This window comes from Peromyscus leucopus, chromosome 3 (assembly GCF_004664715.2).
Source record: "Peromyscus leucopus breed LL Stock chromosome 3, UCI_PerLeu_2.1, whole genome shotgun sequence".
Lineage (NCBI taxonomy): Eukaryota > Metazoa > Chordata > Mammalia > Rodentia > Cricetidae > Peromyscus > Peromyscus leucopus.
The window spans coordinates 87,920,608-88,064,786 of record NC_051065.1 but is presented as its reverse complement, the minus strand read 5'-3'; the positions used below and the strand labels follow the sequence as shown (position 1 = coordinate 88,064,786).

At 42.9% G+C, this 144,179-nt stretch overlaps 2 protein-coding genes across 3 annotated transcripts; one reads left to right on the top strand and one right to left on the bottom strand.

Moving 5' to 3' along the window:
• Positions 1 to 46,898: 46,898 nt before the first annotated feature.
• On the top strand, positions 46,899 to 90,528 carry Kdm3a (lysine demethylase 3A). Its single transcript, XM_037203808.1, is given in 27 exon segments — positions 46,899 to 47,005; positions 47,571 to 47,784; positions 54,679 to 54,834; positions 56,038 to 56,148; positions 59,341 to 59,443; positions 60,045 to 60,169; positions 60,390 to 60,462; positions 60,563 to 60,651; positions 66,481 to 66,644; positions 67,666 to 68,180; positions 70,256 to 70,460; positions 74,229 to 74,443; positions 76,255 to 76,407; positions 76,551 to 76,646; positions 77,015 to 77,142; positions 78,502 to 78,697; positions 80,688 to 80,860; positions 81,177 to 81,413; positions 82,334 to 82,505; positions 83,197 to 83,290; positions 84,782 to 84,912; positions 86,877 to 86,996; positions 87,075 to 87,214; positions 88,732 to 88,908; positions 88,992 to 89,087; positions 89,089 to 89,127; positions 89,841 to 90,528. Coding segments are annotated over 26 exon segments (3,975 nt in total). The 5' UTR covers positions 46,899 to 47,005; positions 47,571 to 47,598; the 3' UTR covers positions 89,922 to 90,528.
• A 7,460-nt stretch (positions 90,529 to 97,988) lies between these two features.
• Chmp3 (charged multivesicular body protein 3) lies at positions 97,989 to 132,784 on the bottom strand. 2 transcript variants are annotated; one of them, XM_028860226.2, is made up of 6 exons: positions 132,607 to 132,784; positions 123,830 to 123,890; positions 118,256 to 118,435; positions 105,138 to 105,259; positions 101,407 to 101,521; positions 97,989 to 99,982 (listed from the first exon to the last, which is right to left on the bottom strand). In XM_028860226.2, exons 1-6 carry the CDS (start codon positions 132,649 to 132,651, stop codon positions 99,831 to 99,833), a joined length of 675 nt encoding a protein of 224 aa, XP_028716059.1. In that variant the 5' UTR covers positions 132,652 to 132,784; the 3' UTR covers positions 97,989 to 99,830. The 2 variants fall into 2 exon arrangements, with proteins under 2 accessions (XP_028716059.1, XP_028716060.1); XM_028860227.2 differs by lacking the exon at positions 132,607 to 132,784 and adding an exon at positions 131,280 to 131,376 and having other exon boundaries at positions 99,613 to 99,982.
• Positions 132,785 to 144,179: the final 11,395 nt, after the last annotated feature.

The window sequence follows — 144,179 nt, the reverse complement described above, 5'->3', positions numbered from 1 at the left end:
TACTGTGCAGGGTTGAGGATGTAGTGGCAGAGTGCTTCCTAGTGTGCTTTGACCCCAGAACCACATGTAACTGGGAGTGAGTGCACAATTCTATGATCCTAGCACTTGGGAGGTGGAGACAAGATGACCAGAAATTCTAGTTCATCCTTGTCCACATTTCAAGTTCAAGTCCCACTTGGGCTACATAAGAGTCTGACTCAAAAACAAAAATTCAGAATACATATACTTTATAAAATAAGCATGTATTCTTATATATAACACATAACATTTGTATATAACATACAAATTAAATCTGTATAGTGTACATTTATGTAGTATGTAAATATGTAGTATAAACATAAGTATGTGTATTTCACATATGTATCTGTTTCTATACTGCCTATTTATGTACTTTTCATTCAATAACCAGGTACTACTATCTCAGCAATGCAATCTTTTAGTTTGTATTAAAAACATACTTTTAGTTTTTTATTCTGTTTCATCTTGTTTTGAGAGAGGGACTCACACTGTAGCTGAAGCTGACCTGGAACTTACTCTTCAACCCAGGCTGGCCACAACTCATGGCCATCTTCCACCTCAGCCTCATGAGTGTTGGTATTTCCGGTATGAGCCACCATACCTGGCTTAGATTTTCTATTTTAATTGATTTAGTTTAGATGATTACTTGAAAGATCAGATCACCATTTACACTTTAAAAATATCTATTTTATTACTTTTAATTATGTGTATGTGCACATGAGTGCAGGTGCCGTCTGAGTCCAGAGGTGACAGATATCCCTGGAGCTGGAGTTACCGAAGTTGGGAGCTGCCAGCCATGGACGGGTGCAGGGAACCAAACTCAAGTTCATGCTCTTCATTGTTGAACCATCTCTCCATCCTACTATGGGGGCTTTTGAGACAAGAGAGAGGGACAGGAAAAATTAAGAGGCTATGGAAGAGAACGAAGCTCTCTTGATCTGAAGCTCGTGTGGGAATCAGAAGCTGCAGCCTGACGGCTAAAACCAAAATTGCCAACAGAGGCAGTATTTGTCTTCCCAAAAAAAGTCTCTAAGAAAGATGCCACGCTCAGGGTCAGAAGGTGTGTGGTCTGGGGTTTAACTGTTTAACTGACGGTGGGGCAGGTAGGTGTGTGGGATTTGAAATTCATCCTTCTATTGTTAGTTCAAGTTTTAGTTTGCTTTTTCTGAATGATGTATAGTAGTAGTGGTAGTAGGTTTTTTAAAGCAGTTATTTTAATTCAGAATTCACCACTTCACCCCATCACTTTCTCTATAAGCAAGGGTCCAGTTATATGAAAGCTAGTGTGTGAGACTCACAAGTTTAATTAAACCTCTGGAATCAGCTGTGCTAAGTGCTGGCCAGGGTAGCATGGGAGAGCCATACTTGCTGGACAGTTGGATTGAGAGGGGGAAGCATTTAACCCCAGGGTCTGGCAGTTAGGTCTTGGGCGCCAGAAATAGTGGAAAGATCCTCACTCTATATCCCAGACTGGCCTGGGATTCACTATAGCTGTAACCCAAGCTGGCCTCAGACTCCTGGCCATTTGCCTACCTCATCAATACACACTCAAGCATCCTGTGCCTCAGTGATCTGGGTGGTACACATATTATTCCTGCCCCCAGGGAGTCCATCAGTGTCTGGATCCTCCTGGTCTAGTGGCACAGGAACAGGGGTGTTAGGAGGATGGACAGGAGCACCGCAGGAGGCCAGGATCAAGAGAGACTTCTAAAGAGAGGACGGCCAGAGCAGAAAGAAGCAAGGTGCATCACAGTGGCTCCCACTAACTCAGTGCTGCTCAGGGGTGAGGATCTGATCAGATCCCCAGAACCTGCCACTAGACCAGGAGGATCAGAGACATTGATGGACTCCCTGGGGGCAGTCTGGGATATAGAGTGAGAATCATTCAAAAACAAACAAACAAACAAATTAAAACTGGTGTGGACTGCGTGGGGACCACTGCTGCTTGACAAAGTCCCGCATTTCGACTGTGGATCACAATTCTCCAGCACCCTCCTACTCCAATTTTTTAATGATTCTGTCTATATGTTATGGGAGTTTCCTTATACCTCTTCCTTTGGAAAATTTTGTGGGGGCTTTGGTGAAACAAAATAATTCTTTGGAAAAAAATCTCCACCACTGTTGGAACCATATAGTGGTTCTCTGCACACAGGAATCCCCATTGTGCCCTCCTGATTACACCAGGAACAGGAAAGCTGGAGATTTGCTAACAAGCCACACCTGACCCCAAGGATGAGCCGTGTACAATCCAGATCCAGAGCCTGAGGCTGTTAAGAGCAAGAGTTAAGTAGGGAGGAATCAGAATGGTACAGGACAATGATAAAAGAGTAAGATATCCGCCGGGCGATGGTGGCGCACGCCTTTAAACCCAGCACTCGGGAGGCAGAGCCAGGCGGATCTCTGTGAGTTCGAGACCAGCCTGGGCTACCAAGTGAGCTCCAGGAAAGGCGCAAAGCTACACAGAGAAACCCTGTCTCGGAAAAAAAAGAGTAAGATATCCTTTAGGAGCATATGGGGGAGCAGGCCCATATAGTAAGATTAAGACACGAAGGAGCACAATTAGGAAACAGCTCAGTGCTTATTATGCTACATGTTGAAAAACATGCCCCTTGAGGAATGCAAACTGATCCTAAATTGTAATGGAGTCTCTGGTCCCCAGGAAGTCCTTTTCCCAAGGTCAGACATTTGGATAATGCCTCCATTCCCTCGGGGACTTGAGGAAAGTTCTTGCTTGCTAAAGAGAGTTGTTCTCCTTACCTCTGGCAGAAGGAACTTGTGGCCCTTCCATTGATGTAAGAGAGCTCCTGGTGAAGTTACTGAGCCTTAGAGAACAATAGGCATTTAGATACTTGCTGAACTCAACACTTTCGTCTCAGGAAAAACACTGTAATGAAGTTAACAGCCGGCTGCTCCTAATCCTGAATCATTGAGCCTGCTGTCAAGCTTGCCTGTGGCTAAACTATTGGACAATTACAGAGTATAAAGTTGTAGCCTTTTTTCAATAAGATTCACCTTCAGAGCGTGTCAGTCTCATCCTTCCCTTCACCAACACCATACCCCTCTTTAGGACCTGCACCCCACAGGAGCTGGTCTCCAGCACAAAACAGTATCATGTACTAAAGAGGTGCATAATTTATTTCGTTTTCTGGTGTCCCAGGCTAGGACAACAGTCTGACAAATGTGAGTATGCTGCTGTGGATAATGGGCAGGATGCTGAAATGGGGTCTGGGGAAACATCTGCAAGAGGCAGAGAGGCCCCATTAAACCCCAGGCTTCACAGTGTCATCATGAACACCTGCTGCTTAACAAATACCTTTTTTTTTTTCTCGAGACAGGGTTTCTCTGTGTAGCTTTGTGCCTTTCCTGGAACTCACTCTGTAGACTAGGCTGGCCTCGAACTCACAGAGATCCGCCTGCCTCTGCCTCCAAGAGTGCTGGGATTTAAAGACGTGTGCCACCACCGCCCAGTGAACACCTGCTACTTAAAAAAATCCCGCAAACAAAGACAAACCTCATTATAATTCAGCCAAATGCGGTATAGCGTGGTCTGAATGCTGTGTCTCTAAGGTTCGTTTATTGAAGTCTCAACCTCAAAATGATGACTCCTCCCTCCCGCTGCAGGGAGGGCTTTGGGGTTATCAGTGCCCTTTAAAAGAAAACCTAGAGGGAGAACATGCCACTCCTTCCACTAGGGTGGGACACAGTGAGAAGGCTGTAGCCATGAGCCGTGAGTGAAAAGGCTGTAGCTGTGAGTGAGAAGGTTGTAGCCATGAGCTGTGAGTGAGAAGGTTGTAGCCATGAGCTGTGAGTGAGAAGGTTGTAGCCATGAGCCGTGAGTGAGAAGGTTGTAGCCATGAGCCGTGAGTGAGAAGGTTGTAGCCATGAGCTGTGAGTGAGAAGGTTGTAGCCATGAGCCGTGAGTAGAGTGTAGAAGGTTGTAGCCATGAGCTGTGAGTGAGAAGGTTGTAGCCATGAGCTGTGAGTGAGAAGGTTGTAGCCATGAGCTGTGAGTGAGAAGGTTGTAGCCATGAGCCGTGAGTGAGAAGGTTGCAACCTTCAGACAAAGGATCCGATGGCATCTAGATCTTGGACTTCAAATCCTCTGAACCTGTGAATAAATCCCTGTTGTTGATGACATTTTGTTAGAGCAGTTCAAGCAGACTAAAGCAAGCACCTTGAGAAACTGAAGCAGCTTGCCTCTACATCTGCCTTTGGTGAACTTTTAAAATATTTCTAAGAGTCATCATTTTTTCAAAAATTATTAGGAGGCCTTTAATCCCAGCACTCAGGAGGCAGAGGCAGGCAGATCTTTGTGAGTTCGAGGCCAGCCTGGGCTACAGAGCGAGATCCAGGAAAGGCACAAAGCTACACAGAGAAATCCTGTCTCGAAAAAAAACAAAACCAAACCAAAAAGTATTTCCAAATAAGGTTGCTTCTGAGGTTCCCAGTAGATAGGATTTGCTTGGATACTATTCCTTCGATCCTGCCATCCACCAGTGTTTGCTACTTTTTGAGCCGCTCAGACCGGAGAGAGATAACGCCAATTACAAGGCTGAGCCTGGACTTAGATTCAAACAAACACACTTTCTTTCTTAATTGGGGCACCTTTGCTAGGCTAAACCCCCACGTTGTTCTAACCGATCTAATTGTATCGCTGGTGAGGAAGGGAGGAAGGAGCGGGAGCAGGGAGTGGAATAAAGAATGAAGCAGACGAGCATGGTGTGGTTAATAAGCTTGGCCTTAACTCTGGATATCTTTGCACAGTCCTGAAAGCCTCTGGAACTGTGGAGAACAAATTTCTGTTCTTTAAGCCACTCTGGGTTTGTTTGTTGCGAGAGACTGTCTTAGTCTCAACATAGGGAGGCGGCCTGCGGATCCCTTCAGGTGCGTCCTCTGTTCCTCCATACTGTCTGTGGTCAGGACTCCGGCATCACCTACAAGGCCCAGGAGCAAAGCATGGAAACTGTGGGTTTGTGACCAACAGCCACAGTGGGCCCTTCAGACAATAACCCATACCTGGCCTGAGATGGGATACACTCCACATCTCTAGAGAAGTGACACATGACCCGTGAGGTAATGTTTGTGGGTGAGAAGAACCTCAGAATAACAGGTAAGGCTGGGTGCTGGGACACAACCAGGGAGCAAACAGCATTTGATGGCTGTGATATAGGTCATCTTTTTCTTTCTGTTGGTTTTGTTTTTTAATTTTTATTACACTGTGTGTGTATGTTCACGGACCTCCATGCATTGGAGGTGTGTCTCCTATAGCTCAGGCTGGCCACAAACTCCCTAGGAGCTGAGGATGACTTAAACTCCCAATTTTCCTGCGTCCACCTCGCAAGTGCTGGGATTGCTGGGGTGTGCCAGCACACCTGGGTTTTCTGTGGTGCTGGAGAATGAATCTAGGGCCTGGTGTATTAGGAAAGCATTCTATCACCTGAGCTACATCCCAGCTCTTTTCTGGTGTTTTTGAGACATGATTTCACCATATAGCCCAGGCTGGCCTCAAATTTACTATATAGCCAAAGCTAGCCTCAAAATTTCAGAATATATGTAATTTATTCAATAAGTATCTTTTGCATATAACATATGAATTGAGTGTACATAGTATATTTAAATATATAATTACATTTAAATATATAACTATATCATGTAATATAAACATTATTCATAAATTTCCAATGCAAGTGTGTGTGTGTGTGTGTGTATTTCACATATAAAGTGTGTGTATTTCTATGGTATTTATATACTTTTCACCCAATAACCAGGTACTGTTATTTCAACAATACAATCTTTACTTTATATATAGATACATAGTTTTTTAATTTTTTGTTTTGAGAGAGGAGCTCACACTGTAACTGAGGCAGCTTAGGATTTACTATATAACCCAGGCTGGCCACAGACTCATAGCAATTCCCCTACCTGTCTCATGAGTGCTAGGTTTACAGGCCTGGAACAAATGCCTAGCCTCCAGGTCTTCTTTATAAATATATTTGATTAAAAACTACCATTTACTGAGCACTAAGCATGCCAGGCACTGTGCCAAGCCTTTTATAAGCATTGTCTTATACTGGCCTCACATCAGTACTTTATTATTGTTATTGTTGTTGTTGTTGTGTATGCACATGATACGTATGTGTAGGCATGCATTGCCATTTCGTACATGTGGAAGCCAAAGGGCAACTCGTGGAGTCAGTCATCTCCTTCCATTATTGTGGGTTCTCTGGAGATTGAGCATGGGTCCTCAGGCTTGAGTGGCAAGCAATATTACCCACTCAGCCTTCTCACTGTACCTAAGGCCTTAATGAAATAATATGTCCAAGGACAAGGAGCTAATAAGTAACAGAGAAGGACAGGAGAACTGTGAACATAAGAAGAAAGAAAGAAACAATGGGGAAAACCAATAAGTGCTTAGGATATATTTTAGCCTAAGGAACAACTCGCAATATAGGAAAATCTTTAAAACCGAGACACAAATAGTTCCAACTATCTAGGCCTGTTCTGGAGCCTAAAGGAGCTGATGTTTCAGATGAGTTTTCAAGAGTTCAGCATCCTACAATCTGTATAACCACAGAGGATAGGTAGAGAGTTAAGTGTTGCAGAATATTATTTTAAGATGTGTCACATTTGTTTATGCTCTGGAACATTTGTTTAATGATGCAAAGATGTGTTGCATCCTTTTATGTTACATTTGTTTAACTCTGTGAAGCTGTGTTACTTTGCCAGTCTAAAACACCCGCTTTTCTAATAAAGAGCTGAACTGCCAATAGCAAGGGAAGAGAAAGGATAGGTGGGGCTGGCAGGCAGAGAGAATAAATAGAAGGAGAAATCTGGGAGAAAAAAGAAGAAAGAACAAGAGAGATCAAGCATTGAGAAAAGAAGGGGCCAGCCAGCCAGCCACGAGTAAGAGTGAAAGTAAGATTACAGAAGTAAGAAAGGGAAAAAGCCCAGAGGCAAAAAGATAGATGGGATAATTTAAGAAAAGCTAGCTAGAAACAAGCCAAGCTAAGGCCAGGTATTTATAATTAAGAATAAGCCTCCATGTATATTTATTTGGAAGCTGGGTATTGGCCCCCCCCCAAAGAACAAAAACAGCCAACTACAAGTAACAGACTTGGTGTTTTGGGGGGATGGATCTCCCTAGAAAGGGGAAATAGAATAAATAGATAGTTATGGATGGATGGGGGTGGGGAGGGAGGGCTGGAGCAGGAGGATGGAACAAAGAGGGGGGCAAGTGAGGGAATACTAGGAGCAACAGCTAAAGCTAAGGGCCATTTGAGGAGTCCTATGGAAATCTAACACACCAGAAGCTTCCTAAAGTATGTACATATATGAAGGCCATCTTAATGAAATCACCAAATAATGCGGGAGACAGAACCTCAATTGAATATCATCAAATGAAGCTTCCAGTGCTGGGAATAGGTTGCATCTAATTGAGTTCTTGGCCAAAGGGATCCCGCAGAAACTCCTGAACAACCCAGGTTATTGCCAGGCCTATTGGTGGCTCCACAAACTTACAGTGAGGCCCTATTACTCATTGAATAGGGAGAAGTCGAGCTGGTGCCTACCTAGAGCCTTTACCCTACAGACTGGTGTTCATGATACTGGAAGGTACTCTGCACTCTGCGTGCTACCAAAGGAGAAAGTTAAACACCAAACCCAGCTCTAAACCCCTCCATCTACAGTGGTGTCCTGCCTGCAAGATACGCCGGTGCAGTAGTGGCACAGTATCTAATTTGAGTTAAGGTCCACTCCATGAGATGGAACCCACACCCAGTGTTGCTTGGGTGGCCAAGAACCTGAGACTAAGTAGGCCAGGGACCTATGGGAAAACCAAATACTACTATTCTGCTAAAGGACCACAGCAATGAAACGACTCCTAATGACATTTGATATACCCATAGATCCGTGCCTCACTCAGCCATCATCAGAGAAGCTTCCTCCTGTCGCAGATGAGAAGCAAATACAAGGACCCACAGCCAGACAATATGCAGAGAATGAGAGACCTTAGAACACTCAGCCATAAAGGTACCGTCTCCATCAAATCCCTCCCCTCGGGGCTCAGGGGATTCTGTGGGTGGAAGAGGAGAAAGAGTGTAGGAGCCAGAGGGGATGGGGGACACCAAGGAATCGGGACCTTCTAGACACAAGAAGACAGGTGCACACATGAACTCACAGAGACAGACTGAGGCAGCATGCACCGGGCCTGCGCGGTCTGCACCAGAAGGGGTCCTAGAGCTGAAAGGAGAAGTGGACACGTGCTTCATCCCTAACCCAGAAGCTATCTCCAATGATAGCCACCTGCAGATGAAAACTTAGTTTTCTCCAGGGAGTCTCACTGGGGAAACACACCACTTTAAGGGCAGCCCCATGTCCAGCTGTAGATGGCCAGCACAAAATGAACTTTGACTCATGATGTTAAGTCAGGACATTTTGTGTTTTTAAACCTTACAGGTCCTTTGCGTATATGTTACAGCTTCTGGCTTGTGTTTTTATGGGATTCCTGTGTGGGAGTATATGTGTATCTCTGTGTTTATACGAATTTCTTGTACGTTTTTCTGTACTTTTTGGGAGGCTCTTTTTCTTGTTTGGTTGTTTTGTCCTGTTCTCATTTGTTTGTTTTTGTTTTGTCTCATTTTATTTATATTGCATTGTATTTTATTATTATTCCTTAGATGCCTGTTTGTTTTCTAATGGGAGACAGAAAGGGTGTGGATCCCAGTGGGAGGGGAAGGGATGAACGAGAACTAGAGGGAGGGGAAACCATAATCAGAATATATTGTATGAAAAAAATCCATTTACAATTTAAAAAAAAAAGAGTTCAGCATCCAGTAAATCTTGACTATTGTATTTCTTTTCTTGTGTGTAGCTCAGGCTGACCTTGAACTCATGTGACCTTCCTGCTTCGGCTTCCTGAATGCTGGAGTCACAGGCTTGCCTCACCACTTCTGGCCCACAGTTTTTCTTTAAGTGAGTAAAGTGCAGATCCACAGGCTTCTGGGTAGAATGAGTGTCTAAGGAGAAAGTAGCAATTCAGGAGCAGATATAATATAATTTGATATAACTGGGGACTGAATCCAACTCTTTGCATTTGCTAGGCAAGCACTCTATCACTGAGCCAAATCCCTGCCCCCAAGAAGGGGTGTTTCCTTCTACAAATGCTGCCTCGGAGAGAGAGAGACATCCGTGGCAAGCCTCTGCGTCCTGGTGCTGTAGCCCAAGCCTGGGTCGGCCTCAGACAGAAAATATTTGGGAAAAAAAAAATGTATCTGCTCTAAACATGTCTAGATGTTTTTTTCTTGGCTTTGTTCCCTAAAGAATAGAGTCTACCAAATATGTGACAGTATTTAAATTAGATACCACAAGTAAGCTAGATTTGACCAGAAATCCAAGGAGGGTGTGTGTGTGGGTTACATACAAACATCATGGTGTTTTAGCCGGGCTTGGTGGCACACGCCTTTAATCCTAGCACTCGGGAGGCAGAGCCAGACCGATCTCTGTTAGTTCGAGGCCAGCCTAGGCTACAGAGTGAGTTCCAGGAAAAGTGCAAAGCTACACAGATAAACCTTGTCTCGAAAAACAAAAAACCAAAGCAAAGCAAAACAAAAAAACATCATGGTGTTTTATACAAGGGACCTCAGTGTCCATGTCTTTATTTCGTTATCTGTGAAAGAGTCCAGATAATTCCTCATGGGTAGTCTAAGGAAGCTGAAGATGTTGTTAGGTCAGTAGAGTGTTTGCCTAACATGCATGAAATCCTAGGTCCCACCACCAAATAAACTGGGCATAGGGACCCACACCTGTAATCCACAGAAGCCAGGAAAGGACATCAGATACCCTGGAGCTGGAGTTATATATAAGCAGTTATGAGCCATCCAATGTTGGTGCTGGGTGCCCCTAAACTTGGAGATCTGCCTGCCTCTGCTTCCCTAGTGCTGGAATTAAAGGCATGTGCCACCACCTCCAGGCTTAAAATGTGTGTGTTCTGTTTGTTTGGGTTTTTTGTTTTTGTTTTGAGACAGGGTGTAGTTTTGGAGCCTATCTTGGAACTCAATTTGTAGACCAGGCTGGCCTTGAACTCACAGAGATCCGCCTTCCTCTGCCTCCCAAGTGCTGGAATTAAAGGGTGCACCACCACCACAGGGCTTGAAATGTATTCTTAACAAACCAGTAACTTCCCCCAATCCAAACTAAAAAATGCCATCAGATAGCATCTGGAGCCTGAGGCAGCATTTCCCCACTTTGCTGAACCTGCCCACCTGTGCTTTGGTTTTACCTGTGGCAAATGCTTTGGTTTATGAGTTTCTTTGTTCTGTAACTAATAAAAAATATCTCATGTGTATTGTGGGGTAGTCACCAGAGAAGACTGCTCGGACAATAGAAAGTCTTTATTAGCCGGCCAGCGACTACTCTGGGTGTTTGGGATCTCTGGGTAGCTTTGATCCTTTCTCAAGGTCAGCTTTTAAGCACAAAAACCATGTTCTGGGTTGACATAGTTCAGTTAGCAAGAACAGTTAGCCAGAAGCAGAACTACAGAAGCTAAAAGGCAAGGTTAGTACATTCAGAGACTTTCCCAGAACTATATGGGCTTTGATGGATTAAGTCTTTGTTTTAGTTTTTAGCAGGTGGTGCTGTCTACATGCTGAGTATGCAGTCAGTTGTGCTAAGGTCTGGGGACCCTGTTACAGTATAACCGTGTCCACAGTGGCACATGTCTTTCAGGGCACCATGCATCCGTATTCCTGGGTTATGATCACTCAGATTTGGCTTAAGAATAGACGGTCTCTTATTCCCTTTGAGGCGAGTGCTGCATGTTGCATCAACGGCAGCCTGCATCAGGATTTCATGAACTGATGGAAACTCAGCATTACCTCTCCTAGCTGTGATCTGCCCTGCATCCCAGGAAGGCATGGGGGGAGGGGGGAGCTTCACTCCCCCTACTGAACCAACGGAGAGAAGCGGCAGCATGTGATTCAGATCTTGAAGGATGCCCAGCAAGCAGAGAGAAGAATTTATTGTTACTCATTAGCAATCCAGCTGTCCTTCTGCTGCAGGAGTGGAATGAGCTGATAGCCTCAGGCTCCTTTATTTCAGGGACAAATCGGACAGCCTTGTTTCCTGGTGGCTCTCAGTGATAACAGGAAAGGGAAAACAAATGATCCTCATTAGTTCACAAGGTTGCTAACCACACAAGGAGACTGTTAACTCCAAGGCTACCGGCTTCCAGCTGTGGAGCAATATACAGAACATGTTGCTATATAGATTAGCATCCAGAAACGGGGTGGGGCAGGGGGATAGCCCCTGGGAGGAGAAGAAATGGCGGAGTAGACGTCAGCTGAACTTGGTCAGGGTTTAGCAGGCAGTGTCCAGAAAGGGAAAGAAGCTGGCGTTCAAAAGGACCTGGACTTTATCCAGTAAGGTTTTGAAACCCAAAAACTTCAGAGAATTTTTAAGTTAAACTTTGGATTATTTAAAACAGCAACATAGTGGGGGTGGAGAGATGGCCCCATTGTTAACAGCACGTACTTACAGAGGACGCGAGTTCAGTCCCAGCACCCACACTGGGTGGCTCACAGCCACCTGTACCTGCAGCTCCATAGGGATCCAGTGCCCCCGGCCTCTGAAGACACCTGCACTCTTTCACACACAGACTTAGAAATAATAAAAGTCAACCTTTAAAGAAAAAAAAAATCCAACAACCTGCAGCACAGTATGTTTGGGGCTGGGCCAGGCTGACTTGAGAAGTCAGGTGGTGTCATCTACTAGCAAGCTCCTCTCTGAGCTCAGGGGTCAGTCAGAAGAGAGATCTGAATAAAGATGTTAATAAAAAGAATTAACCACAATGGGACTGGGTATGTACCTCAGGGTCGAGTGCGTGCCCAGCGTGTATGAGACTCTGAGTTCAGCTTCCAGCACTGTAAATAAATAAGTAAATACATAAACTGTGAATTGGAGTGATGAAGAATTGTATGCAAGAGGCAAAGAGAATGCTAAAGAGTGTAAGAATGGCAGCGTTCCCGGGGCAGCCGTAACCAGTAAGACGGACAGTTGCTGAGTTCTGTGCTCATGGGACCGGCTGGAAGTCAGTGCCTGAGACTGCCAGGGTCTAGTGTCGCTGGAGGTACTTCACTATAAACTGCCACAGTGTGATGCCAAGGGAGGCTGGTGACCTCTGGGTGCAATGGGGGCCCGGATAGGAGAAGCAGGAACCTATGGGGAAAAGAAATGGTCTGGCGCCGAGCAGCAGTGTAATGACTATCTAGCGCCCCTAGCGACAAAACCTTAGTGCCACAGGAAACATTTAAAGGTCTCAGGCCAATTTCCACAGAGCAAGCAAAGACTGGCAAATTTGGAGCTGAAAAGAGAGACAGAGACAGAGGGAGGGAGGGAGGGAGGGAGGGAGGGAGGGAGAGAGAGAGAGAGAGAGAGAGAGAGAGAGAGAGAGAGAGAGAGAGAGAGAGAGAGAGAGAGAGAAACTATAAATCCTCAAAGCCCACCACGAGTCATGTGGCTCCACCTCTAAAAAGTTTCATAACGTCCCCAAATAGCTCTACCAACAGGGGACCAGGTGTTCAAGTACACGAGCCTGTAGGGGCCATTTCTCATTCAAAATGGGACTCATGCCAGGCGGTGGTGGCGCACCCCTTTAATCCCAGCACTCAGGAGGCAGAGGCAGGTGGATCTCTGTGAGTTCAAGGCCAGCCTGATCTACAAAGCGAGTTCCAGGAAAGGCACAAAGCTACACAGAGAAACCCTGTCTCAAACAAACAAACAAACAAACAACAACAAAACAAAATGGGACTCACATTACCTGTAAAAAAAGATTTAAACTCCCTTTTTAATGTCATTTCAGCAGGCAGAAACTTGCCTGGTGGGTACCCAGCTTTGCATAGGTCAGAGACTGCCTAGAAGTTCATAGTATTTGGCTTAATATTTCCACTGTTTGGAACCTAAGACAAGTGGTTATGGACAACTGTCCATTGTCCTTTATTTGTAAGTCAGGGGAAAAAAGCATATTTGAAAGTCTGACACCATAGGACTAGTTAAATTATAGTATGTTTTCAAGATGGCTCCAATGTTTTGTTTTCTTCTGTTATGTTTGTGTGTGTGTGTGTGTGTGTGTGTGTGTGTGTGTGTGATGACTGTGTGTATGTAGAAGCTAGATGAGGATATCAAGAGGATATTCCACTCCACCTTTTTCCCTTGAGGTGCTGGCCCTGGAGCTAGGCTGGTAGCCAGGAAGTAGTAAAGCGCCTGTGATTCCCTGGTCTCTGTCTCCCACAGCCTTGGGGTAAGAGGTGGGTGTGGAACCAGTTTCCCACTTGTATCCTGGGGTTCAGACTGGCTCGTAGGCTTGTGCTGCAGGTACTGCACTCCTGGCCACAGGACCCTCTCTTGAGGCTGTAGGAGACAGAGTACTTCATGACATTCAAGGGACGTTCTTCAGTGATGCTAAACAGAATGGGAATATAGTCAAGACACAATGCAAACAGTTCACAGAAGACAAAAACAGTCCATCTGTGGCAGACTCCTGTTTAAAATTTAAAAAGAGTCTGCCAGACAGTGGTGGCACACACCTTAATTCCAGCATTCGGGAGGCAGAGGCAGGTGGATCTCTGTGAGTTTGAGACTAATCAGGTCTATAGAGTGAGTTCCAGGACAGTCAGGCCTACACAGAGAAACCTTGTCTCAAAAAAAAAAAAAGAAAGAAAGAAAGAAAGAAGGAAAGAGAGAGAGGAAGGAAGGAAGGAAGGAAGGAAGGAAGGAAGGAAGGAAAAATGAACAAATCTGATTGTGGTGGTTCAACACAATAATCCTAGCATGGAGGAGGTGGAGGCAGGAATAGGGTTCAAGATCATCCTTGGCTACATAGTGAGTTTGAAGCCAGCCTGGACTCCATGAGACCCATCTCAAAAAAATAAACACTCTCCAATAGAAATTAAAAGGAGGACTGGGAGATGGCTAGGCAGGTAAATGGTGGAACAAGATATACAACTCCCCGAAATTATCTTCTGATCTCCACACATATGCTGTGGCCCTCATGTGAGTACACACACACACACACACACACACACACACACACACACACACAGAGAGTTAAATGATTGTCTGGAGTATGTACATGAGTGCATTGCCCACGGAGGCCAGAAGAGGGTGTTGGATCTCCAGGATCTGGAGTCATAGGTGACCAGGAGCTGCCTAGTGTGGATGCTGGGACGTGAGCTCAGCTCAGCTGGAAGAAACGTAGGCACTCTTAAATATTGAGTCTCTCTATAGTCTCTCAGAATTATTTTAAAAATAAAAAAATTAAGAGGGCACATTTGTAATAAACAGAAGGATATGGAGATGGTATTTATATCTGGATAGTAATTAATTTTCTTCTTCACAGCTTTCTATATTTTCTGTGCCTCTTAGACTGAACATATGGTATCATTATAATTAAAATAAAATATGGGGTGTATTTGAAAGGATTGCGCATCTGCGGCCCTAAACAGCAGCCGGGAAAGCTGACTTCCCGATTCCTTCTGGAAGCTACATTCACGACCTGGTTTCTCTACAGGAGCATGGGCCGCTCACTGCCTCTGAAGAGATCCACTGGGGTGGGGGCTTCTGCCCGCTTCATTTCCTCCTCCGGTATCTCTGGAATCTTCCCTTCCCCTGTGCCTGCAGAGAACAAAACACGCACCCTGGTGAGAGCACCACCTTCGTGAAGGCAGTTCCTCACTGCAGACAACAGACCTTCCAGAGTTATTTATGGACCACAGGGCCTGCTTCCCTTTCTCCAGCCTCCCCCGCCCCCTGCTAGACATGCTCCCTCTGAATGGCTGTCAAGATGACGTTATTGTTCCCTAGATTCCCACCAGCTTTCCAGCATCCTGGTTTTTGCTGTTGTTTGTTGTTTTAAAACAGGATTCAGTTATGATAAAGATATGTATGCTGCATAACAATGCGATCGGATGGACACTCAAATAATCAGATATGTGCATCTGTAACTATTCCAATAGTGTCCTATGCAATAAAAAGGAATTGGATTTCCATAGAAGATTCTAAGTAAGTCACCATGTGACCAGGCTCTTCCTCTTTTTGAGAGACTGATGGGAGGCCAGAAATTTAGGACAGATATTTCTGAGAAAATACTGGAAAAGAAATAATAATGGGGAGATGTTTTAAACTGTGAACCAATGTATGGCCCTTTGTGCGCGCACACACACATACACACACACACACACACACACACACACACACCAAAAAAGATGTGAAAAATTCTTCCTGGCCTACAAAGCAGGAAGCAGCAAAAGCTTAAACATCCAGATCTGGGGATACCGCGCTGTTGGGAGATGGCTTGTCTTGTATGCATCAAGCCCTAGGTTCAATACCGAGCACTGTATAAGCCAGATGTAGTAGTGCTTGCTTGTAATCACAGCACTCAAGAGGTGGAGGCAGGAGGATCAGAAGTTCAAGGTCCTCCTCGACTACATAGCAAGTTTGAGGTCAGGCTGGACTGCCACCATGAGACCCCGTCTCACTGAAAAATAATTGAAGGAATCACATTTGGTTCTGGACACCTTTGGACAGCACAGAAGGTGTAGTAAGTCGGGAGTCTGGGAGCTGAGTGTCCGTGTTTGTGCTTTCTCTCTAGAACTCTGGTACCTTGAAAGAGTGTCTCATGCCTGTATGCAATGCAGTAGCAGCAGCCGAGTGTGATACCAGAGACACAGAGGCCCCGATGAGACGGATGAAGGGACCCACCCCTCCTTCACTGGAGCACTCGCTGGTGTTGCTTCATCAAAGCATTGTTAAAATGGGCTGTCTTACAGAGCTCCAGCCGTGCAGCTTCACAGGGAGCTTTTCTATTCCTATGATAAAACACCACAACTAAAGTGGTTTATAAAAGGAAGTGTTTAATCAGACTTTTAATTCCGGAGGGCAAAGGTACAGGAACAGCTGGGAGCTCACATCTGGAGGCAGGATGCAGGGAGCACACTGGGGATGGCTCAAGTCTTTTGAAACCTCACAGCCTGGTCCCACTACCTCTGTGACATACCTCCTCCAACAAGGTCACTCCTCTTAATCCTTCCCAAACAGTTCTACCAACTGAGGATCGGGTGTTTAAACATGGGAGCCTATGTGTGTTTGTTGGGAGTTGGTGGCGGGGGAGCATTCTCATTCAAACTACCAAAGTTTGCTTTTCTGATTATTCAGAAAAGTGTATCTTTTCCTTTTCTTCTCATTTTCTCTTTTCTAAGAGTGTTTTCTTAACACTTGAGGTTTCCCTAACACTTTGTTCGGCCTTCCTCACCTGTCTCTTATGCTCCTCTCCCCACAATGTAGCTGTCTACTGTCTGTGGCTGACCTCTATTTTGGCTTACTTCAAACAGCATGGCCCTTTTCCTTCTCCTCTCTATTCTGTTCCTCTGGGCAGCTGCTGAGAATAATAGCTTGCTTGCCCTGTGTAGTAAAATATTATTTTAAGGTGTGTTATTTTGTTTACATTGCATTTGTTTAACTCTGTGAAGCTGTGTTACTGTGCCTGTCGAAAACACCTGATGGTCTACTAAAGAACTGAATGGCCAATAGCAAGGCAGGAGGAAGGACAGGTGGGGCTGGAAGGCAGAGGGACTAGATAGAAGGAGAAGTCTGGGAGAGGAGAGATTTAGGAGCCAGAGGAGGAGGAGACTCCAAGGGCCAGCCACCCAGCTAGACAGCAAGTCTTGAAGTAAGAAACAATGAAAGGAATTTATACAGGAATAAAAAAGGAAAAGCCCAGAGGCAAAAGATAGACAAAATAATTTTAGTTAAGAGAAACTGGCAAGAAATTAAACCAGGCTAAGGCTGGGCATTTATAATTAAGAATTAAGGTTTGCCTCTGTGTATGATTTATTTGGGAGTTGGGTGGCGGCCCCCCAAAAGGAGCAAAAACAGCAAGAACAGCCCTGTGTGGTTTTTCTTTGAAATCTAATAAAATTGTTCTCAAGCTTCAAAAAATGGTTAAAATCACTATTCACCTTAGTGATAAATCTTTTAGATTCTGGATGTAGTATGAAGGTTTCCTGATAGTCATAAAGATGGTGGGGGCATGGCAACCTGACTCTGTTTGGAAGCTGCCAGATTCTCTCCTGCTGCTCTGGTAGTCTTGGGAAAAAAGGCCTACCAGTCACACAGCCACTAAACCACCTTTATGGCAGTGTGTACTTTATGGGTATGTAGAGAGAAAACGACACAGTGATCCCAGCTGCTTGCTCTGGGTCTTCAGGGTGCAGGCCCAGCCATGACTATTTCAAATGGCTGCCCCAGATTTTGTGGCTATCTCAAGCCTTGATGACCTTGCAACCATTTCTGCCCAGGCCAGAGGGAGACCACTTCCCCTGCAGAAATTGCTGTGACTGGTATAAAGGGAAAATCATGCTTGGTATAAACACATATCTTCATATGTATGATCACTTGGTGAGTGTCTTAGTTTGCTTCCTATTGCTGTGATAAATACCATAACCAAAAGCAACTTGGGAGGAAAGGGCCTGTTTCAGTTTACACTCACAATTCATTGTGTGTGTGTGTGGGGGGGATTTAGGGCAGGACAGGAACTCGAGGCAAGAACTGAGGCAGAGGTCATGGAGGAATGCTGCTTACTGGCTTACTCCTCATGGGTTGCTCAATCTGCTTTCTTATTCAACTCAGGATCATCTGCCCCTAGCGACACTGCCCATGGTGGCCTGAGCCCTCCCACATCAACCATTAATCAAGAAAATGGCCCACAGGCTTGCCTATGAGTCATTCTATTGGAGGCATTTTCTCCACTGAAGTTACCTCTTCATCACTCTGGCTTGTGTCAAGTGTACAAAAAGATATAACTGGACAGAAAGGTAACTGGCTGGGAGATGCCCCACCCTATTGCTTCCTCCTGATGTTGCAGCATCAGGACCATAAAGCTTGTGTGGAGTGGGTCTTTCCTGGCTGACTTAGTCATGGCTGACCTGGTTAAGAGAAGGAAAGGGCAGCAACCGTCGAGACCGTGGAGCTGAGAGGTAGGCGGGGAGAGCCGCAAGAGTAGCAGCTTCACAGCTGAAGAACGTGGAACGACTGAGCGCAGCCACAGCACAGGAGCCGGGAAGGAAGCTCTGGGAACCGCTTGGCTGGGACAGGAGCAGAGATGGTACCATCAGAACTGTCAGCAGAGCGGTCGAGAGGCCAAGGCTATAACAGCCACAGTGGCCACGATGTCAACATCTTCTGACCACGTGAGCAGCAACAAGGGCCTCCAGTGTAATTGGATATTTCTTGCCTGCCTGCCAGTTCCCAAATAACTACTCAGAGGCTTATATTTTGGACATTAGCTCAGGCTTGTTGCTAATTCTTTTTTTTTTTTTTTAATTATTTTACAAAACATTCAGTTCTACATATCAGCCACGGTTCCCCTATTCTCCCCCCTCCCACCCTCTCCCCTTACCCATAATTCTTATCTATGGTTAGCCATGTGGCTTGGTACCTTTTCTCAGTACAACAGTCTCATCTTGCTTCCTCGGCATCTGGCTGGCAACTCCTGACTCCACCCTTCTCCTTCCCGGCATTCTTAGTTTGGTTTTCCCGCCTGACTTCCTAGCCAGCTACCAGTCTGTCAGCTTTTTATTAAACCAATTTGAGCGACAAATCTTTACAGTGTACAAGAGGATTATTCCACAGCACTTCAGGGCTTAGGAATCTTGACTCGGTGGCCCCTCAGCAGCGCTCTGAGGCTGAGGAGTCCTGACTTCCTATTAGAGCTGTACCAGTCCCGGAGCCTGGGGCCCCTCTGTCGGGGGGGGGGGGGCTGTCTGACAGCGACGCCTTTGAAGACACCACCTGTGGCTGCTCGGGCCTTTGTGCTGTCACTGTTCGCTGCTGTCAAATGCCACTGGATGCAGAGACTGCCAAAGACCAGAGGGGCGTCTTGCCTACCCAGGATTTTCTGTGTTGGTAGGTGTGGGTGGGAATATGAGACAGGCTCTCCTGTATAACAGGCTGATCTTGAAGTTGCTGCATGGCTGAAATTCTGATTTTCCTGTTTCCACTTCCCAGGTTCTAGTATTACAGGCATGTACTACCACACTTGTCTTAATCACAATTTCTACCCTGTAGAGAAAAAGGATGTTGATGTTTTCCTGTCAGCTTAGGGCTGCACCTGAATCTACTGATGTTTTAACTATCGTCTGCAGCCCATAGCCCCGCAGATGCTGTGCTGCTCAGGCCTTGGCCTGCTGGGATTTTGAAATCTATTTATTATGTTTACAGTGTTCTGTCTACATGCTAGAAGAGGGCACCAGATCTTATTACAGGTGGTTGTGAGCTTCCATGTGGGTGCTGGGAATTGAACTCAGGTTCTCTGGAAGAGCAGTCAGTGCTCTTAACCTCTGAGCCATCTCTCCAAACTGCCAAATGTAGTTTTAACTAAGTCTCTATTGTTCAATTTACTAATAAAGACTTGGTGTCAGATGTTGGGGTGAAAACCTGATAGCTCAGAGAGGCTGAGAAGCAACCAGCTGACCTTCCTTTTTTAGCTGGAGACCCAGCAAGAGAGCATCTCTCCAGCTATCCCAAACCAAAAAGACCACGAAACTCCAAGTCCCTCCCTACTCCTTCCTGTGTGTCTCTCTATCCATTTTTCTTCTTAATCTTTATGGCTAATTTCTGTCAACTAGTTGCTGGCTCCGTACCCTGATTCAAGGTTGATTTTGTTAACACAGTCTTGGGTCTTACAGTGCAATCAAATATCCCACAACAGGATGACTACCTTCCAATGGTTCTGAAGTGGTATATGGAAATAGCTAGAGGCATCTGAGATGCTCCCCCCACCAAAGGGAAAAGAGGGAGAGATGGAGGGAGGGAGAGGGAGAGAGAGCCAGGGTTGTTGTTTATAATGCAGAGATGTCCCCACAAAAGTAGTGTGAACGTTATGATTTTCATTATCAGAGTCAGGTAACAGGCGTTTTTGTCATGGAAACTGTGCTGACTCTCCCATATCCATCCTCAGAGTGGACCGGCCCACACCACAGCTGTTGGGAATTACATGGCTGCTGTCTGTGTTCCCTGGGAATTGCCCTGGGATATCAGCAGCCCTCACGCAGTCAGTGTGTGACTTATGCAGGGGTGCAAGGGGTAGCATGGCACTGTTGTGCCAGGAAAACATGGCTTCTCTGTAGTCACCCATTGCCTCTGGCTCTTACAGTCTTTCTGGCCTTTCTTCTATGATGGTCTGAACACTGGAGGAGGAGTGTGATATTAATGCCCCACTTAAAGTGGAGCAGTATCTTATTCTGTGCACATTGACCAGTTGTGCATACCTATGTTAATTGCCATCAGCTGCAAGAAGCTTCTCTGATGAGAGTTGAGAAATGCATTGCTCTATGGGTACAGAGATAAGTCATGATGAATCAGTTCAAGATGGAGCCTGTATATGGCTGTGGTAGTTTGAATGAGAATGGCCCCCATAGTTTCAGATATCTGAATGCTTGGTTCCCAGTTGGGAGAACTGTTTGGGAAGGATTAGAAGGTGTGGCCCTGTTGGCAGAAGTGTGTCACTGGAGGTGGGCTTTCAGGTTCCAAAATCCCAGGCCATTCCCTGTTAGGCCTCTCCACGGATGCTTGTGAATGAGGACATAAGTTCTCGGACGAGGACGTAAGTTCTCGGCTACTGCCCCGGTGTCACGCCTGACTGTCTGCCGTCAGGCTTCCTGCCGGGACGGCCATGGGCTCTAATCCTCTGGAACTGTGAGGCCCAAATTAAATGCTTTCTTTTAGAAGTTGCCTTGGTCATGGTGTCTTACCACAGTGGTAGAAAAGAGACAGACCCTGCACAATTTTGGGGACCAAGAACCTGTGACTAGATAGGTCATAGACCCTAGGGGGAGAACCTACTGCCATTATTCTGTTCTGGTTTGTGTTTCTTTGATTTCTTTAGTCAGGGCCTTGCTATGTAGGACTGGCTAGTCTAGAACTCACTGTGTAGACCAAGGGGGTGGATTTTAGCTTAGTGGTAGAGAGCTTGCATATCAAATACAAGACCCTGGGTTCCATTCCTAACACACACAGTCGCAAAAAGACCAAGTCGGCCTTGAACTTGTAATGATCCTCTTACCTCTGCTTCCCAAATGCTGGGATTATAGGCATGTACACCATGCCAGATCGTTAATAACTTTTTAGTGGTAAGCAAGACTTCCATGCTTGGTGTGAACTGTACTTGGTCATGATACCCTCTATTCTGTCAGTTTGGTGGTTCACTCAGAAACACTAAGAAGTTCTACCATGTTAATTTTTAAAATAATATTGTTATATTCAATTTGCTTAAAACTTGTTAAGAATCTTTGCATGACTAATACTAGCCTGTAGTTTCATTGGCTGTGTCTGGCTTTGTTACTAGATTAATGCTGACTAGGTTAAGTCTGAGTTTCAATGTATTCCTCTTGCTCCTGCTTTCTGGAAGCCATTATGGGCCGTTAACATAATTTTTCCCTTAAACATTTGGTATAATTCACTAGTTTGCTTTTCTGTTGCTCTGATAAATCCCATGACCAAAAGCAACTCGGGAAGAAAGGGATTTATTTAAACTTAGAGGCTCACTGAGGAAAGCTAGGGCAAGAGTGGTAGGCAGGAGCCCGGAGGCAGGAAAGGAAGTAGAGATAGAGGATCGCTGCTGACTGTCTTGCCCACTCATGCTCAGCTACCTTTCACTTGATCTTAGCCAAAAGGCCGAGAAGCGAATCAGCTGCCTTTCTTATAAAGCATAGTAGTTCAGTCAGAAACACCAAGGAGTTATCCTGCACTAACACTGGATTAAATGAGGAAGGCTTCATGGATTGTCATAACTAGGTAATCTTATGCTCATCTCCCTCCCGTCCCAGCTCTAGGACTCAGTGAGCGCTCCAGCAACCACCCAGCCCTTCATCCTCTTCCTCTGCCTTTACCACTTTATGACCCCCTGGATCCCTGACACTGCCCCCCATTCATCCTCATTGGCCTCCTGCAAACCAGACATGAGATTGCCAATCATTTTTGACACTCTATTTAGAAGAAGAGAGACGGCTTGCCTCAGATGAGCCCCCAGTAGACAGCCTTACCTTTGCTCAGTGCCTTTCTTGATTCTAGACAACATGGAGAATGTTCTGACAAACAGGCTAGCTTGCCTCAGGAGCAGTCGTTAGGCCACCAGGAGGCAGCATGGGAAAAGGAGCCTGGGAAGGGGCTTGAGTTGGAAGTCTGCATCTAACCGACAGGCACTCTCGGGGTTCACCTCTCAACTCCCTCTTCTGTGAAATTTGGACAGTAGTATCTACCTGATGGGATTTTTGTGGGAAGCAAAGGAGAGGAACTGTACCATGAAGCACAGAGTCTAGATTCAAGGGAAAGCAGGAACATGGCAGCTTTCCTGACCTTGTGTTGGATATAATCCTGACGATATTCCCTAAGAACTCAATTTGGGTCAAGTCAACCTTTGAAGATTTTCTGTGTTCCCAGAAGGAAGTATTTGATTATATGTGTGGATATGGTTGGTCATGCACATGGTCACACTCTCCCAGCCTACTACAAGAAGTACGCCAAAGCAGATCTGCTTGTGGGTGTATAATGTATGTCTGTGTACAGCTGTGTGGGAGACCTGCCCCCACGTTTTCCCCCTAGGGAACTCTTGAGCAGGGAGAAATGAGGAATATGTAGATAGAGATATAGAGGAGAGAGACAGTTAGAAACACAGGATTGCCTCGGGAGGGCCTGGGTCAAAACCCACCAGCCCCTTCTGTCTCTTCTGAAGGGCTTTTAAAGGAATGCCAAGGGGTGGAGCAAAAGACACCTCCCCCCCCCCCCGGGCCTCCACAGCCAAGTGCAGACCATCCCAGGTGCCTGGAGACCATGCATGTGGTCAAGCCATCCCCTAATGCAGCCCTGCTGTGTAAAGCAAGCTCGGATCTCACTAGGAAGCTTTGTAGGCTTCCACACGGCTGCATGGCTATACTGGAGATTTCCAGGAAATTGATCAGTTATATTTGATTCAGATAATTATTCTATTGGTTTTTAATCCATGGGTAGGTTTTAATGAAACCCTCACTCTTATCACTGTAGATGTGATGAAGCTCAAATCAACATGAGATGTGGCTTCTGCTTAGAGGGATTTGCCCATTAAGACTCTTCAACATTGGGGAGGCACATACAGAAATGTACTGAGGAGGAGGTAGGAAGAGATCTAGCCTCAGGTTCAAGTGGATACAGGGTTTGTAGTCTGCTAGGATTATTCTGGAACTCTTTCTTTCTTCTTTCTTTCTTTCTTTCCTTTTTTTTTTTTGAGACAGGGTTTCTCTGTGTAGCCCTGACTGTCCTGGATCTCACTTTGTAGACCAGGCTGGCCTTGAACTCACAGAGATCTGCCTGCCTCTGCCTCCCAAGTGCTGAAATTAAAGGCATGAGCAATCATGCCCGGCTCCTGAATTATTTCTTAAAAGATTGTCCAGTGCAGATTGGTCAGTCTTGAAACTGTTCATACACAAAAAACAGAAATGGACTCAGCAGGTTATATTTATATATATTTGTGCATACAATACATATAAACACACACACACACACACACACATATATATACACACACATGTGTATGTAACAATAATAATGAAAGTAAACAAGGCCATCAAATTGAGAGTGGGGGGACATGGGAGGGGCTGAAGGCAGGGAAGGGAGGGAAGTGATGTATCTCTATTTCCATTTTTTAAGTGAAAAATTAATTTATTTATATATGTGTGTGTGTGTGTGTGTGTGTGTGTCTGTGTGTGTGTGTCTGTACATGAGTGCAGAGGCCATAAAAGGGCCATTCTCTGGAGCTGGAGTTGCAGTGGCTGTGAGCTGTTGACTTGGGCACTGGGAACTTAACTATCATTCTCTGCAAGAGCAGTATGCTCTCCTAACCACTGAGCTCTCTCCATCTCATTCCTGAACTTTTGTCCTTGCTAGGGTCTGCTGCCTACAGTCATACTCGACCACACCTGATCTTATCTGTCTTCTTGCTAGCTTCATCTTCATAGACTGGCTCCCTCATGGGATAGGGGACTTGGCCATGGAAACTTCCAGCTTTACATCTATGTGGTCTGCAACCAGAGAGACAGCAGGGCTCTCTTCCAAGTTCTGATGAGGCTGATGCCACAGAAAAGTTCTGGTCAGTGTTGTGGCTCTCTGTCCTCTGGGCATGACATGGCCATCGAGAACATCTGTGCTTGCTCTCAAGAGACCCTTCAACATTGGGCCCATGAGATTGAGGGTTCCAGGAGTAGCATATGAGGTCTAACCCTTGGTATGGCTGTGTATAAGTTGCACACCCCTGCAAGTCACCTCTCATCCATGCTCCCATAACCAACCCCAACTAAACGCATCGGCTCAGAAAGCCAGACTTGGGTGGCACTGTTCTTGAGTCTGCTGCTGGTGCTGTATCTGGGCTAATGGCTGTCAGATCATGGCTCTCCAGGACAACTAAAGCCACACTGCTCTCCTGTGTCCATTCCTGGCTGGATTGGCATGCTCTGGAAACTGATGTCCCACTCATGTTACCTACACCACTCTATACCAGTGCCAGAATGCAGTATCACAAAAGCAGGTGAAGGAGGCTTCTGTGAGAGGTTGCGGATGTGAATAATGACCACATGGAACTATATTAAACTTTACTGTGGAGGAAATACATAAATCAGCAAAAAATAAATAGTGAGCAAGTTCGTGGTTTCGTAAAATTCTGTTTTGATGATATCAATAATATGTTGTCTTTTCCTAATGAGAACAGTCTACTTGCGTTTTTCTTGTTTTCTTTTGGAGTGGGACCCTGTCTGGCAATGCCTTTTGACAATATAAACAAACCTGATCCCATAATTTTCCAGAAAATTGTTGTGGTTTTACAGCTTAATGCATGTCCATGACGTGAACAATTATCTTATTTCCTTGACGGTGACCTTTAAAAGGGTCATATTAAGTCATGGTTTAGAACACACAGAATTTGGGTCACCTCTTTTGTCTGTTCCATAGTACATTGGGGTTCTTTCATTACGTGACCACAAGTGCCTATAATTACTGGTATTGAGATCGCTGACATTAAGATATGGGCATGTAGTTCACTGGTACAGTGTTTGCCAACATGCACTCACTCCCCAGGGCAGGACTGATTGGATCTAAAACTGAGATAACTGTCAGGAGATTCATCAGTGACACTTTCAAAGGGAGAATTCTGATATCCCAGCATCTGTCCTGACTTTTATAATTTCTTGGGATAGGATCAGAAAGGACCTAAGACCAAGCAGAGGTAGGGTGGGTACTCAATTCACTGACGTGGTGGTAGTATATGAAGAAAAGCGCTAATGTGTCCAACACTGTGGAAGAAAGTGCTTTGAAAGAGAGGGCACAAGAGCTCTGAGGTTCCTGAGAAGGGTAGGAGAGCTACTCCCAGAGCTGGGAGACAATGAGGTGAAAAAAATATTGGGGCGAAGAGTTCCAATCCAGACACAGTGAGGATAAAATGCCGAGATTTGTTGTACTGTTGAGGTAACCAAGCACAGGGAACAGCTGAGCAACCTGGGACTCCACTTGGTTTGGGTTATGAGTGCACTCCTAAAAATAATGTGCTTGTCAGTCTGAGACCCTTACCTGTGTGCCCAACCCACACACACACACACACACACACACACACACACACACACACACACTCAGTAAGGTAAACTGTGTCCTCCAAGCGAACTTTTAGGGAGAATCTCTTATTTATAATCTTATGCCTATGTATAATTTGGCACACATATGATTACAATCAGATGCATTGTGGGAAGGGACACACACAGTAGAGAAATGATTATATAACTCAATTAGAAGAGAGCGCCTCCGACTCCACTCCTTGGTCACAACCCTCTCTCTCCTTCATCCCGTTTCCACCTTGTGGGAATACAGACATGCGCCACCATGCCCAAGTCTAATTACCTCTGTGAAGGGAATACTTCATAAGGACTGACAGTGAATGAAGGCACAGGGAAGGAGGAAGTTCCCAAATTCTAAAAATTGTCTCAAAATTTTAGAGACAGAGACACTCATGGCCGCTTGGTAATCTGACTCCAGACTGTATCTGGCTCATGCTGCTGGCCTGCTCCCACTCTTTGCCAGGTAGAGGGTTGTCAGAACAATCAGCTCAAGCAGAGGTGCTGCCCAGAGCCCCTCAGGGGCACAGATAAGACTGAAGGGGAGAAGTCGCCATTGGGGAAGCTTATTCGCTAGGACTACCCAAACCCCTAAAGGGCAGCAGGCGAGCAAGGGTACGATCTGTGCCAAATGCCAGAGAAGGGAGCTCCAGCTTACTCACATACTCTGGAGTTCTCCAGAGTAAAAGAACCAATAGTGTATGTGTGTATATATTTACATATGTATTCTCATGCATATGTACTGTATATTCTCATTATGTATATCATGTATGATTGAATCTATAGATATATGTGTGTGTATATGTGTGTGTGTGTGTGTGTGTGTGTGTGTGTGTGTGTGTGTTTTATGTTATTTTTAAAGCCAAGCCAGTTAACCCTCTGCTGTCTACAAGCTGGAGAACCAGGAAGCCTGTGGTATAATTCAGTACAAGACCAGAAGCAGGAGAACCAAGTAACTCATAGTCCAACAGCCTAAGAACCAAGGGCGAAGAGAGGAGGAAGCTAATGTGGGCCCTGTGGTTCAAAGGCCTGAGAACTAGGAGAAGATCAACATCCCAGCTTAAGAAGACAAATCGCTCATCTTCTGCCTTTCTCTCTGGGCATTCAGTGGATTGCCCACCCATGTTGGAGATGCAGATCCTTTTGACATAGTCATGCTGATTCAGATGCTAAGCTTCTTCAGAAATCCCAGACACATCTCAAAATTATGATTTATTTGCTCCCCAGCAATACCTGAGTCCATCCACTTGACATATAATCGTGGACACCCGAAGAATCCAGGATGGGCTAAAAGCTTCAAGGACAGGGGCCACACAGCAAGCACTTCTGGCCTCTCTCCCAGGGCTCCAGGGCAGCCCACCTCTCCTTCCCACGGAAGCTGACATCGCTGTGACTGAAGACGCCAGGCCTCTCATCTGCAGGGCCAATTAAACATGTCCAGAAGGATGCTTCATAGAAACACCCCTCTTAGAGTCACACATGCAGAACTGCAAGGGAGTGTTGGCAGCAGTTTGCAATGTTGACTCATTGGCATGTGACATGAAATACTTCCTTAGTTCTTCTCTGAAATATTTTCAAAAAATGTATTATGCCTTCATGTGTGTGGGTATGTGCATGCGATGACATGCATCTGGAGGTCATAAAACAACTTGTGGGAGTTGGATCTCTCCTTCTACCATGAGGATTGAACTCAGGCTTGAAAACTGGCAACTTTACCCAGGGAGCTATCGTACTGACCCATTAATACTGCATCTCTATTTATTTCATTTAAAATGAAATATGAATGTAATTCTTTATTAGGATGCTTAAGAATGAACAACAGTTTAGTCACTCTCTTTGTGTGCTACAGAAGACATCCGACCCATGCTGGGGAAGGAAAAGGATAAGGACTCTCACAGTGGGTGTCAAACAGCCCCACAAGACATCGTCATTCACCAAGGAGAGGATGGATGTTCCTGATAGCATTGTCTCTGCTGTAAGTTCCAGCCAAATAGTCACGATTTCCCTGGAGGCCTTCATCCTAGCACAAATGGGCTTTGTCCTTGCCACTCTTCAAGATGCAGGCAATCAAACTCACCCAGGCTGCCTCTGAGTCTGCAGAACATCCCTTTGATTGTTCCTGCCCTGATAGCCTCAAGCACAGTTGCAAGTGGGTGAGAATATAAGGTTATACACATCAGAAGCACACAGAACATTAATAAATGGCACTTGGGCGTAGACCTAACATTATCAAACTTCCTCTTCAAATGATGGTGGGCGAGAGGGACTGCTACCCCAAGAATGCTCCTAATCTGTGGTAACGTTCATGGAGATCTTGTATGCAAAGGCATGAGGGGCCAGAGTTACCATCATCCCACCCTGAGCAGCAGGCGTTTGCAGACGAAAGTAGACACTATCCTTGGCTTAGGTTTCTCCTGGTTCTTCCTGCTGTAAAACGGTGACATTCTGCCTCTCACTTGTCTTGGGTATTGTTTCATTTTCTTTTTTTAAGAGAGATTAAAAAATGGTAGAAGAGAGGTTGAGGAAATGGGAACAAACCAACCTGTAAGACAAATTTAAAAACAACAACACAGAAACCTGATGTAGTACAATATCTATAATAGAAACTGGCTGAAAACTCTACATGCTAACAGACAACCCGACACACAAGTAGGGTGCGAGCAGACAGGAAAGGGCAGAGGCCACAGGCCTACTCCAGGAGCCTTCGGTAGACTGCTGAATGGTCTGGATCTGGGGCTTTAATCTTCCTCTTTGATGGTAACAGAACAGGCGACGGCAGGCCGGGGGCCCTACAGGCACATCCTAAGGCCTGCTTGGAGCGCACAAATGCTTACAGGTAACTTACAGAAGGAAGAGTTTATTTGGGCTTATGGTTCCAGAAGTGGGGAGGCATGGCAGCCAGTGGTGGGCAAGGCACCCAGAACAGGAAGCCCAGAGCTCACATCCTCAACTGCTAGCACAAAACAGATAGGGAGAAGGTGGCAGGGGAGTACACGGGGGTGGTGGTGGTGATCATGGTGGTGTGAGGCTTTAATCATAAATCTGCTTCCCCTGCCAGGTACTTCCTCTAACAAGGACACACCACCCAACCTTCACCAAGCACCGCCACCAGCTGATGACCAAGTGCTCAAAAGCCAGAGCCTATAAAAAAACCATTTTCATTCCAACCACTACACAATGAGACTGTGACGAGTTCAAGGTTATCAGGAGCGCCAACATTTGGGTCACATCAATCTGGATGGAACTCCACCTTCTTGACTGGCAATATATGACATGCTTTTTTTTCTACAGAGCGTCTCTCTCATGGAACCCAGGCTGCCCTCAAACTTACTATGTCTATTAGGATGAACTTACTTCCAATCCTCCTGCCTTCACCTGCTAAGTGCTGAGGGTACAGGTGTGTGTTCCACCATGTCCAGTTTCTGAGGCATGGGGCCAGGATTTTGTGTACACTAGGCTTGCACTCTGTCAGCTAAGCTATACCCCCAGCCCTCTGTGAAAATCTGATGATCAGCAGCTAGGGGCATGCAGTCCCTAGCTGCCAGTCATTAACTTTTGTAAGCATGCAATAATGACAACAGGTGATCAGCAATTCTGAACTCCAGGCTGGGGACATTGCAGCAGCTTATAGCTTCAGTCTAGAGCTGGGGGCAGTGACAGTGGATAAGGACAACTAGTTAGTTTGCTGCTAAAACAATGTTGGAACTGGGCAGTTACAGCCAATACTGGGAGGAGCAATAAGACACAGTCTTCCTCTTTCCTGACTCCCAAGTGTCCAGCTGTGCTGCAGCAGATTTTTATGGTCTACAGGACAAATGAGATTTGGAGTCACTCTGAAAGTAAACTGCCGTTTACTAAGAACATAAATAAATAAATGGGACCTCATGAAACTGAAAATCTTCTGTACAGCAAAGTACACCATCATTTGGACAAAGTGGCCAGCTACAGAATGGGGGAAGATTTTTACCAACTATAGATCTGATAGGGAGCTAATATCCAAATGTATATAAAGAACTAAAAAAACAAATAACCCTGTTTAAAAATATGTGGTGATATCTTATTTGTGCTGAAATGTGATATTTTATTTGTATGTTAATAAATAAAATTTCCTGGAGATCAGAGGTCAAATAGCCATAAAACAGAAGTCAGGCAGTGGTAGCACACACCCTTAATCTGACCACATGGCAGGCAGAGTCTCTGTGTGGTTAAGGATACAGCCAAGCATGGTGACACAAGTCTTTAATCCCAGTACCAACCATAGAGATCTGGAGGTCTGTATAGACAGGCAGTGATGAGGAAGTCATGTGGCTGGGCCTAGAGCCAATGAGAAGGCAGAACAGGAAGGCAATAAAAGCATGGGTTAGATGGGAAGAAGCTCTCTCTCTGTGGAAGCTACTGCTGGCGGTAAGCTAAAGCTAATCATTGCTATTGCTCTGATCTCTTTGGCTATTACCTCTGTATTTGGCTTTGTGTTTCTTATTTAATAAGACCATTTACACTGGGCAATGGTGGTGCATGCCTTTAATCCCAGCACTTGGGAGACAGAGGCAGGCAGATTTCTGTGAATTCGAGGGCAGCTTGGGCTACAGAGTGAGTTCCTGGACAGGTTCCAAAGCTACACAGAAAAACCCTGTCTCAAAAAACAAATAAACAACAAAACAAAACAAAACAAACACACAAACAAACAAAAAACCAGAAAAGGTACCAAGCGATATGGCAGAGCATAGAAAAGGGGGGAAAAAGTGACTGCCAAACTTTGCCAAGACAAGATAGGACAGTTCTTCAAAATTTCCTGCTTCTCAGTAATGTCTATCAGATATACTAGATCTGTAGGTCAAAGATGGATGCCCCAACATTACAGAAGAACTTGGGGTAACTCTCCGGGAAGCCAGCTGTTTCTGTCATCTCTTAATTTTTGAAGTCACTTGCTCTGCATTTCCTGTTTACTCAGGTAATATTATATCCTCCTCAGGTCTTTGATGGGGTTGAAGACTAGAAGTTACAGCTATAGTTCTCCCTAATCATGATAGAAAGTAAATTAGGTATGAAACTCTGGACTCTTCAGGAGAGGACAGCTGATGGAGCATTTTCTCTATTTTGCCAACTACAAATGGACTGGATATTGTAATTGTAATTCTTACTTGATAACTGTTTTGTTATATATAATTTTACTATGTTAAACCTAAAGCCTTCCTTTTTAATTAGGCAAAAGGGGGAAATGTGGAATATTCCTTTACACTGTATAAATACATGTCACTGTGATTGGGTTAATAAAGAAGCTGACTGGCCAATAGCTAGACAGGTAGAAGTTAGGCAGGACTTGCAGACAAAACGAGGGCATGAAAGAGAAGAAAGGAGAAGTCTCAGAATCTTGAGGAGATGCAGAGAAAAGAGAAAAAGATGTGCTTGCCATACTGAGAAAAGGTGCCGAGCCATATGGCAGAGTGTAGATAAAAAATACAGGTTAATTTAAAATGAAAGAGTTAGATAGTAACAAACCTGAGCTATTGGCTGATCATTTATAATTAATAATAAGTTCTGTGTGGTTATTTGGGAATTGACTGATGGGACAGAAAACTCTGCCTACAGGGTCTAATAAAATAAATGTAATTCTATTATAATCTCAAAAATAAAATTTCAAAAATTGCCTACAGAGGAAACAAAAGAAGTAATGGAAGGAAAAAATCAGTGAGTAAAAATCAAAAAGAGGCTGGGCATGGTGGCACATGTTTTTTGAGCTATACTCCCAGTTTCGTTTTATTTATTTGTTTTTTGAACATCTGATCTGCCCAGTACTAGGAATGGAGAGGCAGGTGGATTTGCATGCCATCCTGGTCTACATAGAGTTCCAGGATAGCCAGGGCTACAGAGAGAGACCTTGTCCCATAAACAAATAAAATGGGGCTGGACAGATGGCACAGAGATTAAAAGCACTAATTGTCCTCTCAGAGGCCCCAGGTTCAATTCCCAGCATCCACACAGCGGCTAACAACCACCCACAGTCCCAGTTCCCATGGCTCTGATACCTCTTCTGGCCTCCTCTGAACGAAGTACACATGTGGTGCACAAACATACATTGAGACAAAACACCTAACAACATAAAATAAAAGCAAATCTTTTTAAATATTAAAAAAATAAAAGAAGTTGGGGGTATAGCTCAGTAGGGTAGAGTGCTTGCTTAGAATTTGAGAGGCAATGGGTTTGATCCCTATTACTGCATTCACTAGTCATGGTGGTGCATGCCTGAAATCCCAGAATATAGAAGAAGGCAGGAGGATCAGCTGTTCAAGGTCACCCTCAGCTACAGAAAGCCTGAGACCAGCCAGGGCTCCATGAGACACTGTCTCAAAAAAAAAAAAAAAAAAAAAAAAAAAAAAAAAAAAAAAAAGAAAGAAAAGAAAAAAAAAGAAAAAGAAAGGAAAGAAAAATTTAAATCAAGCACCAATTAGAACATGTGATAGAAAAAAAGAAACCACACATGTGCATGTTTGCCCACATCCGTGTGCATGCACATAAACACATATGCACATACACACAGTGATGCATTTCCCCTCAAGGTAAACAATGAATAAGGAAAATCAAGATAGCTATATACAAATAGTTAAGAAAATACAAAATAGACCCATATACAGAATTTTCTTTATAATTACCGTGGTGTTTTTAGCAAAGGCTAGAATAATCTATCTAATACTTTGGAGGTTATTGGTTATTCACTAGAGAAAAATAGGAAACTCATAACTCATTCATAAAAGTAAGGTTCCACATGGAGCAGATCTCCACATTTTAAATTCAAGTCAAATATTTTCGTATTTCTTTCTCCTTCCTGAACATTTCAATCCTAAAGCCGTTAGAAAGGACAGAGAAAGTTAGGTTTTCACCTGGAGCCCACTGCCTTTGTGGGATATTGGTACTGAAAGGAGTAATTAAGTAGCCCAGAACGGGGGAGGCGGAGCCCAGAGGGGGTAAGGACAAACACAAGCTAACCCAGCATGGGGTATGAGAGCCCCAGCGGGGTGGTGAATAGGGCATTATTGTTTGGTCTGTGAGAAGCCGAGCCTGAGTAAGGTGAGGAGACAGTTCACTGGGTAAAGCATGGCATGGCGTGGGGCACAAGAAGAGTGTCTATGTAACATGGTCTGGAATCAAATGTCAGAGACTGCCTGTAACTCCAGCTCCAGGGAAATCTGATACCCTCCTCTAACATCTGTGGGTACCACGCACACATGTGGCATAGACTCATACAGACACACACACCTACACATAATGTGTCCTTTGGTAACCAGACAGATCTTTTTTCAAGGTATTCTCCTTCCCAGTGATTTTTCAGCAGTTCCTACAGGTAGTTTTCTTTAGACTTAGCCAACTGAGCCCCTTAGGTCTGTGAGTTATGTCTCATTTTAGAAAGGTTGTCAGCTCTTCTCTCTTCAAATGTTTTCTACTCCATTCTACTTCTTTTCTCCTACGGGACTACATTCACACATATACGAAATTCTTGGTATTGTTCTCCATACCTCAAGTGCTCACACTCTGTTTATTGCCTCCCCCTCCACAGCACTGGGGATTGAATCTATGTCCTCATACATGGTAGGCAAATGCTTTACCACAGAGCTACATCCTCAGCCCCCTTGCTCTTCCCTCCTCCCGCTCCTCCTTCTCCTCCCTCTCTCTCTTTCATCTTAAGTCACTTTTAACACTTTGCATTCAAGTTCAGTAATTTCTATGTCTTACCTGCTTTTAAATGAACTCATCTGCATCCGTTGCTTTCCTATTACTCTGATAAAACACCATGGCAAAGACAACTTAAAGAAGAAAGGGTTCATTTGGGGCTCACAGTTTCAGAAGGCTAGATATGACAGTGGAGTGGAGGTAACAGATGGTAACAAAATTCTTCTAGAAAGACCACACCTCCTAACTCTCCCCACACAGCCACCAACTAGGGACCAGGTATTCAAATTCCAGAGACTTCAGGGACCTTTCATTCAAATCAAGGCATCAGGTCATACTGCTGGCTTTCTCCTTGAGTCTTTGTTAAGTTTTCATGTCTTTAAGGGAAATTCTCAGATAGAAGGGGTTGAGGCTTTTAGAACCATGTCAGAGAGTTGATGGTGAAGGTAAAGGAAAATTTTTGGATAAGAAATGAAGAATCTCAGTGGCCAGCCGTATGGCAAATTGTGTATTGGAGAAGTTGGCAGCAACAGCGTGGAGACAATAGCTTACTCCAGGTGGAGGGCAGCAGAGGTGGAAGGGCCTGGAAGGTTTTGAAAAATAATGAGGGGCAATCAAAAGGGGTGTGGGTGTGATCAGGATACACCGTGGAGCACAAAATCAAGGCAGTCAGCATTTCAGCATGGAGTAGTAAGGACTCTGTAGCCTCTGCCGCTCTCTGAGGAGTTACTGACAGCCAACAGCTTCTGTGAATGGGAGAGTCATTCTCTCTAATGGGTGGGTAGGTCAACTGCACTTCAGTGGATGACCCCACAGCTATAATTATATGGACAACACAAACTGGGTTGGGTGTGGTGGTCCATGCCTTTAATCCCAGGACTCTGCGTTCACAAGCAGTCTAATTTACACAGTGAGTTTCAATCCAGCCACTACTACATAGTGAGACCCTGTCTCAAAATAAATAAATAAATGAATGAATAAATAAATAAATAAATAAATAAATAAAATAAAATAAAATTTAGAACACTCCACATGTTGGACCCCATCAACACATTGAAACCATGCTGTTTGGTCCCTCTAGCTATTAGAATTGTGAGCCAAATAAATATCTTTGCTTAAGAAGTTACTCAGCCTCAGACATTTTGTTACAGCAACACAAAATGTATGAAGATACAAATCATAAGGGCAACTTGGGAGAGAGCTTTTTCAGCAGAAGGCTCAGCCAGCTCTCTAAGGGCGCCGTTTCCATGGCATGTCGCATGCAGGCTAAAATGGCTCCAGGAGAGTCAGCAATAGAGAGAGGACATGTGCTCATAGGCATTGTAAGCATTTTGGACTTTCGTCTGAGCTAAATGAGCAGCCAGAGAAGGGTTTTCAGAAAAAAAAAAAAATCATATGCTGTTCCTTAGATCAGGATGATTCTTGGGGCAAGAGCAGAAGTTAGGAGTTGGGGGTCTAGGTGGGCGTTAATGGTGGCAGGGGAGGTGATGAGACATAGTCAGAAAATAGACCTGCTTCCTTCCTCTCTCTCTCTCTCTTTCTCTCTCTCTCTCTCTCTCTCTCCCTCCCTCCCTCCCTCCCTCCCTCCTTCCTTCCTTCTTAGACAGTCTTATATAGCCCAGACTGACCTCTAACTCTCTAAAAAACGGAGGATAAGCTCAACTTCTGACCCTCCTACCTCTCCCTTCTTTAGTTCTGGGATCACAGGCATGCTACTTGGTTCATGTAGTGCTCAAGAGCACGCCATCTCCTGGAGGATGGTAGGCAAGCACTCCGCTCTACCCACTGAGCTACATCCCCAGCCTAAGGTTTTAAAATTTTACATGGCATCTTGCCAGGTTTCTTAGGTTGAAATGATGAACTCAAGTGACCCTTTTGGGATCAAAAATGTGTGCCTCCATATCCAGCTTTGTGAATATATTTTGAAGGTTTTGCTGATGGATTGGCTGTGAGGTGTAAGACATAAAGGGATGAAATTCAAGCCAATATTCCACTGTTTTACATGGGACTGTGTACACACATACTCTTTGTGAATGGCATCGCCTAATTTCTGTATTTCCATATGTTGTTCATCACAAAGTCTGTTTCCATGAGCATCTGAGTTTGATGGTACCCATTATGGTATTTGTTACATCACTACAAAATAATTTATGCAAGTTCTTTATCCTGTTAGCATGAACAGTAAGAAGAATATGCTTTCTGTCTTGTTGGCCATATATTTTATTTGGGGGCTATTTTTTCTATACCCATATGTTGTGAAATAATCTTTTTGTACACTCTGAAGATGTGTTTTTCTCATTGTTTTAATAAAGAGCTAAATGGCCAACAGCTAGGCAGGAAGAGGTTAGGTGGGACTTACAGGTAGGAAGAGAGCATCAGGATGAAGGGCAAAATCACCAGGAGATGTGGAGAGAAGCAAGACAAATATGTCATATTGAAGAAAGGTACTGAGCCATGAGGTAGAATGTAGATAAGAAATATGGGTTAATTTAAGTTGTAAGAACTAATTAGTAACAAGCCTAAGCCACTGTGGGAGCATTTATAATTAATAATAAGTCTCTGTGTGGTTATTTGCGAGCTGGCTAGTGGGACAGAAAATTAGGTTTACAAATGGCACCCAATGTCCAGCCACATAAAACCTTAAGAAGCTTAAGAACAGGTTCCAAACACACAAAAATATTTCCAAACATAGCTGCCTATTCTCACAGTCTCATGCCAACTACAGTACAGAGATGTGTCTCCCAGCAGCTGCCAGCAAGGTGGAGCCAGCCATTAGTACCATGCACCAACAGCTGACATAGCAGTTTAAGATTCATCTCATGTCATCAGAAAATATTACAGATGCTTAGTAAAGGCAGATACAGATGGAAAAAACCTCTAAGCAGGTTACAGTGTGTTTAAAATGTACATAGGCTTAAGAAACAAAAAAGAGTATAAACAGTCATAGAAAAAATAGTTTAAAAATAATAAGAGAGAAGTAAAATAATAAAAAAATAAACCATGTAGAGATGGGAAATACATAGGGAATCAGACTTTAAATTTTTTGATTGCTGATGAAGGAACAACAGCCACTGAGAGACACTGGATTATGGAATCTGCTACATTAAACCAACCTATATATTTAAAAAATATCAACTTCAAAATGGAAGTCAAAACATATATTACATTGAGGGAGAGGTTATGCTTTTATTTTCATAGAAAATGAAAGGCTGTGTGGATTTGTTCAAGATTAAAAAACATCAGGTTTGATAAGGGAAGACCACTCAGAAAATCCTGGTTACAGACATAAAGAAATGAACCTAAAAAAGCTACAAGACAGGTTACATATATTTTACCTACTCAAACATAAAACAAAAAAATATTATCTTTGGCTGACTTGTGTACAATGCACAGTCTGTACTTGTATTAATGCAGATATGTAAGCTACCTTTGAAAGTTTATGTATTTTTGGAACAAGGGGACCAGACACCAATGAAAATGAATGGCCCAGGTGATCTAGCATCTCAGAGTGCCTCTGTTACAGTTTTCTCAGAGTTGTATGTCCAAAAGAGCTTCAAGGCTACTGTCTAAGATGATCCAGCCTCACAGACTATTCCAACCAGGACTCGACTATTATCCTGATGTTTCTCAGTATCCCCTAAAGTTACCAGCACCCCAGACAACAGGAAGCAGTCTAGAAAAAACAATGCCTGCTGGGCAGTGGTGACATATGCCTTTAATCTCAGCACTCAGGAGGCAGAGCCAGGCAGGATCTCTATGAGTTCGAGGCTAGCCTGGTCTACAGAGCAAGATCCAGAACAGGCATCAACACTGTACAGAGACCCTGTCTTGAAAAATACAAAACAAAAAACAAAACAACAACAACAACAACAACAAAAACAATGCCCACATTCCCAAGAGATGGGGTGGTTTTTGGTCACTTGATAGGTTGTGGATGTTTGTCATCATTTGATGGGGGTTTGGTTACATGGTCAGGGAAAAAGCTAAACAAAGGAGTTCAAAGATCTCTTTTTACAGGAAGAAGGGGGGATATAGTATAGAAATGATGAGATAAAAGGGTGGATTGTTGAGTCTACTTTTGAACAACTATTAACCTCAAATATTTACATTGGTATGGATTTTGGTTTATTGATACAAATTTAGTTTTGTTATACTGTATGTATGTTTCTACTCTTGTTTGGGGTATTGTGCTTATACAACTCATTTAAAAATATAATGTATAATTAAGAATACAGGTTAGTAGTTAGTCATCTATAATAATCAAACTTGTAGTCCTATTAGGTATGTTTTCAAGGTTAAACAGATATATTTAGATAGATGGTCTTCAAACACTTCAAAGACCTACAGAATATGGCATTTAAAATGTTTTTATAACATAAGGCTTTTCATGACAGTGAGACACATCTGCTCCTGACAGCAACAATCTACTTCAGAGAAGATAATGGGCATCAAAGAACCTCCATATGGAGTTTGCTTTCTTTATGGAAAAGGCTAGCCATTTGGGAAAAAAAAAAAAAACTGCCCTTGCCTTTACTGCTGACAAAATGCTGTCCAAACAGGACCAACAGGATGCAAAAGAATACAACTGCCAAACTTTACCAAGACAAGGTAGGACAGTCATTCAAAATTCCCTGCTTCTCAGATATGTCTGTCAGATATACTAGGCCTGTAGGTCAAAGATGGATGCCCCAATATTGCAGAGGAACTTTGGATAACTGTCCAAACACTCAGATGTCCTTGTTGTTAGGTAATATTACATCCTTCTGAGGTCTTTCATGGAGTTAATGACTAAATAGTTAGACTTATATTTTTCCTTAGTTATGATAAAAAGTAAATTAGGTATAAAACTTTAAACTCACAAAGATAAGATAAATAATAGAATATTTTCTTTAAATTTGCCAAATATAAATGGATTGGATATTGTAACTGTAATTCTTACTTAATAACTGTTTTTGTTGTATATAGTTTTACTGTGTTAAAGTTAAAACCTTCCTTTTTAATTAGACAAAAAGGAGAAAATGTTGTGAAATAATCTTTTTGTATACTGTGAAGATATGTTGCTCTTATTGGTTTAACAAAGAGCTAAATGGTCAATAGCTAGGCAGGAAGAGGCTAGGTAGGACTTGTGGACAGTCAGAGAGTGTGGGGATGAAGAAGGGAGAAGTTTCCAAGAGACGCAGGGAGAAGCAAGATGAACATGTTGTGTTGAAAAAAGATACCAAGCCATGTGGTCGAATGTAGATTAGAAATATGGCTTAATTTAAGTTGTAAGACCTAGTTAATAATAAGCCTAAGCTACTGACTGAGCATTTATAATTAATAATAAGCCTTTGTGTGTTTATTTGGGAGCTGGCTGGCAAGACAGAAAATTAGGCCTATACCTGTTCAGCTTTCTGTATTTGCTTTTAAGGTCTTTTGTTTACCATTCTAGTTAAATTAATATCACTATTTAAAAACATTTTATTACATTTATCTATTGTGTATGCCACAGTGGGTGTTAATGTAGAGGTCAGAGAATAACTTACAAGGATCAGTCTTCTACTGTGTGGGCTCAGGTCATCAGGCTTGACAGCAAGCATCTTTACCTACCACACTTGTCTGAGCTTCAGCAGAACTCCTGCTGGCTGGTGATCAGGCTAGAAATGACTCCAGAAATACCAAGACAAAGATGGTTTCCCAATCTATGTGAGTAGCTAGCAATTCCCTGAGGGCTGCATTTACTCACATCTAAAATCTAGGACAAACACCCTGGACTTGGACTTAGGGGTATGACTGCCACTTGTACCTTAACTCAGAGGTACTTGACCTGGCAGGATTGCATCAAAAGGGAGGAAAAGTGTAACCCTCCTTGCTCTCAATGACTCCCTTATCAAGGCTACAGTTGCTGTTGCTGGTGTCATCCCACATACTCATCAATACCTGACTGGAAAGAGAGGACAATGAACAACTGTTCAAGGATGCCTGCAGGTGGTGGTGGCGGCGGTGGCAGCGGCGGAGGCACACACCTTTAATCCCAGCACTCAGGAGGCAGAGCCAGGTGTATCCCTGTGAGTTCGAGGCCAGCCTGGTCTACAGAGTGAGTTCCAGAACAGACTCCAAAGCTACACGGAGAAACCCTGTCTTGAAAAACCAGGAAAAAAAAGGGATGCTTGCATTCCTTACTACCTGCATTCCTTACTACTACCTAAAGACCTTGGATATTCTAACAACAATCCAGTGTTGATGATTCCAGCTGACTGAATCTCTGTGAAAAGCACAGTTTGGAATTTTTTAAAGTTCTGCTTGACCAAATTGGAGGTTTGATTAGCTTTCCAGCCAACCGGATTTCTGCATTCAAATCTTAACCTTGTTTAAGTGTTACTGTGGCTTCAAAGACAAAAATGATTAGGAAGTAGTGGGGCTTTGAAAGAGATGACTTTTTCCAAAACTGTTTGGAAGGGCTGGAGACATGCTTCAGTGGTTAAAAGCATTTGCTGCTTTTCCATAGGAACTGAGTTCAGTTCCCAGCACCTATCTCAGGTGGCTCTGCTTATTACTCCAGCTCCAGGGGATCTGACGCCCTCTCTGGCCTCCTTGGGTACCTGCACACATGTGTGCATGCACATATATATACAATAAAAATAAAATAATGCTGGGCAGTGGTGGTGTATGCCTTTAATCTCAGCATTGGGGAGGCAGAGCCGGGTGGATCTCTGTGAGTTTGAGGCCTGCCTGGTTTACAGAGTGAGTTCCAGGAAAGGCACAAAGCTATACAGAGAAACCCTGTCTCAAACCTCCCCCCGAATAAACAAACAAACAAATAAAAATTGCTGCAGGCCGCAGGAATATATCATAAGAACTCAGTTGGTTATGGCAAAGTCACTACCTGGAGGGATCAATGTTTTCCTCCAGAGGAAACCAAATTCCAAGGAGTTTTTGGTGTTACTTGGCTTGTTATATATCAGCTGTATTCTGTTATGAAAATCATGTGTGCCTTATTAGTTTTCCCAATTGACTTTTCCCTAAGAAGGGCTAACAGCGTGGACCGACCACTCTCTGGACATACACATTTCAGGTATTTGGAGAACAGCCAAAGGAAAGGTTTTCTCTGGAACAAGATATCTCCCTTAGCCACTTTCAAGGACTACAGGAAACACCGCCCAGGTGGGCGCCCAACTTCCAAGGATAATAATGATAACAGCCCACGTGCAAGTCTCCTGGCTTAAGGTAAATCCACAAGGAGACACTGCCTAGGTCAGGTGGACGTTAAGTAATAGCTTTACACAATTTGGCTCGGACCCTCCCTTTATATACCGAGACTTCCAGGGCACAGGACGGAGAAAAGAGAATGGAAGAACTAGATGGGTAAGAACTTGAGAGGAATAAACTGAGATGGGGAAGAACTAGATTGAAGGGCTAAAAGAGAAGACTAGAGAACAAGATGGAAGATGAAGAAGAGCCAGATGGGAAAGAACAAGATGAGGAAGAGCCAGATGAGAGAGAAGGAGACGGGAGAGGAACTGATACAGGAAAGTCCTAGCTGGGTAAGAACAAGGTGAAAAGAACCTAGATGAGGCAGAATTAAGATGAGGCAGAATTAAGATAGAACTTAATAGGGAGCAGTAGATAAACAGAGAGAAATCAGGCAAGAAAGGAGCTAGGCATGAGAACAGAACTGAAGCTGTTTATATGTGGATGCTATGCCAGAGGAATTAAAGCAAGTGGACTATAGAGCTTGGTGTGCTGAGATTCTATTTCCCGAAAATAGTCCTCGCCGTTCGTAGTTCTCTCTCCTGAGCCCCTGGGATGTATAATATTAAGGCTGGTCCCTCTAATATTATAAAAGATAAGATAATATCTCAGAAAAAAATCAGTTTGGGTGCTTGTCTTCCTCAGCCAACTTGGAGTGTGTGTGTGTATTGTATGTGTGTGTGTGTGTTGCATGAGTATACATGTGTGTATGTATGTGGGTATACACATACGTGTGTGCCTATGTTTCCATGGGAGCCCAGACTTTGATACTGGGCCGTCTTCCTCTATTGCTCTCCATCTTATGGAGAGAGGATCTAACACTGAGCATGGAGCTTGCTGATTTGGCAAGACTAGCTGACCATCAAGCTCCAGGGGTCTTCCTTCCTCTGCTTTCCCAGCAGTAAGGTTAAAGAGCTGCATGCTGGGCTTTTTTGAAAAAAAATATTAATTAACTAATTTATTTATTTATTTTGGAGCTGAGGATCGAACCCAGGACCTTGCGATTGGTGGGCAAGTGCTCTACCACTGAGCTAAATGCCCCCCCCCCATGGGCTTTTGATTGGAATGATTTACAGGCTGTAGTCCAACTAATCCAACAATCACTAGCTGTGAATGAAAAGTCCAAGAATCAAGGGCGTGGTATCACACACCTTTAATCCCAGGAAGAAGCAGGCAGATCTCTGTGAGTTGGAGGCCAGCTTGGTCTACAAAAGGTGTTCAAGGACAGCCAAGGTCATTACACAGAGAAACCCTGTCTCAAAAAAGCCACAACAAAACAAACAAAAAAGGAAAGTCCAAAAATCTAGTACTTCCTCAGTCCCATGAGGCTGGGGGTCTCGTCTGGTCTTCTGTATATGCTGGGATCCCGAAGTGTAGGCTCCAATGCCAGTGAAGGAACGGATCTGATGGCAAGGCAGGGAAGTGGCCTTTCCACTGTTCTTAGACAGGCTTCCAGCAGTAGGTATGGCCCAGATGAAAGGTGTGTCCTCATCCCTTGAGACATTCGTAAAGGTGTGTGTCATCCCACCTCAAGATCCAGATCAAAGACCAGGTGTGGAGGCACATGTCTTTGGTTCCAGCACTTGAGAAGCACAGGCAGACAGATCTCTGAGTTCGAGGCCAGTCCAGGACAACCAAGACTATACAGAGAGAAATTCTTTCTTGAAAACAAAACAAAACAAACAAAGAAACAGATCTGGATCAAAAGCCTGTCTCTTCCAGCCTCCAGATCTGGATCACAGTGTGCCCTCCATTTCTGGATTGTAGTTTATTCCAGATATAGTCAAGTTGACAACCAAAAATAGCCATGACAGTTCTCTTGCCCCTTTAGACCATGGTTGGTAATAGGTTCTGTGTTTGAAAGCCTTGATATGTCTCAATCATCGTTCTGTGGCTCTTCATATCAGCCCTTACTCTGTAAATGGTCCTTTTCTCCACTCTCAAGTGTCTTCAGCACATTGTTAATGCTGGGATCTGGACTGATAGGGAAGGAGGGGGCCAGAAGAGTATCTCAGTTGGTAAAAGTGCTTGTCTTGAAAGCAATAAGACCTGAGTTTGATGCCAAGAGCTCATGTAAACATTCCAAGAGCAGCCTGGCAAGGTGGCCTACCAAGTAAAGGCACTTGCTGCCAGGCCTGAATACCCATTTGATCTCTGGATTCACACGGTGGAAGGAGAGAACTAACTATCAAAAGTTGTCCTCTCACCTCCACAGGAACACACACATACAAAATAAATAAATGGTAGTAATTAAAAAAAATTAAATGCCAGGTGTGGTGATACCACATGTAATGTCCTGACTCCACTTCTGTGCATTTGCTACATTTTGAATGTGGGTGGCCAGAGGCCAACTTTCATTGTGTGGGTTCTGGTGCTAGAATTCAGGTCCTCAGGATTGGAGACTAGCATCTTTATCCAGTCATCTTGCCATACACACACACACACACACACACACACACACACACACACACACGGCTTATTAGATACACTTTTTATCTTGACCTTATGGCTAGTAATTTTACTTCTTATTTTACATTCACAAGAATTTTAAAAATTGGATAACCAATAAAAAAAAAACCCTATGTATGTAGGTATTCATAGTAACACTATTGGTGGTATCAAAAGGCATAAACAATCCAAACACCTAATTAGTGAATGAACAAAACATGGCCTATCCACGCAGTGGATTATAATGAAGACCATAAAAATTATAAATTTACAATATGATCAGATCTTTAAAATATTCTGCTAACTGAAAGAAGTCAGAACACATATTGTATGTTTTTATTTTTATGAAATTTCCAGAATATAGTATTCTATAGAGGAAAAAAACCAAGCTAATGGCTGCCAGGGTGAGAATGAGGACTGTTTAATGTGTACAACATCCCTTTTGGGGATGATGCAGGTGTTCTGGATCTAGACAGTGGTGTTGGTTGCACTTCTTAATTTAAATTAATGTAAAAAACTAAAATACAAAAAAAAAAACCAAAAAAAACAGACCATAAGTAATGTTAATCAACGACTACCAGTCAACACTGGTATGTGCCTTCACATACCAGTAACCAGTGTACAAATTTTCTATAACTAATGGACCATATAGAGTATTTTTGTGTATGTATTATTAAGTAGTGATAATGGCAACTGCAGTACTTTTTCCTCAAAAGGCTTTGGTAATCTACTGGTACATTTAGAGTTTTTCATTCCTTTTCAAGTATTCTGAAACTTTCAGTATTAAAGACCACATTCCATTTATTTTTTAATCTATTTTCCATGTCTTGTTTATTTTTTAGGCACAATCATACATAGGTAACCCACACCAGCCTTGAACTCCTATATGCTTAAGGCTAATTATCTATTCCTGATTCTCCTGCCTCCATTTTCCAAGTGCTGGAATTACTGCTGGTTCCTTTTATTCACTTTATTTACTCATTTTCTAACTGAAGTACATTTAGATTATTTCTGTTTTACTCCCCACATCCACTGAATGCTGATCACTAAAATTAATTATTTTGTCTTATCTTCCAGTTCATATTTGCTAGGTGGCTTCCCAGGATATACACACACACACACACTCACACCTTGGTTTCTTGGATGTTCATAAAAGTTTTAAGCTCATGAACATTCAATTTCCTTTTAATATTTCTAGTTTTCTAGGCAGCTCTGACTAGCAGGAAGGAGAAGGAAAATAAGAGGGTAATATAGAAATGAATATTACCAAAATGAATTACCTATGAAAATCTCCAAATGAAACCCATTATTTTACACAATGATTATGTTAATAATTAGCAACAAACATGAATGTTTTTCAATAAGTCAACTAAATAAGAGAATTTCCCATCTATGGAAGTATAGTCAATTTTCTTTTCTTGTACTTTTTTGGTTCAGATTTGGTAATAGGACTTTGTAACTTCATAAAGCACACTGGATATCTTTCCAACTTTTCTTGAGTTCTGGAGTAATGAAGAAAACAAAATTGTTTTTTGTGATTTAGGAGAATTTATGCCTCAGCAATTATTTTCTAATTATGAGTTAACTACATGACTTCCACATCCTCTTGTTTTTAAGATGCTTATTTCTGAGATAGGTGGATTTATAGCATTTATGCTGATTACTAATCATCAAAATTATCTTATAATTTAGTACTATTAACTTTAGTTCATATTTTCAGTAAGAATAGTTCAATATTATATATTATTTTATAGACCCAATCTTTCATTAGTATAAAATCCTTTCTTTTTTTTTTTTTTTTTTTTTAGGACTTTATTCCCTTTCTTTTTCTTTCCTTTTTTTATTTTTATTTTTTCGTTTGTTTGCTTTTCAAGACAGTTTCTCTGTGTAGCCCTGGCTGTTCTGGAACTTGCTCTGTAGACCAGGCTGGCCTGGGACTCACAGATCTGCCTGCCTCTACCTCCAGAGTGTTTAGGATTAAAAGCATGCACCACCATGCCTCTTTTTAGGCTTTTACTTTTATTTAGTTATATAACAATATTTTGTCAAATGACACACTATATATACAATGGTGATCCCATAAGGTTTTCTGTGACATGTAAGCTTCTGTAAGCACACTATGTTATCACTGTGATAAAATCACTGAACCTTTTCTCAGAACATATCTTTTATTAAATGATATATAACTGTACAGAGATGCTAAAGTAGTTTTCTTTTGATTACTTTGATAAAAATTTACCATAATTATTTCAAGCTTCTTATGCTGCAATTTCTTGTGTCTGAACTTATTTTTTTATAATACTAAGTAACTTTCCACATTTATTAGTAAAATTAACCCATTTATATTTATTGTAATAACAATTGGACTTATTCCTGTCATTTTATTTTTATCATACTTTCTTCTTTTTTCTTTTGTTTTTCTTGGTCCCATTTCTGCCTTTTGTTGACGTGGACAGGTTTCTTCATTCCATTTCCTACCTCATAATGGTCTGCATATTATAAATCCAACTCAGTTGCTTCTTCAGTACTATTCAAGCTTTAACTTTTTAATGTCATATATTCAGACTAAATATATTTCAAAATGAACATCTGGTACTAATTTGCATTGTATATCCATTACTTAATACATTTTTTGTTTGTTTTTGTTTTTTTTTCGAGACAGAGTTTCTCTGTGTAGTTTTGGTGCCTTTCCTGGATCTTGCTCTGTAGACCAAGCTGGTCTCGAACCCACAGAGATCCATCTGGCTCTGCCTCCCGAGGGCTGGGATAAAAGGTGTGTGCGCTGCCGCGTTGCTCAGTTTAATACATTTTTTAACTTCATCTGATATTCCATTTTCACATTTGTAAAACTGAAAATTTCCACTTATTTTATGTTAAAGATTAAATGTGATGCTGGGTCAAGCACCAGGCTTCATAAAGAAAGTCTTCAATTATTCATTCCATTTCTTCATTCAACCAAGAATCTTCTGGTACAAGCCACATAGTCATCTTTTCTCTCTTTTGTCCTTCAAAGTCACCTTTTCTTCCATTATCACTTTCATCGTAAACTCATCTACTTTTTAAATTTCTTAAGTCTCAGAACATCTTCTATCCATTTTACATTAAAAAAGAAATACACCCACCACAACACTTAATAGATTGCTTGCCTCTAGATTTCACGAACATCATTTTCCAGTAGCTCCACGCCTTTCTTCATCTGTCCTTCAAAATGGCCGACTTAGACATTCTCGATCGGCACCACGTGCGCCTGCGCCTCCAGCGGCCATTTCACCCATCAGCCCAAGCTTCGGGGTCCGCCCCGCCCGGCGCCTGCGCACGAGCCTCCGGAGCCCAGTCGCTCCTCCCCCTGGCTGCGTACGCCTGAAACCGCACGTCCCATACCGTCCCTCCCCCGCAGACTGTGTACCGCCCCCGCCCCTTTCCCCGTGAGATTCTTCCGCCTTTGGCAGGTCCGTCTTCGGTTGACAGCCTACGCGCTTCAAGCGCGATCCAATAGGCGCTCACGGTCCCGGGTCTCCCCATTCAGTCTTATCTGTGAGCCTGTGCGATTTTCTGTCTGGCTTCAAAGTCGACAACCGATGCGGCGGGACTTTTTTGCGTAGCGCGAGGCAACAAATGGAAGAATGGGGCAGCGGCGGAGGGATCCGCCGTCTGCGTTCTGCGCGCTCTAATGGGGGGTCGGCTTCGAGTCGGAGGGGGGGGAAAAGGGAGGAGGCAGCCAAGGAATTGTTTTTTTTTCCTCGCCCCGCCCTCCTCATCCTAGCCAATAGAAACGGAGAGTTTCTTCCGGTGCCCCGCCCAGCCCCCGCGAATCAGCCAATGGGCGGTGGCAGCGGCTCCGAGGGGGCGGGCCCGGGAGGCTGTGCGTGTCTTGTGAGAGAGAGCTCTTGAACCAAGTCAGAGCTGGAGTCGGCTGGGCGGCAGGTCTCTCTTGTCGCCGTCGCGGGTGACTCAGGGAGGCGGGAGGCGGGGTAAGCGCGCCGCGGGCCTCGGCTGCGGGAGACCGAGGGAGAAAGGTGAAGGGCCCGCGCGGGCGGCCGCCGCGTCGCCCCGGTTCACGGCGCAGGCCGGGCGGGGGTGCGCCCGAGTCGGCGGCCCGGAAGCGGGGGGCGGGGGCGCGGCAAGTGTCGAGTCGCGAGCTAGTCCACGGCGGCTCCGAGGCCGCCCGGGGCGGGGACCGGCCGCTGGGACGAGCCCTCTGCACTAGGGGAGCCTTTTCTTTGCCGGGGCGAGGGGACGAACACTTATGAAAAGGCACTGGCTCTGCGGCTCAGTCCTCCCTCCTCTCCCTCGGCGTCCAGCTCCGAAAGGTTTGGAAAAAGCGAAAGTTGGTGGGGCGAGAGGGTCACGCGGCACTCGGGCCGGTGTTTGCGGCGGGGGAGTGCTGAAGGGGGTGGGGAGGCGCGGGTGGCAGCTTGGGGTGCGGGGTCCACCTGCGGGGGTGTCACTCCACCGGTCCCCGCAGGCGCTTCGTCTCTTCGGGCCGCCTCCGACCTCGGCCGCCCCCATCGCATTTTGTTTTTGTGCCTTTTGCAGGGAGGAGCCCTTCCTGCTGGCGTGAACCATGGTGCTCACGCTCGGAGAAAGTTGGCCAGTATTGGTGGGGAAGCGATTCCTCAGTCTGTCCGCAGCCGAAGGCAGCGACGGCGCCCACGACAGCTGGGACTTGGAGCGAGTCGCAGAGTGGCCCTGGCTGTCGGGAACCATTCGAGCGGTTTCCCACACTGACGTTACCAAGAAAGATCTGAAGGTAAAAAACAAAAACAAAACACAAAACCCCCAAACAAACAAAAAGACCCATCTCCTGGGGCTGGGCAGTCAGACGGTTTTCAGTTACCTTGGTAACGCGGCAGTCCAGCGCCCCTCCCTCTCTTTTCTGAAATGGGCCACTAGAAAGTTGGCATGTGATCTAAAGGTGCAGAAATCTAGACCTTGAAAGTCTTTGAAATGGTGTGTAGTGTCAAGGTGTGTTTGGCCTAGAGCTCCAGCTGCCTGAGATTAATAATGGGCTTAGGGTTGTTCAGACATGCTTCATTAATACGGGCGCTGGGTCCCACCAGGACTGTCTGATTATGCCCCCAACGGGAGGAGTATTGTTTATTAGTAATAGGTTAGAGAAGTGGGTGACGGTTAGAATCATTAATTATCGAGGGCTAGCCTAGAAGTACTTTTTTTGTTCGCTCAACTTTTTGAACTTTACAACTTGGAAATGAAGTATGAATGTAGAAGGAGGAGCTTCGTTCTGTTCAGCTTGTTAGGGTGGGTATTTGTTGGTGTATGGTTAGTGAGGCAGGAGTGAGTTCCTGTGGTCATTGAGGCTGGCTTGGTGTGGATATGACCATATATGGAGGCCTTGGGTGGAGCTGCCCCATTCTGGGTGTTTGGGAGTAATACCTTCAGAAATAATACACGTGGGTGTTTGGGAGGAAGGAGAGAAAAGAAACTGGTGTGACCAGTGAATATATTTTTAATGTGAATGACACTGGAAGCTTTTTCAGTTAGAACTTTTGAAAGGATGAATTCTACTCTCTGATACAAGTATTAGTGTGAAAAGATAGTCTGGAAACAAGCAGTGAGGAAGCCATTGTGTCATCAATGACTCCCTTGTGCAAAAACATCTGAGAAAAGATTCCTAACAAAGACTCCAAAGTGGTGATAACTTAAAGGAAGCTTGTCAGGACAGAAGACTTTTCTATCCTGAGTAGTATACATTCTTTGGGATCTTTACTTCATTATGTTTTTTCCCTTTTCTTGAAAACTACTCAAAGGAAGCAAGTTTTAGCTATTGTCAGTTGAATGTTGATTTCTGAAACTTCATTTGAACACAGACTTGACAGTGCATGCCTAAACTATTACAAGTCTTCTACAGAGGATTATTGGGAAAGGATATTTGGTTATGTATTTACAGTTTTCACCATGTGCCTTGTATTCATGTTGCAAGAGAAGAGGACCACTGGGCATTTAAACCACAGTTCAAGTATCATTGTGATCAGTAACAGCTACACTCTTTTTTGGTTCTTATAGCAGTACTTTGGGCTACTAAGTACTGTTGTTGATCCCATTTTACAGATAAAGATCTTGTGCATAGGGAAGACTAAGTTGATTAGCCTAGGGCCTCCACCTTAGGAATTACCATATTCTAACTCAGGAAGTTTTCCTCCAGGCTTCCCCCACTACCATCATGCTGCCTGCTGAGAGCAGTGCACAGCAGTACTGCTGCTACATACTTTGAAGTGGATGGAGCTTTTCTCCCCCATCCCACTCATTCTTCCAAGTCTGGTTTTAGAGATAGTGAATTCTGTAGGATGACCATTCTGTTTGCTCTTGGCTAATAACCTTTCTACATAAAATGGTTGTGTTTTTTTTCACCTGTCATGTTAAAAAAAAAATTCTAGTATATTTGTTTGATCTGATCTAAATGGGAGCAGTATTTAAACTTTATAGTCCTTAGTTCTTGGGAAGTTGACAGGCACTAGGTATTTCCTTCTCGTGTGATTAAGGACCTGTTGGATTACACATGCAATGCAAAAGGTCCTTAACATGTATTTTCGTCTCCATATTCCTGATTCCAGAAGCCACTGAGGGGGTGAGAGCTTCACTTTCAGTCTTTGGTCCAGGCTGGCGTGACTAGCTGCTAAATGATGGTGGGAGGATTTGAATCCATGTTTGCCAGTGTGTATTCTGGGATTTCAGTTGAAAATTTTTGTTCTGAAGGATTTTGCCTTACTGAGAAATTTTATGACTTAGTCTTTGTGTAAGGTGCAAATCTTTCTTTTTCACAAGCATTTATCACTACATTCCCTAGTTGAATAGCAAAAGTAATTGAGTTTAGGCACACATTGTATTTATCAAAAATGTATCTTAAAAGTCTGGGTGGTGCACGCCTTTAATCCCAGCGCATGGCTCTACCTCACAGGCGGATCTCTGAGTTCAAGGCCAGCCTGGTCTACAGAGCAAGATCCAGGACAGTCACCAAAACTACACAGAGAAATCCTGTCTCAAAACAAACAAACCAAAAAAATCTCTAGAACCAAGTTGTGCTTAGATTAAAGCAAGAATCAAGTAGTTAAGACTATGTTTACATCTGGGCTTAGGGACATTGAGGGTTTAGGGAGTATCTTTTGGTGATGGAGTGACTAGGCTAAATTCAGGGGAATTTCAAGTTGTGTGCAACTGTCCATTTACTGTTAGTACAAATAATACTAGCCTTTCTAGACTTGCAGTTGGATGAAGGATAACTAGAGTGAAGGCTCTTTAACATTGTTTCACCTAGAAAAAGACTTTGTAACAAAATGATTTTAAAGGTTAGAAAAGCAATATATGTAATAGTGGATTCTGAAGAAGTTATGGTGAAGTCATTAATTATCAAATGGTTATTATGTGTCAAGTGCCAGTTGATCCCTTGTAAGTGTCCTATTTGGTAAGATCATTTTTTTTTAAAGTAGGAAAGACCTGTGTAGGTCTTTAGGTTCCATTAAATGGACAGTTTCTTGAGTTTTCTGCCCCCTCTTTTGGCTCTTTGGAAAATAAGTAGTTTTTATTTCCTGTGTATACTATTTTTTCTTACTGTCAGCAATTGGATGCTTTGATTGGTGCCCAGTCTCTGTCCTTCTATACCAATTGAACTGGAAAACTGTGGATTCCACTGCCATTGAAGCTATGAAAAATTAGAAACTCATAGCACAGTGCAGTAAACACCATTTACCTCTTAAAATTGAATGTTAGTTAGGTTGTAGGATTTTTTGTTTGTTTTGTTTTTTCGAGACTCTCTGTGTAGTTTTGGTTCTTGTCCTGGATCTTGCTCTGTAGACCAGGCTGGCCTCAAACTCACAGAGATCCGCCTGGCTCTGCCTCCCAAGCACTGAGGTTAAAGGTGTGTGCCACCACTGCCTAGCTAGGTTGTAGGATTTTTAAGTAGCATTGCACACATAAGTACATGCACACACACTGAATTTTTTTTTAACTTATGGAGTAGTGAAACTACTAATGCTCTGCATTGTAGAGCTAGGCATAGAGTCAGTGTATAATCAGAACTTGTGCTTAACCACGCTATCCTACTGTGAACTTGGACACATTTTCCTTGGCATTTCGAAAGGCTTTATAATTAAATACCAAGGTGAGGTGAGTTTTAAACCAAAATTGGTAGGTTTGGAGAATAGCTTGATCAGATGTAACATTTCTCCATTAGCTTAAAGATTTCACTGTTGGGGGAAAACTTAGCTTGAAATAGTTTGAACTATCCAACATCTGATCAAGATTTGATAGACTGATAGGTACCACTTATAAATACTCCATTAAAAGAAAAACTAATTTGGAAAGTATAGGTAGTGAACCATAGTTAATTAAGCATAAGTAACATCTCTTTGTACACCCATGGAAAGAACGCAATGGGAACTGGCTAGATTGATAGGGCATACAGTTGTCTTTGAGTGTGAGTATCTTCTGATAGAAATATTGGCAGGTGAGTATCTTGAGGAGTGCCCTTAATTTTGATAATTTGAGACAGATCTCATATACTTAATTTGTCTCTGAGGAAGACATTGAACTCCTGGTCGCCCTGCTTTGCACCACTGTGCCTGACTTTTTTATCTCAGGACCTCCGGCATGCTAAGCAAGCGTCCACCACTGAGCTGCAACCTTGGCTTTTAAAAGACATACAGGGTTTTGATAGGAAACTAAAGATTGTTGAGGAAAGCTCCTAAGTTTTGGATTACAGCATATATTTTGTACAAGTCATCTTTTTTTTTTAAAGCCAGAGCTAATATGAATTTTAGCCAAACACAACCTAATACTTGAAAGTCATGTAGATGTGTCCAACCTTTGGCATGTGCCCCAAGGTAGCTATAAATGCAGCCCAACAAAAAATTGTAAACTTTGAGATTTTTTTTGTTGTTCTTTTTAAAAACATGATTGTATGGTTTTGGGATTAGACTTTGTAGATGATGCTATCATTTTGCAGTGTTAAAAGTTGGACAGTTTTCAGTAGCTAAGTCTTTTTTTCTGTAAGTATCTGAAATTTGAGAGTTCTCATTTGATTTTTTTTTTTGGTTTTTCGAGACAGGGTTTCTCTGTGTAGCTTTGCGCCTTTCCTGGAACTCACTTGGTAGCCCAGGCTGGCCTCGAACTCACAGAGATCCGCCTGCCTCTGCCTCCTGAGTGCTGGGATTAAAGGCGTGTGCCACCACCGCCTGGCCCATTTGATTTTTTAATTAGGTTATGTTAAGCTTCAAATAGTGAATGGATAATAATTGTGATGTTAGTTAAGTTTTGGGAAGCTACTTAAAGGGAATCCTTCCCCTATTCCTTGTGAATATAGCTAGATGTTCTATAATCACATTGTGGACTCTTTTCCAGTCCTAACTTGATCTAGCAGTGAGAGTTACCATGAGGTCTAAGCTGGGCAGAGTGGCATATACTTTAATCCCATCACTTGGGAGGCAGAGGCAGGCAAATCTCTTGAGTTTAAGGCTAGCCTGGTCTGTACAGCTGAGTTACAGGACAGCTAGAGCCATAAGACTCTGTCTTAAAAAAAAAAAAAAAGCCCAGAAATACTTCATAATTATTTTTAAATCTAAATTCATATTTTTATTTTGAAGCTAGTAAAATAAGATTCAAAGGATTAAATTTAAGTTTTAGACTTTTTAACCAGTGTATGTATTTCTTTCTTTTGAGTGTATGTGTGTGTCGTATGCAGGTGTGTGCACATGTGTGGTAGAGACCAGAGGTTGATGCTGAGTGTCTTGCTTATTACTTTCCACCTTACTCTTTGAGATAGTGTCTCCCTGAGCCTGGAACTTACTGACTAAACAAGACTGGCCAGCAACAAACCTCCACATCGTCTGTTCCCAGCACTGGAGTGACAGGCATGTGCTGCCGTGCTCAGCTTTTTGTGGGTGCTAGAAATACGAAATTGTGTGCTCATGTTGTACATCAGACTCACCTACTTTATTATTATACATCATACAAAATGATGGGTTCTTAGCTAGGGTTCAGGTTAGCTGGTTTCCTATGTTGATTTTGTTCATGTAAAATCATTTTAATAAAACTTTGGAGCTGGAATTCAAGCTCACATCTCTAATTCTGTACTTTTGTTTATGGTTATCCCTTTTATTACATTTCTGATACATAGAAAAAAGCTGTCAGTGAAAACTGGGTTAGGCTTCAGGCTGATGTGAACTGATTCTCTGGCTAGGAAACAGGAACATGGTGGACTTTGAACATGAAGCTGGAGTTAAGTTATGTGCCCCTGTTTGGGTGCTGGGAACCAAACCCCAGTCCTCTATAAGAACAGCAAGTCCTCTTAACTGCTGAGCCATCTCTTGCCCACAGCCTGAGTGTAGACTGGGAAGGTTTAGGATTGGAGTTTACAGTATTGAGCTGGGAACTCATCACCTTTAAGTAGATAAGAGAAACGAGCCAGTTCAGAGAGAAAAGGTTGATTTATTCATTTAAATAACTTGGTTAATAATTAGAAATTGTGCGCCAGGGATACATGATGGTATGCAGAAGCAGACACAGACTTTTACGCATTAGACTTTATGTATCAGTCTTCCACAAATAGCAACCGTGCGTGAGAGTTAGGAAGAATGGTAGATGTTTTCATTCCGTCCACAGGATGCTGACCTTCAAGGAAAGGATTCTCTAGCTTTTAGCAGATGAAGTGAGCTAGTAATCTGAACTGCTGAGGAGGAGTGGGAATCGTGAGCAGACTCCATAGATAAAAGATTAATCAATCCTTGAAACTCAAAATGAGGCTGGTTTGTCAGAGGAGAAATTTTAAATAAAAATAATTGATTCTTCTGCATTGGATATTAATTATTTTATTGAAATCTGTTGAAAAAGATTAAATATCTAGAATAAATGACTTAGAGAAATGGGGTGTTTTCAGTAATTTTATATAATTTAAGGTCTTATGACTTGTGATCAATTCCTGACTCAGGGACACTAACAGACCTGCTTTGCGGTTATGTTTTGTTTTTTTTCCCCCCGTTTTGCTTGTATATTTTGTCATAATTTTCATGTAAGGAACTGTATGGGCTGTGGCTGTAGCTCAGTGATGGAGCACTTGCCTGGATTCTTTCTCAGTACTGGAAATCAGACAACAACAGGCCTTTAGAGATATGTCTATTTCTTTATGGAGTAAAGAAGTTAACTTTAGGCTTCTAACTCTGAGGTGAATTTCCGAGGTTAGCTGGAAGGAATGTTGAAGAGAAGCCATATATATCAGGCTTTGTGCTAAGCTCTTCTGATAGTGGAGACCTCTGAAGGTAGGTTGTTGGGAGGAGTCATTTTAAACACGCTTTTAATGCTAACACTAGAGTGTAGCACACTAAGTATTTTGGGTTTCAGATTCCTTGTAGTTCTCCAAAGACCACACTAATTAGCATATGTAAAAACCTTCTAGTTGGGGGTTCTCTGAGTTCTGGGACTTTCAGAGGTCTTCTTGAGGGCACTGACCCTAAGTGCTTTAGACTTGTATCCTAGGAGCCAGAGCTTGGTCCCTGTGTGACTGTGGTTATCTGTCATTCATATTATAGCTGTGAAACGGGGATGGCATGCCCGGTAGAAACATCATGCATTCAAGTAGAATAATGAGAGCATAAAACTTCAGCATTTATAATTGAGTTTGCTTTACTGTGTTTAGGTGTGTGTAGAATTTGATGGGGAGTCTTGGAGGAAGAGAAGATGGATAGATGTCTACAGCCTTCTGAGGAGAGTGTTTTTAGTAGAGCATAACTTGGTTCTGGCGGAACGAAAATCACCTGAAATTCCTGAGCGAGTTATTCAATGGCCTGCAATAGTGAGTAAAACTTGTTTCATAAACTGACAAATAGAGAACATTTAATCTAACATTTTGGGTGAAACAAGGGAAATATAACGCCCCTTTGACCTTGAGGGAAACAGTTATAGTGCCATGTGTGACAAGACGGAAGAGTTAGAAAGGAACTCAGGATCTTCTGTCTACCCTGCTACAAGCTTTGTGGCTCTAGGCAGGTCCCATGACTTTTTAGGGTCTTATTTTCTTCACTTAGAAATAGAGGTGGAGATAATGTCAAGGTAACAAGTTAGAATATAGCAGACGTACATTCACACAGATCCTTTGGTTTGGCCAGATGGTCAGCACTTGAAGAAAATTGAAATTTGCTGCTAACTTTTTTAAAAGTATGGCAAGTGCATTCTGACAAGCAGTGTTAACTGGACTCAGTGGGCATTTAAAGGACCTGAGGTGGTGGGTGGGGAGGGTGGGAAGAAAGAGCTCAAGATTCTGTAAACTCAGGCTTTTGCTTTACTCACATTGTAAGTATGGAGCAAAAGTGATCCAGCCAGGCGTGGTAGCACACTGCTTTAATCCCAGCACTTGGGAGGCAGAGCCTGGTCTGGTCTACAGAATGAATGCCAGGGCTGTTGGAGAAACCTGTCTTGAAAAACCAAAAACAACAACAAAAAAGTGATGTGTAGGTCTGGAGAGGACAGGCTAGATTTTATGGGGTACAAACTGGAGCTGGAAACAAGAAGAGTCATGTATGGAGTAGTTGGAAAAGCTGGGAAGCGGATGGAGAACTGGCAGATTGTGAAGGGTGCTAGCAAAAGTTTATATTTTGTCTCTAATTGAAAAGCCACTGTAGATGTTTGAGCAATATGGGGTTGTGGTTGTATTTCATCCTTTATTTTTTCTCAGCTGTTAAGAATTTTCTAAAAATATACCCTGTCTCTCAGAAAAACATGTACACTTTTTTTTTTTTTTTCCAACTTAAGTTTTTGGGAAATCATGGATCTGTAGACCTGTGTGTTAATAACTCCCAAATGTATATCTGGTTTAAATTACTATGTTTAAATAAATGTTGTAATCTGGTGGCAGTACAAATGTTAGGAAATCCTTGTAGTAAATAAAAACTTAATGGCTTTGTCACGTTCTTCATGTGTGGAAAATTGCCCATTCCTGTTTCCAGAATGCTGTTGATAGCAATTACAGTGACATAACAGTTTTTTGTTTTGTTTTCAGATGTACAAATCTCTACTAGACAAAGCTGGCTTGGGATCCATAACTTCTGTTCGGTTCCTTGGAGATCAACAAAGTGTATTTGTTTCCAAAGACCTTTTGAAGCCTATACAGGTAAACCATAGGAACAGTATTTAACATACAAATAGAAGTTCTCTTAATGGGAGAAGTAAAACACTCTTATTCATTGCCCTCATGCAGATACCTAATAGGGAAAAAACTTACCAAAGTTAGTTGTTGGGTAGCATCTCTTAGTGTTAGCCTGTGGGTTTGTGCTGTCCCTTTGGAATTAAAAGGACAGCAGTATCACATTGATGTGTTGTGTGCTGTGGAAAAAGGTATGCGATATGAAATGATTTTTCAAAGTTACTATTTATATAGGTATACATACATGTAATCTTCATTCATGGGTCTTAGCTTGTGAGTTTTTGCCTTTTTGCTCAAATGTATTTATAACCCCCAATTGCTGCTTGTGGTGCATGGCCCTGTGGAGTTCTGCACAGAGCAACAATTTTCAGTTTTCCCAATGCCAGTCCCAGCTGAAGTCACACAGGGAGATTATCTTCTGCCTTCTTCAGCTTTGATAGTGTGAAGAAATTTCATTGTGCATTTTAGTGATGCTTTTTTTTTTTCTGTTCCATTTTCTCCCATCCCCTTTGCTTTTTTCTTTCTTTTCTTTCTTTCCTTTTTTTCCCCCTGTAATTTCATTGTTTTAAGTGCTGTCTGGTACAAGACAGTAGTAAAGAAAGAAAGGTTACATTAGATACTAAGTTTCGTTCAGCCATGAGGTTCAGGGTTAATGGAATAGCAATATATATTAAGTGAGCCATCTGTCTCTGAGCAGATGTAGACATAATATAAAATTGTTGCATATTGATCAGCTGATGAAATGTAGACTAGAGGTTCACCAAGTTGGTGTATATCTCCTCCTCAGAGCAGTTGTTCTGTGTTCCCTTGTCGAGTGTTGTTAGCGATTGTGTAGTGTAGTCAGTTGTCAGTAGCTGCAGTAGTCACAGTGTGCATGCAATCAGTTTGCAAAACTCAGCTCTTCTTTACAACAGTTCAGCTCTTGGATCTTGCTCATAGGTGCTTGTTAAGAATTTTTTAGAAGGGCGGGATTGCTACCTTAAGAATAGTGTTGGCTTCATGATAACATTCATCTTTTAGATAGCATTTTATTAAGCTTTACTAAGCCCCCTGTCCACTTCTGCTTTGTGATTTGGAGTCTCTTTGTTTCTGTGTCATGCAGAGTTAATTAGACGTCTTCATTTGCTAACAGGCAATTTGGAGTCAGTGGTCAACAGGATTGCTTGGCCTATATTGGAAAGCCTAGAACACTGGTTTTCTCTCTCTACTTGTGTGTCATTTTCTTGTCCTGGAAAACAAGGCTGATAATGAATGTACTGTATAATGTTTCAGGTATTGGCAAGGGAATGTGCTTGCTCCTGAGTTAGTTTCTGATGCAGGTTACTTGTGTGTTAGGGAGGCTCAAGGCAAGGGATTTTTCCTGCTTTAAATGGAAGAATGACTTGCTATAAGTAAGGGTCAGGGAATTATCATTGAAGTGGATGTTTACTTTCTGAGTAATAAGAGTAATTTTTACTTCTGGGCACTGTTTTCAGAGTTTGCATCTTTTATGTGTCCTACCTTTTCAGTGAAAGTAGAATTCTTAGTTCTGTTTCTTAAGACTAAAAAAATTGAGATTGAAGTTTTTATTCTCAGGAAAAATGCACTGTGGTTATCAGTGTGAATGTAATTACATAATGTTACTGTCAACGTAATTAATTGAAGAATATAATGTGTATTTGTTACTTTGACTAAAGAACGGTCAAAGTTTATTTCTTTGTAGAAAGGCACTTTTCTGGCAAATTCCATGTTGGAGGCTGTGATTACCCTGTGGTATGCTTGCTCTAAAGAAATGTAGATTGCTCCTGAAAAATCCTTTGACATACGCAGAAGTTGGAATTGAAACTCTCAGTCTGCCTTGACATTGAATATGATAATTTGTGAGTAAGAAAAGGGTATCTGAACCCACTGACACATTTGTTGGGCCCTAAAAACCCTCCTGAACAGACTAGAATTGGTCTGCTTCATTGGAGAGCCCTGTGGAGCTATCTTTGTTAGTACATTGTTTCATTTTGTAGTAGGAATTGGAGAATCATCTTAATTTTTTCCCCCTGAAATTGTAAATAGCATGAAATTGTAAGTGCATGAAGTTAAAAACACCCACAGCCGAGTGTTTGGTGATTGAGTATTTATGGAGCTTCTGGGTTTTATCTGTTGTTACCTGGGTAAAGAGGAATGCAGGTTTTTCTAGTATGGTCTCTTACTCTGAGACTAGTGTTTCTAGTGGGAGACATGAGTGAGCCATGCTTGGCTACCAAGTCACAGAAAAGCCTCAGGGTTTGCTGCTGGAGGGCTCTCTGCTTAACACCTTTTTCTTTGCCCTGTTAGAAGTTGGCTTTGGCAGGTTACTCCTATTGACGGGACAGTTTCCGGATAAATTTGTCATAACTGGGTGTGCACACAAAACCAGGGGCTATGGAGCAGTGCCAAGACTGGAGCTCCTGCCAAGAACGAAGTGTCTCAGAACGGGCGTACTCTGAAGTCTCTCATTAACTCAGGCCGTCCTTCAGAGTTTCTCTCTGTCCCTCTACCTTCTATAACAAGAGAAGTGCATTTAGAATAGTAGTTAGATGAAGTGATTGATGTGAAATAAATTGTTTGATAAAACCAGTAATTTTGATGAACTGACTGTATGCATCTGACTTGTGTATTTTCTGGCTTTTCCCTTCCTTAACAGGATTTGGGATAGAGAATATTTTTATTTGGATTGGTCAGTTTGATTTGTGTATTATTCCCATAACCAAAATTATGTCATGTTGACTTCTAGAATACCTTTTGAAAATAAATTATTTTTGTGTTTTTATGAATGTATGCCATGTGTATTGGGTGCCGTTGGAGGCCAGAAAAGGGCATTGAGTCCCCTGGAGCTGCAGCTAACAGGCATCTGACATGGGTGCTGGGAACTAAACTTGTGTCCTCTGGAAGAGCAGCAAGCGCTTTTAACCCCTCCAGCCCAACCTGTAGTTCATCTCATGCTCCTGACTTGGGAGATTAACTTCAGTCTGCTGAATACTTGTGGCTGGTGGTTTGTGACTTTTAGATCCCTTCAGTTCACTAGAGTTGCAGTAGTTCATGCAATCAAATGATTAGTAGAAGCTGTCTTAACTAATCTGACTGAAGCAATTGAAACATCCAGCTCTTAACATTCATAAACAACTCTTGCGGTCTTTGATTTTACAGGACGTAAACAGTCTTCGGCTTTCCCTTACTGATAATCAGACAGTCAGTAAAGAATTTCAAGCTTTGATTGTAAAACATTTGGATGAAAGCCATCTTTTACAAGGTGTGTAGATAATCTGTTGTTGACAGTTCATGTGTTAGCCAATGATGGACCTATAAGAAGCTAGGACTTAGACTTTCATTTATTCTTCATTGGAAGAAATATTTTTTGATGTTGGAAATGGGAAATTTTAATTCAAAAATTGAAAACAAATTCATTGTTTTCTATTGGGTACTAGGTGACCAATGGATTTTATTATGCTAAATAAATTTAGAGAGTTCAGAAGTGGCACTTAGAGAATCAGCTATATTTTGACATAGATTTGCTGTATTTGGAATTTTTGTCATATGAAGTTGATAAGACATTATCTGGTAATCTTCACCTTTCTGTTTACTGTTACTAGTTTCTCAGTCAGCTTCATAGCCATTAAGATTTTACTTTAGTTTTGTTTCTGTTTTGTTTTGTTTAGGCTTTTGCCTTAGCAGTTCTCTTCGGGGTTCCTGCGTTAGATTATTCTAAAACTACAAGGGACAGCTCACCTTTGGTGACTAGTGTGGTATTTCTTGATTCCATAGAATGTAGTAATATAAAATATTGCCATTCTTAAGAGGGAGAATGCAATTGTTTTTCCTTTTTTTTTTTTTTTTTTTTTTTCCTTTTTAAGGCGACAAGAACCTTGTTGGATCAGAAGTAAAAATTTATAGCTTGGATCCATCTACTCAGTGGTTTTCAGCAACTGTTGTAAATGGAAACCCAACATCAAAGACTCTCCAAGTCAACTGTGAGGAGGTAAAAGCAGTGATAATTGATACCATCTTATAGGGTAGGGTACCGTACAGAGCTGTGCTTGCTCTTGGTGTCAAGCCCTTTCTTCTTTTTATTAAATGTTAGAAATAAAAAGTGTTAACAGTCATAAAAAGAAGTTATTTGTATGGTGTTAGTTGCGTTAATTTCCAAGTATTGTTCTCAACATTTTAAAAATTTCCAGTCTAATTGTTTTATTTTTAAGATTCCAGCACTGAAAATTGTCGACCCTGCACTGATTCATGTTGAAGTTGTACACGATAACTTTGTGACATGTGGTAAGACACCTTGATTAAAACCATGCTTCTTCCTCCTCTTTCTTTCTCCTCACAGTAAGAGAAAGAAGGAGTCCTACTTACCCACCGTTCTGTATTGTAGGTAATTCTACAAGAGTCGGAGCTGTGAAACGCAAGTCTTCTGAGAATAATGGAAGTTTGGTTTCTAAACAAGCAAAATCTTGCTCCGAGGTAACTGATTGATTTTTGTTACTGAAGCTTTGTTTAACTTTAACATTGCGTGGCTAGTCTTTAACAGTGATGAGCAGTTCCTCTGCTCCTCTGTGCTGTCTTGTCTGCTGCTGTTTTTAGTTCCAGGTCTTGGCCATAATTTCTATACTCAAGCAGATGGAGATAATATAAATTTCTGGTTCACTATTTTTGGGGGCTAACAGTTTCATTTTTTAGTTGTTTGGTGAAAATTCTCAGTGTGTGACACTATCGTGGGAGGTGTTTCTGAAGGTAATTGAGTTGTATGATTAAGTTGGAGACATGCCTGGCGTGAGTGAGAGAAGGGAAGAACTTGAGGGTTGTGAGAAGAAGGTTGTCTGTTGAATAGGGTCCTCAGCCTTAGGAGAATGATGACTCGCACTGGTCAGTTGTGATGAAGTATATAGATGTGTTACCTTTTTAGAGTAAATGGCTGATTAATTTTGGCTCAGAAAAACTGGCTTTTAAAGATGCCACATGAGGTCAGTTGCTTTATTTAATTTTCTTCTTATATACTATTTGGGGCTGTTCATCCTTTCGTCTGTCAGATCTGTTACAGGACTAACAAATTGTACAATTTAGGGATCCAAATGAATGTGTGGTGATGAATAACTTTCCACATTATGATGCTTCAGGTTAGAGTTTAGAATTCAAAAATTCACTAGAATGATACCGAACAGACTGCTTACAACATTTAAGAGGGACACTTGACTATTAGGAGGTTAAGGCAAGGAAAAATAGCATGGAGAGAGTCAGCGAATGACTCTCGCTAGGGTTCTGTATCGAGTGCAGGGGAGATTATAGGGTCAGGTAGATTCAGAGCAAGCACTTCCCTATAGAAACCCAGGAGACTGGTTTGGAAGTCTAATGGCCTTTCCTGAACCTCTCGTCTATGTTAAGACAATAAGAACTTGGATACTTTGCCCAAAGTTAACTGAATCAAGGTAATTAGAGCTTTTTGTCTTCCCTGCAAATGTCTGGGCTTTGAACCTCTTTGGTTGAGGCTCATTTTGTTCAGAAAAGAGTGTAGGGATTGTTTTAGAAATGAATTTTTTTTTTTCATTTAATTTCAAATATACCCATCCAGGAAACCAGAAAGATACTGTGTTTACTATGTGCTAGATGTCTAGTCTTGAAGACTAAAAGGTGTTCGGACTTCCTTCTTGAAGCGCCAGTTATCTAAAGAGAAAGATAGACTCGCAGAGGTGCTTTCAAGCTCAAAGGGCATGTCCTGAGCAGGAGTTGTGCAGGCACCTCACAAGCAGCTCTCAGAAAGAGCCTGTTGTGCTTACTTAAGGGGAAGTAGTTCATCATGGCTGGCGGACAAGAGGCATGAGAAAAAAAAGAAGCACCTTCAGGGGCGGAAGGAATGCCCCAATTGGGTCTTGAATGTATGGTGTAATTTGGGAGGAAGTGACAGTGGAGACATGGGCACTGGTAATGTTGATGGCACTAGCTACTGTAAATGCATCTCAAGTGAGGTCGTAACCTAAGAGGATCGCGTTAATTTGACTGAAGTGATGTGGTCAGCTGACCACATATAGTACTGGGTAGTTTCTCAGTGTAAGAAGGGTCTGAGCTGGTTAGAGCTCCTTAATCTAGGAGGACTTAATCTAGGAGCAGTAAGGCTTTTTTTTAAAGGGAGAAGTATTAAAGGACTACAAAGAGAAAACGAGTGCAGTGCATCTTAGTTAGAGTGAAGCTCTGAGAGGATCTTACCTGCCAAGTCAGTCAGGGTTGTGAGAGAGAAGCTAAGGCAGAGTGAGTACAGCTGTGACCTGTCAGCTTTTGACTGGAGAGCATTGGTCAGTCTGTGAGGAAGTGAGGAAAGGCCGCTTGGCTGAGTGTCCCTGTCAGACGTGTGCTGAGCACGAGAGTTGCAGGTAGGGAAGGTCACGGAATGGGAATGGTGCACCTTGATTGGATGCTGGGATATTGTCCTGAGATGCTGACAGATTGGGGTCTGTAGAGACCTCTTGGGGGGTGTCAGTTCTTCTGAGGGCGGGAAGGGCGATTAAGCCAGGTAAAACTTATGTTTAAGGCACTTGTAAAATGTACTGATACATAGTGATCCTCTGCTTGACTCACACCAGTAGGGAAGGAAGGAAGACTTAATTTAACTTTGATGAACATGTCTGTATTATCTATTGATGCTTAGTAAGTTTGTGTGCTCTTGAACTGGTTGTTGGATATAGTAGAGACTATTAAAAATTAAACCTGAAGTTTGGCCTGGAGATAATAGTTTGTTAACCTATACATGGAAAATGAGAAAGGACATTTATTTCATATTTTTTAAAAATGTCGGATGTTATCAGACGCAGTGGTGAACTTTTGTTGTCCCAGTTATTAGAAGTCTGAGGCAGGAGGATCACTTGAGTCTGGGTTATAGTGTGATATGTATGCTCATTGGTTATCCACCTTCAGTTTGTCATCAACATGGGTGACCTGGGAGCAGGAGGCTAACAAACATAGCAACTTTAATTCTTCAACCACAGTCAGTCTATTCTAAAGGAAGTTGACAGTAGTTGGTTTTTACCTGTGTACTGGAGGCTTTAGGGGTCTGGCACTATTTCTTCAAATTTTATGGTTAGTCTAGAAAAGTATAGTGAAGCAAAGAAATGGTAGCCGTTCCTCTAGGCTCCTTCCTCTTGCTCTTCCTTTTATGTATCACAGAGGCCTGGAGTTAGAATGTCTCTTTTGAAGCTCCTGTATCCTCCTTGATTCCTTGTGAATATTTTCCCGTATCAGTGTTCTTTAATATTCTGACTTTATAATTGAGGGAGTTTTGGAAACACTGGCCTGACCTAGCTTTTAGGAGAGCTGAACAGGTAAAGAAACAGAAAGCAGGCAGTTACTGTAATGTCAGAGACAGGTGAGTACAGTAGCAGTTGGCACCGTTTCCCAAGTACATTGCACTGGCACAGGTTGACTTGTAGGGTGGCCTTTGGAAGACAGGAGTTTGGGATTAGGTAGGTGAGACATTTGGCTGTGGTGTGGTTAAGATCAACATGCTTGCCAGTGACATCTGTTCCTTGAAGGTCTTCTCTGCCTAGCAGACTATTCCTCAGAGTTATGATGCTGCTGGGTTAATTGGGAGAGTCTGCTGAGAAGTGCGAGCCAGCAGTGACCTTTTTAGAATACTGTCGTACACTCAATTATATTATCTCCGTCTGCTGGCAGGGAGGAACTATTGCCATGACTGGTATAGAAGACCTTCAGGGAAAACTCTTCAGGTAAGAAGAAACTTTGACCTTTGTCAAGTCAGAGGCCAGTGCAGAAGTGTGTGCGTGAAGATGGGTCTGGGGATCAGGAGGCCTGTCCCTGTTGAGTCTTAGGCAGGATATGGAGAGGAATTCTTCAGATTCTTAAAGAAAACACAGTCTTGGTTAATGCTGATTCTGTCACACAGTGACATAATCAAGAACATTTGTACAAGATTTACTGCTTTATGAGCTTATCTCTAAAATTGATTTTCCTGTGTGCCAAGCACTGTAGTAAATGTTAACATCACCGTATAAATGGGAACAGTGGCTAAGAAATGTCGGGAACTAGATTTCAAACCAAGGTCTGACACCAGAATCAGTGCTTTTACCCACTGTGCTACTGTTGTTACTTCTCCCCAAACCCTTTCCTTGATGAATCCCCATTGTAAAAACAGCAGAATCCTCCCTTTTCCTTCACTCTATCTCCCCTTCCAACGAATATTTACTGAGTGCTATGTGGGAGATACTGACCTACCGTGGTGAGCATTACTGCTGCCTATCATTTCAGGTAACCTCTGACACTTAACCTATAGCTACTTAATATGAAGTGTTACTGTGTCATCCATCTGGTCATGCATATATCACCCCACCAGTGTTACTGATCATCTGCTTATGTCTGGCTTGATGAGTTCAGACAGGAGTGGCCTATACCCCTAAGTGTACATCGTGCAACAGCCAAAGGAAAGATACTTTGCTAGTGTAACAGGTGCTATGGGAAGGGAAATGAGGCTGCGATGAGGCTAAGGAGGGGCTTCTAGAACACGATTGCAGTGAGTAACCTGAGCTTCTGAGGCATAGCAAGCACTTGAGCCAACTGAAGGGTAGGAAGTTGGGAGTAGCCAGCCACTGAAAACTGCAGACTGCAGGGACAGAAGTACAACACCCGGACTGAAGCGGCTTCGGAAAGTGTTGACAGAGAAGCCAGCTCACTTGGAGGAGCGTGGGCAGAAGAGTTCAGTGAGAGGGGCGACAGTTGGCAGGAGGCTGGACTGTGTGATTCTTGTAGGTAGGGAGTGGGGGATAGCCTTACTTGTGAATGCTTTGTAAAGGTTAGTCTACAATGGGGTAGATCTGGGTAGAAGCGTGGAGATTGGGATTAGCAAGAATGGAAGGAAGTCAGACGAGTCTGGGAGAAACACAGTAGTGGAGTCATAAAAATGGAAAGATTCAGTGGATACTTTGAAAATGGAGGCATGATTTATTGATTGGATGTGGGAAATGAGGAAGGTGGAAAGTTTCTTAAACAGATTGATGGATATTGTACAGAGTAAAAATAGATCCTACAGTTTACAATCTAAATTTTTAAGTCTGTTGTTTTTAGAGTGTAATTTAAGGATTGAAGTATCAGTACATCAACTTTAGATGGATCCAAAGGAAGGGAGGTGACAGATAGAAGTGTTGATAAAAGCAAACCTTGAATATGCATTTATAATGATGTGGTAATTCAGCTTTTGGAGACTAGTGATTTAATAAGTGGTTATCAAAACTAAGCCAGAACTTTGATAATTAAATTTTTCTTATTTCTGTTTTTTTTTTTTAAATTCTGTATTAGATATGTCTTTTCAAGGTTGCCTACTAGAGTAAATGCAAAAATGATTTATGTGTAGATGGCATTTAACATGTTGGCAATTGTCAGGTTTTAAAAACTTGAGGAAAGTTGTGTGTCACAGTTTAGAGGTCATTAGAAGAACCGAAGACTTTAGGTTTGGATTTGGTAAATAGAGGTCATGGCATATGACATTTCTCAGAAAGGCCTAGGACTGATGTACAGATGGAGTCCAGTAAAAACTGGTCAACTGACTGTACAGTCCACCATACAAAAGTTGTCTGGAGTTTATTTAGATGTTGTTTGGTGTTTTCTCATGGTAGGGAATTCTATTTCTATAGCTAATATAAATACAAGGTGTGGATCTCTAATGTTTTTGTTTTTACAAAGGTAAAATTACATGGAAAGGGAAGGGGGAAAGATATCCCAGCTTTTTCCCATAGGCCAGTCATGAATTAATATTTTTTGCAGCTTGGGGTGACCTTTGTGACTTGATGAGCCACATAAGAAAAGGAATCGTGTCCTCAGGCTTTATTGCATTGCCAAGGCTTATCGTGGTACCCAGTAGGTCCATTGCCTACAAGAGTCCTATGTGGTCTGGTCTCCTGCCAATCTACGCAGTAAGTGCGTGGTGGGCACTTGAGTCATAGCCAGATGATTGCATGTGAAGCAGCAGCCATTGACGCTGTCACGTAAAAGTTCACCTCGATGCATTGCATTAATAAAGCAATTGCCACATCTCTCTTCCTCACACAGTGGCAGAGTTCTGGAAAAGATCAGCTTGTAATCTTGTAGGATCACTTATATTTTGTAAAAAACTTTACAGCGACCATATAAGAATTCTTGGTGTTTGATTTATCACTTGTTTATTATGCTGGTCTTTATTTGGCAATGGTTTTGTGCTTGCTTTGTATTAAACAAAGGAAATTATCTTTAATTTCATTAACATTATTTCCCACTGGGGATTTTGTATTTAATGTCTGTTGGTTTGGTATCTTTTAGGCCTCTCCCAGTGTGTGCCCAGTACAGTCTGTTCCTACAACAGTTTTTAAGGAGATCCTGCTTGGCTGTACTGCAGCAACTCCTTCTAGCAAGGACCCAAGACAGCAAAATACTCCCCAGGCAGCCAACTCTCCACCTAACATTGGAGCAAAACTTCCTCAAGGGTGAGTGAGTAGTGCTTTGTTCAAGATGTTCAGGGGAGGTGGTTCAAGAGCACTTGTTGCTCTTGCAGAAGACTTGGGCTTTCTTCCCAGCACCATGTTCAGAACCATCCATCAGTCCAATGCCCTCTTTCTGGCCTCCAAAGGCACCTGGCCCATAGGTGGTGCACATACAGACATTCAGTCAGTCAAAACACACATAAAATGAATCAATCAAATAAAAGTAATACATTGTATAAATGTATGGTAATTTCAAGGAATAAATAAAAATATTTTTAAAAACGTAGGAGAAATAGTGAATAATTTCCATGTACAAGCAAGAAATGAGATTGTCCTGTTGCTTTGGGTTCTAGCCACTCATGGTGGCTTGTTATTCTTAGGAGAACAAGAGTTTCATGCTGCTGGTGGTATGTAGTAGTGTCAAGTTTATATCTTGTATTTGAAGGAATTTCTGATATTTCTAATATACGTACATACTTTAAAGCTTTTATCTTGATACATCTGCCAGCTGTAAGATTGAGTTTTCAAGTTTTGGTAAGCAAGAGTACTAGTTTTCTCTTTCAAATTTAAATAAAAAAATTTGTTTATTATATAAGAGACATCAGCACAGGTTTTTCTGAAATAGAAAAAGAAGAGATTTGGTATTTGGTGTTGTATAGACTTTTAATTTTACACATTAAAAACTCCTGAGTTTCTTAACTCAGTATATGTATATGTTTTCCGTTTGTTTTGAGGGAAAGCTGAGGTTCATTATGCTTTATGAAGCAGAAGTGGCTTGAGCAGTTAGTGTCAGGAGAGCATGCTCGGAGCATTTAGGATTGCATTTTTCTGAGCGTGTAAGGCACTTTTCCAGAGCCATGGATGGATTGTTCTCCACTCCAGCTCACAGAAACCTATCCAAAAATTTCTACCATAACAGTTTTCTTTTTTCTTTCTTGCTGGTTGCTATAGCAAACTGAATTATTTTAGGATGATCAGCGATAAGAAAGGCCAGGATGCTACTTTTCCCTATTACGTTTTTCAGATGTCATAAGCAGAGTTTACCAGAAGAACTTTCTTCTTGTCTAAACACACAACCTGAAGTACTGAGAACAAAACCGGATGTCTGCAAAGCAGGATTGCTTTCTTCAAAATCTTCTCAGGTTGGGGCTGGAGACTTGAAAATTCTGAGTGAGCCCAAAGGTAGCTGTGTCCAGCCTAAAACAAGCACTGATGAGGAGAGCAGACTGGAATCTGCTCTACAACCAGTCACTGGCCTTCCTCCAAAGGAATGCTTTCCTGCAAAGGCTTCTTCTAAGGCAGAACCAGACGTTGCCCCGACTCCTGAACTGCAGAAACACCTAGAGCATGCAGCGTCCACATCCGATGATCTTTCAGAGAAGCCTGGAGTGAAAGCAGGTGTCAGTAGCCTTAATAGTTGTGTAGAAAAGAAGATCGAACCTTCAAGTGTAGGGTGCCAATTACAGAGTTTAAAGGAAACATCAGTAAGAGTTGATAATGAAAGCTGTTGTACAAGAAGCGGTAATAAAACCCAGACTTGTAAGTGTTTTAAAATCTTTCTTGGCAAATGTTATGTTTCTTCCCCTGTGAATGATAGTAGAAACAAGTTCAAAGAAGCCATGTTGTAGAAATGAATTCATTTTACCCAGTGGGTTAGTATAAGTTTCTAGTAACACTTAATGCTGCAAGGACTTCATTACATGCATTTATCCTATGAGTTAAAATGGGTCAGATGGTTCCTAATTTTTGATTGTAAGAAAATCCTGTTTGAAGCAAAATCTAAAGTGATCTGGTGATTGCTTTGTCTTCAGACTATTGGTGTCTTTGTAGCATCCAGGTTGGGGTGGGAGAAGTTGTGCTCACACCAGGTAGTTCATATATGTGTGTGTGTGCGTGCGCGCGCGCGCGCGCGCTTTCTCCCTTTCTTACCTCTCCCCCATCTCGGACATGGGTGGAAACATTGAGCACAGTTGTTAAGGGTAGGTCTTGGTAGACTCAGCTTTCAAACCAAATGCTCATGCAGAGAAGATAGTACACCATGGTTCATACTTACAAGTTGAACATTCCTAATCCAGTTCATAAATGTTTTAAAATCAGAAACTGAGCACTAACAAGACCCCACAAGTGGAAAATTCCATTCTTGACATCATATGATGGAATTGTAGTAACAGGATGGGCACACTAAGAAACGTAAATGAATTGTATATGCAACAGTCCCAATTTAAAAAACAAAGCAGTAGATTGACAGCACTTGAGGTCTTAGGCCTTTTGGATGAGGATTACTCAACTTGTGCTGCCCGTTCATTCTATGAGGGCAGTCATCAGAAGGACTGTTACTGTGATTAGGACATTGAAGAACCTAAGCGTGTGAGAAGGTGCAGAGCTATTGCAAGAAGGTAACCTGCATTATCAGTATATGAAACAACGAGTGTGGGTTTTATAAAGTTGTTTAAAACCCTAGTACAAAAACTCTGTTCAGAAAAAACCAAACCAAACCATTGTGTCAGTGAGATGGCTCAGTTGAGTAAAGATATCTGCTGCCAAGCCTGATGCCCTGCGTTTAGTCCTGAGAAACCACATGGTGGAAGGAGAGAATAATTCCCTCAGGTTGTCTTTTGAACTTTCTGTATAAAGTGTGCTGTGCTGTGAGTTCATAGACAACCAAACCCACACTAGTGTGATAGCAGGTTAAGTTGGCTTGTGAATCTTTTTAGTATAGCTCTGGAAAAATAGAAATAAACATTTAGGGATTCTTTCAACCCAGCTTCATCATTCTTGAGGTTCAAGTTGATAAAACAGCTAGTTTGCTTAAAATTAATTACATAAAATTCATACTGGTTTTTTAAGGAGTTATGTAACTCCCAAGAGAAAGTGAATATTCATAACCACATATCTGTTCTATTTATTCTTTTTGAGTCATCAGTTCTCACAGCTAGCTTTTGAAGCAAGTCATTTTAGTTTCTGTGAAGAGGGAATGAAAATCGTAGTTGAGTAAACACGTGGCAGGTAACTGAGTGAGCACTGCAGTCCAGCGTTATCTCACTGTGCTGTGCAGCTGCCCCTTATCTGGACTAGCACATGTTGCCATCGATGTGGGTCACCAGCCCATCAGGATCTCTGGGTTGTGCCCACTACAGTTGCCTGTGGACACAAAGACTCTGGAGGAGGATTCTGTTCCCTTGCTCTGTTTAGGGACTGCAGAGAAAAATAGTTTTCTTTTGAGCATGAAAATGGAGGTGCTGGCCTGGGTGGGTGTAACCCGCTCTGCCATGACTGCACCAAGTCTGATTTAGAGGAGGTCTTCTTGCTAGCCCCTTGTTCTCATCTAGCGTTGGGAAGACACAGATACGCTGACTCACACTTGTGAGTCTGGCTGTTGAATTTGGTGGTTTAGGTTGCCAAAATGGTTTTTTCTTTGTTTGTTTTTAACAAAGAGCAAAACTTTGCTAGTTGTTCCTTTAATTATCTTCTTTTAGAAGAAATTTTAGCTGAAATAAAAATGGAGAAGAATACGCTTTCTTTAGGAATGTTGACTTTTTTATTAGAATTCAGTCAAATGGTTGGTGTTCTCTTCAGAAACTTGATGTTTCATTTCCTTTCTCTTCTTTTCCTAGCCCCAGCCCGGAAGTCAGTTTTGACAGACCCTGATAAACTCAGAAAGCTACAACAGAGCGGAGAGGCCTTTGTTCAGGATGACTCCTGTGTGAACATCGTGGCACAGCTGCCCAAGTGCCGCGAGTGTCGATTAGACAGCCTGCGCAAGGATAAGGACCAGCAGAAGGACTCGCCTGTCTTCTGTCGCTTTTTTCACTTTAGGAGGTGAGGAAAGGCTCAGGTGATCTGGGCTCTGTTTGCATACCTTTTCTTCCTGTTAACAGGAAATCTAGAATGTAGAAATTACTATGTGTTTGGCAATCTAGAACTTAACTGTGTATTATTCTTTTACACCTTTTTTCCCCAGGCTGGACTCAGATTCCCTGTATAGCTAAGGATGACCTTAAACTCCTAATCCTTCTCCCTCCATTTCTAGAGTGCTGGGATTTACAGGCATGCAGAAACCATGGTTGGTTTATGTGGTGCTGGGGATGGAAGTAACCCCAGTACATGCTAAACACTACCAACTGAGCTAAATCTCCAGCCCTCAGTTTATAAATCTATATCTATATCTCTCTATCTCTCTGTCTCTCTGTATCTATCTATCTATCTATCTATCTATCTATCTATCTATCTATCTATCTATATCTTAGTCAAAAACAAAACAGCAAAAACCCACATTACAAATTCTTTTCAGATAATTGTCATCAAAAATGCAGAAGTTTCTGGAAAATCACTATAGGTAACCTCTTTACAGTGCGTTTTTAGTGCTTGGTCAGAAAGTTTGTTTGGGTTCTCCTAACCAAGTTGGTGTATTGCATAAACTGTTGAATCTTTACCAAATCATAAGAAGGAATATTTTGATCATATATCATCATATGCAGATATTTTGGAATTCTGCATTATATCCATTAGAACTTTAAATTAGAGTGGTTGTCTCCAGTGGTCATCCCCGGGCCCACATTACTTTGAAGGCATATCTAGCAGGAGCATTGCTGGGTTAGCTGAGTGTTGGGACTGTTCTGCCAAGCTGCTCTGCAGGAAGGGTACACCGGTGTCCAGGCGTACTGGCAGATCAAGCATGTCTGTCTGTTCCTCTGCCAAGATGGAGAGGCATGTGAATACTTTCTTGTGTTCATTTTTTTTCTTGCATTTAAATTTGTTCACAATATGTAGTTTGTTGACTTTTCTCTTTGAGTGTTAAACCTATTCTGTTCCACGCCTATTTAAATCAGATGAACAGTTATTAATCATTTGTCAGGTAGTACTGGAGTAAAATAAAGGGAAACCTAGAGTGACCAGAAGAACTTAATCATTAATAAGCTGATATTTTAAAAGTAGACAAATAAAATTGCTGTTTCTTTTCCTAAACCAGTATGTTAATGATGCTCCCCTCCTCCAGATTGTTCACAATTAAAAAATAGTTTACAGAATTTTACTCTAGTGACGTAGATAACATCAATGTTTAACCGCTCAGCAGCTATATATAATTTAGTATTAAAGCCCTCTTAGCCTTTAAACTCTTAGTCACCACTTCTGATTGATGTCTTACTCTACCAGTGGAATTATCTCACTTCTCTCATTAGCATATACACACTGTACAAGAGCATGAGGTGAGTTTATGGTGACCTTTTCATACGTGTGAAATAGACTCTGTTCATCTCCAGATTACTCCCTTGCATGGCCTTCTTTGATCCCTCCCACTTCACAGATAACCTCTCTTCTGCTTCGATGTCTTTTTTTTTTTTTTTCAAAGTTAGGTTCTGCATATAAGAGAACCTATGGTGGTTTTCTTTTTAATGCTTACAATTTTATAGACAAACTTACATATTTCTACTGTACTATTTAAAAGTTAGATTCATTTTATTTAAATCCCTTTGTCCAGAGTGAAACAACTTTGTTTTCTGTTGTTGACACATGAATGAATGATGTTCTGGGTGTAAATGAAAGTTAGGTAGGACAGTTTCTCATTTGTGATATTTTTCATGTTCAGCTAGTTTTCATTATAAACAAGTGTGTCTTTGTCTCTTTCTGTTGTCTTTGTCTTGTAATCTAATCGAAAATAGAATTTTAAATGTAAGTTGAAAAGTTACTGCTGAGCTGGACTAAACATACAGGTCGTTTAGACCACTTTAGAGGTCTTACTGTGGTCTGGGAAAATGATGTTCAAGTATCATTGCATATAGCGTGTGTAAGGAGCTTTCACACTGGCTTATTTAGTAAATTGGGGCATTTCAGACACTGGCCCCATTTGCTTCCGAGTCATTGCACAAATGTGGTAATGTGTGTAGCATTTAGAGCTGCTGTCGTGTGCACATGATGCATTTCTGAATGACCCCTGGCCCAGAAGAGCTTCTTGATAAAGTTAGTTAGAATCTACTTCCTCTCAGAATTGTTTCTTTTCCAAATAAGTATGTTAAGATGTACATACATTTGTACTTCCATATATTTCTGAGAAACCACAAAATGTTTTTTGTTTTCCTTTTGTTTTTTGTACTGGTGTTTGAACCTAGAGCTTCATGTGCTAATGAGCAAGTACTTAACCAGTGAGCTAACCCAATCTTTACTCTTTCATAATTTAGAGCTGTGTTCACTAAGTTGTGCAGGCTGGCCTTGTACTCGCTCTAGCTAAGTCAGGACCTGAACTTGTGATTTTCCTGCCTCAGCCTAAATGCTGGATTTAAGAGGTGTGTATCCACATCTAGGTGTTGTGGCTGTTTCTGGTTTGGACTCTTTGTCTATTTGCATCTCCTTTGGTTAAATGGAAATCATTTTGCATTTGCTATACAGCTCCCAGGGACTTGTCTTTTATTTACTCTGTACTCTTGAAGAGGGGAGTGCGTGCGTGCGTGCGTGCGTGCGTGCGTGCGTGAAAATAATGGCTGCATTGTGACATTTTCATACACTGGTATTGGTGTTCCTTGACAAGTGGTTCTTCTGAAACTTACTTGTGTCTCTCATAGAGTCACAGAATTTGGATAGTTAATCAGTGCCCAGCAGAGAAATTGAAGTCCCCCAGCAAAATGTTAAAGGCTGTCAGTATTTGGCCCTAATAGACCCCTTCAAGCTCTTGATCTTTACATTCGAAAGTAAAACCTTAATTAATCCCTTGTTAACCATTCTCTTGTTGCACCTCTCTTTCTTGCTTCTACAGAATATTTTGCTGAATTTAGCTGTCTCCCTTTTCTTACAAGGCAAGCTTAGTTACTACTGTCTCTACCTGAAGTCAGCTTTCTTTACATTAGCCCTGCCAAACTCAGAGTCAGCACTTTCTCCTGTGACTGTCATGATGTTTATCATATTCTATGTCACTATGTGTTTATGTCAACTTCTTAATGCTTCCAGCTACAAGTTAAATGTCAGGTTTAAAAAATATTCAAAGCTAATCCATAGCTTCTCAAACCACCCAGATATTGGTGTTCTGCCTGCCAGTGTACTTCTTAGGTTCTGAGTTCCAGCTTCATGTTTCCTTTGAATAGTTCCGGAAGTTCCCACTGTAATACACCTCTAGGGTGCATGTGGACAGCAGACACCCCTCAGATGCGCGTGGTCATAGCTTCAGAGGTGTCACAGAGCCCTTCCTTCCTTGCTGAGCATCAGTCTAGACGCAGTGCTTCTCCTCTCTCGCTGGGTGTTGGTTGTTGGTTCTCTTTTTATCTGTTACTACTGTCTTTGCTGCTAAAATCCAAGTCTAGTGGTAGAGATTGTCTCTGGAGACTATAGGATAACTTGGATTGATTTCAAAATAGACATTTCTCTGACATGCCTTATTTGTCTTTTAGGAGAAAAACATTATTACTATTATTATTATTATTATTATTACTATATTTTACTTACTTTAAAAAGTCTTCTCGAGTTCCTAGCAAGTAATTGGCTGTCATTAGCCATGAAGAGTAGAGAGGACCGGGAGGGGCTTTGTTGGTTGAAATGAATAGGTTTATGTAGTAGGTCGGTCCAAGTTATAACCCCATCTTGTGTGTACCCCACTTCTAGGTTACAGTTCAACAAGCACGGTGTGCTGCGGGTAGAAGGCTTCTTGACACCAAACAAGTACGACAGCGAAGCCATCGGCCTGTGGCTGCCTCTGACTAGAAATGTTGTGGGGACTGACTTGGACACAGCAAAGTATATCCTGGCCAACATTGGGGACCACTTCTGTCAGATGGTCATTTCTGAGAAGGAAGCCATGTCAACTATTGAGCCTCACAGTAAGAACATCTCTTAGGGGGTAGGATGTTGGAGTCTAACTTGACTTTTGTTTCTTCATGACACCCAATCCCAGTTGCCCCGATCGCATTTTCACCAGGAGGCTGGGTGGATGGTATAGTGAGGTTGCACTTTTCCTTGTGTAGCAGGTTTCTTCTGAGCTGTGCTGTCTGGGCTTGGTGTGCGACAGTTAGCAAAGGAAGAGCATTCCCTTTTTGTTTTGAAAGGTCAGTGTGAGTTGGTAGTGGCATTTGCACAGCCTCACCAGATGTGTAAACTCATCAGAAGAAGGTGAGACTTCAGATTGGTTACAGACAAGAGAGTCTTAATTCACAGTACAGTTTAAAAAAAACAGTAAGAGTGGACAGGCATACCCTAAGCCTTCCCGAGTCCCACTGTGCGGGGCTGGGTCCCGTAGAGACCTGGGTGTGAGAGTGGAAGCAGCTTCGACGGAGACAGTTGTCCCCACATCAAGATCGGAAGGGACAGCTGCTAGCTCAGTGTGTGACCATGCCCCCCTCCACTCTTGAAGAGCACTGCTCCACTAGTGCAGTCCAGTACGCTGTGGGGTCAGTGTTGGGGACATACAAGAACTGGACCTCCCCTGGTCACCTCAAGGTGTAGGATGTCTGGAAGGATAACTTTTTTTTCCTCCTTTCTGCATAGTCTGGAGAAATGAGGTGAGGTATCAAGCCAAAAGCACCATGGGACTCCTGTCTTATAAGTTTCATGATTTCTTCGATCGTTTTTTTCTCTCCCAAGTGACTGAAAGACAACAGTAGTGTCTACCATTTTGGATTTTGAATAACCCAGTGTGTCAGAATTTTGCTTGCACTTGCCATAAACAAACTGAAACTAGCTTCAGCACAAAATACTAGATTGATTTATTTTTCAGGACTTTGAAAAAGATTTATGTATTTTTACTTTATGTGTATGAGTGGCTTTGCCTCCGTCTATGTAAATGAACTGTGTGTGTGTGTGCGCTTGGTGCTCAGGAAGGCCAAGAGATCCTCTGGAACTGTAGTTAAAGATGTTATAAACCACCTAAGGTCTTCTACAAGAGCAGAAAGTGCTCTTAACTGATGAGCCATCTCTGTAGACCTGTTCCTTAGATTTAAGGAATTGGATCCAGAAGTGTGCCTGGGGATCAGGAGCTTCTGGGGCTGCTGGAGTTATTCTGAAGGAAGGAGCAGCTTTAGAATTAGGCTTCTGTCTGTGTGTTCAGAAGTCAGAGGTCTTGTTACACTTTTTCTCTGTGCTCTGCATAGGATAAGTTTCTCTTGTGCACTGATGGGTTCCTTCTTGAACAGATTTGGGTAAAAGTACTCTATGTAAAGAAACTCCTTACATGACTGCTCTTACGGAAGTCCACCTCTGACTGCAGTGCATAGACACTTGTTCTGTGCACAGAGAATTGTCTGGTAAGAGTATAATTAAGGAATCCTCTCCTTGAAAAACCTACACGTGGTGGACCTTTCTTTCTTGCATTTGTGATCATCCTGTTCCTCTTTCTTACATAACAAGCTGGTTGCATTAGAGAAGGAAATGAAATGCCATGAATGATATTGACAGATAGCACCCTACCAAAAAGGCTTCCCCTCAATCTTGATAGTAGGAATAGGTGTCCACTATTAGACTGGACAGGCATGCTGAGGGATTCAGGGGAGCTTTCTGGGACACCAGCATCTGGGAGGAAGTTAACAGATGAATGGGAACTCTGGACCCAGGGAGGACTTCTACCCCACCTGTGTTTGATTTCAGAAACCATCTGTGTGTACCTCAGCAATAAATGGCTTATTGATTTTTTTTGCAGGACAGGTTGCTTGGAAGCGAGCTGTCAAAGGTGTTAGAGAAATGTGTGATGTGTGTGACACAACCATTTTCAATCTGCACTGGGTGTGCCCTCGCTGTGGATTTGGAGTGTGTGTGGATTGCTATCGGATGAAGAGGAAGAATTGCCAACAGGGTGAGTGTGAACAGACTTGAGTCTCCTCCAGCCCCTGACACACTGGACTTAAGTCTTTTGTTGGTTAGTGGTTGATAGGTTTCTGAAGCACTGGGACTCTAAGGTTTCTGGTAAACAGTTAGCACAAGTCCATTTTTTTGCAGGTGCTACCTACAAGACTTTCTCTTGGATAAGGTGTGTGAAGAGTCAGATACATGAGCCTGAGAACCTGATGCCCACACAGATCATCCCCGGCAAAGGTATTTCCTGTGAGGCAGGGCCACCATACCCCGATCCCCACATACACACAAAGGCACACACCTCGTGTTGGGTAGCTTACAAGGGCTTCAGTTTAGTTTTACTAGGTATAGTGTGATCGCATCCTAACTTTTAGTATTGTCCTGAAAATACTTAGGAAACATTTTAAAATGTCCCTGCCCCTTTTAAGGTCTCGGGGACAGCTTTGTAGAAGGAAACAAGGTGTGCACTTGAGGAAGGCGGGACAAAAGGGAGGATGGAGCATCATGCTACCGAGTAAAGCATTCTTATGGGAAAGTCATTTTCTGCTCTGGAGGGTGAAAGTGCACAGTACCTGTCTTGAGCTACTTGCCTCTGTCCTCTCTTTCAGCCCTCTATGATGTTGGAGACATTGTGCATTCTATCAGAGCAAAATGGGGTATAAAGGCCAATTGTCCCTGCTCTAACAGGCAGTTCAAGCTCTTCTCAAAGCCAGCCTTAAAGGAAGACCTGAAACAGGTACTGTTGCTTACTGCTTAGGTCGCTGTCCTTGTCATTGTCTGTTTCTCAGCTAACGCAGGGGTTCTGTCACTGTGTTTGAAAGGAACATAAGGACAGCAGTCACTTTGGGGAGGGGCTTCATTCTTGCCTGTGACAGTTCAGCGTCTCACTCTTCATATTACCTGTGTACTCATCTGTGAGTTCTTAGTATTTTTATCCCTTGAAAAGCAAAAACATAAGGTTTAAATTGAATTCTTATATTTTACCTACACAATGTCGGAAGAATTAAAGGAATTGTTGAAAATGAACCCTCTATGCCCAGTGCTTGACTCCACAGGCCTCTTCCTGGTGGTATTGTTAGCATCACACCTGTCCCGAGCCTCCTTCCTGCCCTTCTCCAGTCGTCATACTGTATGTTGTGTTCAGCAGTCAACCCTTGTGCATTTCTAAAACTACTTACTCAGGGCAGCATGGGCTTAGACAGCTGTGATGTTTGGTGCCAGAACTAAACTTGAGTTCTTTTTATTTGTTTTAAGACGAGGTCTCTCTAGTCCTGTCTGGCCTACTGGGTATGTAGACTGGGCTGGCCTCACACTGACTGAGATCACCTGCCCTCACCTCCTGGTGCTGGGGTTAAAGACTTGGTGAACTTGAGTTCTTTGCTGCCATTTGTCACTGGCTCTCTCTCACCCACTGGCTTTCATTGCTTCAGCTTGCCTACAGTAAGAACACAGTGGTAGAAAGTCCTGGAGGCTGCATAGATAGCCTGAGTGAGCCCCATCACAGAAAGGAAGGGCCAGAACCACCACAGGAATCTGAATAGTCCTTTTTTCCTTTCTGATTATTTGTGTAAACTCTGCAACCAGGTGACAGAGTAGTGGTGTGTTCTTCCCAGTTGTTTGTGTTAGAGCAGTTCATCACGTTTAAAGCTTAGTCAGAAGAGAATCCCATCTGTGTGCTGACTGCTGAGCCCCCTCGTTCCACTACCCACCTCATTTGTTGACGGTATGCATGTTCTGAGTGCCTGCTCTGGATTCTGGCTGAGTTCCCAGGGAAGATAGGCACAGATCAATCATTTGAAGCCTCTTGGTATATGGGGCTGTAGGAATGTGTGCAAGCCTGTCTGGTGAGTGAGTGAGGCAATACCAAAGGGTGTTTGTTACCACAGCTTGTGTTTTTATTAGTAATACGTGAACGCTAAAAATGGAAATTTTTTTCTTGTCGTTACTGTTCTGTGTTATTACCAGAAGGTTGCTCCAGTCATAGCTGGGGCTGCTGGATGACTGTGTCAGCTGTGTGTTAACTGTCAGGGGAGAAGGTACAAGAAAAGGAAAATGCCAATCTTCATTACACCTAATTGTGCTTGTACACTTACAGACATCCTTGTCTGGAGAAAAACCAGCTCTTGGAACCATGCTCCAGCAAAGTTCCCCTGTGTTGGAGCCAGCCGGTGTGGGTGGGGAAATAGCCTCCAAGCCAGCCAGCAGTGTGAAGCCCGCCTGTCCTGCTAACTCATCGCCTCTCAACTGGCTGGCCGACCTTACCAGTGGGAATGTCAACAAGGAAAACAAGGGTGAGTGCTTGCCACCTTCTGGAGGAGGACATGAGGACAGTCACAGGGAGACTTAGCAGCTAACACTGCTGTGAGGACAGGCCTGGGAGTGTTGCATCATGGGAAGTGTTCCTCTATTATCCGGTACAGGTACATGGCATTCATAAGACTATGCAGCCCCTGAGAAGGGCACTTTACCTCCTCATCGAATTTTGGGGAAGTTGAAATCATTTTGGCAAGAATGGAGTGGCGCTGAGACTTTTTATCCTCCCTACGGACATAGCATACACTTATAGGGCGCATTCTAGGCACTTTGCCCTTGTTCCTTATCTCCCTCCTAGCCCTGACAGTCCTGCCTCTTCCCTTCAAATTTCTTTCAATGACTTTCTGTTTTGTTAGTTTAACTAGGACTGTATATATAAGTCATGGGTTTGAAACCAGCTGTTAGAACCTAGCTAGCTGTCCAGTGTGTGCTCAACTGGGTACTATATCTCCCTCTCTACTAGAATCTTTAGTCATCAGTGAGTGTCAGGGCCCTGGTGAAGTGCCCCACCCCATCCATGGCTAATTGTTGGGTGGCCTGATCTGTGTGGCCAGTGCCAGTAGGGGATGTAGGCTGTGATTCATGGCTGTGGCTGTGTGGTGTTTAGATGGCATTTCATAGGCCTTCTTTCTCCCTATTTTCTGGTTCTTAATTCTTCGTGCTCCCTATTCCTTCTGTGTGTCCTGATCCTTGAGGAGGTCTCCGACTTGTTTTAAGTGATGGTTCACTTGCTGCCCTGTCTTGTCTTAGTCTCAGTGTGCTGTCTTTTCTTACATCCTTGTTTCAGAATGGCTTGAAGTAAATACAAAGACATGGGCTTTGGAATCAGATAAAGTTAGACAAGAATTTAGGTAATTTTGCTTTCTGGAAAGAGAAAAATTGCAAATCAGTTCTTTCATGCAGACATCTTAAAATTTTTCTGAATCAGATCTGATATTATAAATAATGTGTATCAATGGCCATACTCAGATATGTACATGTAATTGAACATCGAAAAGTCATGTGATGAGATGTAGACAAACTGTGAAGTTGAACACCTGTAATTTTATGGAACTCTGAAATTGAGACTAGAAGAGGGTATCATTGAGGGTTTCTCCAGAAAAAGTGCTCACAGCAAGCATGAATAATGATTTTGGGGGTGTGGTGGGGAAACACCTCACTATGTTGTTCAGGTTGGTCTTCGATTCCTGCACTTAGTTGATCCTCCTGCATCAGCCTCCTTAGTAGCTAGGACACAGGTGGATAAACGCTACACCTGTCTTAACTTGTTTTGAAATTGTTTTAAGAGATTCCTTGTACTTGGGAATAAGATGAAGGTTCTTATTGTTTGAAGCACTCTGCTGGGAGTCCTGACCAGTGTGATAACGGCATACACACTATTTTTAAAATACCATTTATGGTGCTGGAGAGATGTAGGCCATTAGAGTGCTTGCTGCCTTTAGAGAGGACCTGGGTTGATTCCTAGCATCCTCATTCACTCGTCCATGCACTTCCAACTTCTGGCCTTCATGGGGATCAGACATACGCAGTCAAAGGACCCACATCCATAAAATAAAAATAAAAACCACGTGTGGTTTTCTGGTTTCCCCTGTGTATTTGATTCTGTTTTGAACTCTTTTTTTTTTTTTTTAAATATAATTTGTTTATTTTTATTTGCAATGGTTTTGCTTCATGTACATAGACTGTGTGAGGGTGTCAGATCTTGGAGTTACAGACAGCTGTGAGCTGCCTTGTGGGTGCTGAGACTTGAACCCAGGTGCTCTTAACCACTGAGCCATCTCTCCAGCCCCTTGAACTAAGTCTTACCTAACACACACTGTTAGTGTTTATCCTTGTAGAGAGTTTTTGTTTGGTTGGTTTTGTTTTGTTTTGTTTTAGGAGAGGAAGCTACACCCTGAAGCCATTCTGTTAGGGACAAACAGGGAGTTTGCCTTGAATACACATCTGGATATTTTGTTTTTGTTTTAGAAAAACAGCTGACTATGCCAATTTTAAAGAATGAAATCAAATGCCTTCCACCCCTGCCCCCTTTGAACAAGTCCAGCACTGTCCTCCATACTTTTAACAGCACAATTTTGACACCTGTGAGCAACAATAATTCTGGTTTCCTTCGAAATCTCTTGAATTCCTCTACAGGAAAGGTATGTGCTTGTTTTATATCTGTACCCCTTACGAAGTTGAGTAGAAAACGTGGTGTGAGTCATGTGTCACCATAGGTGCTCCGCAGGCTCCCAGGGATGCGAAGGGCACTTTGTCCAGCTACTTGCACTTTCTTAAACCCAGGTGTGCAGGTGTGTGAGTTGAGAGCTTGCCTCTTGGTCTGGGTTCTCTGATTGGTCTCTTGTGAATATGTGATATGTATGTGTTTGTCATCGTTGTACCATTATAGAGATAGAGATTTTTTTTTCAACAATAGAGAATGGCATAGTTAAAATTTGTGTTCTTTATCAAATTCAGACAGAAAATGGACTCAAAAACACACCCAAAATCCTTGATGACATCTTTGCCTCTTTGGTGCAAAACAAGACTTCTTCTGATTTACCCAAGAGGCCTCAGGGGCTGACGATCAAGCCCAGTATTCTTGGCTTTGACACGCCTCACTACTGGCTCTGTGATAACCGCCTGCTCTGCTTGCAAGACCCCAACAATAAGAGCAACTGGAATGTGTTCAGGGAATGCTGGAAGCAAGGGCAGGTAAGAGTGGCCTCTGTCCCCCCACCACCACCGTCGATTTCCTTTCCTCCTGGGTTTGTGTGTGTTTGGGGTGGATGTGGCTGTGGCTTCCTTGTATAAACCGACTCGGCTGCACTCTTTCCCACTCGAAATTTGATTGCTTTCAGCCAGCCATTTCTTGGGGTTTGATGGGAGACAGGCCTGAGTGACCTTGTGTGATCAACCTCAACAGCGAAAGTGACTAAGAAGCTGTTGGGATTTGAGAGATTTGACAAATGCAATTTAAAAAGAAAATCACACACACCCCTTTCGTGGATTAAAGCCTGTGCTTGGGGGCTGGGGAGACGGTCAGTGGTTAAGAGCTGCTGTGGCTGCAGAGGACCTGAGTTGGTCCCCAGCCCCATGATCGGCTACCTGGGTCACCATCTTACAGCCTCAGGTGTCCCTGAACACGGGGCAAGACAAGCACAGGCACACAGATAGACATGGAACAAACCAAACTCTAAACAGTGCTGAAAGCAGTTCTGCATGGGCCACGGCCGTATAATGTCATCGTGGAATCGGTGTGTCCTCGCCTTTGGTGCCTGCTCTCAAGGGCAGCTCCGTTGGCTCTTCGGTTGTGGGTGATCCCGTCACAGTGTTCATGGCCTTGTGGGTAACACTTTTTGGCCTATATGTCATATTCATACATACCCAGCCTGGTGTTGTGCCTTGGGGGCCGTCAGAAGAGTGATCCTTTCTCCTAGCAGCATAATTAATAATCCAGGGATTCTTACACACAGTGAGAGCAAAGCATGCAGCAGGTGGATAGTGAGGATACAGCCACTGGGTGGTCGGAGAACTTAGCTGTCATTTCAGCAGCTGAGACTGAGGACAAGCTGCTCAAAGAGGGCAGAGCTGGTAGAGGTCAGACTTACATCTCCTCCTCCTCCTCCCTTTAGCCAGTGATGGTGTCGGGGGTGCATCACAAATTAAACACTGAACTCTGGAAACCCGAGTCCTTCAGGAAAGAGTTTGGTGAGCAAGAAGTGGACCTAGTCAATTGTAGGACCAATGAAATCATCACAGGAGCCACAGTAGGAGACTTCTGGGACGGATTTGAAGATGTTCCAAGTATGTATTACAAAGATCTTTCAAAGAGGTTAAGGATGTGTAATGAGGGGACATGGGAATAGCAGGAGTCTATGGATTCAGGACTTCAAAATTTGCTGTCTCTTTCTTCTCTTTGTTTTTACAAAGTTTATGCATTTGAACTAGCCTGCCACTGGTGGTGGTACTAGTGTAAGAGAGCAGTTCTGACTAAACCTGATCTGTATAGTCCAGAAGATGGGGCATAGAGGACACTACGGGCCCTCTTGTCCCAGAACTGAAGGGAGGTGGGCTCAGCTTCTTTCTGAGTAAAACAAGCTGTTTCTGTTTCATACCGACCTTAGGAGATTGGAGATTGCTTTTGAGTCCCCTTCCCCCCCAGGGTTCTGATTGTGCAGGAAGGTAGTGGGTAGTTGGGGTGGTGCTGGTACTTTCACAACACTTCGAAGAAGCAAAATCAGGGTTCCAGGCACAAATTTTGTGTGTTCAAAAACAGGAACCCAGTAGGCCTTAACTAGCAGTCTTTATTTTGCTCTCTCCAAGGTATAGCTTTATTTCTTGAAGCCATAAAAATGAGAGTTGGCAGTTGGCAAGAGGGAAACAGCAAAGTTGTACAGATAAAATACTCTATTTGCGATATTAAGGTATAAACTAACTTAACATTTTTTGTTTCTGAAGTATAAATAACAATTCCTTTATTCTGGTTAATCTCAAGACCGTTTGAAAAATGAAAAAGAAAAAGAACCAATGGTGTTGAAGCTTAAGGACTGGCCGCCAGGCGAAGACTTCAGAGACATGATGCCTTCCAGGTATGGCTTCAGGTGTGGCTGAGCTAATTCTGTCCTTTGCTTGGTAATACAGTCTCTCCAGTAGTGGGAAAGTAGTTTTTTTTTTTTTTTTTCGAGACAGGGTTTCTCTGTGTAGCTTTGCGCCTTTCCTGGAGCTCACTTGGTAGCCCAGGCTGGCCTTGAACTCACAGAGATCCGCCTGCCTCTGCTTCCCGAGTGCTGGGATTAAAGGCGTGCGCCACCAACGCCCGGCTGGGAAAGTAGTTTTTATGGAGGTGTAAGACAGCTTCATGATTTTATTTGTTCTGAGATATATATATATTACATTGTATCTGTACCCTTAGGAGATATATATATATATATAATTTTATTTATTTTATTTTACAATACCGTTCAGTTCTACATATCAGCCACAGGTTCCCCTATTCTCCCCTCTCCCACCCTAGCCCACCCCTATTCCCACCTCCTCCAGGGCAAATCCTCCCCGAGGACTGCGATCAACCTGGTAGACTCAGTCTAGGCAGGTCCAGTCCCTTCCTTCCAGCCTGAGCCAAGTGTCCCTGCATAAGTCCCAGGTTTCAAACAGCCAACTCATGCAATGAGCACAGGACCCGGTCCCACTGCCTAGATGCCTCCCAAACTGATCAAGCCAATCAACTGTCTCACCTATTCAGAGGGCCTGATCCAGCCTTTGGTTCATAGTTCATGTGTTTCCATTCATTTGGCTATTTTTTTTTTTCAATAATTGAATAAAACCGAAATTTATTATAAGCCACAGTCGTCCTAGGGACCTCCATGCTATATATATAGCCTTCATGGTTCTATGGGTTGTGGTCTGATTGTTCTTTATTTTATATCTAGAATCCACTTATGAGTGAGTACATACCATGACTGTCTTTCTGGGTTTGGGTTACCTCACTCAGGATGATTTTTTCTAGTTCCATCCATTTGCCTACAAATTTCATGCTTTCATTGTTTTTCTCTGCTGAGTAGTACTCCATTGTGTATATGTGCCACATTTTTTTCATCCGATAAGTATATTTTTAAATGAAATGGAAAGGTGTAATGACTTTAGATCTGGCTAATGAATGGTCTGCATATTTAATATGGAAGTGGCTGCCCTGAAAACTTGAGACTGGTTTTCAGGCAGTCCTGGGATCACACACCAGAGCTCCCTCACTAAGACATCTGAATTGGTAGATCCATTTTCTCGGGTTAAGTGTAAAACCTTAGAAAGGAGCCTCATAACTAAGGAGTAAAGTGTCACTGAGTGCTAGCTCCCCTCAGGAAGTATGTATCAGCTCTGTAGCCTGAAACATTCATTCCAGATCATTTTGACACATCCGTGTGGTGCGGAAAAGACATCTGTTGGTGACTGCTGTAGTCTAGATACCAAGGCTAGCCCTCGCTGTCTCCGATCCACTCTTTTGTTGAGAAGGGGACAAAGGAAGTCCTACAGTACTAGAGTAGAAAAGCGATCTTGCTCTGCAAATTCTTGGTTTCCTGTTCTAGGTTTGATGATCTGATGGCCAACATTCCACTCCCCGAGTACACCAGGCGAGATGGCAAACTGAATCTGGCCTCTAGACTGCCAAACTACTTTGTACGGCCAGACCTGGGCCCCAAGATGTACAATGCTTATGGTAAGAAGGAAATGTCTAATTGAACATAATGGAAATGAAACAAGGTATTTGTCAAAATGCTTAGATTGAGAACAGCCAGACACTGCCTCAGTTCTTGCACAGTCTTTCTTGGTCACATATGTATGTATTTGCTTTTTTGCTCAGCTGCAGTTTTAAGGCAGATTGCAATTTTATGTTTTTCTGTCTTCAACATCTAACTTTAATTGCAGAACCTTCACATTGTGTAGTCATTTGAATCTTGGTGATATCTATGTCCGTTTTGCTAGCCTTTTCAATTCTCAGTATTTGTTTTTAACATTTCTGACTTTAAGTATTTTAGCAGCAGGTAGATCTGTTCCTCCCAGGCACCGATAGGTGGCACTGTCTGCAAAAGCTTTCCCTAGGAACAAAACTTCTGAGACTCCTTAGGATTTGGAGGGGGAGGTAGTTGTGTAATCCTGGTTCCATTCAAGTTGAGGCTGCCTCATTTAGAGGCTGGTTTCAGTGTCATAGGTTGAGCGGGAGTCAGTTTATCTTTGTTTTGTTACAGCCCTTCATTTTACCCAGTATTGCACTGGCCAAAACAGCCTGCAGTCCCTGGCTGCCGTTCTCTTTGGACACTCTTCCTCCCAGCTCCCCCCTAAGTCTCTTCTCCTTAGTCACTGTCTTTGAGGTCTATGTTTATCATTCTCTCATATTTATAACTCTATCAAATACCTTTCTGGGTCTAGAGAGGTGGCTTAGTGGTTGGAGTGCTTGCTGCACTTCCGGAGGATCTCGGTCAGTTCCCAGCACCCCTGTCGGCAGCACACACTGCCTATAACTCCAGCTCCAGAGGATCTCATGTCCTCTGACCTGGGGGTACATGCACACGTGACGTATACTCAACACAAACTCATACACATAAAAATGTTTTCAAGAGAGTGAATCTATTTTTTTGTTTGTTTGTTTTGGTTTTTTGAGATGGTTTTTCTGTGTAGCTTTTGCACCTTTCCTGGAACTCACTCTGTAGACCAGGCTGGCCTCGAACTCACAGAGATCCGCCTGCCTCTGCCTCCCAAGTGCTGGGATTAAAGGCATGCACCACCACTGCCCAGGGAGTGAATCTATTTTTTGTCATAGTATTGTTTATAGCCTGCTTTTGAGCTTTATGTTAAGTAGAATCTGACTTTCAAAATACTCTATGTGGTCATATGTAACTTTTTCATCTTACTTTTGACATGTTAATTGCTTTTTAAGCCTATGCTTTATACTTTTTAACATAGGAGTATCTTTAAACTCAATGAAGTCTTCAGTGTCTAGTGCAAAGGCTCATGTGCTCCTCATCCAGTGTAAACCACCGCCAGCAGCTGTTCTGGTTGTTTCATTGTGTCTTCCCTTTATATTGTTCCTTTATCATTGTAAAAGACATTTCAAATTCCATGATGTGAAGCAAATATCTAAGGCTTTACCTGTTCTAAGGCTGGTGTTTCAGCAAGGTGGAAACAAAGTGTAGCTGGCTTCTAGGGTCCCAGGTTGGCACAAACCCACCACCCCTCAGTTGTAGCCTCCTCAAATGGCAAGCACTAGCAAGCCAGAAATGAAACCTTTCTGAGACTGCCAGGCCTGTGCCTGCCATGCTTTAGAGGGAGAGTCCTGGTGTCAGAAGTGCCCAGTGGCCACTGAGCAAGGGAGCTTTGTCGTGTGGATACATTGTGAGCACTGCAGGGGACTCGGTGTGCTGAGGAGTGCTCCCTCCTCCGGAGTGGAGCTGCCTGAGGTTGCACTGTGTGTGGAAGCAACGCCCAGTGAACTCCTTGAGTGAGCTGAGCTGATGTCTTTTGTCTCTGAGCCTCCACTGGTTATGAAGCCAAAGCTTGACCTTAGCTGTTTCTGGAAACGTCCTTTGAGCAGATCTTTCCTGCAGGTCACTTCCCCACTCTGATCCCCCACTTGTGTTCTTGGTTCCCAGTATCCTGGTACACTCGGGCATTTTATTTTTACAGGATTGATCACTCCTGAAGATCGGAAATATGGGACCACAAATCTTCACTTAGATGTATCTGATGCAGCTAATGTTATGGTTTATGTGGGAATTCCCAAAGGACAGTGTGAGCAGGAAGAAGGTAAGGTCTAAAACATGGAAGCTGGGCTTACTGTCTGAGTGAGGACCTGGGGTTCACACTTGCTTTCTCTTGCTCTAGAAGTCCTTAGAACCATCCAAGATGGAGATTCTGATGAACTCACAATTAAGCGATTTATTGAAGGAAAAGAGAAGCCAGGAGCCCTCTGGCACATATATGCTGCTAAGGACACGGAGAAGATAAGAGAATTCCTTAAAAAGGTGTGTTTCTTACCCTGTGCCGTGTGAGGAGAGCATAAGAATAGAAATACTGTAAAGTACCACATGATGCAAATCCATATCAATTGGATGGGCTGTCAGTGGTTGCTAAGAAACCAGGATTCTAAAACGGGGAGGACTTGTCTTCTGTATTTGTTTTCTATGTTAATGCACTGGGAGGTTTTTGTTCTGTCTTCAGTTGAGTTTGATCATCACCAGGCATCTTTTTTTTTTTAATACTGCCTTGAAAATACGGGCATTTCATTAGTTCATGAGTCAGTGTTGGGCTTTCATGTTCTCAATACATCACTGAAATCTATTGGTTTTGTTTTCAGTTGGTGAGAGACCCTGCTGTAGAGGGCGGCAGGACTTGGGAGGACTCTCGCTGTGTGCTGTAGAGGGCGGCAGGACTTGGGAGGACTCTCGCTGTGTGCTGTAGAGGGCGCAGGACTTGGGGATCTCGCTGTGTGCTGTAGAGGGCGGCAGGACTTGGGAGGACTCTCGTGTGTGCTGTAGAGGGCGGCAGGACTTGGGAGGACTCTCGCTGTGTGCTGTAGAGGGCGGCAGGAGTTGGGAGGACTCTCGCTGTGTGCTGTAGAGGGCAGCAGGAGTTGGGAGGACTCTCGCTGTGTGCTGTAGAGGGCGGCAGGAGTTGGGAGGACTCTCGTGTGTGCTGTAGAGGGCAGCAGGAGTTGGGAGGACTCTCACTGTGTGCTGTAGAGGGCGGCAGGAGTTGGGAGGACTGTGTGCTGTAGAGGGCAGCAGGACTTGGGAGGACTGTGCTGTAGAGGGTGGCAGGACTTGGGAGGACTCTCCCTGTGTGCTGTAGAGGGCGGCAGGACTTGGGAGGACTCTGTCACTGAAGTTGCAGGATGTTAGGTGTAGGTTCCTGGCACTGGAAAGATGGACCTTTCTGTCTTAAACTCATTCAGTGGCGAGGCTGCTGGTTGCAAACCAGGGATATTTGACTGACATTCTCTAGTCATACCTGAGTCATAGAAACATTCCTGGCCCATTTGTTTGTGGTCCCAACATCAACTAGGTCCTTTAGTAGCCAATTGCTAGAATTCTAGTGTTTCTGTTAAAGATTGACTCTTTGACCTCCTGGTCACCATATTCCCTTGATAATGTCACTTTTTTGAGTATGCTTTTCCAGACACTGAACGTGGAATAAAGAAGTTTAGTCTGTGTCTTTGAAACTGTTTCATAACTCAGACTAGTAAGTGTTTATAGACCTTTTCAATAAGTGCAAGATAAGTTGGTTCATAAGGAATCTTACATTTAAAAATTGGACCAATTGTCCCAAGAACATACCCAGACTGTAGGTAACAGCAGCAGGCAGGCCAGGTTTCCTGATTCTGATCCATTCTGTCCATGTGTTTGAGTGCTGTTTCTGCCAATGGGAACCAGAGCTTGGTGGCGGCCGGATGCTTATTGGGTGCGTGCATTTTGGGAAGGGAAAGCACCCTCTTTGGTTCTTGGCTTTTGCTAAGTTGTACTATTTTTAATGTATTGTGTAGGTATCAGAAGAGCAGGGTCAAGAAAACCCTGCAGACCACGATCCTATTCATGATCAGAGCTGGTATTTAGACCGATCGCTAAGAAAGCGCCTGTATCAAGAGTATGGAGTTCAAGGCTGGGCTATTGTACAGTTTCTTGGGGATGTGGTATTTATCCCAGCAGGAGCGCCACATCAGGTCAGAACCCGTTATTAACTCCTATTGATTGCCTTTCTACTGTGAAATGTGGGTTTGTTACAGCTGTGGCTGGTGTTTTCTAGGTTCATAACTTATACAGTTGCATCAAAGTGGCTGAAGACTTTGTGTCTCCAGAGCACGTTAAACATTGCTTCTGGCTTACTCAGGAATTCCGTTACTTTGTCACAGACTCACACCAACCACGAAGATAAATTACAGGTAAAAATAGCACCAGTGCCTGGTACTTGCTGCCTATGGCTTCATGACCAGTAGTGACCTTCTAAGAGTCAGTATCCTTGGCCGTATCACAGTTAGAATAGTGAAGCAGCTTTCTGTCCAGTTGAGTGACAGAGCTACGAGCCCAGAGGAAGCCTCACCCTCGTCATAGGCACTGAAAGTCTTTAGTAGTGAAATGGATAAGGACTTTTGTCCCTGGCTTAGCCACTAACCAGGGGTCTGGAACACAGTGCCTGGCCTTTAGGGATCAGAAGGAAGGGGTGTTTTCAGAGATGTCGTTTGAGTGGTGACTTCAGCATACTGGGTGCTGTGGCTCCCCTGCAGTCCTGGCTGCTCTAATCCAGAGGCTGAGGGGGTTTTAGGGTTTGAAGCCACCCTGAGCTATACAGCAAGACCACGATTCAAACCCACTTAACAGTGAATTAATGCATATTGCTTCATGATTGAAAACTACAGTAATTGTTAAAGTCGGATTGACCAAACCAGTGAAGGGAAAAAAGAGCTTTGTAAGTTCTCCAGAGACGGCATGGATTGTATGTATGTGGCATACCAGTCTGTGGGAACCAGGACCCTTGGCATTACATGTTGAGTATTGACTTCAGTTCTGAGAGAGTAAAAAGTTGTGATTGGCGAGGTTATTCTTAGTGAGGGATTTTAGGTTTACCGAAGCAGTCATCTTTTTCTTCTATCTCTAGGTGAAGAATGTTATCTACCATGCAGTGAAAGATGCAGTTGCTATGCTGAAAGCCAGTGAAGCCAGTTTGGGCAAACCTTAACTCCTCATTGACATTGGAGATGAATTATTGGCAGCTGATCAAACTCTTCAGGCAGGCTTCCTGTGGACTTTGAGATTTCATGTTACCTCATCTTCTTTTTTAAAGTACACCCGACTTGCAAGGGTACAGTCTCTATCTAATGTATATTTCTAGTGTTTACAGACACTAAGTGTGTATATGTAGTAACTATTGACAGACCACGCATCCTTATACTGTGACTTCACCTAGTGCAGATCTTCTACCTAGCTGAAGACCTGTTGGCTCTGAAACAACAACACTTGCAGTTATACCCCAGCTGTTTGTTTGGACAGCTCATTCAAATGGATTTTTAACTACTAGGGATCACTGCTGAGTTTAATGGGGTTTTATTTTGTTTTATGTTCGTTGGAGCCCTCCCTCACCCACTAGGGTCCAGAAGAGCCCCCGAGGGAATGACAGCTAATGGTGCAGTTCTGAATGTACTGCATAGGACGGCGGTATATAGCGGAAATAACTACTGTATAATTCTTGGGGTTAACCATCTCTAGTTAATGGAATTTTAATTTAAATGAAGCTTTGCTAATTTTAAGTGGTAAGCATTTTGCATTAAAATATTCATATAATACTTTGGCTTGGTTCACTGGCCTTTTTCTGTGTTTGCGCACCTTCTAGAAAATGTAGGCCTTAAAATTTTGGTGCGGGAGCTTTTCTTAAAAGCAAAGAAACAGGTAATCACCATTTCTTTAGTGACTAATACAACAGCACTGATCTGTCCTGCTTTTGTGAAGAGCCACCACGTTTGGAAATTGGAACTAACCAAAACCCAAACAGTGACTGGTAAGTGCGCCTGAAGAGTCCTTGTCTGTCTTCTGGTCCTGTGTGTACAAAGGAGGAGGCGGCAGTGTTGGATGGGTTAGGACAGTTGGACCCAAAATCCCATCTCCGTGAAGGGGCAGCATTGGTGAATAAGACACCGTTCTGTGGTCCCTCTCTTGGACTGCTGTAACTGCAGAAGGAATCTGTTCATCAGTTAAGTAGACAAGGCCTAGAGTGCAGGCGTTAACCTGGGGGCTGAGTGGGAGGTCAGTGAGGAAGGTCTAAGTCTATAGGAAGTTTTCTGAGGATTTCTTCTAAGCTCTTGTATAGATGTGGATCTAGAGTGTGCATTGTTCTTAGAAATCAGCCATGCCAGAACAGTGGCGTGGGGAAGCCACATTCAAGCCTGCTCTGACAGGTCTCCATACAGGATTACGGGAACTGTTACTCAGCCAAATTTCTCTTAGTAACAGAGCTAAGAAAGGCAAGAGCCAGCAAGAGCTTTCACATCCTCCTAATAGCCCTGACAAGTTTGATTCTGGAGTGAGCTAATCCTTACTCTGAAATCTTTAGTATGGTCAAAGAAGAGTGTAGGAAATGTGTCTAAGAGATGTCAGAATGATCACATTTGGAAAAAAGCTGCATGTAACTTAAAATGAAGCAGGATAGAAAGTCAGTGAGAGGTGGCGAGATGGCCCAGTGGTTACATTAAGGTGTACTCAGAACCCATGTTAGAGTAGGAGGGAAACCAACTGCAGTTGTCTCTGCTTCTTCTTCACATAAACCTTGGCACATGACCTATATCAATTAAAACAATAGTAACAATAAAAATACACAAGAGTCAAGAGTTCTGCAAATTAGATCATTGGGGGAAAAGCAATGTGATAGAACACTGAAGATCAGAAAACAAAGAAGACGCTAATGAATATGGAGGCCAGAAGAATGGTTAGTGACAGAATTGGTTGTTCAGAGGTATCGATTGTCCAGTGTTTCACATGTCATCAGATTGAGAAAACCCAGCGAAATCAGTGAGGATATAACTTTAAAATGTAGCAATAAATTTAAACTAGGAGGCTGGAGAGAGCTGAGTCTCATTATGAAGTGCTGGACCTGAGTTCAGGGCCCCAGCACAAACACAAACCTAGACATGGCCGTTGGTACCGAACCAGCTGCTGAGCCTCAAAACTAGTGAGAGACTCGTGACAGAAAGTAATTCAGACACTGGGTATTTGAAATTATCAAATAGATGGGGCCAGAAAGCACTTGTTCCTAGAGAGGCCCAAAGGGCTGCTTACAACTGCTTGTTGAGATCCAGGGACTCGGATGCCATTTCGTTATAATTCCCACAGGCATCTGGAATGCACATGAAATACTAATTAATTTTTTTTTTTTTTTTTTCGAGACAGGGTTTCTCTGTGTAGTTTTGCCCTTTCCTGGGACTCACTTGGTAGCCCAGGCTGGCCTCGAACTCACAGAGATCCGCCTGCCTCTGCCTCCCGAGTGCCGGGATTAAAGGCGTGTGCCACCACTGCCCGGCAACTAATTAAATTTTTAATCAGACTTTTTAAAATTTAAAGTAGTACAGAACAATTGAGGAAGACTACACTACTGACTATACTACACAAAATAAATGTAACCTAAAAGGTCCCTAATGATGCCCCAACGTACTTTTCAGTTCTATCATTTGCATAAGTGGTAGCCATTCAGTAGAAACCATGCCTCCAATGTCAGTAAATGGACTAACATCTAACTAAAGCCATCAATTAAAGAAAAAAAGTCGGCTGGGCGGTGGTGCTGCATGCCTTTAATCCCAGCACTCGGGAGGCAGAGCCAGGCGGATCTCTGTGACTTGGAGGCCAGCCTGGTCTCCAAAGCGAGTTCCAGGAAAGGCGCAAAGCTACACAGAGAAACCCTGTCTCAAAAAAAGTCAAAAGAGAAAAGAAAAGAAAAAGTCAGAATAGAAGCTAGGTATTTGGAACTGAAATATGAAAGTTCAACTCCTGAAAAACAGTGATTCAGTTAAAATAGTGCTCTATAGAAACAGCTAGCAATATATAGGTTAAAGGAGTATTAGCCTGGCTTACAGGCTGTAGTCTGCCATCCAACAATGGCTGTTTTTCAATAGAAAGGCAAGAGCTAGTTGTTCAGCCACGAGACTGGATGCCTCTGCAGTCAAAATATGGAGCTGAAGTGCTAAAGAATTTCTGGAGAGCTGCTGGTCCTCAGTCTGCATTGGAATTCTGCAGAAATTGGATGTAATACTGAACTCAGCAACAGGACACATGGACTTGCCAGTGAGAGTGAGACCAAATATGCAAAAAGCAAAACTGTGTTCTACATCTTTTTTATTTGGACTGCCATCAGAAGGTGTGACCCAGATTTAGGGTAGGCCTTCCTGCTTCAAATAATCTAATTAAGGAAATCCTTCACAGGCCAGCCCAGCAACTTGGGTTTTAGTTGACTTCAGCCGTAGTCAAAATGACAACCAAGATTTGCCATCACATACATATGAGAAGACTTCACCAAACTTGGCAAAAATAATTATCAGTGATTCTGCTTCTATGGATAAACGTTAAGAGATGTTGGAGACAGCCTGTTAGGCGTGCTGGCCTTGCACAAGGCAAGCGGAACAGCTGCTGTCTGGAGGTCTCCTCTGGCCTAATCACCCCAGTGACTCAGTAGAACAGGGACTTGCTGGAGCTGGTGTGGAAGAAGATGGAACTTCTGACCCAGGAATCTCATGACACAGAAGCCACAAAAATGTGGCAGCTAAGTTGATGCTCTGAACTGAAGGAAAATGCTTGTAGAATACAGCTAAGAATTAGAATACATACAGGCCTAAACCATTTACTTATTTTTGTAAAGAGATGGAAAATATTTAAAGAACTAACCCAGGAGAAAAATTGCCAAGACAGAAATGACTCAAAGCTGACTAAATATGTCCTCTACTTCTCACAGATAGCCTTGACATCCTCGAATTCAGATCCATCCACCTCTGCCTGCCAAGTGCTGGGACTAAATGTGAGCCATACATCTGCTCATCTTCTACTGGCTAACGCTGTGTTCTCCAGCTGGGCAAGTTATAAAGAACAGGGTTGTTTAGCTCAGTTCTGGGGGCTAAAGCCGTGACCTCGTTAAGGTTTCATGGGAGGTGGCAACCAAGACAGTACAGTGCACGGAAGAGGGAGAGAGTGTGAGCCAGTGCCATGGAGAAAGACATTAACAAAGCAGACAAACTTGAAAGCCCTGTGGATGCAATGTCAACCTCACAGTATAAAAAGAAAATTACAAGTCAACACTACTCATGAATAAAAAGAAAAAATCCTAGGTGAAAATATTGATAAGTTCAAATGCAACAAGATGTTAAAAGTGGGATGACAGAAAAATACATGCAAGACCAATTTGATATTAGAATATCCACAAACTAGTGAAAGTTTACACCTTTTTTTGAGACAAGGTTTCTCTGTGTGACTCTGGCCATCCTCAAACTTGCTCTGTATAGATCAGGTTGGCCTCAAATTCAGATCTGCCTGTCTCCCAAGTCCTGGTACTAAAAGCATATGCTACCAGCACGCTGCTGTACACATTCTTTTTGAGACATTACCAAACTACAGTTCAGGCTGAACACACACCACTGTAAAAAAGTACACACACTCCAGGAGCTGGTGAGATGGGTCATGGGCAAAGACACTTGCCACCAAACCTGACGACCTGAATTCAATTCCTGGGACCCATTTGGTGAGTGGAGAGAACCAAGTCCCGCAAATTGTCCTGTGACCATCATACATGCCCACACATACACACATTCCAAATTAGAAACATAAGAGTTGTCTTTGAACAAAAGTATACAACTAAGTGGCAACACAGCGTGTTGTGTGGTAAACACTAGTGCTCTTTCCATCACTCCACACAGGAGCTCTGTACCCAGCAATGCCCTGCCCCTCGTTGAGACGAGTCTATAGCTCCAGCTGTCACGGAACTTCTAAGTAGACCACAATGGCCTTGAACTAAGATCCACCTGCCTCTGGAGTGCTGGGATTAAAGGTATGTGGCCCTGGCCCAGCCCTCCCTTTCACCTCAGCCCCTTACAGCCTCTGGTACACCCCCTCTTCTCTTTTCTCCCATCTCCTTAGCTTTAAGTTACTATCTGGTGTCATGTTAGCCTTGAGGACTATGGACTATATACATTTCCTGCAGGGGAGATGCAGAAGCACTAAATGTTTAGGTTTGTTTTGTTTTAATCTGAAGGAACTGTTTTGCTAGATAGTTTTTTTTTTTTTTTTTTTTTTTTAAACATTCTAAAAATGGTATCCTACAGTCTCCTGGCCACGGTGGTCTGTTATCAAGATACTTGTACATCTTACTGAAGACCCCTCTACCTACTCTTTGTCGGTTTAAGGATTCTTTCTTCTGTGGCCTTTACTGCCACATGTCCCAGTATGAGTCCCTTTAGGGTTTAAGAGTTTAGCATGAGCTGGGCGGTGGTGGCGCACACCTTTAATCCCAGCACTTGGGAGGCAGAGTCAGGCGGATCTCTGTGAGTTCGAGGCCAGCCTGGGCTACACCAAGTGAGTTCCAGGAAAGGCGCAAAGCTACACAGAGAAACCCTGTCTCGGAAAAAAAAAAAAAAAAAAAAAGAGTTTAGCATGCTGTTGTGGGCCGCTCTGGAATGAACACTCTGACACCAGAGAGTGGATGAGGTGTCACCAGTGGGCCAAGGCCAGGATGGCCCTGAAAGGCCTCGGTGCTGCGTCCAGTTGGAATTCTCACTGTATGCTCCAAAACCACAGGCTGGGGCTGGCAAGTAAGCAAGAATTGTCAGTTTATTAATGGCAGTGATCCATTGTTTCAGCTTTCTCCAGGGCACTCTGTTCCAGGTAGCAAGTGAAGTCATGCTTGGCAGGAGGCAGTATAGACAACGCTTTAAGTGAATCACTCTATATACACACACACACACACACACACATAACACACACACACACACACACACACACACCAATAAAGCAGTACCTAGTAGTTGGTCTTCTCTACCTTACTCTTTCAATGCTGTGACTGTGCTTCTTGAATAAGTTTTTACACTACGAGGCATTATTCAAATACTGTGTCTGTCCTGAGACTGCCATCTGTAATGTTAAGCTCAATGGGTACACACTCCAGACTTGTCTTTTCAGCAAAATTCTTTAGCATAGAAAACAGGATAATAAAAGCTTTTGAAGTTTTTTTTATCTGCCTCTGACAGAGAGACGCAGTTTGGCTGAGATGGAGGGGTGGGGCAGGGGTGCAGGGAGGGTCTCAGCCATCTGCCTAGGGTGCAGTGTGTCACACTCTGGGCTGGGGCAGGGGTGCAGGGAGGGTCTCAACCATCTGCCTAGGGTGCAGTGTGCACACTTTGGGCTGGAGAGCAGCTATTTCAGAGTAACTGTTTAAAGTGAGCAAGCTGGGGTGTACAGTGGTAATTTAGGTGCTCTAGGATATGGGATCAGTTTATTAGGCATCAAGTGGGTCCTGATGGGATGGCAGAAAAACCAGTATTTCTGTTATTGCATCTGTTACTGGGATAGAGGAGGGACCGACTGCAGATCCGAACTGCTTCCCATGATGCCACCAAAGATTGTGAGGGGTAAAAAGAAATATATGGCAATACAGCCAAAAATTGCTCTGCTCAGCAGGAAATCAGGAATGTGAAAACATGATCTGTTCACTGAGTGCTTGGAAGACAGGCTGCCACTGTCATCTACCTGGGTCAAGTTTGATTATCGACAAACATACAAACTAAAGTGACCAGGGAAATGGGCAAGTTAATGCCAGTGTCACCTTGTAAAGAAACTTGGGGCTCACCATAAAGCATGCGGCATCATTGCAACACATCAGTTCTCCACAGATTTCAAATTATTTTTGGAATCTCAGTAAATTAAATCTAAAGTGTATATCAAGAAGCAAAAGACCCAGAATTAACAACATAACTTTAAAAAAACAAGACTACCAGGCCTGGTGGTACACGCCTTTAACGCCAGCACTCACTCCAGAGGCAGAGCAGGTGGACCTGTCAATTTGGCCAGCCTGGTCTACACGGCAAGTTCTAGGCCAGCCAGGGCTACATAGGGAGAACCTGTCTCAAACAAGTCAAAGGGTGATATGACCTGACTGAGAATTACTATAATGCTGTTTTGGCCATCAAGCCACATTTTTCTTTTGTGGCGCTGGGAACTGAATCCATGCTAGGTAACTGCTCCACCACGGAGCTACATCACCAGTCTTTGGTTGACTGACTCGTTGGTTTGCTTGAGTTAGGGTCAATATGTAGCTCAGGCAATCCTGCTGTCATTGCCTCCAAGTGCTAGGATGGAGTGTGCGCATGTGTCTCTCACACATGGCTTGGGGTGGAAGAGGGGACAATAGAACAGGGAGCCCAGAAGTAGAGCCACACAATACAACTGATTGAGTTTGGGAAACAAAGTGCAGCACGTTTTACTTTGTCATTTGAGACCAACACCTGACGAAATCAACTCGAAGGAGGAAAGACGACTCTTAGCTCAGCTTGAGCCCAGAGCTAGTGGGCCTTCTCTTTTTCCCTTTCACTCTGCATATGCCCCTAGGTACGGGGGAGGTAGGTCTTCCCCCCCTTGGCACTTCGCTCTGGAAATGTCCAGTAATGTCTCTCAATCTAAGTAGATAAGATAACCAATATATATGGGTATTATATATATATATATAAATAGACTGGCAGAAAGACAGGCTTTTCAATGAATGATCCTGAACTACTGGATATCCACATGCAAAAAACAACAAACCTACACACAGACTTTTATAAACACCTTCATGAAAACCTTTGTAAAAGTCAACTGAAACTGGATTATAGACCTCAATCTGAACACAACACAAGGGCCAGTAAGCTGCCCCAGTGAAAAACATGCTCACCTCCAAACCCAACTGCCCGAGTTGGATCCCAGAGCCCATATCGTGGAAAGAGCACCAACTCCTACAAGTTGTTTTCTGACTTCCAAATGTACACTGTGGCTCACATCCCACCACGATAAACACATGTAACTAAAACAAGACAAACTACTAGGTAACACAGAACATTTAAATCATGTGTGTGTGTGTGTGTGTGTGTGTGTGTGTGTGTGTGTGTGTGTGTGTGTGTTGGTACTCGAGGATTGAACCCAGGACCTTGTACATGCCAGGCCGGTTACTCTACCACTGAGCTACATCCCCTGTAGTGACACTTTAAAAAACAAAACAAGACACCAAAGGCATGATATACAAAATAAATAATTGAGAAGCAGGGTTTTATTAAAAGTAAAAAACGTCAGCTTTGAGCAACTGTCAACAATGAGTGAACAGACCAGAGAATAGGATAAAATCTGATAGATGACTGGTCCAAAATATGGAAGAGGACCTTAAAGTTGAGTGATCAGAAAACAATCCAGTTTATAAAATGAACAAACAGTGAAGAAATACAGGTGGCAAGCTGGGCATGGTGGCTGAGCAGAGAGGTCATGAGTTCAAGGCCACTATTTCAACATTCTCAAACAAAATACAGAGAAGGCAAGTATAGAAACAGATGCCCAGCATGCTTCATCGGGGATTACAGATTAAGACACGGTACCAACACAACAGAAATCCCTCATGACAAATGCTGCCAAGGACGCAGAACGGCAGAACTCTTCCTCCTAGGAGGTGGACAGTGTGTGCTATGCAAGGCTGGTGTAGCCTCTTACAGCCCCAAGTGTGTGCTGACCACACGTCCTATGGTTGAGCTCCCTGGTATCCACAGGAATTAAAAACTCACACACAGGGAAAGTGCTGCAGACATTGCTTCAGGTTTAGTGATAATCCCCAAACTGAGGGGCAGTCCAGATGCCCTTCAGGACAAGTTTTGGTTCATCTAGAAAATGGAATGCTGCTCACTGAGAAGAGCTGAACAATCAAGTCATGAACCCACACAGAGGAAACTTAAATGCTCATTAGCACGCAAGGGAAGCTAGTCTGAAAGGCTGGAAAAGGAAAACCCAGAGAGATAGTCAACAGGCCAATGGATGTCACGGGACCAGGGAGGAGGGGATGAACAGAGCACATAGGGTTGTTTTTGGGTAACAAAGCCATTCTGTACCACAATAATGGTGGACACAGGCCATTGTACATGAGCGTTTGTGACTTCAGCAAACAGCTGTTCTCATCTGTGAAGACTGCATGAGACCAATCATGCCAAAGAGCTTTTCTAACTGTCACACACACAGTGCAACTGCCAGGTTACTTCTCAGTGCATCTAAAGCATGTCGTGGTGTGTGTGTTTCAATGCATAACCAAAGTTTCTCGCTCGTTAGCTCTTCATATTCATGGTGAGGCCATGTCCCTGTGTGCGAGACCCTTGGCTCCAGCGAGAATGGGGGGTAAGAGTCCTGATCCCAGAGCTGTCTGTTCCGCATGACACTTGCCATGGGGAGGAATGACTAACAGCTGCAAAGCTACCCACGTGTGCACAGGTGCGTTGTACAGTTCCTCAGCCAACACAGCGCATTACCAACACCCACTGGTTAAACAGATGACAACTGCGGAGAGTGGCCCCCAAACACTGTCTGAAGATCAGGACCAGCAGCTCCTGAGCAGAAGGCACTTCTGCTGAGCTCCCATGTTCTGATGCCTGGTGACGGCACTTTCTCTTTCCAGGGCCAACACTGAGACATCTGGGAGATCAACACCTTGAGTTCATTGCACACGACATCTACAATGAGACCAAGAGCTAAAGTAGAAGTTTATTGACATCCATTTACGTAGTATTTTACACATACACACCAGTAGAGAGTCCTCAACATTCAATTGACTCTTCTAGGAACTGCTTCATGAGAAAATGGGTTTCTTTGCCCTCCCCCAAGAAAGATACTTCTGCTACTTATGATCTTGAAAATAATGCATTTGATTATACCACCTTCATAAAAACAGTCCTTAAGACCTCTGCAAACAGTGAAGATATACTAGCAAAGAACCCTCTCCAAAATGCAATGCTTCACAACAGAGGTGTAGTGCAAGAGATACAGGAAACGGGGACTCCCCGGAGGCTGTGCCCACACCTAGACGAGGGCACTACAGAGCTGAGGCCACAACTGGGTGGCCCTAGCTTCGGAGTGTGGCCAGCCGGGACTGCATGGCCTCCAGGTCCTCTTCATCCTCCTCATCCTCTCCCTCTTCTGAGGCAGCCATCGCTCCGATGGGTTCAGGCTCAGGAAGGGCGTCGGTTACTTTACTGGGTGCTTTGCCCAGGGCTCCTAAAGAGAGAGTGAACAGCTTAAACACACTGCATAAGGAACAAGGTCCTCGTCTTCCCAGCCTCCTCTCATTCAAGGACCGCAGTGGTGGAGCTGCTGTCCAGAGTGGGAATTTGCTTCCTCTGACTGCACATCTCAGCTGAGAGAAAGAACAGTACAGACGGACAGACGGACTTGTTACGTTGCTCTGGAGTGATCCTGCCTCAGTCTCCCAAGTAGCTACTACTACAGGAGTAATACCACCCCCACCCCCAAATCTTAAGAATTTTAATGTCTAGACTATTGGGCAAGGTGCTGTATACTTGAGTCCGCATAGTTGGGAACAGAAGGGTTACTTTAGCTCAGGATTTTGGGGCCATCTTGGGCAAAATAGTGGGACCTCATCTCAAAAAAAAAAAAAAAAAAAGTAATTCTAAAGTTTCTAGTTTAAATTTCTAAATACTACTGAAAATCTAATTTTTAATTTCTCTGAATAAAGTTTAATTGTTGAAGCCAGACTGGGTGGCACAGGCCTCGAATCTCAGCTAACCGGAAGCTCAGTCAGGAGGACAGAAAACAAGGTTCACCTAGGCTACAGAGTGAGGTTCAAGGCCAGCCTGAGCAACTTCATGAGCCCCTATCTCAGAATACAGGCTGGGGAGACAGCTCAGCAGTCGGCTGCTTATTGGATGTGGGAGGCCCCAGGTTCAATCCCCAGTGCCACCGGAAACAAGGTCAAACAAACAAGCACGTTGTTAGGCAGGTATGGGGTCCAGATGAGGCAAGAAGAGGGTCTGAGACCAAAGAGACACTTCAAAACACCAAAACAAATCCAATAAAGAAAAAGTAAAAGAAAATGTAAACTGTTTCCAAATTTTCATAAAATATTTTCTCAAAATACCTTTTTTCCAACAATTTAAAACAAATAAAAATTAAATCCCACCATTTTATTAAGCATAAAACTCAGAAAACCCGCTGGGCAGTGGTGGCACACGCCTTTAATCCCAGCACTTGGAAGGCAGAGGCAGGCAAATCTCGGTGAGTTCGAGGCCAGCCTGGTCTCCAAAGTGAGTTCCAGGAAAGGCGCAAAGCTACACAGAGAAACCCTGTCTCGAAAAAAAACAAAAACAAAAAAAATGAGAAAACTCAGAATTAAAAAAGTTATAAAGCTCCTAGAAATAACTATTTTTGTTTATTCCTATATTTAATAGACATGTTTTATACTAAAGTCGAGTCTATACTGACTCAAATTCCTAACAGCTGTTTTCAGGTAATGTGAAAATCAGAAACTAAAAATCCTTTGTTTCTTGAAACTGGATATTGCTCTACTGTCCATTCCTTAGGAATCACCTTGCATACTCAACACAGGACAAATGCAGATGGAGCCAGTGTGACTGACCGGGAAGGGGTGAGTCGGGGAGGCTGGAGGGCTCTCCTGGCCATACCTGCTGTGATTTCAAAGAGGATTCTGTCGATCTCCATTTCTGCTGCTTCTTCCATTTCTTCCTGGTCATCCATGCTTTCAAAGGTGTCCTCTAACATTTCCTCTATGATTCCAGCCTGAACAGAGAACAAAAGGCCACCCTCCTCAATGTTATATCTGTTCCCAACACCCCTGGACAGCAGCAGCAGCAGCAGCAGGAGGTCTCTGAGTCTAGGCCACCTTGCCCAGGTGACAAGGAAGGAAGACAGGTGGAAAGGAGACCCTGGAGGATGGCCTCTCTGCAGACAACGACCCAGAGGGAAAGAGTGCTCTAAACGCACTCCCAGGCCTGGAGCCTGCAGCTACTGGTTCCTGCAGAACCCCGACTGTGGCAGCAGTCCTCAGCAGCACACCCCTGAGCTGCTTGGAAAGCAACTGGCCTAACACTGCAAATAGGACCTGAGAGGGCAAGGGTTGAAATGCAGGATCAAAACTGGTTGGAGCCTCCGGAGACAACAGGATAACAAAGGCATGAACATGGAGGGACTAGAAAATGCTCAAAAAACATCGCAGCATGGCAGGTCACCGCTGCTGGAGGAAGCTAGCTGCTGGTGGGTGGCTGCGCTGAGTATCAGTCCATCACCAAACCCTGATCACCTCTTCTCAAGCAAAGTCAAGAGTTCCTGACCTACAAAGCAAGGCCAATCACTTTACTGGAAGCCTGTGCCTGGCAGCCTGGCGGTCAGCCTTCTTTTCAGAAAGTAGCAAGGAGGCAGAGGAATGGCTTGGTTGGTAAAGTGCCACAAAAACTTGGGGACATCTTCAAATCCCCAGAACCCATTTAAAGAGCTGGGCATTGGCCGGGCGTTGGTGGCGCACGCCTTTAATCCCAGCACTCGGGAGGCAGAGCCAGGCGGATCTCTGTGAGTTCGAGGCCAGCCTGGGCTACCAAGTGAGCTCCAGGAAAGGCGCAAAGCTACACAGAGAAACCCTGTCTCGAAAAACCAAAAAAAATAAAAAAAAAAAAAAATAAAGAGCTGGGCATTGACAGCCCACATGCACCCAGCACTGGGAGAGGGGAAGTGTTTTGGGGAGGCAGGGTGGTCTCTGAAGCTACCCGGACAGCCTGAGGAGCTTCAAGTTCAGTGAGAGTCGGTCTCAAAAAAGCTGTGGAGAGTAATCGAGGAGGGTACCCAATGCCAACGTCCGCTTCCACACGCAAACACCCCAACGCGTGTGTATATACCATCATCCAACAGTGCTCTTCCATGTGTGTGCATGTACACACTTTAGAAACAAGGAAATAGCAAGGGACCATTGTGAGGCACCGACAAAAATCTCTCCAAAGTCCCCAACTCCAGATGAGGCCACTCAGTGTCCGTTAGCAGAGCAAAAGGGTCATCAAAGCACCCTCCCATGTCAGAAAGGGGTCCCAGAGGAGCTACCAGAGGGAACCCTAGTGTCCTTGCAAACCAAGAGGCACCGGAGGCAGGAATGGCTCTGGCCTCTGCTCCTGTCCCGGGAACCCACTCACCTTCCAGCCTTTGTGCTTCCTGATCCAAGGTGACTCCATGACATGATCTAGCTAGTCCTCACCCAATTTTAGATCCTTTCCCTACTCAAATGAACAAACTCCTATCTATCATGGTCACCAAGGTGGAGCCCTACAGCCTGGCTAACTGGAAGCTGTTTTGATGCTGGCGTCTACTGTTCAACAAACAGCACTTGGGAGGCTGTCGCAGGAGGACTGTTTGTAGCTTGTCTCCAACAAAACAAAACCCTACCGACTAAGTAAAACCAAAAAACTCAAACAGAAAAAGGGGATCAATAAATAACTGTTGCTGTGGATGATTGATAAATAAAGTGTTGTTGACTGGCCAGTAGCCAGGCAGGAAGTATAGGCGGGACAAGGAGAGGAGAATTCCGGGAAGTGGAAGGCTGAGGCAGGGAGACGCTGCCAGCCGTCATGAGGAGAAACATGATGTAAGATACCAGTAAGCCACAAGCCACGGGGCAACTTATAGATTAATAAAAATGGGTTAATTTAAGATGTAAGAACAGACAGCAAGAAGCCTGCCACAGGCATTCAGCGTATAAGTAATATAAGCGTCTGTGTGTTTATTTGAGTCTGAGTGGCTGCTAGTCCAGGCGGGACTGGAGATAACTCCAGCTACAAACTGTTGATTGGTTAAAAGAACTTAGCAGAATCCAAACTGTAACTACCCCCCTCATTCTAAAGAAAGAGGTTATCATTTATCTACTTCTTCATTTAATCAGCAGTGATTCATCAAATTCCTGGCCTGTGTAACAGAGCCAGGTACTGGGCAGAAATGCAAAGTCTAAGAACATGTCCCCACTCTTTTAGAGATGGGTCACTATGGACAGCCTCAATATACACCCAGTCATGTATCACTATTGGCCTCAGTCCCTAGAATCTACAATATACAAGCTCCCTTCAAATCATACTTTTAGTGTTCATAAACCACTGTGAAAAAGATCTGAAAGGTTTGTTTTTGTTTTAATAACTCATTCACTCATATTTTGGGGGCTACCTAAGTTAAAACATGCAGGCCTGGAGTCACTCCAAGAATTATGCCATCATCTGCCTCTACTGCACAGTGATCTCCAGTCTGAGTACTACCAGATATAAAGGACATGCCCTTCTGATCCACTCCCTGCTAACTGCTATTGCCCAAGCCTCTTCTTTCTAAAGAGCTGAGCCCTGGGCTCTTACGATATTTTTCTATCTGTTCTTCTCCAGCCCTTCCACACCCCCTCTGCCTGTCCCCAGTGCCCAGTGTATGGTTCACATCACAGATAAAACACTGTGCAATGCAGAAGGAGATCCACGCACAGGAATTTGAGTTGTGTACTCTTGGTTGTTAAACCACAGGTCTAAACTAAGAAACAGCCCTCATACAAGATGTCAGCTCATGAGGAGGGCAGACACACCTGTGGTCCAGCTCCAGACTTATAACCCGAGAGACCTTGGGTTGCCTGGCAGCTTCAAGACTCAATGCCCTATGTAAAATACCCCAAGAGGGCACCTGGAGAACAAGATAGGCCAAACTGCCATGTGCTATCAGCAGTGCTTCATTAACAATGCTCTCCTCTCATCCCTGCCCCGTCTGGGGGCCACTAGTAGAGTTCCCGCCACACCCTTATCCTGAGGCTGGCAGGTACCTATATCCTTTCCATTTGGTTCTCAGTCTCTCCTTTTTGTGGTTAAAAAAAAAAGCATCAACAACTACAGCCTGCAGGCCAGATCTGGTGTTTCCCAAACAAAGAATTTGGGCCACAGTCATTTCATTTGAATGCTATCTAGGGCTGCTTTTACACTGACAGGCAACGCTGAGTTGTTACAAAGCTAACACGTGTTTGTTATCTAGCACTGTAGAGAATGCAATCACCTCCCTGCCAGCTTCACTAACACCCTCAGAGCAGACAGTAAAATGAATGTTTCTTTGTCTCTTCCCTCCTGCTGGAGCCCACCGACTGCATCACTGGATGTTCCTCCTGGAGATCTAGGCATGCGTGTGCTTTTTCCCCACACTTACAATCCCACCGGTCTCTGCTATGCTTTGCACAGCAGTGGTTTCAACCAGGTAACATCTGCTCCTCTTCTCAAAACACTGTGGGCGCAGCCGCACTCTCCCCAGTCACAGCCACGCAGCCGCAGCCGCAGCCCAGCCTCAGCTCCAGCTCAGAGGGCCTCTCAGTGGTTTGGAGAGAAAGCACAACTAGCCCAATCACCTTCATCATCTCTTTGGACAGCTCCCGCATGGTGGCCTGGATTTCTGGGATCTTCACAAGACTCTGCATGGCCTTCATCACTTCTGTGCTCTTTTGCAGGGAACCAGCTACTCTTAGGACCGCTGAAAAGGAAAGGCTGCATCACCCAGGATTGTTCAAAAGACAGAATGCGCAATGAAAGAGTCCAGCTCAGGGCTGCTCTAGCAGGTGGACTACCAAACTCACTGCCATGCCTTTATGATATATTCCTGTGCTAGATATCTGACAGGTCATTCTTTGAAACTAAGTCCTACCTAGGTGTGCTGAGCAGTTTTATGTCATCTTGACACAAGCTAGAGTCATCTCAGAGGAGGGAACCTCAGTGAAGAAAATGCCTCCATAAGGCCAGGCTGTACACAAGCCTGTAGGGTGTTTTCTTAATTAATGATTGATGGGGGATGACCCAGCCCATTATGTTGGCACCATCCTAGGACTGGTGGTCCTGGGTTCTATAATAAAGCAGGCTGAGTAAGCCACGATGAGCAAGCCAGTAAGCAGCTCTCCTCCATGGCCCCTGTATCAGCTCCCGCCTCCAGGATCCTGCCTTGCTAGAGTTCCTGTTTTGACTTCCTTTGATGATGAACTGTGATATAGAAGCAGAAGTCAAATAAACCCTTTCCTCCCCAACTTGCTTTTTTTTAAAAAATATTTTATTTATTTATTTATTTATTTATTTATTTATTTATTTTATTTATTTATTTATTTATTTATTTATTTTTTGGTGTTTCACCGCAGCAATAGAAACCCAAACTAAGACACTGGAATATTATGGTGTGAACTCTCTGAGCAGTAACACCAAAGGGCCACTGTGGAGAGTGGTCTGAAGGTCTGCAACTGACCATCAGGGAGGGAGACTTAGTTTGACACCTGGAGACAAGCTGCAAATGAGAGGCAGGTTCTACACTAAGATACGGACCACAGTGGAAAAGAGAAGACTTCCAGCTACCCAAGCAGAATCTCCCACCCACTAGATGATGGATAGTGCCTGTTCTGTGAAGAACCTGTTGCTGGTCCTCAGAAAAGTGAGATAAACAGAGGTAAAACGGAGTAAGGTTATGTGGGTCAACATACAGGTACAGTTCCTGCTAGAAAAAAGCCTTCTGTGGTCTCACACTGTATATATCTTCTTTCCAAGAAACTGTCATAAAAGCAAATGGCCATTCCTCCCTTGGTGTTCATTATTAACATGTCAAGTAAAGAAGTGAGCAACAAGTTCCTAGAATCACTCACTTACTATAAAGCAAGCTGTTCACTGAAAGCTACACACTTTTCCTGTATTGCAGTACCTGGTTAAGGCAGGAGGCACTGAAAATTTAACTTTGGCAGAATCCAGACCCCAGGAAGCTTTCACATCTGCATACAGTGAGCTATCTGGCACTAGAGAGCTCGCCCTGGTGATAAGGATGAAGGAGAGCTTGCAGGCTGACCAACCTATAACCACCCAGGCCCAGAACCAGGGCTATGAGTTGGTCCATCCCAACATCCACCCCATCTATGATCTGATGGATCATAGGAGGGTCTGGTCCTGCAGACCCAAAGTTGCAGGACCTCCAGTCCCAGCGAGGACCCAGTATTAACAGTGTAGCAGAAACCAGAGGCCTCGGACCAGACCAATGACTCACTGAAATGAACACTTGCAAGTAAGACACACGAGCCAAAGGGTTTACTGTGTGACTGACTCACTGCTGTCACACTGCAGCTTCCACACGATTACTCTTTTGTGTGTTCTTTTACATTTTATTTATTTTTATTTGGGGGGGGGATGAGTGGGGTTGAGATGCATAATGTGAATTTCACAAAGAATCACTAAAAAGTTAAATAAAAAAATCAACATATAAAAATCAGTAGCAGTTCTTTTTCTTTGCTTCCTGGCTTCTTGCCAGTGTTTTATCTCACCCAAAGCGCAAAGCAACAGGGCCAAGTAGGCAAGGATGGAAACCTCCAGAACTATGAGTCTGGAGTAAAACAAATTGTTTCTATGGACAAATAATGAACCACCTAGACAGGAAATAAGGAAAACAATCTCATCTACAATAGGACATGAAAACTGAAATACTTAGGAACTTTTATCATAAGAATATAAATTAGTGCAACTACTATGGAAAATAATACGAAGGCCATCCCCGCTGGCACATAGCTATAATTTCAGCAACTGGGAGACAGAAACAGGAGAATCACCCTAAGCTTAAAGTTAGCCTAAACGTACAAGGTGAGTCCTAGGCCACTTAGGCTACATAATAGCCAGGTTATACTGCAAAACTGTCTTTGTTAGGGTTACTATTGCTGTGATGAAACACCATGACCAAAAGCAAATTGGGGAGGAAAGAGTTTGTTTGCCTTACACAGCCTGAGCCATAGTTTACTGAGGGAAGCCAACAGAGGAACCCAGGTGGGGCAGGAACCCAGAGGCAGGAGCTGATGTAGAGGTCATGGAGGGGTGCTACTTACTGGCTTGTTCAATCTGCTTTCTTATAGAACCCAGGACCAACAGCCCAGGCGTGGTACCACCCACAATAGGCTGGGCCCTCCCCCATTAATCACTAAACATTAAGAAAATGCCTTACAGGCTTGCCTGCAGCCCAGTCTTATGGACTCGTTTTCTTTTCTTTTTTCTTTTGGTTTTTGGTTTTTTTTGAGACAGGGTTTCTCTGTAGCTTTGGAGCCTGTCCTGGAACTCGCTTTGTAGACCAGGCTGGCCTTGAACTCACAGAGCTACTACTGTCTCTGCATGGAGGCATTTTCTTAACTGAGGCTCCCTCCTCTTGGGTGACTATAGTTTGTGTCAAGCTGATATAAAACTAGGCAGCACAAAGAGTCTGTCTCAAAAGACAAACAGCAACAAAACAAAAAACTACAATAAAATGTTAGTATAAAGGTTCTTAAAAACACTGAAGCGTATGTGACCTAGGAACCCACTTCCAGGTATACAGTAGAATCAGTGAAATGAGAATGTCAAAAGGGTATCTGAGTTCCCATAGTCACTGCAGCCTGAACAAACTCACCGCTCATCAACATATGAATGGATGCAGAGTTTATAAACTTGTTTGGTTTGAATCTGAAGGGCTGTTCTCCCCACCTCTACCTTGACTCCCACCCCGAGACCAATCTGCTTTGACTCACTTTAAATGCTAGATGCCTAGAAGTGGCACTATGTGGGAGGCTCTGGAAACTTTGGGAACTGGGGTCTGCCTGGCAGATGTGGGCTATTAGGAGAGGGCCTCTGTAAGTTAGATCCAGCCCCTGGTGTTCCTCATGCTCTCTGCAGCCTCGTTACTCCAATGTGCTCTCTCCTCCCTACCGTATGGATGGGAATGTCCTGAAGAGTCCAAATAAACCTGCCATCCATAGGTCAGGGATCTTGGTTACAGTGACACCAAACTAATAAAACAAGAGAATACTACACTCAGCTTAAAGGGGGAGGAATCCTGTCACACATAACAGTATGGATGGATCTGGAAAACATAAACATCAGTGGAATATGGGAGACATAGAAAGCAGATGGCACACACCACCTCCAAGTACATGCTAATAAAGCTAAAATCACAGACGTGGAGAACAACGGCTCTATCTAATGGTTTCCAGAAGACGCCAGGCACGAGGGACTTTGAAGGGGGTAAATGAGTGTTTCTGACCAAAGGGTGCCAAGTGCCAGAGTCAGGAGGAACTGCTTTTGAAATGTATTCGCACAGCAGGGTAACTGTAGTCAATAATAACATATATTTCAAAGTAACACAGAGTAGGGCTGGAGGCACAAGCCAGTGGTAGAGGGGCGCTCAGCCTATGCACAGTCTGGGGTTCAGTCCTCAGCACTGTGACAATGTCAGACCCAGGCAAGTAAGAAGGTGAATATGCTAACTGACCTAGCAGATCAAAACCACAGTTCTTTCTTTCTTTTTTTCTTTTGGTTCTTTCAAGACAGGGTTTCTCTGTGTAGTTTTGGTGCCTGTCCTGGCATCACTCTGTAGACCAGGCTGGCCTGGAACTCAGAGATCCGCCTGGCTCTGCCTCCTGAGTGCAGGGATTAAAGGTGTGCACCACCACCGCCCCAAAACCACATTTTATCCTGGAAATATTTATAATTATAGTCTGTTAGTTAGAAAATAAATAAATGCATGCCAAGTACATGGGAAAGTATTTCCTTTGAGGTTCTGGACTCACACACATGTGCATATATATATGTGTATAAAATAATGTTAGACTAAAACCAAACCCCTGCGGGGTAATTCAGATGGTGCTCTAAAAGGAGCTATGGGGAATACGGGGTTGTGGTCCCACGGGTACGTTTCTACCTTTCTGAAAGAATCCCAGAGACGATAAAGAGAACTTGTCTGACAAGTGGTGACACACTGTGATTACTCACAGCAAGTAGACAACAGCCACATCCATTTCAAAACCACACAGGAAATGGAGAAGCTGACTTCCCATGGGAGAACAACCCATGCCAGGAGAGGCAGTGAGGAGAGAGCCACAGTCTTTCACTCACACGTCATCTTCCGGGGGCCAAGGACACCACGAGCCTGTACTATGCACATGCTGCCCACAGTGTCACCCAGACGGCCAGTGACCCTACCCTCCTCTCCTGTAACAATGCAGGTTCTGAATACAGAGAAGGTGGGGCTGAATCCCAAACAAGGTATGAACATCTATTTCATAAACTGCTGCGGCGTTTTTAAATACTAAGCCCTTACTCTAGGTCCTTAGGTATGGGCAGCTGTTCTCTAACCTTTGTTGGGAGGCGTGTTTAAGGCTCATCCACTGTAGCCTATGTCAGAGTTTTCTCCTCTTTAAGGATGAGTATTATTTTGTATGTGCATGGTGTATGTCCACAAGTATGTACAGATCTGCATAACCTGAACATGAGGAGGTCAGAAGACACTGGGTTTTCGCTTCTACTGCTACTCAGTTTATTTTTTGAGACAGGGTTTTTCCCTGAACATAAAGCTTGCTATTCTGGCTATTCTGGCTCCTGGGATCTGCCTGTCTCTTAACGCCCTCCACCCCATGCTGAGGTTACACGTGTGAGTAGCCATGCTCAGCTATTAATGGGTGCTAGGGATTCAAACTCACGTCCTCTTGTTTGCACAGCAGGCATTCTTACCCACTGAGCCATCCCCCAGCCCCAGGGCTGACTACCATTTTAACATGTGTAGGAAACATCCTTTCTCTCTCCATCCACAATGGGCACTGCGCTGCTTCCACTCCGGCTAAATCCCTAGGAACCTGATGGTCCACATACCTGTTTGAGCCTCTGCTTCCAGTTCTCGAGGACACACCTAGAAGCAGAACTGCCAGATCGTATGGTAATTCTGCTCCTGCCCCACCTCTGAACCTCTTCCTTAACTCTTGCCCCCATCAAAACATGCTCATCATCTGTCTTCTTCTGCAAGCAGCTGCTGTCAGGAAGCTGTTGCTTGCCAAGTATCTAATCACGACAATATATTAATAGCTGACAAGGTTTAACATCACCCACCTGAGGTGGTAGTACAGCTACACTTTAATAGGAGAACATCTTAAGGAAAAAAAAAAATCACTTCAGAGCAGTCCAAGGTTGGGGCTGGGATGCAGGACCCTGGGGCCAAGACTGACAGACAGTGCTTGGGAGCTCTGGGTATACTCTTTTCTTGTTCCACTCCTAGAATGGAGACTTCCCTTTGCTTCCTTCTTGGGTTCCATCCTGTTACCCCTCAGCTGTATTCAGTCTCCTAGCACACACCACTCCCCCACAACCACTGACGTCACGGAGCTAGCCTGGTCAGTCACGGAGCTAGCCTGGTCAGTCCCAAGTGGAACCTTCCTGTTCTCAGTGTCCTTCCTTAATGGCTCTGCAGTCTTGCAGGCCCCAACGCTCACATCACCTCCCCCAAGCCTGTTTAGTCTGCACCAGGCCTTTTCACTCTGCATCTAGATTCACTCTTCATTCCATTCACTGACTCAGACTCTCATTCCAGCTCCTCTCGGGCCGCCAGGCCCCCATCTTCAGCTTCAGACTTCCCTGCACCTGCAGTCTGTACTCACAATAGCCCAGAGTTCTCCATACCCACAACATGAAAGTCAAACCCCTCAAGCTAACTCTGAGAACTCTGACGCCCACCTTCCTTTCCAGCCCCACTCTCCAACTTTCTTTCTCCTTCGTGTACTCCTGTCAAACTGTCTCCTGAACACAGCCTGAATACCTCAGCTGTCTTCGTGCGCTTCATCCTTCCACTCAGATGCCTCCCTCGAGCTCCCCAGAATATCCCACCTTTCAACTCCCAGCGCCCTTTATCGGAACTGTTACTACAGCATGCATCTCCAGGAGCTTGTCTTTAAAGGAACCAGTCTCTGAAGAGCTCTAAAACCAATGCTCTGCACCTCACTGCCCCTTCTTCCCAGACACCTCTGCCTCCTGCTCAGAATCCCAACCTCCCAGGGCCTCCTGTAGCGCTACAAACACCCTGTCCTCTCTGACCCCAGGGCCTTTACACACACAGTCAGTCCTCTCAGTTTGGAATAAGCTCCCCCCCCCCCCCCCGCACCCCCCTAACCACCACCATACACATGCACTCAGCCTCATATTCTGCTTCAGACTTCATGAGGGCCTAAAAGACACCTCCTTGATTCTTACTTCCCCTTAACAGTCTTCTAGTGTCATCAGTTTGCAATTATAAACATATATTGATTTGATCAAGTTTATTGTTTTCTTATTAAATTTATTCAAATTAATCACTTCCTAGTCTATTCCTAAAATAATTGTGCTTGTACCATTTACAATTTCAATCCCAATACAAAAAAAAAAAAAAAAAGAGAGGTGACAAGAAAAGGAAAGGAGGGAATATAGGAGGAAAGGAAGGAAGGAAGAACGAATTTGCTTTTCAGTCTATCTGCATGAAGAGATGAATAGGGGCTCATGAAGCCTACACTTAACCAACCTGAGCCATCTCTCTCCCTCTGCCTCCCACTCCTCAACTACTTCTTTTCATTTAGTTATGTCTTTATTTACTTACTTGAAACAGGGTCTCTCTATGTAGTGTTAGCTGACTTGGGACTCTGTGAAACCAGGCTGGCCTCAAAGTCACAGGGATCTTCCTGCCTCTGCCTCCTGAGTGCTGGGATTAAAGGGGATCACTACCAAGAATCTGAATATAATTATCTTCAAGATAAAAAATATATATATACATAAAAGAGTTAGGTGGTGGTAGCACATGCTTTAAATCCCAGCACTGGAGAGGCAGGGGCAGGTGGATCTCTAAGTTTGAAACCAACCTGGTCTATGGAGTGAGTTCCAGCCTAGCCAGGGCTACACAGAGAAACCCTGTCTGAGAGAGAGAGAGAGAAAAAGAGAGAAAGAGAGAGAGAGAAGGAGAATTAAAAGGTCAGTCTGAAAAATCCAACAAATGACTAAAATCACTTTCATAAAAAGACAAGTGAGCCGGGCGGTGGTGGCGCACGCCTTTAATCCCAGCACTCGGGAGGCAGAGCCAGGCGGATCTCTGTGAGTTCGAGGCCAGCCTGGGCTACCAAGTGAGTCCCAGGAAAGGCGCAAAGCTACACAGAGAAACCCTGTCTCGAAAAACCAAAAAAAAAAAAAAAAAAAAAAAAGACAAGTGAAAAGGAAACACACACACAAGAACTGAAGGGTTCAAGTTCCCAAACAGAAACGACCACAAGAAATAGCTACCTAACTCTTCCCTTTAGAAAACCATGGGAGAACAGATGCACTAGGATCTGAGATTCCCAGAGAGAAAGCAGGGAACTAGGAGCGAACACAAGTAAATCAGACAAGAAATGCATTTTTAAGCTAATGACAGATACCTACTAATCTACCAGGCTACTTACTCTAGTTTTGCAGAGACTTAAAATCTACCATAATAAAGAACTGAAAAGAAAATAATTCACAAAGACTCAACACAGAATACTTACTAGAACAAATGAAGCTCTTTTGCCCTTAATGAAACCCCTCAGTTTGGAGCATCTTTTCTGATGTGCTGGCCCACTTAGACTCACTTACACAAACACAGACTCCATTTACCCTGAGAGTGCAGTGAGTGCTATACATATTGCCACAGGCTTTCTGTCTTTCTTTTTTTATTTTGACTTTTTGTTTGTTTGTTTTTCGAGACAGAGTTTTTCTGTGCAGCCCTGGCTGTCCTGGATCTCACTCTGTAGACCAGGCTGGCCTTGAACTCACAGAGATCCCCCTGCCTCTGCCTCCCGGGTGCTAGAATTTAGGGTGTGTGCCACCGCCGCCTGGCCAGTCTTGCTTTCTTAGGATGGCATCCCCAGCATCCTCCTGTTGGCTGAAAGCTACTTCAAGCTTGAATATGCCATAATTTATCGACTCAATCCCTCACTGAAGAAAGAAAAAAATGCGATCAATTCCCCTACTAGCAATGTCTTTTCATTGTTGGCTTTAAATAGCTACATTTTACTAATTGGATAAATTTTTCTTATATTTACAAATATGTACAGTTACCAAATGCAAAACAAATGAAACATCAAGAAAGTTCAAAATCAAACAAATTCACATAAGATTTCATGTGATGCTTCACTGAAACTATTATATTTATTTATTTGTTTGTTTATTTATTTATTTAGGTTTTTTCGAGACAGGGTTTCTCTGTGTAGCTTTGTGCCTCTCCTCGAACTCATTTGGTAGCCCAGAATGGCCTCGAACTCACAGAGATCCGCCTGGCTCTGCCTCCCAAGTGCTGGGATTAAAGGCATGAGCCACCACCGCCCGGCTGAAACTATTATTTTATAGGTAGGTGATACTGTTGGAAAACTATGTGTCTGTACAAGGTCTTGCATGTTTGACAACGCTTTTTCTCTATTAAGATTACTGAAAATTACTGCATTCAATGGAACTTACTTGGCAAGGACATTTATACAGTAGACTGGACTCCACTTTTTTTTTTTTTTTTTTTTAAAGATTTATTATGTATACAGCATGTATGACTGCTGGCCAGAAGAGGGCACCAGATCTCATTACAGATGGTTGTGAGCCACCATGTGGTTGCTGGGAATTGAACTCAGGATGTCTGAAAGAACAGTCAGTGCTCTTAACCTCTGAGCCATCTCTCCAGCCCCTTGACTCCACTTTTTTAAATTGTTATTATTTTGAAATAGGGTCTTACTATGTAGCCCTGGTTGTCCTGGAACTGGCTATATAGACCAAGTGGCCTCCAACTGCAACTGAGATGCACCTGCCCCTGCCTCTGAAGTGCAGGGATTAAAGGTGTGCACTATCATGTCTGGCTGGGACTTTGCTTTTCACATTACACTGCCATGATTAAATTTGGCACCAAGTCAAAATGCAAATAAGGAAGTCAAAATCTCATGAAAGTAAATGATTATAACATGATCTATAGACACATATGTCAAGTTTATAAAAAATAATGAAAGATGACTTAAGATGACGCAAAGAAAAGTCACAAGAAAAAGAATATATTATTTGACTCCTTTGGGAAATCTGCCAGAAGAAAAAGACTGGCCTTGCTGGCAGTGGTGGCGAATGCATTTGATCCCAGCACTTGGGAGGCAGAGGCAGGCAGATCTCTTTGAGTTCGAGGCAAGCCTAGTCTACATAGTGAGTTCTATGATAGCCAGAGCTACACTGTGAAACCCTGTCTTAAAATCAACAAAACAAAACAAACAAACAAAAAGAAAAGAAAGAAAGAGAAGAAAATGGCTGGCCTTGAACTCACTGACTTGTTTCTACCTCCCAAGTACTGATTATAGGCATTGTACTAACATGTCCAACTAACAATTCTTATAAACAAATACTTTCATGCTTGAGAGCATGTTTTGCTATGAAAGAAGGTATATATTTAAATTCTGATGTACCCAAAATGACTTTCAAAAAATTTAAATCAATTCATAAGTATATCGAAATGAGCAAATGCAAACTCCAAGTCATTTCTGTTGATTTCATCATGATCCACATGAGTCTACTTTAGGTGGCTATACCTTTTTAAAAAATATTTACTGGGGAGGGGGGCAGGCATGCCATGCGTGGTGTGTGTGTACACGCTTGAGGATAATTTGAGGGAGTCAGTTGTTTCCTCCACCATGCAGGTCCTGGGAATCAAACTTGGGTTGTTAGGTTTGGCAGCAAGCACCTTTATGCTGAGAGCCTTTGACAGAATGTGATTATCTCATTTCAAAGTATATTTGGGGCTAGGGATGTGGCTCAATTGGTACGGTGCTTGCTGAGGATGCACGAAACTCTGAGTTCAGTCTCTCAGCATCATAAAACCAGGCCCACAGACATAGATTTTTGTGTCCCTAGTACTTAAGAGGAAGTAGAGACAGGGAGAACAGAGGTACAAAGTCATCTTCTCCACAAGGAGTTCAAGGACAGCTTTGGCTACATGAAACCATGCAATGAAATAGCATAGTTTGAATTCTTAGCAGCTTTTTGCTTAATACAACTGCTTAGTCACTTTTTCTTTTGGCTTTGTGGGGAATACTTCTGAACTTGTTCAGAAACTTTAAATGTTTTATGCTTCATTTATCAAACTTTTCCTTTATAAGATTTTATATTTCACTCTGAAAAGATTTTTCCATTTCAGCTTCTTACATTTTAAACATATTTCCTTCTAGTGCTTTTGTGAATTTATTTTTTATCTTCAATGTTTGATCTACTTAGAAATTATTTTGGTAAAACATAAAGTATAGATTCCTAAAGCAGATTCAAATGTAGAATAAAATTTTCTGAGTCAAAATTTAAAGTAAAAAGTTTCATATGTTATTTCTGGGTATGAGAGTCTGTTAGCTGCCAAGTATTAGTTTCTAGGATGACAACACTTCATGTGCACAACAGGCAAAAATACACTTGAAAACCAGAAGCAAATGTACTGAACTGAAACAAAAGGAAGACAGTCAAGGAGGGTGAGGCAGGAAAATCAGGAGTTCCAGACCAGGCTAAGTATACAATAAGACTCTGTCTCAAAAACAACCACCACCAACAAGAATGACACATTCCAAATAAGCCTAGTGAGTTCTGACATAACCAGATAAGAAGAGACCAAGATTCCAAAGGTACTATTCACGACTGCAACCTTCAGTTAATACAGGAATAACACATTATTGCTGAGACTCTTACAAATGCCTACAAAACAAGCAGCCAATGTGTATGAGAAGTAATTACAATAAAAATAGGCAGTGAAGGTGCCTGAACCTGGATGAATTATGCAAGCCTCACCTGGAAACAGAGTCAGTACAGACTACTTAGACCCAGACACCTGCTAGATAAGGGATCTAAATTGATATATCATGTAGTCTGCATGTGCTGAGGGGCTTCCTGAGATTTCGAAGTTCTAAGATCAAAACTGGGAGGTGGGAGAAATGAAGGAAAAGAAAAGGGGAAAAAGAGATATGAAAACTAGTTGGAAAAATAAACTACTAACTACAGCTGGAGAGATGTTCAGTGGTTAAGAACGTCTGCTGCTCTTGCAGAGGACAGGATCTCCGTACACATCACCTATATCAGTTGGCTGACAACCATCTGTAACTTCAGCTCCAGGGGCTCCAATGCCCTCTTCTGGCTTTGCCAGCACCCACAAGCATGTGCATAGACACAGACATGAATACACACAAATAAAAATAAAATAAAAGGGATGGAGATATGGCCCAGTGGTTAAGAGCACTCACTGGCTGCAATTCCACAGGATCTATGTTTGATTCTCAGAACATACATGGCAGCTAACAACTGTATAAGATTCCAGTTCCACTGGATCTGATGCCTTCTTCTGTAGTCACTGCACACACATGGTACACAGCCATGCATGCAGTCATATACATATAGGAAAGCTAAATAAATATATCTTTTAAAAATATATAATAAAAGTCTCTAAAAGGTGAACTAATGAATAAAGGTTCTGCTACATGTTTAATATGAAAAACAATTACATACTGTAGAGCAACAGTCACTAACACTGAACATGCTTGTGGGTGTGCTCTTCATAGACATTACATGACCAGACATTCTTTTCTAAGCTACAGATACACCCATCGGTTAGACAGACAGGTTTCTGGCTCTAATAGGAGGATACAATGTATATATTAAGAATAAGAGAATGCTGGGCATGTGGCACACACCTTCAAGTTCAGCACTCAGGAAGCAGAGGTAAATGGATCTATGTGAGTTCCAGGCCATCTAGGGCTGCATACTGAGACTCAAAAAATTTAAACAAACCAAAAAAGAACTGGAGATACAGCTCAGTCGTATATCACTTGCCTAGCCAGTACAAGGCTCTATGTTCAATTCCTAGCATTGTTTAAAAAAAAAAATAACCAAACAAGTTAATTTCATTAGAAATGAATACTTAGAAGAGTTATAAGGAAGCCAGGCTTGGTGGCACACACCTTTAATCCCAGTACTTGGGATGCAGAGGCAGGAGGATCTCTGTGAGTTTGAGGCAGCCTGGTCTACAAAGTAAGTTTCGGAAGAGCCAGGGCTGTTGGAAGAAAAGAGAATTATAAAGAAATTAAAGGCACTGTCATGATGTGTTGTTGAGAGAAGCTTTAGAAAAGGCTTTACTGTGTGCCTCATCTGAACTGAAACCTGTAGGACAAGGACCATCAAGAGATGGGGGCAGTGTATACTTGCAGAGAGATCACCAAATGTAAAGGTTCTAAGACAAGAATAAGTTGGTCCAGTTCCAGGAACACAAAGAACAGTACAGACGGATGGAGAGAAGAAAGAAGACAAGGACAAGATAAGGTCAGAGCACACAGGACCTCCAAGATCAAACTGAGAGTCTGAATTTTAATCAAATGCAGTGAGAAGCCATGGTATCTTGAACAGAATAATCAAGAGCACATGTTCACTTTATAAAGTGCATTCAAGTGTCGGGTGGAGTACAGACTGCAGCTGAACACATACATTCAATATATTCTAACTTCTAAACAAAGACGCCTGTGGAGTGTCAGTCATTATTTCAAAAACATTGGCAAAAAATCAATTATATTTTACGTTTGTACAGTACCCTCTTTAGCAAAAACCAGACTTGAGCCTATCCTTCCTATGCAAGGAAACCAGTGTTGGCAGTAACAATGACAGCAGCATTATTAGGGGATGTCAGGTACCTGGGCCTTACCAAGCTGGTTCTTCATCCCCATGAGCACAGAGTTCATGTGTGCTTTGGATGCATAGAGCTTGCTCACAGCCTTCCTTGACCTGATCATCTCCTTGGCCAGAACCACACAGACATCCTTTTGGCCCTTCTTGGCTGCATCTTTCACAGACCGTTTTACTTTCTCTTCTTCTCTTTGGATATCTAAATTTAGAATAGAACATCAAAAACCATGGGTAGGGGCTAGAGAGATGTTTCTGCAGTTAAATACTTGCTTTTCAATCTTAAAACCAGAGTACAGACCCCAGGACCTACAGCAGGGAGCTCAGAATGCCTCTAACTTCAGCTCTAAGGAATCTGGCACCCTCTTTTGGAGTCTTCAGCCACCCACATACATGTATGCACACACATGCACACACACACACACACACACACACACACACACGCGGGGGTGGAGGGTGGTGCAGGGGAAAATCAGGCTTGGTAGCACTCAAACTGTTTTTATTATAATCTAAATGTCTCTAAGTAAAAAATTATCACAGGATATAAATGAAATAAAAATAATGTATGGGTATTTATTATTTCCTGAAAGAAGACTAACATAATTTGACAATAAACAGTAGTATAACCCTATTTACCTGGAAAACTTTTTAAAAACCTTTTGTGAGCCTGCTCTAACATTGCCTGGTACCCATCTATACTAAGAAGCTTTAGAATGTACTGTACATGCATCCCAGAGCTAATTCTGACAATCAGTATGCAGCTTTCCTACAAGTATTGGAGTACAATCTCTGCGCAATAATTGTTATAAAAATCTATAATGAACACATTAGAGCACTGTATCAGCATCAACTAGAGTTTAGACAAGTCTGTATTATTATATGCTTTATAACGAGTAAAAACTTTTGGATTTTAAAAACTGTGGCAAAATACATGTAACACTATTTACCATCTTAACCATTCTCAATTATACAATTAAATAATGCTCTGGTCATTCTTCAGTGACAGGGTCCTGAGAGAGGGGACCAGGAGATCAGAAGATAAAGATAGAAGATAGAGAATATAATAAAGTTTGTGATCAGGACGTCTTGTACAAGCTATGTCTTAAGCCAAGCAAGCTTGAAGTACAGCAACTTATATACCACTTTAAGGGGGAAATGAAACAAAGTCAGGAGAAACTATCATACAGTGTTTAATTCGCAAGAAGCTAATTGCACTAATTAAACCATGTTACACAAAGGGAACATGGGGTATCTCAAGAACATTAGACAGAGCACACATGGCCTTGGGAATGATAACAATAGCCCCTTGGGTGGAAAGAATTGGTTTCTGAGATCTGAAACCAAGCTCCCCCAAGGTCCTAGCCCCAAGCCACTACCAGCTCTGCCACTTCCTGGTTCTAGAGAAGCAGCTCTGTTCCTTCTCAATACACCAAGGCCTCAGGAAAAAGCTCCCAAGGCCCTGGCCCCAGACTATGATTGGTTCGGCCACACATGTTCCTGGCTTTGAGAAGGGGCTGTGTTCCTTTTCCATACTACCAGGGCCTCTGGGAAAGCCTGAGCCCATCAGTCCAGCTCTCAACAAAATAGTATAAGCACATTCACTGATGGCTGTATAACCATCAGTACCTTCATTCTCAGAACACACATCCGTTAACCAGAAACCACACTCTCCTCTCTTCCTAGTCTGGCAAGTAGCATTCTACCATCTCATAAGGTGATTATTTTTAGCTACCTTGTGAATGTGGAATAGAGCAACATTAGTACTTTTCTGATTTTACTTAGCATATATTCTCTTTTTATCCACAACATAGCATGTAACTATTTTCTGTTATGTAACATGCTTATTTTTTTTTTAAATCTTATAAAAACTTCAGCTAGTATGACTAATTCTGTCAGATATTTATTTACAAATATCTCTTCAAGATCTGGCCTTCAGTTGTTTGTGTATATACTCAAAAGAAGAATTGTTGGGCCATATGGTAATTCTTTTTTGGGGGAAATGGGGGTGGGCACAGGGTCTCTATGTAGCCCCTGACAATCTATCCTGAACTCTATGTAGACTGGCCTCAAACTCCTGTACATCCCAAATGCTTGGATTAAAGGTACCACCATGTCAGACCTGATAATCCTATTTTTAATTTCCTCAGGAGCTACTCTATATTTTCCAAAGTGGTTGCACTGTTTTATTTTCCTATTAACGGCACATCAGAATTCTAATTTCACTAAACCTTTCCAACACTTGCTGTTTTCTGGTTTTGTTTTGTTTTTTTATAAGTTACCTATTAGGTATGCAGTGGTACATATCTCATTGTGGTTGCCTTACAGTTCCTTTTTTTTTTTGTTTTTGTTTTTGTTTTTTGAGACAGGGTTTCTCTGTGTAGTTTTGGTGCCTGTCCTAGATCTCGCTCTGTAGACCAGGCTGGTCTCGAACTCAGAGATCCACTTGCCTCTGCCTCCCAAGTGTGGGGATTAAAGGCGTGCACCACCACTGCTCAGCACCTTACAAGAATATATATATTCTTCCTTGGAGAAATGTTTCTTCAAGGACTTTCCCCGTTTCTGAACTTTAGGAATTCTCTGTATACTTTAGGAGATATATGATTTACAAATATTTTCTCCCATTGTATGAGGTACTTATTTTTATTTTTGGTGTTGCTGTATGAGACAGGGCCTCTCTACACAGCCCTGGCTGTTCTGGAACTCACTACATAGACACAGGTCACAGTAGCTCTGTTGGTCTGGTTTGGTTTTTTTTTTGTAGCAGAGTTTGGATAGTTTGTGTTATTATCTTCAATTTCTTTGATCTTCCTTTTTATAGTGTCTAATCTGCTGTTGTGTCAATTTATTGAAGTTTTCCTTTATCTTAAGAGTTACATTTTCTTTTCTGCATCTTCTATTTAGGTCATTTTGTTTATGGCTTTGTTTTAAATTCGTCAGTATATATCCTACCCTTTCTTGCTTAATTGCCTTTTTGTCTATTTTTATTGTCTACTTTATTTATTTTACCCATGTGGGTCATTTTTCTACTTCCCTGCAGTGGCCTTTTCACTGGATTCTTGTCACAGAGAATGAATGCCTCATTGTTCTTCAAAGAGCATTAAGTTTTATTTTGACTGGCAGCTAAGTCACTTGCAGATCAACTTCAAGCCCTGCTCATAAGTTTTTCCATATGATGCACTTATGTTTACCTTAATACTAAACGTGGCCCTTCTCCAGTCGATACTGAGTATCCCAGATTTTCACAAGGTCTCTTTACTGTCTTTGCTCTCAACCCTTTGTTAGCTGTGGGAATTGCTCAGCTTCAAACTTCCTGGTAGTTGTTCTGTTCCCATTAATCATTCTTTGTCCGGCTTCTGCAAATATCACTCTAAATAAGCACAGATCAGTGTTCAGCCACACACTCAGATCCCAAGGAGCTATCTGGAGTTCTTTCCCTGGTTATATTCCTTTACTCTAAATAGTCTGCACCACATATTTTAGCCTCGCTCACCCTGATCTCCAAGTCTTCAGCTCAGCGAGACTACTATCCTCTTTCTGGAATCCCTCTCATATGCCCTATTGAAGAAAGTATCTCTGGACAGAAAGACAGGACTCTGAGGGTTCTCTTTCTGTTTCTCTTCTCAACAGACAGTCATCTGTCCGGGTGGAAAGCGGTTGGTTCATAGCTGCCTTGTTCAAACTTTCACTGACTACTGAAGTAGAAGTGTAAGACTAACATGGATCACCACAGCTGAACAGAATTGTCATCTCTAATTCTTTTTTAAAGCTGTGATACTGTAATACTGGGACACTCTCCTGGTTTTAATCATTTCTATTCATGAAGGTGTTTTAAAAATCCTAAGCTCCTTTAACAGAGAGAGCGGATCTGGAGGAGGGGGGAAAGGATAATAGAACCCTATGATATAAGACTAGAGGCAAGGGATATTAAGAAAGGATAGAGCAGGAGGGGGAGGGAGTAGAGTGCAGGGGACTAGCCAAAACTAAGGCTATAAAGACCCTTAGGGAAACCCACTACTACCCAGGGCTGAGGCAGGCCTTTGATCCCAGCCCTTGGAAGGCAGAGACAGGCGATCTGTGAGTTTGAGGCCAGCCAGGACTATACAGAGAAACCCTGTCTTAAAAAACAACAAAAAAAAAATTTTTTTTAAGGCGTTTAAATGTATATAGCAGGCATGGATGAATAATACTTCTCCCAGAAGACATGGATTAATTAGTAAATAAAAATTTCAGTGCTAGGCTTGCTTGTGGTAACCGGAAGACCCCAGAAGAACTAAAAACAACACAGGCTAACTTTTGGCTGCCTGCCAGAACTAGATGGTAAGCTCTTACTGTTGACGCATGACATATTCTGGTTACAAGACACAGAGGAATTAGGCTGGAATTGACCTGAAAACTTCTTCCCTACTGGCTAACTTCAAGTGCTAGAAAGTGCTATGTAGGCATTGTGGGGCAAAAGAAGCCCTCAATGTCATTATCTAGCAGCAAACCCTGCATACTACATTACTGACCTGCCAGGCCAGAGATAGTCACTACTTTGACAATGCATGAAGGATACTGGGGTAACCAGTAGCTTTTGGGTTGGACTTGACATCTGATCCACAGGAGAAATTCTCATCTAGTACTTTAAACCTGGTCAAAGGTCAATGACTTAGGATGTCTAGGCCCTACAGTGCAACCTCCTACAGACAGCTTGCTAAATGATCATGTTGACAGATTAGTGCTGCCCTCTACCTTGGCCTTATAACTTGGGACTCAAAACTAGTGAAAGTGCTGAGAATAAATGACTTTGAGTGTTCAGCCCTAAATGGGACAGCTATATCAACATCCCATCCAAAGCTCAGGGAACATCTCAGAAGGGGTGGGAAGAATGTAAGCATGTGGAGGAGTACTGTAAAATGTTGTCTTCTGGACTGACATGGCCATAGCATGCACAAACTCACTACAGCTGTGGATGCCTACACAGACCTACACAAGGTCAAGCCAACAAAGTCAGTCAGCATTCCAAAAGACAGTGCTAACTGGACTCCATGGATTACAATGGGTGTGCAAGTGTAGTTATGAATATGAAGCGGGGAAAGATGACATGGACTGTCTGAGGGGGATGGGAGAGGGGTCTGAGGGTGGGTATAATCAATACTCATTGCTTATATGTATGAAATTGTCAAAATATATAAAACTTAAAAAAACCTTAATTTAAGCATTACCATTTTTTGGCCATTCATCTTAATTTCAAATGGTACTAAAAAAAGTAACTTTTATTTAAAAATGTATTGTTCCCAATTTAAAGTATGTTGAAATAGGCAGAGCAGAGATAATGAAATTGCATTGTCGTCTTATGCCTAATTTATTTAATTAAAACTCATAAAAGACTTGTGTTTACAAACACCAAGAGCTTTCTTTTGCTCTTACAATATAGTCTATTTCAATCTTTACCCTTTCTATACTAAATATAGAGTTAGGAAACAAAATAATGAGAGTAGACAGAATCAGTATGGGAATAAACTCTGTCTTATAATGTACACAGAAGCTTACTTTCATGTGCTGAAATGAAAAGCAGCATTAGAGTATAAAAAGGATACATAAAGTAGCAACTTACCTCTTATTTGCCTGTCAACAACTCTCATTTCCTTCCTGATCTTCAATGACCATTCATTGACCTGGGGAAAATTTGAGATAGGCAATTATCAGAGAAGCAAACACTCCGAGCAAATTTTGCACATTTTTAGGAATTCTACATTGAGTTTAAATACGATTTTTTTGGTTTTTCATTTTGAAGACCTTTAGGTCCATTTTGGTTTGGGAGACCACCTCTTTTTTTTTTTTTTTTTTTTTTTTGGTTTTTCAAGACAGGGTTTCTCTGTGTAGCTTTGCGCCTTTCCTGGAACTCGCTTTAGAGACCAGGCTGGCCTCGAACTCGCAGAGATCCGCTTGCCTCTGCCTCCCAAGCGCTGGGATTAAAGGCGTGCGCCACCACCACCCGGCAGGAAATCTTTTTTTTTTTGGAGCTGAGGTCCGGACTAGGGGGACCACCTCTAATTAACAGCACACAGACACTGGAAACTTGTTCAAAGGCTGGCAGGGAGGGAGGACACTTTACAGACGACTCTGCGGTACACAAGGGTTTTTCACAAGGTGCATAGGCAAAGACAGTCTTAGGACAGCTCAAGATTTTCATCTTTTACACATAATTATTTTATAAACTACTCTACCTGTGCACTGAGAACATCTTTTTTTAAAATTTATTTTTATTTTATATGCATTCATGTTTTGACATGGGTGTTGGGTCCCCTGAAACTGGAGTTACAGACAGTTGTGAGCTGCCATATGGGTGCTGGGAATTGAACCCAGGTCCTCTGGAAGAGCAGCCAGCTCTTAACCACTGAGCCGTCTCTCTAGCCCCGAGAACTCATCTGTTTATGTGTTGTTTTTCTTCCTATCAGGCTGTAACCTCTGAGGCATTAAATGTGGCCAACTGGAGATAGTAGTGAAGGTAACTCTAATAACTAGCACATTCTCATGAAAGTGAACTGTTTTCTAATTCTTCAATTTTTCTCAAAAATACTGAGGAAAAATCTGAGGTGTCAGTTTATGGATCATTAAGTTATTTTAATTATTAAAAAAGTAAGTTCTATTAAACTGTTGTATGCTTTGGGGCATATATACTCAGAGAATTGAGTGACACTGTTCCTTCAATGCCCTTCCATTATGAGCCACATACTCAAAGGTTTTTCAGTACTTAAGTCTAATAAAAAAAAATTCTATATTAATTTTAGAGGAACAGAACACTGAATCGTTTGTTACATTCATCCACAGATACATAAATTAAACTGCACTAGAAGATGTATTTCCATTAAATTTCAAGCTTAACATTTAATAATTACTTACCAAAATCTGCAAAATATCTACAAGAGCAATGACGCCATTGAAAGAACCATGTCAGCACTTTAGAGACAGGCATGACCATGAGTGCTTACAACCCAATGCTGGGACCGAGACCAGTGGGCCCGGAGTTCACTGGCCAAGCCAACCTAGCCAAAATGGTGGGCTTCAGGTTTAATGAGCTTTTAGGTTTAGTCTCCAGGCAGAAAAGTGACAAAACAGGACACTTGACACTCTCTTCTGCAATATGCACAGGAGTGGCATCTACACACTACACACACACACTAAAAACATAAATAAAACTGTAAGCTTAACACAATTTAAAAATTATTAATCAGGTTAGGTTTATGTACATTTTAAGTGAAATTCATATTATATGCAATTAATCATATTCAAGTATATAACTGGTGGTGAAATTTAGTGCAACTTGCCATCAACCCCTAAATCTTTTCATCACTTTGGAACACGTACGTACCTTAAATAACCCCTTATCTCCCCATTCACCAATTCCTTGGCAACCAATAATTTGCTTTCTGTTTTTACAGAATTGGTTATTCTGAATATTTCACATAAAAGTATTCATACAATGTGTGACCTCTGGTTCCAGATCTTTCATTTCAAGGTTCACCCATGTTGTGGCATATATGCGCTATGTCAATCTTTTTTACGTCTCACTTTCATCCCATTTTATGTACCCACTACACCCTTGTTTGTTCCCTCTTCATCTACTGATGACCATCTGAGTTTGCTGTTACCTTTGGCTATTGTGAATATTTGTGTATAAATAAAAAATACCAATTTAACTGGACTGAGGCAGCCCAATGACGCTTAGCATTTTACATGTATCCAGATGATTTTTATTCTTTTAGGGTTAAGAAACATAGTCCAAGACCAGGAGCTCAGTAAAATGTATCAAACAAGTCTCATGACTGTACAGATACAGCAGAAAAAACTCAAAACAGATAAAAAGAAATTCAACAAATATTTACTTAGTTTCAACAGTATTTACTAACAAATCAAAAGTATTTAAATAAGTAAAAGAGAACATAAGGAATGCAGCAATAATTTTTTAAAATCAACTGGTAAGTTAAACTGTTCTGTGAAAACCATAAGGAACCTACAGAAAGTTTCAGGCCATCAAGGTAAGTGCTTTATTCACATTCATTCACTAAGTCTATTATATCCCAGACACAAACTAGGCGAAGGGAACTGAAACCAGCAAGAAGACATCGCCGACAACCAGCGCTGAGACAAACGGTACACAGAAACCAACTGTCCAAATTCCGGTTCCACCAAGTTAACTCTGGTGGATTAAAAACACAAATGTGAGTGCTGGAGAGATGGCTCAGTGGTTAAGAGCACCGGCTGCTCTTCCAGAGGACCTGAGTTCAATTCCCATGTGACATCCATCTCACAACCACCTGTAATGGGATCCAATGCCCACTGCATACATGCAGACACAGAACCCTCATAAAACAAACACATCTTTAAAGAAGAAAGAAAGAAAACACAAATATGAAATGAAAAGTTGTTACAGCAGACATAATTGGAAGGCTGGAGATGCAGCTCAGTGGTAGAAGTCTTGCCTACTACACACCATGAAGCCCTCTCTTCAAGTCCCAGGTCTACAGGAGGAAAATATATTCATGATGTCAAGTTAGAGAAGGATTCCTTAAAACACAAGAAACGGGGCTGGAGAGTTGGTCTAGTACTTAGGACCCTAGGATTCCCAGCACCCAGGTAACTCCCTCCAGCTCTAGGAGATCTAATGCATCAGGCACCTGACTCACATGTATTCACCCACAGCCACACCCCACACACAACTAACTTAAAAGTAAAATAAATCTTTAAAATTAAGTTTTTAAAAGACACAAGCAATAATCAGAAAGGGAAAGGGCTGACATTTTTATTTAAACCGAAATTACAAATTTTTATTTTGCTAAGTCTGTAAATTAAAGAAAATTATCACAAATGGGAAGATACTTATAAACATATAAAAATAAATAAAAACCATTAATTTAACTATCGAAAAAAATTAGATATATTTATATGTATGGGTGTTTTGCCTACATGTCTGTGTACCACATGTATCCCTGGTTACCAAGGAGTTCAGACAGGGAATCAGATCCCCTGGACCCAGAGTTAGGGATGGTTGTGAGCTACCATGTAAGGAGTGGGAACTGAACAAAGATACATATACACATGCATATGTATGTGTGTGTGTGTACTTCAATATAATTTTATTTTATTTTCCTTTTATTAAAAAGTTTTTTTTCTTCAAAAATATATGCTAATTACAATTTCCCCTCCCTCTACTCTTGACAGTTCCTCTCCACCTCCTCTCCCACCTGAATTCACTGCTTTCTGTCTCTCATTAGAAAAGAATGGGCATCTAAGAGATAACAAAATAAAATATAATAAGATAAAACAAAAGCCATCACACTGAAGTTGGACAAGGCAAACCAATAGAAGGAAAAGAGGAGCCCTCAGAGCAGGCACAAGAATCAGAGCTCCCCTCGCTCACACACTCAGGAGTTCCATAAAAACACTGAGCTGAAAGCCAACTAGACACACAGAGGACCTGGTGCGGCCCGTGCAGGCCGTGCAGCTGCTTCCGTCTCTGTGAGTTCACATGAGCTCTGCTCAGCTAATTTAGAGGGCCTTGTTCTCCCAGTGTCCTCCATCCCCCCTCTGGCTCCCACATTCCTTCCGCCGCTTGTTTCACAGGGTTCCCTGAGCTTTGAGGGGAGGTATTTGATGGAAACATCCCTGTAGCAAGCTTTCTCATCAGACTTTCTTGGACTGCCAACCCACAAATAACTACATGGAGACTTTTTATTAATTATAAAAGCTTGGCCATTAGCTTAGGCTGGTCCCACTAGCTCTTATAACTCAAATTAACCTGTTTCTATTAATCTATGTTCTGCCACATGGCTCAGTTACCTCTGCTCTGTACCATATGTCCGACTTCTTCAGAGTCTCACTGGCGTCACCACATGCCTAGATTTCTCCTTCTACTTTCTCTCTGCCCAGAAGTCCGACCTATACCTTCTGCCCACCTAATGGCCATTCAGCTTTTTATTACACCAATCACAGCAATACATTTTCATACAGTATACAAACAAGCCCCAATAAAGAACTTTCATCCAAGATATATGAAGGTCTCCTACACATAAACTTCTTTTAAAAACTCAATTCTGAACATTATGTGTGAGGATTTGCAAGATAATTTAAGTCTCTGAATGTGACCTTATCTTCTTCCAGAGAAAACTTACATTTGTTTCTGCCAAACATCTAACTTGGGTGGGCTGGCAACTGCTTCTCAATTAATCTGCTGAGGACAGTAACTGTCTGCAATCAGCGTCAGTATTTGTGAATGCCAGTCTGTCTCCAGGCACTGCTACTCCTGGAGTCTATTTTTCAGAGTTATATGCCAGGAACCTTTACCCTGGGTCCATCACAAAATCCAGTTACGGTGCTCTTTTAGCCACAGGGTCTGTCAACAGGCCTGCTCAGATTTTCAGTTTCTTGGCCAATGCACCAAGCACTAGTGAGCTCCTGTAACTGAGCATCCCAGTTCTTGGGATCTTGACTATGCACCCCACTGCCTTGGCAGCTTGACGGTGGTTTCAAATAACTGTACTTTTTGTTTACCTCGGCTATTTTTAGCAAAGGGTTGTTGGTTTAATATAATTAATAATCACTATCACAATTATTAATTTAGCACACCTACCCATGTTTCATAAAAAGGCCTAGAACTGAAGACATTCCAGTAGCAAGAAATAGCACATGCACCCACACTTTGGGTTCTAAACAGCACTGCCATTATAAGAGAAGTGGTGGATTTGGGGTTCCAGGATGGAAACATACAAATCACACCAAGATGTGTGTGTGTGTGTGTGTGTGTGTGTGTGTGTGTGTGTGTGTATTACTAGAAAGCAAGGAAGCACTCAAAGACCATTAAGATTATGTTAAAAGGAGACAGAAACTGTTTAGCCCATTGACCAAATTTGTATTTCAGCATCACACAAAAAAATGGTGAAAAGTGACTGTGACATACAACACATATTAAAATCTACTAGGCTAAAATGAGAATGGAGAGAAAAAGTATTTCACATCTCTGGAAAACATTCTAAATATTAGTGAGCAAAGAGAAAGCAATGAGGCACCCACTTCTCTTGCCTTTTTAACACCAAGTATATGTCCAGGTAAGCAAACCTGCCTACCTACCAAAAGGAAGATTGTTACTGAAGACTGTCAGCTAACAACTCAGTAAGGAGTGATACAACTATAAAAGAAATCATCAATCAGAAAACCATTCAAAGCCGGTTGATTCAGAAAAGAGGTAAAAATAGCTGCTAAGGCATTTAAGAGAAAATGCCTTAGCCAATCCATGTAACACCAAGGTAGCACCCCTCATGTTACATTCTAGTGCTAAGAGGAAAGTTCCTTAGACTAATCAAATTGAGTTTATTAGAGCAAAGCAAAACAAAACCTAGTCACATATCAGGCAACTCCCAGAACCAGAGCAAGTTCTGAGAAATCCAACCAACAATACAAGATGGCATTTAGAGAAAAATGGAGGGAGCCAGAAAGCAAGACAAGCCTCATCAACTGTTAACTGCTTTGCTAATTAACTGGCTGCAGCATTTCTTACAACTAATCAGACCGTGATTAAATTATATTGGTTTGGTAGACTCTAATGGGTCCAATTCGGATGCTCAATTCAAGTCCACAGCTTTCCCACAAACTTTTATTGAATAGCAACAAAAGGAAAACTATAACATAGGTTATCTGGCTGACATGACCTGAGGCAGGTGGCCAAAGTTACTAGCAGCCAAGCACAGTGGTACACACCTGTAATACCAGTATTTAGAAGGATCCTTACCCTGGATTACATGATGTCTTAGTTTGGATTTCTATTACTGTGATAAACATCATGACCAAAAGCAACTTGGGGAGGAACGGGTACATTTCAGCTTACAGTTGTAGTGCATCACGAGGAAAAGTCAAGGAACCTAGAGGAAGGAACTTAAAACAGAGGCCATGGAGGACCATCCAGGACCACCTCCCTACGTGTGGTACAGCCCAGAGAGCTAGGCCCTCCCACATCCATCATTAATCAAGACAATATCACACAGACTTGCCTATAGGCAATTCCCCAATTGCAATTCCCCCCACCCAAATATGTCTTAAGTTTGTGTGAAGTTGACAAAAACCATCCAGAGCACACAGTACAACCCTGTTTACAAACCAATCAAATGAGACTATTCATCATTTGCCTTCTGGTGTAATATGCTACAAATAGTAAATGAGTCTTTTCTATCATATACTTGTAAAACTTGCGTTTACAACATGGAATTCAAATCTTTTCATCTTCCCCACCTTTTAAGTCTTTTATACAGATGTTTCAACCCCACACAGACCAGGTAAAATCTTTGTTTACACAAAGGCCTCCTGCTGCATTCCAGGAATCAGATGGAGCAGGGACCCCGTTCCCCTTCTTCCTTCATTTCCTGTAAGGCAATTCTTTCCGGTCTAGCCAACTGCCTAAGACTGTGAAGTCAGCCCCCAGCCAGTGTGGAAAAAGACACAGTGATCACTTGAGTTACAATAAAAACAGATCACTTCTTGTCTCTGTGGGTTCCATCCATCGAGCACACCTTCTGGATAAGAATGAGGTTTGCCTTGTCCAGACACAGCAAACTTCAGCTGAAGTGGCGGTCTCTTTGGTTTCCACCCCGAACTCATTTTTAACATCATTTAGTATGAAGTTCACCGCTTCCTTGGGAGGCATTCTTGCTAAAATTGTTTAACTTGGATCTCATCAAGTTTACATCCAACTTCCATTTCATAAAAAAATGACACAGAAAAAAGCTAAGCATGAGACACAGACCATGCAAAATGAAGACCAGCCAACTCTATGGCCTTTATATTTACAATGTTATTTTTTTAATGCAGGGATTAAATTTTTAAAAAATGCAAGGTAATATCTCAGGAACTCTACAACACCCAGACTTTTCCCTAAAATCTTTGCTTTCTGAGTAATTGCCCAGTCTGGCCTCAAACTCTTGCCTTCAGGAATATTCCATCCCCAGTCACCCAAGTAGCTGAACTATGAGCATGCCCCACTGCACCTCTTAAAACCTTTTATTAAGAGCACTCACCTGTTACATTTCCCTCAGTGGTATCAAATTGAATTTGTGGAGCTTAAGTTAGATGAGCACTCAGTTTCACTTTAGAACATTATGTAGCTGCCTACTTTGCAGAATTTGTAAACTGAATATACTCTTCTTGAGTATACAAATTACTAGGGTGTGGACTTAGCTTTGTCATCCATTAACTGAGATAGAGTCTAAAGAAAACAGTATCATAACTATTTAAACTTATGCCTGATGTGCATTACTTATACAACATTTTCGTTATTTTAAATGATAAATGTAATTGCTAAGAACGCGATATCAGTCTCTGTTCCAGTAGAGTAACATCTAAGAAACAGAACGCGCACCAGAAAAATGGCAGTTGATGAATGAGACTTCCGTAACTGAAGAGGTAAAGTCAACTACTGAAGGATGTGAGAGACAAGTTTTGAGTGCTGTAGAAACTATGCTTCTCAAACATCAGGGCATATACTAACTAACCACTGGGGGTAGTCAGAATTCAAAATCTGATTCAGTAGGTCTGTAATGGGACCCCACAAGTCTAATATGCTCGGGTGCTGCTATTGCTCTTGCTGGTGTATGAGTAACAAGGCTGGGTATGTAAAGAACGCACCTTCACTATCACTACTAGCTCCAACTTGACATCTTTTAATGGTCAGTTACTGCAGGAGCACTATTTGACAGGCTCGGACAAGCTTCTCGAGGTCACGGAGCCAAGAAGTCTGAAAGCAGGACTCAAACATAGGCTGAGTCTCAGAATAACTCAATGTATAGGCAGACCCAAGAGTTCTGAGCAGGTCCAGAACTATTTTCGGCAGCATTCTTATGGGTAGTAGGGTCCTGGCAGAACTACTGCGCCTCTGGAACAAACAGAAGTCGCTCTTCCCTGTACCTAGAGGCGAACGAGGAACCTACACTGCAGGGGCCTGCACTTTCGGGGGTTCCTGACCCGGTTCAACGTACACAACCTTCCGGTCTGGGGCAGGTCCTCCGGGTGGTCCCAGCCCGGTGGACGGGGGCGGGGCCTGTGCGTGAGAAAGGTTCCGGGCGGCCCGTACCACCGCGCACAGGGGGGAGTGGTTTCCCGGGGCCCGGCTGCGTCTCGCCTCGGCGCCGGGGGGCGAGGCCGAGGCGTCCCGAAACTGGCCCTTCGCACCCTGGTCGGGCGCCGAGCAGCGAACGCGCGCTCTTCCTCCCAGCCCGCTCCTAAACTCTTCCCTCGGCCCCTCGACCGAGTGGAAGGCCCCGGAAATAGGGGCCAGCCTGAGAGCGCGGCCGCCCCGTCCCCAGCTCCGCTGCCCAGCGCGCAGGCTCCCCGGTCGTCCGCCCTTACCAGCTCTTTGGGAGGCTTCTCCTGGGTTTTTCCAAACAGCCCCATGACGAACTGGACTCCCCTCACCCTTCCCGACTTTCCGCTCCCTGCGCCCAGGCAGGTCACGGGCAGCCGCCTGGGCGGGGCCGCGAGGAAGGGAATCCAGACGCCCGGAGAAGGGCGCGGCGGCAGCTAGGGTAGTACGCACGCGCGCTGCGCAGGCGCAGGAGTTGAGTTGGGTGGGGTTTACAATCCGATGACGCCATTGCGCAAGTTAAGGGCGCCTAAGTGAAGTATAGAAGTGATTGTATTTATTGACTGCGTTCAAAACATGTGAGTTATCCTAGAAATCTGTCTCTCAACGCTGTCACGCACATGTACAACCACTTCCCAGATGTTTGTGAGTAGCTACCCAGCTCAAAAGCTTGACCCGTCATCTTCTTTCCCCTTTTTTGGAAGTCTCAAAAGTTCTAACTTTTCATCGAGTCAAAACTTCAGTCCTCCCATTGCATCCCAACTCTGGAAGCGTTTCTTCAGGCTGCCACCATTTCCAGATCTGTAGCAGTGATCTATGTGGAAACCCGAGAACAGGAGACAGATTTAAGGGGTTGTAACATTTGTTTCACTGCTAAGCTTGACGTGAAATGTTAAATGTAGGTGTCAGAGCTGAAGCTAACTTCTGAAGAAGGGGTGACAAAAGACTTCCATTCTGCACCTATCAAAGAAATGGATTCATAGAGAAGGAACTGCAGGGGAACCTGGGACCACTAGAAGAGCAGGAAGTGCTCTTAAATGCTCAGCCACTTCTCCAGCATCATCTTACCTTTTTTTAAAATAGGGAACTCTTTAAAACCCTATTTTATGCACTAAAACCTTAATGATAAAAAAATAAATAAAACTATAACTATTCTCTAACAGAACAGGGACAGCCTGGGGCTCTGGTCTGTTTCTTCCAGGAAGGGACCAGTTAGTGTATCTTACAGGTACGTCTTCATATGTTCTAGCTTTTGTACCATATCTGTCCATAAACTGTAATACGGCCACTGGCAGGGTGGGGAGGGAATCAGACACCTCCAGTTTTGACCAGACTATTGATATGTCCATTTTTCTTCGCAACTTCATTTTTTAAAATTTATTGTTTGAGAATTTCATACATGAATGTAATGTTTTGTTCAGATTGATTCTCCCAACTCCTTCCTTGGCCTTTTGTTTCCTAATATCTTTTAAAATAAAAAGGTTTATGGATCCACTTTCACTCAAAGAGTCACCTGGATGGGCACAAGATACCAAAAAAAAGTCCTCTGCACCTGCCTGAGCTACCTCTTTAAGTGATGTTGAGTTCTCTATTTGGGTGATGTTGCGTTCTCTCTTCAGATGATGTTGAGTTCTCTCTAAGCCTGGACCTTCCTTGTTTTTTGTCAGTGGTTCATTTGTTTATTCTGCACTGCTTGGATATTTCGTTTTCAGAGCATGCAGACAGAGCTTTGTTTATTTTTGTTTGCTTTCAGAGCATTGGTTTATTTTTGCTAGCAATTGAGCCCCGCCGCCCCCCCCCTCCTCCAACAACAAATTGTAGTTGCTTATAGCAAACTTACCTCTTTTAATTTAGAGAGTCTATCAGAGCCTGATCACAAAGATACTGACGATAAGGGGTACTTGTTCTCTTGCCCAACAAGGCGGGTGTCGGAAGCCTCTGTCCAGCACATGCAGTAGCCTCAAAGAGAAGCCCAAGACAACAGACCCAACTCTGGTCAAAAGGAACCATATTGGCTCAACTGGGCAGACACATGGGCGATGACCAGTGTCTTCAGCCCTGCTATGTCCCAATAAATTTACACAATAAATCTGAGACAGTGTGCGAAGAACTGACCTTGGGGTGAAACCCACCTGAGCTATTCTCATACTCTGTACAGAAATCTGATTCAAAACACAAATCTGTCCAACTAGCATAAAGTATTATAATTTTCAGGAAAGAAAAAATACACTAAAATGAGAAACAGAAATTAAGGGGAAAAAAGAAAATATTTGGTAAAAGCTGCCATTTGGCACATCAGGAGGCTTATGTTTAATTATTACATTAATTTAAAGCAATTATTTTAACAATTGTGGAATGGGGGAACATGTGATAGTCTCTCCTGATTCCTTTTCACTGTAAACTAGAAGCCCTAGGCAATAGAACTAAATAAATACAAACAGACAGGCTACACCAAAGTTTAAAAGCTTCTAAGACAGGAAACGATGAGATGCTAACTAATAAGAGATTCACAGTAGAGGTTTGGAAAGCTGTCAGAATTGAACAGACCGTAAAGGACAAGAAATTAATGAAGAAAAAATTTAGACAATGTGTTAAAATTCTTAACCTTTTACTACTTTCATATTTTTTTCATTATTCAGTATAGTTGGAATGTTTTAAGTCTAGTTTCTAAATTAGCAAAACTCTATTTTAAATCTTACCCCCTGTCTTAGGGTTTCTGTTGCTATGAAGAGACACCATGACCATGGCAACTCTCATAAAGGAAAACATTTAATTGGGACAACTTGCTTACAGTTCAGAATACAGTTAGTCCATTATCATCATGGCGGGAAGCAAGGCAGTGTGCAGGCAGATGTGGTGCTGGAGCTAAGAGTCCTTCCATCTTGCTAGGCAGGCAACAGGAATGGTCGGTGTCACACTGAGCAAAGCTTGAGCAAAAGACCTCAAAGTCCACCCCCACAGTGACACACTTCCTCCAACAAGAACACACTTCCTAATAATGCCACTCCCTATGAGATTATTGGGGCCAATTACATTTAAACTACCATACCCCCCTAAATTCTATTTAGTACCTCCATTTAGTGGGGAGTGGAAGGTGTTCATATATATGTACATGTGTGCATGCATGTGTGTGTGTGTTCATGGGATATCTCTTCACTTTGTTTCCTTTTTTGGGCAGAAGCTCTTTCCATTGTCTGCAATTCATTTGTCAACATTTATTTATTTATTATTATTATTATTATTACTATTACTATTATTACTATTATTGTTTTGTTTTTCAAGACAGGGTTTCTCTGTGTAGTTTTGGAGCCTGTCCTAGATCTCCCTTTGTAGACCAGGCTGGCCTCGAACTCACAGAGATCCACCTGCCTCTGCCTCCTGATTGCTGGGATTAAAGGTATGCACCACCAAGGCCCGGCTCATTTGTCAACATTTATATTGTTCTGCATCTCCTTTAATTTTTTACATAAATTTTTATCAGTGTCAATATTTATAGCTTTACAATTCTATAGAAAAATGTAGATGTAACCAACCGTCTTATTAAATAAGAAACACAGAAACAATGTAAAAGAGAAAGCCAAGAGGTCAGAGCTCAGAGCTAAAATCTCACCCTTCCTCCTGCTGTCCCAGCTTCCCGAAAGAGAGCTATTTCCTGTGTGTAAGTCGTTTTTCTAGTCATTCTGCCTTCTCATTGGTTATAAACCCAAACACGTGACTGCCTCATCACTGTCTGAATGTACAGCCCCCTAGGTCTTAAAGGCATATGTCTCCAATGCTGGCTGTATCCCTGAACACACAGAGATCTATGGGATTAAAGGCGTGTGCCACCACCGCCACACTCTGTCTATGGCTCTAATAGCTCTGACCCCAGGCAACTTTATTTATTAACATACAATCAAAATCACGTTTCAGTACAATTAGAATACCACCACATTTCCCCTTTTCTATTTTAATAAAAAGAAAAAAAAAAGCAAAAGGTTATAACTAACAAAAGAAAAACTATATACAAAAGTACAATAACTATATACAATATATACAAGTAATAAATACCTAAACAGGTATTTGACAAATCAGAGAAAATAATTCCATTATCTATCCTATTTTGGTAAATCCAAGATGTATCTAATGCACTTTGTATCCTAATTAATTTTCAACTATAACTAACTAATCTTCAACCATAACTAACTAATCTTTAACTCCCTCAGAGACCCAAGAAGGGAATAATATTAGCTAACAAAAATAAAAACAGGAAGTGCATGCAAGCAACTTCCAAAAAATTTGTGAGTTGACAGAAACAGCCAGCTTCCTGGGCAGTCACCTGAGGTTTCTCCGCAGTGTTGGGGCATCATCTTCAGCCTATAGGCTTAGTGTATCTGACAGACTCATTTGTGAAGTAGGATGTACACAGGTCAACAGTTCAACCTCACATTGGGTGAGAGCAGTCCAAAACACCTGAATTCCACTAGTGTCCTGTCATGATTCAGGATTTTAAATTCTGGAAATTGTTGACAGTTTTTTAATTCAGCTGTTCATTCTTCTTGGCTGTGTATATATGGCTTCATCTCAGCATCCCCTTCTTCTCCACATCCCTCTATTAAATGCCAGTCTACTTTCGAGAGGCATGAGCTTTCAGCTGCTGTTCCATTGCACAACAGAAGCCATCGGCCCTCTGCCTATTAAGCTGCCTTCGAAGAAAAGGGCACTGTACCTTTTCCGGATGCGAAGGCCACTTCAGGGATGGGGCCGTATTGTCCTGGCCTCAGAAGATGCCTTTTGATAAAGCCATAACCACAGTTGTTTTGGCAGGAATTGGTAGTCCTTTGTTTCGTGTTCTGTCTGTCCATTTTGTCCTGTTGATTCGAGGATACTTTGTTGTCCAGTGGCTAACTTTTGCCACAATGAAAATTAACTCCATATGCAGTTTCTTCAATGCCCATATTTTCTCTGAAGTAGATTGGTACTGCCAGGAGCTGACATGTCTCAAAAAAGAAAAATTTTCTAAGTTATTAAAACATTTTAAATGCCATATTCTGTAGATCTCTGAAGGGTTTGAAGATGACCTGTCTAAAACATCTCTGCTCAATTTTTGAAACATATCTGAATTTTTACAGGTTTAACAAGTTCTTCTAAAGCTGTTACCCTGGCACTTAAATTGACTATCTTTTTAAATATTAAAATGAGGATTAGCATAGTGATAAACTGCATAATTCCACTAATACTAATCTTCTCATATAGTTGTTCCATTGTCAGACTGCCTAAAATTTCGAACAAAAACCAATTTTCTTCCAATGTACACATAAAACCCATTTTTTTTTAATGTGGAAAAAAAATTCTCTTTTAGATAGTTTCCTTTAAAATATCTGATATGTTATGACTTACCAAATCTGCGTAGAACAGTAGAAATCCGAGGGGATTTTCAAAACAATCCGAGGTGTAAATCCAGAGAGAGAGAGAGAGAGGGAGGGAGGGGGAGAGGGAGAGAGAGAGAGAGAGAGAGAGAGAGAGAGAGAGAGAGAGAGAGAGAGAGAGAGAGAGGAAAGAGAGAGAGAGAACGCACAAGAAAGCGTAGCCGGCTAAAGCTTAAATCCAGCCACGTGTTCCCTTTTGTGCCGAGTCAAGGCTTGGGTCTGGCTTCCTTAAGCTCCGACCACGTGTGTTGGCTTTACAGGCAGGGCCCAGGTCTGAGTTGTTTGTAACACCTGTAACACCGGCTTTAAGCAAGCAGCTCACAGTTAGTCCAGTCTGAGGTCAAGCAGACCTAGACCTGGGCTAGGAAGCCGCCGCTCGGACTAAGAAGCCGACCGCCGCCTGCCGCCACCTGCTGCCCTTGCGGGAAAGCGGACCTGCCACCAAGCCAAGCGGTTTTTAATGGATTCTTGTCACGTTGGGCGCCAGATGTAGATGTAACCAACCGTCTTATTAAATAAGAAACACAGAAACAATGTAAAAGAGAAAGCCAAGAGGTCAGAGCTCAGAGCTAAAATCTCACCCTTCCTCCTGCTGTCCCAGCTTCCCGAAAGAGAGCTATTTCCTGTGTGTAAGTCGTTTTTCTAGTCATTCTGCCTTCTCATTGGTTATAAACCCAAACACGTGACTGCCTCATCACTGTCTGAATGTACAGCCCCCTAGGTCTTAAAGGCATATGTCTCCAATGCTGGCTGTATCCCTGAACACACAGAGATCTATGGGATTAAAGGCGTGTGCCACCACCGCCACACTGTCTATGGCTCTAAAGCTCTGACCCCCAGGCAACTTTATTTATTAACATACAATCAAAATCACATTTCAGTACAATTAGAATACCACCACAGAAAAATATATAATAATTTAATTATTTGCCTGCTGAATGACATTATTTTTATTTTTACCTTACTAAATGCTGTTCAAAATATAGGCACAGCTGAAATTTTAAGATATACTACCTTTTCTTCCAGGGGTTCAACATAGTATCCCATTACAGATTCATTTGGACATGGAGGTGGCCTGAACATAAGCATTATACTATTTGGAATTCATACAAATAATGCTTGGAATGCATTCTCCCCTGAATCTTTGCAAACAGTGAATAGAATTGATGGTTTGTTGATCTGGGGCTGGAGAGATGGCTCAGCAGTTCAGAGCACTAGCTGCTCTTCCAGAGGACCCAGGTTCAATTCCCAGCACCCACATGGTAGCTCACAACCATCTGACATTCCAGTCCCAGAGGGTCCAGTGCCCTGGTCTCCAGGGTGCCAGCCATGCATGTGGTGCATAGACATAGGTGTAAGCAAAATATCCATTCACATAAAATAAAAATAAAGCCTCAAAAACTATTTCAATGTTTACTAATCTGTGGACATTAGTATTATTTTGTATCCCTTTACATTTTAAATTAGTATGTATGTGTTCATGTTTCAAAATGATGGGTATCATTATGATGCTCCCATATGACAGAACTCTGGTGATATTTTGTTTGTGATCTAACAAATACAGCTTGCCTAAACATCAGAGTGCGGCACTAAGCCACTAGTTAGCCATAGAGGTCAGATAGTGGTGGCACACTTGGGATCCCAGCACTTGAGAGGCAGAGGCAGATGGATTTCTGTGAGTTCAAGGCCACCCTGGGCTACACAAGATTGATCCAGTCTAAAAGAGAAATAGAGGCCAGGCAGTGGTAGCACATACCTTGAATCCCAGCATTGGGATCTCATGCCTTTGTTCCCAGTACTTGGGAGGCACGCACGTCTTTAATCCCAGCACTAGGAAGGTTGAGACAGGAAGTAATGTGGCTGGGCAGAGAAAAGGAGTGTAAGGTGAGAGGAGACTGGAGCTCAGGCTTTTGGATGAGGAGTTGGTGAGATGAGAGGTGGCCGTGGCTTGTTTCTTTGTCTCTCTGATCTTTCAACATTTACTCCGATATCTGGCTCTGGGTTTTTATTAAGACCAATTAGAAGTCGTGCTACACTGAACTACGTGAGTTGTTCCTATTCACTCCACTACTCTTTCTTGTCTTTTCTCTCTCTCCAGTGGTTCCCTTCCTATCCCTAAATAGTTTCACACAAAAGTGGTTTCATGATGTGCACACACATGAACTAGATTCTACACGTGAGAGAAAATGTGATACATGTGTCAAGTCTGTATTTGTTTGTTTGCTTAAGACGAGGTTCTCCAATTCTATACATTTTCCCAGAAAATGATTTAATTTTACTTTTCTTTATAGCCTGGGTAAAACTATATTGAGCATCTATGACACATTTTCTTTGTCTGCTGGTGTTGGTGGACATCTAGACTGACTCTGTAAAGCAGCTGTTTAAATATTGCCACAATAAATAGAGGCATGCAAGTATCTCTGTGGTAGGCTTAGACAGCTCTGCATATGTATCTAAAGAAGTGACTGGATCTATGGAACTTTTGTTTGTTTTCTGGGGTTCCTTGATACTGATTTCAGTAGTGGACACCGTTTTATTCCCACCGAAGCTGTACTCACTCCCCCACGGCATCCACGACAGTGTGTGTTTGTTTTCTGGGGTTCCTCAATACTGATTTCAGTAGTGGATACTGTTTTATTCCCACTGAAGCTGTGTTCATTCCCCCACAGCATCCATGACAGTGTGTGTTTGTTTTCTGGATGAAGGCCTTCCCAGCAGAGTGAGGTAGACACTGTAGCTTTCATTTGCAATTCATTAATGTCCAAGTATGTTGACATTTTTCTCCTGTGTGTGAACTCTGTGTTCAGTTCATTTGCCTGTTTGTTGATTGGGGTGGTGGTGGTGCTTTTCTCCCCTTGGTTTGGCGTGTGTGTTTAATTTTTTTTTAATTCTTGTTTTTGTTTGTTGAGATAGAGTCTCACCATATAACCCTGACTGGCCTGGAATTCACTATATGGACCAGGCTGGCCTCAAAACTCATGGAGGTTTGCCTGCCTCTGCCTCCCCATTGCTTAGATTAAAGGCTGGTGTCACCATGCCTGAACTGATTTTTTGAGTTCTTTATATATTCTTATGTAGAAATAGCAAAGATTTTTCTCCATTGTATATATAGGCTGTTTCTTCAGTCTTAGTTGTACAAAAGCTTTTTCATTTCCTGTAATTTCATTTTTGTCAATTATTGTAATTATTTCCTGTGTGGTTAGAGTCCTTTCCAGAAACACTTTGCCTATTCCTATGTTTTAAAGTTTTTTCTATATTTTCTTCTGGAAAGTTCAAAATTTCAAGTCTTATAATAAGGTTCTTGATGCATTTTGGATTTAATTTTGTTCAAGGCAAGATATAGGGATCTAGTTTTATTTTTCTGCATGTGGCGATCCAGTTTCTCAGCACTATTTGTTGGTAAGAGGTGGACTTTTACCAAAGTGTGCTTTGGGCACCAGGTAACTGTAGCTGTGTGTGTAGGCTTCCTTCTGGGTCCTCCCCTGTCGCCGGTTGCTCTGTACAGCGCAAGGCCGTTTTAATTCCTGTGTGTCTGTAATATGATTGGGAATCCTCCTCTAGCTTTGCTCTTTTCACTCCAAATAGCCTTGACTAATTCTGTGTCCAAAAGATATTGTACAACAGCTTCCTTTTATTGAAACATTCCATCCTGCAGGGAAGCGCCTTTGACATGAAGGTAAACAACTCAAAATAGCTCCAGGAAGTCCCTGAAACTGACTGGATTCATTAAGCCCCCACCCTGCCAGAGAAAGCAGTAAAAGCTGCTAAGAAGACCCTCAGACAAGCCAAGCTGTAAAGAAAACTCGCAGACCAGACCAGCTGCCTGCAAGAGGTGTAGTCCAACTCAGGCATCTGGGAAGGACACTCTCCAACCTGTTGAACAGGCTGTGCTCCAGGTTCCCAGCTTTGTGAGGTGTCACCAGTCCTTGGGGGAGGGGCTTGGTAATGCAGCTATCTTTTGAGTCATTTCTGAAGTGGATCCCCACACACAGCAGGGCTTCCTCCTGGACCCCAGATTAGGCACAAATCACACCCAAACACCTGTTTTCACAGAGAGAGCCTTTATTAAGCTAGGAAGAAAAGTTAAAGTGACTGCTTTCTGACTCAGGCAGAAAAACAGCAGCAAATGACCTTGCAGGTGTGATTTTCAGAGGAGAAGAAGGGGAGGCCTGTGTTAGGATGGGCTAGGATGCAGTGGAAAAGGAGGTGGGGATGAGGGAGAGGGGGAAGGGGACAGGGAAATGGGGCAGGGGTGTTTGCCCCAGAGGACAAAGGACCGCCTCTGGGTAGAGAGGAGACAAGTGGCCCATAGGCAAATGGTGATTTAATGAGGTAAGTGTTAGGAAGAGGCATTTCATTTTAAATTGGGCATGCTAATTAGGTAAACCAAAGGGGGTTTTTGATAGCTGAACTTTGGTAGTCAGCCTCCAGAGAAGGAAGTGGCCAAATAAGGGAACAGACCTCAGTGGCTAGCTTTAGGAATGTAATCTAACAGTTTTTTAGCAAGGCAGAGGGAATGGGGAGAAGGGCAAGGCCTGCCAGAGCCACATGTTCAACTGGGCTAGTGTACCTTCAATTTCTGTTCCTATAAGTAACCCCTCACCCATGTTATTGTAAGTAACCCCAGTAAAACTCCGGTTCACTAATTTAGACTTTGATGGTATTGATACTTTGGACTGTTGCAGGCTTCCTGTCTGGGGTGGGTAGGCATGAGTGTTTTATCTCCCCAGGGTAAGTTTTGTCACACAACATGAATTTTAGGGTCGCTTTTCCTAGTTCTGTGAACAATGTCACTGTAATTTTGATAGGAATTGGACTGATCATTTGAAGTAACAGCCATTTTCACAATATTAATTCTGTGGGCTCATGAGCATAAAGCTTTTTCCTTCTTTGGTCTGTCCTTCGATTTCCTTCAGGGTTTTAAAATTTTTGTTGCAGAGGTCTTTAATTTCCTTAGATAGTGTTTTAGTTATTGTTCTAATGTTATGATGAGACATCATGACCAAGGCAACTTCTAGAAGAAAGCATTTAATTAGGGGCCTATTTACAGTTTCAGAGGGTTAGTCCATAGCCATCACAGTAGGGAGCATGGAGGCACACAGACGGGTATGGTGCTGGAGTGGTAACTGAGAGCTCACATCTTTTTTTTTTTTTTTTTTTTTTTTTGTTTTTCGAGACAGGGTTTTTCTGTGTAGCTTTGTGCCTTTCCTGGAACTCGCTTTGGAGACCAGGCTGGCCTCGAACTCACAGAGATCCGCCTGCCTCTGCCTCCCAAGTGCTGGGATTAAAGACGTGCGCCACCACCGCCCGGCCTGAGAGCTCACATTTTATCTGCAAGTTGTAGGCAGAGAACAACCATACTGGGCCTACTATGGACTTTTGAAGCCTCAAAGTCTACCCCAGTGACACACCTCCTCCAACAAGGCCACACCTCTTAATCCTTCCCGAACAGTTCCACTAACTGGGGACCAAGTATTCAAACATATGAACCTATGGAGGCTGTTCTCATTCAAACCACAGTTAGGTTTATTTCTAGGTGTTTGTCTTTTGTTTTTCTTAAGCTATTGTGAATTGGAACTTTTCCTTTAAGATATTTCTCAACATGTTCATTATTGGTATATAATAATGGTACTGATTTTTTGGATGTTAATTTTATATCCTTCTGATATTCTGAAAGTGATGACCAGACATAAAGGGATTCTGATGCTCTTTAGAGCCTTCTAGTATAAGATGCTATCACCAGCAAATAGGGATAATGTAACCTCTTTTCTTATTTGTGTCCCTTTTGTTGCTTTCTCCTGCTTATTGCTCTGCCTAAGTCTTCAAGTTATGGAATAGGAACAGAGAAAATATTTTCCTTGTTGCTGGATTTAGATGAGATGCTTTCACCTTTCTCCCCTTATGGTGATATTTTGTTTGTGATCCAACAAGTAAATCTTGCCTGAAGATCAGAGTGTGTAACTAAGCTACTAGTTAGCCATAGAGGCCAGGCAGTGGCGGCACACCTTTAATCCCAGCATTTGGGAGGCAGAGGCAGATGGATCTCTCATCTCTGTGAGTTCAAGGCTACCCTGAGCTACACAAGATTGATCCAGTCTAAAAGAGAAACAGAGATGGGCAGTGGTGGTAAACATCTTTGACCCCAACACTTACTTAGGATCTCACACCTTTAATCCCAGCACTAGGGAGGTGGAGACAGGAAGTGATATGACTGGGCGGAGAGAGGAATATAAGGCAGGAGGAGACAGGAGCTTGAGGAGTTAGCCAGGTAAGTGGTTTGTTGGCTTGCTCTTTTGTCTCACTGATCTTTCAGCATTTATCCCTATACCTAACTCTAGTTTTTTTTTTTTTTTGGTTTTTCAAGACAGGATTTCTCTGTAGTTTTGGTGCCTGTCCTAGATCTCGCTCTGTAGACCAGGCTGGCCTCGAAC

Bases quoted from the DNA above. Each gene is read 5' to 3' on its own strand.
- Chmp3 (XM_028860226.2), bottom strand. From the start codon at position 132,651: ATGGGGCTGTTTGGAAAAACCCAGGAGAAGCCTCCCAAAGAGCTG. The intron at 118,436-123,829 runs GTAAGTTGCTAC...TTCTAAATTTAG, and splicing joins TGTTGACAGGCAAATAAGAG to ATATCCAAAGAGAAGAAGAG. The intron at 101,522-105,137 runs GTGATTGGGCTA...TTCTCTGTTCAG, and splicing joins TGTCCAAAGAGATGATGAAG to GCTGGAATCATAGAGGAAAT.